The 144,179-nt window shown below is 42.5% G+C and overlaps 3 protein-coding genes across 23 annotated transcripts; 2 read left to right on the forward strand and 1 right to left on the reverse strand.

The window, feature by feature from the left end:
• The first annotated feature begins 28,649 nt into the window (after positions 1-28,649).
• LOC103723714 (uncharacterized) lies at positions 28,650-86,747 on the forward strand. 21 transcript variants are annotated; one of them, XM_089926847.1, is made up of 13 exons: positions 28,663-28,759; positions 28,959-29,114; positions 29,499-29,615; positions 32,788-32,922; positions 35,635-35,793; positions 40,991-41,077; positions 70,993-71,097; positions 73,256-73,348; positions 73,440-73,583; positions 83,833-83,988; positions 85,242-85,293; positions 85,377-85,428; positions 86,162-86,747. In XM_089926847.1, the coding sequence occupies exons 4-12, from the start codon at positions 32,824-32,826 to the stop codon at positions 85,412-85,414; spliced, it is 933 nt and encodes a 310-aa protein (XP_089782973.1). In that variant the 5' UTR covers positions 28,663-28,759; positions 28,959-29,114; positions 29,499-29,615; positions 32,788-32,823; the 3' UTR covers positions 85,415-85,428; positions 86,162-86,747. The 21 variants fall into 21 exon arrangements, with proteins under 21 accessions (XP_089782972.1, XP_089782968.1, XP_088566728.2 ...); XM_089926855.1 differs by having other exon boundaries at positions 83,833-83,940; XM_089926862.1 differs by having other exon boundaries at positions 73,274-73,348; positions 83,833-83,940.
• Positions 86,748-92,298: 5,551 nt separating this feature from the next.
• On the forward strand, positions 92,299-100,198 carry LUT2 (Lycopene beta/epsilon cyclase protein). Its single transcript, XM_008814731.6, has 11 exons — positions 92,299-92,946; positions 94,221-94,392; positions 94,890-95,025; positions 95,098-95,208; positions 95,282-95,384; positions 96,151-96,294; positions 96,388-96,495; positions 97,025-97,121; positions 97,219-97,347; positions 99,267-99,399; positions 99,915-100,198. Exons 1-11 carry the CDS (start codon positions 92,632-92,634, stop codon positions 100,078-100,080), a joined length of 1,614 nt encoding a protein of 537 aa, XP_008812953.3. The 5' UTR covers positions 92,299-92,631; the 3' UTR covers positions 100,081-100,198.
• A 9,496-nt stretch (positions 100,199-109,694) lies between these two features.
• LOC103723719 (uncharacterized) lies at positions 109,695-113,686 on the reverse strand. Its single transcript, XM_008814733.6, has 2 exons — positions 113,549-113,686; positions 109,695-113,454 (listed from the first exon to the last, which is right to left on the reverse strand). The coding sequence occupies exon 2, from the start codon at positions 113,401-113,403 to the stop codon at positions 110,101-110,103; it is 3,303 nt and encodes a 1,100-aa protein (XP_008812955.3). The 5' UTR covers positions 113,404-113,454; positions 113,549-113,686; the 3' UTR covers positions 109,695-110,100.
• Positions 113,687-144,179: the final 30,493 nt, after the last annotated feature.

The following is a 144,179-nucleotide window of genomic DNA, read 5'->3' on the forward strand; positions in this document are numbered from 1 at the left end:
TTCATTAGAAGATGAAATGATGAATAATACCAAATAATACTTTATTAATTTGTCAATTCATTTACAAAATTCAATCATCAATATGCTGACGATTGATATCTAGGATACAAATCCCAACAATTCCGAGCCGAGCTCCAGGGATGACTTTGTAGATGTCCCCCACTCAGATCAAGGGCATACTTATAGAATTCTGCGGATGGGGGTGCTCTTCCTCGGCTCCCCATTGACGCCGCAAGGCATCCCAAACCGAGCTCGAGGGATAACTTTGTAGATGCCCCCACTCAGATCAGGGGCATACTTGTAGAATCCTGCAGACGGGGGTGCTCTTCCTCGGCTCCCCGTTAACGCCGCCGGACATCCCGAGTCGAGCTCGAGGGATGACTTTATAGATGGAACTTACAGTTGCGAGGTCCTTAGGCTCTCACTAAGTCCTATAGGGTGCCCCGAGGCGAGCTCCAGGGCGACTTTATAAATAGAACCTGCAGTTGTGAGGCTCTCGGGCTCTCGCTAAATCCTGCAGCGCTCTGAGGTGAGCTGCAGGGGCGACTTTATAGATAGAACCTGCAGTTGCGATGCCCTCGGGCTCTCGCTAAATCCTGCAGGGTACCCCAAGGCGAGCTCCAGGGATGACTTTATAGATAGAACCTGCAGTTGCGAGGCCCTCGGGATTTCGCTAAATCCTGCAGGGCACCCCGAGGCGAGCTCCAGGGGCGACTTTATAGATTTATCGGCATATAACTTGTGCCACCAGGGGCAGGGCATCCAGAGTGTGCCGAACCTACTAGGGCACTTTAGAGATGCCTTGGGAAAATTCTGGAGGATAACTTCATTAAATTACACAATCTGGAGATAGAAGGCCCTGACCTAAAGGGGGCTAAGGTCCTTTCTTGAGGGAGTAATTTACATCTAGGGGTCACCAACCCTAAGCCGATGAGCATGGCCTCTTCTCGGCCCCTTGGGGCCAAGGCGGCGTTAACGCATAAGACGCATAGACGGGGCGTTGATAATACCCACGCCGGGGCACCCATCGTCGGGCCTATCAGATGGTCACGAAGTCTGTCCATCAAGCTCCGCTTTATCGGTCGATCCATCGATGAACCGATTCAGGAGGCCTTAGCGGACGATCACTTCGATCTTATCATAGAGCTGGTAACAATCTTCTATGTCGTGACCGTGATCCCTATGGAAGCAACAGTATTTGCCCAAACGTTTCCGTGACTTGGATGGTCGCATCTTCGGAGGAGATCGGAGGTAGCCGCAGCCCTCAATTTTCATGAGGATCTCGGTCTGGAAGGACGTGAGAGGAGTGTACTCCTCAAAACTTCGATGGGAGAGATGTCTTCCAAACCTCCAAGGGGACCTGCTCCTCGATCGATAGTGCTCCTCGTAGAGTTTCGCAACCTGATCCCAAAGCATCTGGATTTGTCGCCCCGCTTTCTCGACTTTTCTGTCAAGTTCAGCGATTGACGAAGCTCCGGCCGGATGAAGGATTTGAATAACCATAGCCAGAGCTTGAACTTGCTGGGCGAGCAAATAGAACTGTTTTGGTTGGATTTGAGAAGTTTGGTCTACCGGTACATGCGGTGCAATGGGTGGACTTTGGAGGAAGCAGTCGGTCGCTGATTCCCGGCTGCTCGAGCAGTGTGGGACTCCTTGGCTCGTTATCCTCGTGGTCACAACTCAGTCCCTTCCTCTAGCGCCAGAAATGTTATGGTTCAAATTTAGCCCGAGAGTGACCATGTCGGTGGAGTCGAGGGAGCCGCTGGTTGTTGGAAGAAGAAGACGGGAGCCACCTCCTGCGTGACGACGACAGACCTACACAAAGCCTTACCAGTGTTTTTGGTGAGGGCCTTCCGACAATCAAGTTAGAGTGGGATAAATTTGGTCCAGCCAAGAGTTCCTTAGAAGTTACCTGATCGGGCTATTTATAGTTCCGATGGAGAGGCCCAGGTGGCAGCGGCACTGTCAGCCCTCATCATAAGGGGCGTTGCTCTGAGCCGAATGACGCGCAGCTTAGGCTGGTTGGTGGCCTGTGGTGCTATTCGTTCTTGAGAACAGTAGGGTATTGACAGTCACAGTAGGGCATGGCCGGAGTAGCCATGGTACCGTCCTTTAATTATCGAGGGCCAGCTATGGAGGCGTGGCACGGTGATGTTGTAATGTACGACCATGTAGGAGGGCGTAGGCACGCACATGGGTGCAGTTGTTGGCGAGGCCGAGCCCGTTGAGAGGTCGCATCATGTGTTTGGTGAGGTCGGCTAGACGAGCGTTGGGGGTAGCTCGGCTCCCCATGTTCCGAGGTGTGCTCGGTGGAACGCCCCGAGCTCGAGGATCAGGGCGTATTACTGAAGTAGGTGCCCCGAGCTTGGTCGGGGCGGGTCGGCGAACATTGGAGGCACCCCGAACTTGGTCGAGGGAGTCGGCGAATATCTGAAGTCGATGGAGCTTTTGGCAGAGTCCGAAGTCGAACTGATTCTGGGCCGAAGTGAGGATTTAACCGGTCAGCATTGGCATTTATTGGGCTAAAACTGGGCGGCCTTTTAGCTGTGGGCTGGACGATCCATTTTGCCCCCCATCAGCTACTATGTAATGTTTTCATTGATTCTTTGTAGGTTTACTTATCAAAATTCTTTCCAAACTTTAGATAAACTTTTCAACACTTTGCTTACGAAAAAGAGTATCTTGAAAATTTGAGACAAATTGTTTCTAGGTGTCAAATTCATAATTATACCCATAAACTCCCGAATTTGGTGAAGATAAGATTTGATCTTGGACGGTTAGAAAATGAAAGCACCTAAATTCCTGTATTTTATAAGTATGATGTGGGGTAAGATGGATGAGCAAGACTGGTTTGAATTTAGAACCATCAAAATAGTTGGCAAGATTAGCTTGAATTTATACCAAGAACTAAACAGCAAGATTGAAATTAGGAATAAATTAGACTAACATAACAGAAGAGTTTTGAACATATGTTTAGCACCTCCCTTCTTTTTCCTCATGAACCCTTCGAGGACAGCTTCTATTCTATACGTTCCATCCCTATCCTTTTTTGGCACCACTTTCCCACTCTACATCAACTTCTCAACACCATGCATTTTGACAATGCCTTTATTTCAATTTGACACAACTTCCTTCCTTTTTTTTAGTTTTGAGCTGTCTCTCTAATCTAATATATTATTATCTTCACCTTGACCAATTTCTTATTGTTACGGGGGAACTTAGCCACCATGCCCCACGTGACCGGCACGCGCGCCCAGGAAGACTACGGCTGCCCCTTGATCCAGCAATCCGACCTCGGGTCGGATATCTTCGGCTCCGCAGCCCGACCCCGAGTCGGCGGCCCCTTGGTCCAGCAATCCGACCCCGGGTCGGATATCTTCGGCTCCGCAGCCCGACCCCGGGTCGGCTGCCCCTTGATCCAGCAATCCGACCTCGGGTCGGATATCTTCGGCTCCGCAGCCCGACCCCGGGTCGGCTGCCCCTTGATCCAGCAATCCGACCTCGGGTCGGATATCTTCGGCTCCGCAGCCCGACCCCGGGTCGGCTGCCCCTTGATCCAGCAATCCGACCTCAAGTCGACAATCTCTTGACAACAACAGACTGTTCCCCTGAGGCACGCCGCGGCCCCCTGCTCCACTACTCCCTGCAACGGCCGTATCCGGCGCTGCCCCACAATCCCCTGTAACAGCCGTACAAAGCGGAGCTCCACTACGCCCTGCCATGGCCGTACCCGGCGCTGCCCCACGACGCCCTGTAACGACCATGTCAGTGGCAACCCCATCGTGCCACACGATGACCAATCCCCAGAAAAACCCCCCAGCCTGATATATATGCAGCGGGGGGGGGGAAGGGGAGGGTAAGCAAGATTTTTTCAGAGTATTATCTTACCTGCTACCTCTTCTTCTCCTTCGATCTCCCCTAACTTGATCGTCGGAGGGCCCCCACTACCCCGGTGGTGGTGCGAGGCTTGCTTGCAGGTCTCCCGGCGGAAGGCGGAGCGCAACCGAAGTAATTCCAAGGGAACCCCATTCACACCGCTGTGCCAATCGTTCTCGGTTTGGACCCCCAGCAACAGTTGGCGCTAGAGGAAGGGACCGGATCTCAGAGCGATCGTAATAGCACGGCGAGGTGGTCGTGGAGCTTCCAATGCCCCCGGTCGCGGGGCCTCTCGCGCCTCTGGCCGGGAGGCCGCTGCATCTCCAACACACTCTCAGCAACACTCCACCGTCCCACCGCCCATTCAGACGGTCGAAGCCGCCCAGTTCGACCAGCTAACCCAGCAGGTTCGCACCCTCGCGGAGGCGGTGCAGAATCTGCAGGGTGCGATGTCCCGGGCGCCGCAGCGGGCTCAGGAGCCGCTGCTGCCTGAGCGTTCGCCTGTCCTCCTCAACCCGCGCTCCTTCCTCTCCCATGGAGAGGAGCGCCGGCGCGAGGAGGATTCTCGAGCACGCTCCATTCTGCCGGGACCTTCCCACCGGAGCTGCGCGGGGTACGAGAGGCGGGCCCGGGCGCGTTCCCAGACCCCCCAGTCCTCGAGGAACCCGCGCTCCAGTCGGTCCCCCTCTCGCCGCTTCTTGTCTCCCACCCACCAGTCGCGCTCCCTGGACCGGCGGGTGGACGATCTCCACCGACAACTCCAGGTCCTGAAGGGCCATTCCAAAGATCCCTTCGCCGACTTAGAGATCTCCTCCCAGCCGGCGCTTGCCTCGAGGATCCTGCGGACCCCGAATCCGCCGGGGTTCAAAATGCCGACGATCGAGCCCTATGACGGGGCGGCGGACCCGCGGGATCACGTCGAGAGTTTCAGGACCCTTATGCTCCTCCACGGAGCATCAGATCCCCTTCTCTGCAAGGCTTTCCCGGCAACCCTCCGTGGCCCGGCGAGGGCGTGGTTCGCCGGGCTGGAGGCTGACTCAATCCGGTCCTTCGACCAGTTCACCCGCCTCTTCATCACTCATTTCGCCGTCAGTAGCCGGCGGCGACTGGTCTCCGACTCCCTCTTTGATGTCCGGCAAAACGAGGGAGAAAGCCTGCGGGATTATCTTACCCGCTTCAACAGGGCTACGCTGGAGGTCCGGAACCTGAGTCAGGAGGTAGCTCCTTCAGCCCTGAAGCGTGGCTTCCGGAAGGGCAGACTCACCTTCTCCCTGGACAAACGCCTGCCGCGGAGCTTCCCAGAGCTGTTGTCCCGGGCAAACCAGTATGCGGACGCAGAGGAGGCGGCCGCCCACCGGAGCAAGGAGGCCGTCGAGATCCCTCCAAAGCTTGGGAAGAAAAGGCGGAAAGAGGCACGCCAGAGGAGGAGCCCGACGCCCCAGCGTCGGCGCAGAAGCCCGTCGCCGGCGAAGAACCACAGCGCCCCACACCCTCGTTCTCCGCCCCGACATTTCAACCGGTACACCCCTCTCCTGACTCCCCGAGCCCAGATCCTTATGGAGATCAAGGGGCGGGAGGACCTCCCGGCCCCGAGACAGATGCGGAGGATACCTGGGAAGAGGCCCTCCCGGGCGTACTGTGAGTACCACCGAGACCACGGCCACGACACAGAGGACTGCTTCCAGCTTCGGGACGAGATCGAGGCTCTCATCCGTCGGGGGCGTCTCGGTCGATATGTGAGCGACCGACGTCCCCCCGCAGACCCGCGTCCGGCCGACCCGGCTCCTCCGGAGCCTCGGGAGCAGAATCGACCCGTTGCGGGGGTGATCCACACTATCACTGGGGGCTGCCCCCGGCCCGTGAGGAACGCAGGGGGCTCGACGGAGGCGTCAGGGGCGGCCGTCGCAAAGAGGCAGAGGGTCGGCAATGTAATCACCTTTTGTGATGAGGATGTAAAGGGGGTTCAGACCCCCCACGATGACGCCATGGTGATCTCCCTCACTATGGCAAACTATGATGTAAGGCGTGTTCTTGTGGATAGTGGAAGCTCAGCTGATATCTTGTTTTACGAGGCCTTCCAAAAGATGGGCTTGTCCAGACAATTGTTGCACAAAATATCCACCCCCCTCATAGGATTCACCGGTGACGCTGTCCCGGCGGAAGGTGTCGTTGAGCTGCCTGTGACTGCGGGCGTCGCACCCGCAGAAGCCACGGTGCGACTCGGGTTCTTGGTCGTCCGTGTTCCCTCGGCCTACAACGCTATCCTCGGACGATCCGGACTGAACGCCCTTCGCGCGGTGGTCTCTACGTACCACTTGCTCATGCGGTTCCCCACGGCGGTCGGGATCGGGGAGGTCCGAGGCGACCAACCGACCGCACGGCAATGTTTCCTAGCGACCCTCAAAGGGAAGAAGCCCGCAGAAGCCCTAAGCGTCGAGTCCCTTGATGCCAGAGACGAGGTGGCCTTGCGGCAGGGGGAGCCGGCCGAGGGTGTGGTCGAAGTTCCCCTCGAGGAAGGCCGCCGGGACCGGGTGGTCCGGGTCGGCGCCAATCTCGACCCGGGAGCTCAGGCCCGGTTGGTGGAATTCCTCCGAGCCAATGCCGATGTATTTGCCTGGTCGGCGGCCGATGTACCTGGGATCGACCCGGAGGTCATTTCTCACGCCCTCAACGTCGACCCGACCCACCGGCCAGTGAAGCAGAAGAAGAGATACTGTGCCCCGGATCGGATCCGGGTGGTCGACCAGGAGGTAGACAAACTCTTGAAGGCAGAATTCATAAGGGAGGTGAGTTACCCCGAGTGGCTGGCAAATGTTGTACTTGTCCGGAAGGCGAGCGGGAAGTGGAGGATGTGCGTCGACTATACCGACCTGAACAAGGCGTGCCCTAAGGATAGCTTCCCGCTTCCGCGGATAGACCAACTGGTCGACGCGACTTCCGGATATCAGCTGCTGTCTTTCATGGACGCCTTCTCCGGTTACAACCAGATAATGATGGCCCCACAGGACGAGGAGAAAACTGCCTTTATAACGGACCGGGGGCTGTACTGCTACAAGGTAATGCCCTTCGGTCTGAAGAATGCTGGCGCCACTTACCAGCGCCTCGTCAACAAAATCTTCAAAGAGCAAATCGGCCGGAACATGGAGGTGTACATGGACGATATGCTGGTGAAGAGCCGCCAGGCAGACCAGCACATCATGGATCTGGAGGAGACTTTCACCACCTTACGGAAGTTTCGCATGAAGCTGAACCCAGCGAAGTGCGCCTTTGGCGCTTCGGCCGGGAGGTTCCTTGGTTTCATTGTCAACCAGCGGGGTATCGAAGCCAACCCGGACAAAATCAAGGCTATCCAAGGTATGTCCCCTCTGACCAAAGTGAAGGAGGTTCAGGAGCTCGCTGGAAGGGTCGCCGCGCTCGGACGATTTGTGGCAAAATCGGCCGAACGCTGCCAACCATTCTTCAAGGTGTTAAAATGCCTGAAAGACTTCCTCTGGACGGCCGAATGTCAAGCAGCGTTCGACCAGCTCAAGAAATACCTGGCGTCTCCTCCCCTGCTATCCAAGCCGCAGGAAGGGGAGATGCTCTACCTCTATCTGGCGGTCTCCCCAACCGCGGTCAGTGCGGTGCTGGTTCGGGAAGAGGCAAAGCTCCAGAAGCCTGTGTACTACATCAGCCGGGTCCTACGGGACGCCGAGACGTAGTATACGAAGGCTGAAAAGATCGCCTTCGCGCTGCTGACCGCGACCAGGAGGCTCCGCCCCTATTTCCAGGCCCATTCTATCACCCTCTTAACTGATCAACCGTTACGACAGATCCTCAGCAACCCCGAGAATGCAGGACGGCTGGTGAAGTGGGCAGTAGAACTCGGTGAGTTCGACATCCGCTACCAGCCTCGACCCGCCATCAAGGCCCAGGTGCTCGCGGACTTCCTCGCTGAGTGCACGGTGCAGGAGGCGGAACCTAGACCGCCGGAAATGCCCAGCCTCGACCTCCCGACCTGGACGCTTCACATCGATGGGTCGTCGAACCCCGAGGGTGGAGGGGCCGGGCTGGTCCTTACCAGTCCTGATGGAGTGATAGCCGAGTATGCCTTAAGGTTTGGATTTCCAGTTACCAACAACGAGGCGGAATACGAGGCCCTAGTCGCGGGACTCAAACTCACCGGGGAGCTCGGCATCCGGCGTTTGAAGGTCTTCACCGACTCCCAGCTGGTGGTCGGGCAGGTCCGTGGGGAGTTCGAGGCCCGGAGCCCGACCATGCAGAACTACGTCCGGAAGGTGCAAGCACTCATTCCCGACCTCGGCAGTGTCGACATCCAGCAGGTCCCCAGAAGCAAAAATGCCAGGGCCGACAGGTTGTCCCGCTTGGTGGGCGCAGAGGCGCACAACTTGTCGAGGGCAATCTACCTGGAGACCCTGGATGTCCCGAGCATCGGCGAGGCTGGAGCGGTGATGGCGATTGATCCGGAGCCGTCTTGGATGGACCCGCTCGTCGCCTACCTCGCCGAAGGGATCCTTCCTGAAGACGAAGATCAAGCTCGGCGACTTGTCAAGAAGTCCGCCCACTACGTACTCTATGAAGGGAGGCTGTATCGGACCTCGTTTACCGCCCCCCTCTTAAGGTGCCTCCGCCCCTCGGAGGCGGCCTACGTCCTCGGCGAAGTCCACGAGGGCGTCTGCGGATCCCACTCGGGGGCTAGGTCCTTGGCGCACAAGATCATGAGGCAAGGCTATTATTGGCCTACCTTGTTGGAGGACTCAAAGGATTATGTACGGAAATGCGACGCCTGCCAGCGCCACGCCAACGTCCAGAGAGTCCCTTCTGTCCCCTTGGCACCAATCACCGCACCCTGGCCCTTCGCACAGTGGGGAATGGATATCCTCGGACCATTCCCCGTCGCTTCAGCCCAGCGAAAATTCTTGATTGTTGCAATCGACTACTTCACCAAGTGGGTGGAGGCAGAGCCGCTGGCCACTATCACGGAGGCGCAAGTCCGGAAGTTCGTGAAGAAAAACATCATTGTCCGATTTGGGATACCCCGGGTCCTCATCTCGGATAATGGTCGACAGTTCGACAACAAGCATTTCCGTGACTTCTGCGAGGAGTTCGGGATCGAGCATCGGTTCACATCTGTGTCGCATCCCCAAACCAACGGTGAGGCCGAGGTGACAAACCGGACAATCCTCCAAGAAATTAAGGCGCGAATCGGTCGGACGGGGCAAGCTTGGGTCGAAGAACTCGAGAACGTCCTTTGTGCGTATCGGACCACGCATCGGACCCCTACCGGAGAGACGCCTTTCAGCCTAACCTATGGCACGGAAGCGGTTGTCCCCGTGGAGCTCGGACTCCCCTCGCCCCGGGTGGCTGCGCACCGACTCGAGGCCAATTCGGAGCAACTCCGAGGGAACCTGGACCTCTTGGAAGAAGCGAGGAAAATGGCGCAGGTCCGGATGGCGATGTATCAGCGGAGGGTGGCCCGATATTATAACTCCAAGGTCCGACCAAAACTTTTCAGAATCGGAGATCTGGTGCTAAGGCGAGCCAAAGCATCTCAACCCGCGGAAGGTGGGAAGCTGGCGCCAAATTGGGAAGGCCCGTATAGGGTTCGCTGGGTAAACCGACCTGGCTCCTACCAGTTGGAGGCCCTAGATGGTCGAGAAATTCCAAGGAGCTGGAATTCCGCTAACCTGCGGGTATATTGCCAGTAGAAAGACAAAGCCAGAAAGACAGTTCAAAAAATGTATAGTCCTTTTCATCTCAATAATTCCTGGTTACAATGGCGTGTTCGTGTGATTACAAAGAATTCCCGGAGGGGAATTGGGGAGTAAAGAAAGTAAGGAAGAGGTGGGAACTCCGTGGAGCTGAAGATCCGGGATCCCGAACCCTCCATCCGAAGCAGCTGCAATCCCACCGGACGTGGGTGCTTCCCCCCGGAGGCGCCATCGACGCCTCACGCAAAAGACGAAGAGCCGGCGCGGACGAAGAATGTTGCCCAAGGTGACAAGCCAAGAGGGGGGGGGGTGAATTGGTTTCTTCTAAATTTTGGTGCTTTAAACGTTTTCTTAATTAAGTGCGGTGGATGCTTCCTTAAACTATTTGAATGATTTAAACTAGTGCAAAGATAGAAGATGATGCAAGAATAAACGTAAGCACAAGCACAACACAAACACAATAATATATAGTGGTTCGGTGCTCTCCTTAGCACCTACGTCCACTCCCCAAGCGTCTCCTTGGGAATTCACTATAATCCCGCGGATTACAGTTGGATTGTTTTTCGGGCTCACAATCCAAAAACCTTTGTTGGTTTTACGGGCTCACCAACGAACCTATACACTTTGGTTTTCCGGGTTCACCAAAAACCTTTGTTGGTTTTACGGGCTCACCAACGAACCTATGTTGGTTTTACGGGCTCACCAACGAACCTTTACACTTTGGTTTTCCGGGTTCACCAAAAACCTTTGTTGGTTTTACGGGCTCACCAACGAACCTTTACAAAGTGTTTAATAAACAAAGGAAAGATTCAAACTCCTAAATGAGCATATGAAACAATATAAGCTACAAGGAAGAGTTAGAAAGTATTTATCGCTTTGAAGTGGCTTTGCTCTTCTTTGTCAAGGATGCTTCACTCTTCAAGGGAGGATGGAGCTCTTGATGACTCTTTGAATCTGCTCAACCCCTTTCTTTTGACTCTTGAATGAAGCACTTGGATGAAGCTTGCCTTGCTAGGGTTCTCTCTTGAATGCACTTGATGTATTTTCCCAAAAGCTTGCTTCCTCTGATGAATACTCCTTCTTAAATACTTCTCCAACCTCCAAATAGTCCTTTCTGACCGTTGGATTGAAGAAACTAGCCGTTTATAGCCGTTGGGAGTCCAAAAAGCATTTCTGCACAACTAGCCGTTATGTTCAGCCCGTGTTTGGGTCGGCTCAACCTGTCCTTGGGTCGACCCAACTTTGCCTTGGGTCGACTCAAACATTCCTTGGGTCGACCCTCTCAGAAACCACAGAAACCTCAATTTCAGCCTTCCTTCCCATGGGTCGACCCAACCATTCTTTGGGTCGACTCAAAGTTCACTTGGGTCGACTCAACTTCTTCTTGGGTCGACCCTCTCAGTAATTCCAGAGAACCATTTTCTGTCTGTCTTTCTGTCTTGCCTTTGGGTCGACCCTCTCAGGGTTTGGGTCGACTCAAGCTTGGGTCGTCTCAACCACTGTGTGGGTCGACCCTCTCAGTAAATCCAGAGAGCATTCTTCTGTTGTGTTTTGAGGTTCTTTGGAGGTTGGGTCGACTCATGCTTACCTTGGGTCAACCCAACTCACTGTTCATTTGTGCCATTTTTGCAGGAGTGTGCCAGATGACTTCTTGATGTACCGGGGTCGACCCAATCAACCTGTGGGTCGACTCAAACCACACTTTGCTGCATTCTCAAGGTTAGATTCATCCAAATGAACAAGGCCATTTATCCATTTTTAATTAAACAAATATACTGAGAGTAATGAACTTATAAATGAAGTATCAATTTAACTTATAGCATGCTCTAGATAATTGCTTGTTAATCATCAAAATAACACTATCATCCTCAATCTCCCCCTTTTTGATGATTACAAAATAAAGAGTATAAGCCTATTGATACTTGTCTTTAAAATCAGTTTATAAAAGGGATTAAACTGCTGAATTTCAGCTTTTCATATATACTTGTGAAATCTCCCCCTATATCATTTAAATGTTGCCAATTTGACTTTTTGAGTTACTCCCCCTTTCATTTATAATTCATTAAAGATGAAACTCCAAAAATTTGAGATAAAACATGAGTTTCAGATTATGTATCGAGGTGTGAAAGGTGCGTGCCAAATTCTGAAATTATGTGTGCCAAATTCTGAAATTTGATATAAATTTTTGAGTTGATCATTTTCATTATTGCAAATTGCTCCCCCTTGGATGTATATGCTTTCCTATATGATTTTCTATTTGTTTTACAAATTATTTCTCTTTCTTTCTTTACTTCTCCTCTTATTACTCTTTTTTTACTTCTCCCCCTTTTTGTTACTCTATTAACTCTAAAGATATCTTTACTTCTCCCCTATTACTCTTTCTTTACTTCTCCCCCTTTTTGTTATCATCAAATAGGTACATGGGAAAAGATGCAATAAATACCAAACTTCAAACTTCATTGATCAAAATAGGAACATTTTAGTATATCAAAAGCAAAAGCAAATACAATATTCCTCAATCAAAGTTTAAAGATGCATGATAACCACCAAATACATATGAGAACTAGATACATATTCTAGTCTCTAAACAAGATCGTGAGACTCTCCCGGATCGCTTGGCTACGGCTCTCTCGGGTCCCTATTTCTCCAAGATCTTGAAGTAATCTACTGTTTGGAGATGATTGGAGAAGATTTGAGAGTGAAAAATAAGGTTTTCGGAAGAGGACAAAGGGTAAACAGTGCCCTAGATAGCTCACGGGTCCCCCTTTTAACAGTGGGATCCCGACGTTGGGTCGACTCAAGAAACTTCTTGGGTCGACTCAACGTTGGGTCGACCCTATTCTGGGTTGGGTTGACCCAAGTGCAGAATTTTTCTTTTCTCTTCCTTTTTGCTTCTAAAAATTTTTCTTGCTTCCAATCCTTATAAATTCTTTCTGGGACAATGATACATGAGTAAGGGATCTATAGATAACAAGTTTGACTCATGTTTCATGGATTTTTAGAAATTGGAGGAATGTATCATGAGACTACTGGCTCCCTTTTATATTTCTTCAATAAAAAGGATCACATATACCTAATTCTCTCCTTAGCGTGCAGAATCTATCTTCACTCAAGGGTTTTGTGAATATGTCGGCTAATTGTTTTTCAGTGCATATATGCTCAATACATATGTTTCCATTTTGCACATGATCCCTAATAAAATCATATCTTATTTCTATGTGTTTGGCTTTAGGAATGAGATATTTAGGATATAAGCCAGAAGTGATCTCTAAATGTAGATTCCAAAGATATTTTTCAAATCAAGTATAGATGGAATCTTTTTCAAGTTATTTCAAGGAGTATCAAGAATAATATTCAAAGAAGGCACGAATGAAAACTCAACATCTTTATATATATATATATATTAAGTATATAACAAGATGAGAGCAATCTAATTAATTTTCAGATTATAGTATAAGAGCAAATAAAGATCAAAACTTATATACTCGAAAAACATAAGATTATGTTGAATCCTTAATTCTTAATGACTTCAAAGTTCTTTCATGATATAAAAGTATTGGGGCATATATACCAAAACATGAATTTATGCAGTGTAGGATATAAAATTCAAGGCTTTGAAAGTTCTTTTAGAGCTCTCTTAAAAACTTTCTTTTACTCCTTTAAAGATCATAGCATCAAAATCAATTAAAATGAATTGGCTCAGGATTGAAACACCAAAGTGCAAGCCAATAAGAACTCATAAGTAGATTCCAAGATAAATTTTCAAAACTAAGACAGATGGAATCCTTTTCAATTAAATTTTCAGAAATAAATGATTTACCGATGAATACAGATGGAAATCCAACTTTCAAAAGATATTCAATGAAGCACAAAGTTTAATATCACTTTACATTTAGTATTCTTTGTCTCATCTTTAGATGCGAATTTATACGATTAAGTTCTATATGATCTCTCACTCTGAAATTTTCTTTCTCCCCCTTAATTAATCATTCCATTTGAGAGTTTAGAGTTTGAAGATAATTTTCAATAAAGAGATTGAGTATTTAAAGCTCCCCCTCAAAAGATGCATTTTCTTTCAAACCTTTTTTTTTTTTGTTCTTCTATAATATCAAGAATGTAGAGTGATCTAGAATTTTTCAAAATTTATAGCAATCACTCTTTTTAATCTTTCAAGAATAAATTATATTTCCTCTTATTTTTTTTGAATATGTATGGAAATATTAATTAGAAAATAATTCTTTTGAAGCTCAAATTTCTTTCAAAAGTAATTACATTTTCTTTCCTATAAGAATTATTGAAGTGAGTTGAAATATTCTAAGCTTTAGGATCATTAACTCTCTTCTTAAAAATAGCTTTTCTTTTTAATGATAGAAGCATTTAATTATGTAGGAGTGTATATTCAAAATATTAATTTCTTAGTCATAGTTTTTCAGCAATGTATATATGAAGCACCATAAATCTTTTTAATATCAAAATAATATCATATGTTTAGAACTATTTATTTGCAATCAAGATCATTGAAAAACGCATCATTTAGACTAATTTTAATAAACTTATAAGATAGAAAATGATATGTTTCAGATACGTATCGGAGCAAACAATCAAGGCATCAAAATTAATTCTATTTTTCTTAGACCGTAGTTTTCATCTAGGAATCATATTGAGTTATTCCTCAAAATGATGCAATCATTGAAGCATATAATGAAAGTTACAAAAATGCAATGATAGAAACATTTTTTAAATTAAGTTTAAGCTTTTATACAAAATCAGATTCTGAATTTCATAAAAATTTTCAAGGAGGCTTCAGGATTATAATTTGAGATATGCATCTTCTACATTGTAGCTCATCTTAAATTATTAAGATTGAAAACACATATTTCAAGAACATTAGAGCACATCCAGAATCTTTGTAATTCATATTGAATTTTGGTACAAATTGGAGGATGTTATGTACTAATGTTAGACAAGATAAAAGATAAATCAGAATCAATTCATTTTGCCTAATTTGCAAATTCAAATTATTCTTTTCTTTTATTTTTCAAAATATATTTATTAAAACAAAATGATGTTGTTGTTGGTAATAACATATTTCAATCAAATTTTATAGGCATGAACCATTACAAGTTATATTTAGGAAAGATCTTTGTTATTTGAATATTGAAAACACATAATTCATAACATCATGTTACATGCAAAACATAATATGCATTAAGTCATAACATCATGTATTAAAACATTAAGAGCAAGCATGTCAAGGATCAAAATTTATTCTTTTTAAATAAACTCTCCCTATTTATATATAATTCTACACTGATTTTATCCTAAAGGTGTGTTTTCAAGTGATCGAAACTTCATTTGGTTTTTTTTTTTTTTTCACAAGCTTTTTATATACTTTCATTTATCTTGTCATTCATTTCCTCATTTTTGAATTTCTTCCTTTAACCACTTAGTGAATATTCTAATCTTTATTTCTTTTGGTTTTACTTTTTTATGCTCTATACTCTATTTGCTCCCTATCCGGTGGAGTTGGAAGGGGCACGAGGTACTACCACTAGCCTCCCTCTTGTGCCGTCCCTAATGATGAGCAATATAGAAGGGTTAAAATGTTCACTTCAAACTTTTCTTGTAATTAATTACGGATTTTATCTCTTCCAAAGGAATGTTCATATTAGTCTTACAAATGTGCCAAATATATTATGCTTGTTTTGCTTTTCCTAAAGATTGAAGCATTTGCCTTTACTTAGATTTTACTTTTCTTGAATAATTGTTCATTTTCTTTTCTTTATCTCTCCCTCTTTTTGTTATTCTCAAGTAATTTACATGAAAGAGCAGAATAAAGAATTAATCTAATATGCTGCATATAAATGTATATCATGCAAACAGCATTTTCATTATGCCCAATGATTCATAGCTTATCACAAGTTATTTTGAATTAGAGATTTGAGGCATAAACTTGTGTATTTCATGGTTATGCATTATATAGGAAAAAGTAAACTTCAATTTAATCACACCATTAAACAATTATCACTAGCATGAGAATGAAGCATGATATCAAGATGATCAGCAATTAAAGGTTTAATCATGCTACCATATAATTTCAGACTATTGATTTTGCTCAACTAACTCACAAGAGAAGAGTTTAGATTACCAGTACATTTAGCATTCTTCAAGCCAAATACCTTTTAGATTCTTTACACCCTTGGCTGAAGAAAATCTTCCTCTTTTTTTTTGTTTCCAAGGGAATGTTTATTGTATCTTTCATCGAGGTGTCCTTCAAGTTGAAATTTCTTGCTCACAAATCCTGTATCATTAGCAAAATCTTTTTCTTTTCTTGAAGGCAATTCATTAGGTTCTCTAGGATACAAAAACATTCATACAACATATCTCTTAACTAGATGACTCAACATGAGACATGACAATAATTGAATTTGAGTCACTTTACTCAAGAGATTGCCTAAATATAAGCAAGCACATGTCACTTGAACTGAAGAGATAACTTTATTAAATAATATGGTTCAAGGACACCCATGTGAGGCAATAAGAAGATTTATCAAAGTCAAACCAATTTCTTATTTTCAAAAGCAATTTAGCTTAGATTCTATTTGCTTAAGATAATTATCAATAAGATATACCAGTTAAGTTTTAATCAAATTATCTTAAATAGTTGTTTCTATCAAAATTCAGATTGTTACATAGAATCAAAGTGATAAACTATATTCTCAATAAAAGATCTAGTTTTAATAAGAATAATATAAATTGATCTTTCTACAACTAGTATCTTTTCATTGAATATTCTATATGTATTGCTTAAAGAGTAATATCCAAAGAAATACTTGTTTTATCAGATTTGGCATATATTTCATTCTTGAGAACATAATATGTATAACTGAAAAACATGAAGGTATGCAACATTTGATTTTCTGTTTTTCATGAGTTCATATGGGGTTTTCTTTAAAAATAGATTTAATAGAAACCTTATAATATGACAAGCTGTGATGATAGTATTAATCAACTGCTATCACAAAGCATTGTCCTTACACAACAAAGGTTCTATTTTTTTTTTATTTTTATAACCCCTATATGCAATAGTGTTCTTGGTGCAAGCACAATTGTATTCAATACCATTTTATCAACAAATTGGTTTTCAAAGCTGTGCCATGAATTTTCACAGTTTGCAAACCTTTTTCATTTGAAACCTTTTGTAAGTTTGTGCCAAAGTAGAAAATATTTCAATTTAAGTGCCAAGAATAAAACCAACATTAGCTTTGAGAAATCATCCATAATTACAAAATTAGAGAGCTTATCTCCTAGGTTCACAATCCTAGAGATCCAAATAAGTTTTTATGGAGAATTTCCAACGGCTAAAAGATGGAAACAATATTTTCAAATTTAGAAATGATTCTAGTTTATTTTTCTAGATGACATACATAGCAAACTTTGACCTTGCAAAAATTAATCTAAGTGAACAAATGACAAGGTCTTTTGAGATTAAGTCCATACTAGTATGAGTTGATTTTATATGCCAAAAGTGGTTTCTTTAATCTTGGTATTCATAGTGCATATATTTAAAGGCATACCAAGTATACATTCTCATGTCTATGATCAATAAGATAATTCCATTGATAAAAACTCTCAATCAAGTAGATAGAGAATTCATAGAGTTATTCTTAATAAATTGATTAATCATTTAGCAATTTATCCAGCAGTAAGTAAGGCATACTATAAAATGAAGTGATTTGATTATATTTTTAAAAATATTACCTATATCACAAAATTGATTAATACCTCCAATTTATGTTTTAATTAGATACTAAGGCAAAGAGAATGATGAGATGCAAGGATTACTAATTTCATTATTCTTTTCATTTCAATTATTTTTCTAAAGTATATTTTAAGTTTCATTCTTTAATATATGTCTAGAGCACCCAATTTCTAAACCTTGAGTGCTAGACACACCTACAGAAAATATTCAGATTTTCAACTTAGGAACCCAAGCTCTTTTGGGTCCTTGTAGGTTAGCTATTATTGTTCCTTTTGGAACCCATATTTTCTTAATGGCTATTTTGTCCATAGGCTTGCAGAATTTAGGATTATAAGGAGTGAATTTCTGCATCATCTTGTTAAATTTAACAAACATAGATTTAACATGAGTAGTAGATAAACTTACAATTTTCTGTTTTTGCCTATTAGGTTCATTAGATAAATTAGAATCCGTTTTAGGATAGATAGTGGAGGATTTAACACATATATCATTAAGGGATTTTTGTGTGTACCAAGATTGATATCCTAATCCAGCCTTTTCAAATTCAGCTCTTTGATTATTTATCATTAAGTTCAGTTTTTCAGAGCTGATAGTAAATTTTTCAACTATAGGCTTAAATTTGTTAACTTCTTTAGTTAGCCTTTCATTGTCTTCTGAAAGTAATTTATTATTTTTCTGAGTTATATTATAGCTTTCAGCAAGAGATAGATTTTTCTGATTTAGCTTTTTATTCTTTAAACTAAGCTTCTTATATTCTAAGTATAAATCAGAAAAAGCATCATGAAGTTCATCAAATGTAAAATCAGATTGAGCTTCAGTATGTACTTGATTTTTGAATGAGAAATCACTTTGTGTTCGAGTACATACCTCATCTTCATGTGCTCCAAAGCATAGATTTTCAGTTTCAGTTTGATGCTCTTCTTTTTCGGAACTAGTTTCAAATTCACTAGAAACGTTAGTGCATTCATATTTAACTTCAAGCATATTCCATATTTCCTTAGCAGTTATGCAAAAAGATATGCTATTAAGTTCACTATCATCCAATGCACAATATAGAATATTCATGGCTTTTGCATTTTGCTGAGCCCTTTCTTTATCATGATTAGTGTTTGTGTGTAGCCTATTGACTATGATACTCCATAAATCGTAGTCATGTGCTTGAATGAAAATGCGCATGCGTGCTTTCCAATATGTGTAGTTTATACCATCAAATAGTGGAGGTCTATCAATTAATTGTCCCTCACTCATAGAATATCCCACTTGGGTTGTCATGATCTTTAACTCTTGATTGTGAGATCAATGAGTACTATTAGAGCACCTTGCTCTGATACCACTTGTTGCCCAAGGTGACAAGCCAAGAGGGGGGGGGGGGTGAATTGGTTTCTTCTAAATTTTGGTGCTTTAAACGTTTTCTTAATTAAGTGCGGTGGATGCTTCCTTAAACTATTTGAATGATTTAAACTAGTGCAAAGATAGAAGATGATGCAAGAATAAACGTAAGCACAAGCACAACACAAACACAACAATATATAGTGGTTCGGTGCTCTCCTTAGCACCTACGTCCACTCCCCAAGCGTCCCCTTGGAAATTCACTATAATCCCGCGGATTACAGTTGGATTGTTTTCCGGGCTCACAATCCAAAAACCTTTGTTGGTTTTATGGGCTCACCAACGAACCTATACACTTTGGTTTTCCGGATTCACCAAAAACCTTTGTTGGTTTTACGGGCTCACCAACGAACCTATGTTGGTTTTACGGGCTCACCAACGAACCTTTACACTTTGGTTTTCCGGGTTCACCAAAAACCTTTGTTGGTTTTACGGGCTCACCAACGAACCTTTACAAAGTGTTTAATAAACAAAGGAAAGATTCAAACTCCTAAATGAGCATATGAAACAATATAAGCTACAAGGAAGAGTTAGAAAGTATTTATCGCTTTGAAGTGGCTTTGCTCTTCTTTGTCAAGGATGCTTCACTCTTCAAGGGAGGATGGAGCTCTTGATGACTCTTTGAATCTGCTCAACCCCTTTCTTTTGACTCTTGAATGAAGCACTTGGATGAAGCTTGCCTTGCTAGGGTTCTCTCTTGAATGCACTTGATGTATTTTCCCAAAAGCTTGCTTCCTCTGATGAATACTCCTTCTTAAATACTTCTCCAACCTCCAAATAGTCCTTTCTGACCGTTGGATTGAAGAAACTAGCCGTTTATAGCCGTTGGGAGTCCAAAAAGCATTTCTGCACAACTAGCCGTTATGTTCAGCCCGTGTTTGGGTCGGCTCAACCTGTCCTTGGGTCGACCCAACTTTGTCTTGGGTCGACTCAAACATTCCTTGGGTCGACCCTCTCAGAAACCACAGAAACCTCAATTTCAGCCTTCCTTCCCATGGGTCGACCCAACCATTCTTTGGGTCGACTCAAAGTTCACTTGGGTCGACTCAACTTCTTCTTGGGTCGACCCTCTCAGTAATTCCAGAGAACCATTTTCTGTCTGTCTTTCTGTCTTGCCTTTGGGTCGACCCTCTCAGGGTTTGGGTCGACTCAAGCTTGGGTCGACTCAACCACTGTGTGGGTCGACCCTCTCAGTAAATCCAGAGAGCATTCTTCTGTTGTGTTTTGAGGTTCTTTGGAGGTTGGGTCGACTCATGCTTACCTTGGGTCGACCCAACTCACTGTTCATTTGTGCCATTTTTGCAGGAGTGTGCCAGATGACTTCTTGATGTACCGGGGTCGACCCAATCAACCTGTGGGTCGACTCAAACCACACTTTGCTGCATTCTCAAGGTTAGATTCATCCAAATGAACAAGGCCATTTATCCATTTTCAATTAAACAAATATACTGAGAGTAATGAACTTATAAATGAAGTATCAATTTAACTTATAGCATGCTCTAGATAATTGCTTGTTAATCATCAAAATAACACTATCATCCTCAAAGAAGTTCGCACTGCTTCTAGAGGAACGCCACATCCAAGGGATATTCCGATCCTCCCCAGGAGAAGGGGAGGAAAGGAATACAAGGGAGAAGAGCGCGAGGAGGCGCGATCCCGGATGAAGCGTCTAGCGCAGAGCTCAATCGGGAGGTGGGACTGAAAAGAGGGGGGATGTGATCCTGGATGAAACGCCTAGAGCGGAGTTCCACCGGAGAGAATCTCCCTGTTGATCCCAGATGAAACGACTAGTTGGCGGAAGTTGCGAGGGGCGCGCCTCCCGTTCCTCCGGCGGGGGTTTCCCAGCCACGCGCCGGAGAGGAGGTCCACGATCCATGGCAACCTGAACAGCTCCGGCTTGGCAGGCTCCACCGCACCTGCGCTTATATTTATAGCCAAACTGTGGCCCCCTGGTCATTCCGATGCGGGTGGCTCCAATAAATGCGGGCACATCGAATCAGGAGCCGTTCCGGCTCTCGAGGTTTATCCCCCCACAATCTCCTAAGCGTCGTTCTCCTTAATTGCATTCTTCGTGCAGGACACTCCGGGCGGCGTGTATCCCGCGGCCCACATATCTCCGCACGCGTCCAGGCCGCATCCACCTCGAAGAACGCGCGTATCGCGGCCGCTTAACTGGCACTCCTCGCAAGCAGCAACTGGCCGGTCCGATTTCCCAGGTAACGCCTCAATTAGCATTTAATGGCCTTCTGGTGTTCCCCAGGCGACGCTTCGAGAGGAGGAGAAACACGATCGCAGTTGGCCACGGAGAAACCCCGTCGAGCGGCAAGTGATAGGGGTGCGACCAACGAGCGGAATTCCCCGAGGCTTGGCCCTCGGATGCCAGGCTAACCCGATGATCATCCCGGGAGCAGACTAGCCTGAAGCCCCGACCGGTCGCCTCGGCTTGCGCCAGCCTTGGCCGACCAACGAGCGAAATTCCCCGAGGCTTGGTCCTCGGATGCCAGGCTAACCCGATGACCATCCCGGGAGCAGACTAGCCTGAAGCCCCGACCGGTCGCCTCGGCTTGCACCAGCCTTGGCCGACCAACGAGCGGAATTCTCCGAGGCTCGGCCCTCGGATGCCAGGCTAACCCGATGATCATCCCGGGAGCAGACTAGCCTGAAGCCCCGACCGGTCGCCTCGGCTTGCGCCAGCCTTGGCCGACCAACGAGCGGAATTCTCCGAGGCTCGGCCCTCGGATGCCAGGCTAACCCGATGATCATCCCGGGAGCAGACTAGCCTGAAGCCCCGACCGGTCGCCTCGGCTTGCGCCAGCCTTGGCCGACCAACGAGCGGAATTCCCCGAGGCTCGGCCCTCGGATGCCAGGCTAACCCGATGATCATCCCGGGAGCAGACTAGCTTGAAGCCCCGACCGGTCGCCTCGGCTTGCGCCAGCCTTGGCCGACCAACGAGCGGAATTCCCCGAGGCTTGGTCCTCGGATGCCAGGCTAACCCGATGACCATCTCGGGAGCAGACTAGCCTGAAGCCCCGACCGGTCGCCTCGGCTTGCGCCAGCCTTGGCCGACCAACGAGCGGAATTCCTCGAGGCTTGGTCCTCGGATGCCAGGCTAACCCGATGACCATCTCGGGAGCAGACTAGCCTGAAGCTCCGACCGGTCGCCTCGGCTTGCGCCAGCCTTGGCCGACCAACGAGCGGAATTCTCCGAGGCTCGGCCCTCGGATGCCAGGCTAACCCGATGATCATCCCGGGAGCAGACTAGCCTAAAGCCCCAACCGGTCGCCTCGGCTTGCGCCAGCCTTGGCCGACCAACGAGCGAAATTCCCCGAGGCTCGGCCCTCGGATGCCAGGCTAACCCGATGATCATCCCGGGAGCAGACTAGCCTGAAGCCCCGACCGGTCGCCTCGGCTTGCGCCAGCCTTGGCCGACCAACGAGCGGAATTCCCCGAGGCTCGGTCCTCGGATGCCAGGCTAACCCGATGATCATCCCGGGAGCAGACTAGCCTGAAGCCCCGACCGGTCGCCTCGGCTAGCGCCAGCCTTGGCCGACCAACGAGAACTTCAAGAGTCAGGAGTCGGCGAGGCGCTACCAGGAGTTAAAAAGAGGAAGGACGAAAGTGAAATGAGGAAACACTTTGTTTGCATTAACTTTCGTTGCATCAGGGTCGAGACCCATACAACGTGGCAAAACGCCAACATACAAAGAAAAGAACAAAGAAAAGTACAGAGAGTCAGCTTGGAAGAACCCCTGGGTCGGGAACGGCGAGCGCATCCGCGAAGGGTAGGGAGACGGTTGGAGAATCGGCAGGCAATGGCATCGGAGGGGAGTCGAGGAGGGAGACCCCACTCAGGTCAATTCCGGGGTATTTAGCGGACACCCTTGCCAGGCCTTCATCGAAGCCTAAGGCAAAGGAGTCGGACCCCGCGTCCGACATGTCACGGATGAACTCGGCGGACTGACGATAGGCCTGTACCGCCTGACGCCCGATTTCCGCGCTCTTCTCGGCCAGCGCCGCCTCCGCTCGCTCCGTAATCTGAGCTTTCGCTTCCATGACCTTCGCCACAATCCGGTCGTCCGCCTCGGAGGAGACCCTCAGCAGATCGGCCCGAGCCTCCATGTGCTTCGCCTCGGCAGCGACGCGAGCAGCCTCAGCCTCCTCCAAGCGCGAATGAAGCTCCTGGTTGCTCGCACGAGTCCCCTCAAAGGCCGACTCCAATTCGGCCAGCTTGGCTTCAAGAGATCGGGTTCGGTTGCGGGCGTTGTCGGCCAACTGCTGGGCCTTCTCCCACCTCTCCCGGAAGTCGGCAGCCTTCCGGGACTGCTTTTCGGCCCGCTCCTCCGCCTTCCTGATCTCGCTTTCGAGACCCGAGGCAACCTTGAGTTGCTCCTGAGCCTCCAACAGTTGCCTCTCGAGGGCGGCGAAGCCGAGTGCCCGCTCTTCGGCCACCTGGAGCCTCGTCTCGAGGTCCCTGGTCGTCCTCCCCGCCGCAGCCCGGCCTCCCTCCTCTACAGCTTTCAATCGGCTCTCGACCCTCGCCAGAAGCCTCGCCTGTTCCTCGTGGCTCTCCTCCAGGCGGATCATGTATTGGGCGAGCTAAGAGGTAGGAAAAATGAGAGCGTCAGACGGGGATCAATAGAGCCTATAAATGACGAAAGCGACCAAAAGAACACTCACCGACATGAGACAGACGCAGTTGGCAGCTCCAACTTCAGGGATACCCATCTGCCGGACCTGCCTACGGTCCCCCTCCAGCAGCACCGTCTCGACGAGATTTCGGGCGCCGGCGAAAGTGAAGGCCGACCCCGACTTCGCCCCGGAGCCGGATGGTGATTCTGCAGCCTTACCCTTACCCATCGCTTGGGGGAGAGTCATGCCGACCGTGCTCGGGGCGGGGGCCGCGCCAGAAATCGACAGGGTCCCGCTCGGCCGGGGCCTCGGCGCGCCCCTCCTTCCCGTATCATCCGAAGCCGACCGAGTCGAAGGCCGGGCTGGGGACCGACCGCGTCCGACCCGGCCGTCTCGGGCCCGCCCGGATGACACCTCCAGAAAAACGGTAGTCTCATCACCGGAGGGCTGATGCGGCGTCAACTGTCGGTCCGAGCCCGCGGCGTCCCCCTGATCGGTGGGCCCGGACCCGTCTGTCGGCGTCGGAGTCGCCTGCTGGCGGGGCTTCTTCGCCGGTGGGACCCCGCTCGGAGGAGTCCGTTTCTTCCTCCGGACCGCTTCCAGTAGGGACGCCCTACTAACAGCCATTGCCTTGTCCGACTGCATGACGTCGTCGATTTCTGCAAAAAGGACGAGATGGTTAGAAACTGAGAAACTGATGGAAAGAAGAAATGAAAGAGGAGAAAAGAGCTAAAAAGAAGAAGTAGTGGCGGGCTCACGGTCGGCGGGGACCGAGCTCAGACCGACGTTCACCAAGGCATCCTCGGAAATAAGGCGAGCCACCGGGGGGAGCCGGCCCTCGGCAACCAACCCCCTCAAGACGGCGACGCCATCGGACTCCTCCCTCGACAACCTCGATAGGCCGATCGGGGACTTCATCGGCGTCTCCCAGGTTGTCCCGATTCCCCAAGAGGGATCTACATCGATGAAAAAGAAACGCTCCTTCCAGCCATGAATGGAGGAAGGAGCCTCCTTGACGAGGCCGCACCCTCGCCGCGCCGCAAAGCACCACCACCCTCTGTCCCGGGGGTGGCCGTTCAGGCCGTAGCATTCCCAAAAGACGTTCAGGGTGGCGGGAACCTCGTGCATGCGGCAGAGAACCTGGAAGGCCGTCAGGGTACGCCATGAGTTCGGCACCAGTTGCGTCGGCGCCACTCTTAAACCTCGAAGCACCTGCACGACTAAGTCCGAGAGGGGAAAGCGGAACCCAGCCCGAAGGATGTCCTCATTGATGGCGACCTTCCCTGGAGGAGGATGGGACATCCTCTCCTCAGGCCCCGGAAGCGTAACATTGCAGGCTTCGGAAAGGTGGTACCGGGCCACGAACCTATCTAGGTCTTCGGGGACCAGCTCCGACTGAATGTGGTCCGCTCTTACTTCGTCCATCCCTAACGGCCAGTGAATCTACGGTCAGGACGGGGTCAAGAGGGGAGAAGGGACCGGAACGACTGGGGTACACTAATACGAAAGGAGAAAGTACGGAGAGCCCTAAATTGAAGAGTGGGGCAACTCACCGGAAGGGAAGGAAGAACGGCTCCGAGAGCGTCAAAGGAGGAGCGAACGAACAGTCCGACGGCAACGGCAGCAGCACAAGGGAGAAACTCGAGGATGCTTGTGAAGAGAAAGGCGAACGGGGGAGGGCCCCCGGTTAAATAGGCAGAAAGGCGGGTGACGCCTCGGTGACGCCAGAGGACGCCTGGCTACCGAAGGATCGTTCGCGCCCCAAAGGCGAATCGACGCCATTAAGGAAGGATGTCCGCCGAAATCCGCAGACCGCCAGATCAGCGACAACCGCCATACGCCATAAAGAAGGCGGGGAGCTCGGAGCGCGCGCGCCTTTCCGAGGGATGGCGGCAATCTCGAAGCATCACTCCCTTCACCCGTTCCCCTCCTAATTCCAGGCTCAGAAGTGGGGGGCTACTGTTACGGGGGAACTTAGCCACCATGCCCCACATGACCGGCACGCGCGCCCAGGAAGACTACGGCTGCCCCTTGATCCAGCAATCCGACCTCGGGTCGGATATCTTCGGCTCCGCAGCCCGACCCCGAGTCGGCGGCCCCTTGGTCCAGTAATCCGACCCCGGGTCGGATATCTTCGGCTCCGCAGCCCGACCCCGGGTCGGCTGCCCCTTGATCCAGCAATCCGACCTCGGGTCGGATATCTTCGGCTCCGCAGCCCGACCCCGGGTCGGCTGCCCCTTGATCCAGCAATCCGACCTCAAGTCGGCAATCTCTTGACAACAACAGACTGTTCCCCTGAGGCACGTCGCGGCCCCCTGCTCCACTACTCCCTGCAACGGCCGTATCCGGCGCTGCCCCACGATCCCCTGTAACAGCCGTACAAAGCGGAGCTCCACTACGCCCTGCCATGGCCGTACCCGGCGCTGCCCCACGACGCCCTGTAACGACCATGTCAGTGGCAACCCCATCGTGCCACACGATGACCAATCCCCAGAAAAACCCCCCAGCCTGATATATATGCGGCGGGGGGGGAAGGGGAGGGTAAGCAAGATTTTTCCAGAGTATTATCTTACCTGCTACCTCTTCTTCTCCTTCGATCTCCCCTAACTTGATCGTCGGAGGGCCCCCACTACCCCGGTGGTGGTGCGAGGCTTGCTTGCAGGTCTCCCGGCGGAAGGCGGAGCGCAACCGAAGTAATTCCAAGGGAACCCCATTCACACCGCTGTGCCAATCGTTCTCGGTTTGGACCCCCAGCAACACTTATAATATAGGTTGTATTTGGCGCTACTACCATTTGGTAGCTTAGGACATCTGGGACTCTACATTTACTCGTGGAGCGCCTGATGGGGACATCAGAGCCCTTCATTCAGATGGTGGAACCATCAGAGCAGTTTGAGTTGGACCTCCAGATTGGGCCCACTCGAGTCCACATCTTCTCTACTTTATTGCATTATTAGTTATTTTTTATTATTGGTCGAGTCAATTTGATTAGTTGCTTTTGTTTTTGGTCGAGTCAGTTTGGTTAGTTGTTTTTGTTTTAGTAAAGTCAATTGGGTTAGCTGTTAAGTCGTATAATTGGATCGAGTGACTGGATCAATTTTGGTATATAATCAATCGGTTGACTTAGTCAACTGATTGAGGGTCCAATTTTGGTATGTCGTCAATTGTTTGACCTGATGTAAGGCCTATATAAAGGCCACCCTTCTCATAAATTAGGAATTGAATGATTGAATAAAAAAATCCTAGCCTCCTTTCTGCTTCTTTTTTTTTTCTCCTCCTCTTTTCTTCTTCCTGTGTCTCTATAACCTCTTCTTCCTCCTCCTTCCCTTCTTCTTCCTCCTTCTCTCTTTCCCCTACAGTGGTCCGCCATCAGTGCCCCACATAGTGTTTTTCACTTGGGAGCCCCCACCCCCAAATTTTCTCAAGATCAATTTCGATGGATGCGTCTTGTAGGGCGGCAGGAGGGAAGGTGCGGGTCTCATTGTTAGGAGCCCGGATTCTAGGGTGATCGCAGCCAAGGGTTGCCACTTGTTTGACACCTCGGCGCCAGCGGCAGAGCTGAGAACGGCCTAATCTAGACTGAGCTATGTTCGGTATGCTTTGCAGGGAGGAGAGGTCTTCTTGGACGGTGACTCTGCGACGGTTATTGAGTGGATCCTACAGGCCTCAGGCTGGGTTGGCGATTATCACCCGCTGTTTAGGGACATCCGGGCCATGAACTATGATGGGATGGTGATTCAGATAAGGTATGCGTTTCGGAAGGCTAATGGGGCTGCGGATTGGATGGCTTTCTTTATAGTTAACCACTTAGAGGACCACCTATGGATAAGGCTGCAAATGGGTCGAGTCGATTTATGACCCGATCCGACCCGCGTAGACCCGATCCGACCCGCGTAGACCCGATCCGACCCACGTAGACCCGATCCGATCCGAATTTTAGGACCAGCGGGTCCGGGACGAGTCCTAAAATTGGATTCGAATCATTTTTTAGGTTGGGTCCGATCCGAATGGACCCGATCCGATCCAAATGGACCCCATCCGATCCAAATGGACTGAAGAGAGAGAGAGAGAGAGAGAGGAAAAAAAGTAAAAGAGAGTTTGTGTGTGTGTGTGTGTGTGTGTGTGTGTGTGTGTGGGTCATGTGGCAGTTTTCTGCAATGATATTGGATTTTGGAAGAAGGTCTGGGATTTTTTTTGCCCTCGTGAGAGGGGGGCCGGGAAACACCAAGTTCCGTCCAATCAGTCATATAGATAAAAAATAGTGTGATATGAAATTCGGCTTGTAGACCGACTTGGTAAGTCGTGGGTCGCCTGTTCGGACTGGAGGTCAATTGCAAGTCTTTGAAGTCATGGTCCCCCAGCACCTCATAATTATGATGTGACATAATTAAATTTGCCCAAATTCTTTCCTAAAAGCGCAAAAAAAAAAACCCGATTCGAACTCGGACCTAACCCGGCTCGGACTCAGACCCAATCTAATCCGGACCCGACTCAAACCCGACCCGACCCGATTTTCAACCGGATCGGATCTGAGTCTAAAATTAGGACTCGAACAAAAAATCGGATCGGGCCGAGGTCACTCAAGATCCGATCCGATCCGACCTATTTGCACTCCACCTATAGATAGGTAAGACGGAGTTGCCTAATGCTCTCTCCGTGATGTATTGCTTTTTGATTTTCTTGACTGTATCCATACACGTTATGTGTGATACTTTAATTCTAGCAAAAAAAAAAATCAAAAAACTAAAATATTATTTTTATACTTTTAGAAATTTTAAAACATACCCTGCATGGTCAAATATTTAAAGATTTAAATATAAATTCTATAAGTGGTGACAACATTGTCATTATTTTTGGTGATGGAGGTAATAGTAGGGATAGTAGAATAAAATGAACTTCATTAAATCTTAAACCAACCAAAATAATGGAGGCACCTCATCTTTCTTCTCCTCACTCATGAGCAAAAACTTTTATTTGAACTCAATAATCATCATGACAGTCCAAATATTCATGTTGGCCAAATAAACATCTAAAGACATGGATGAAATTTAGTGACCCTCAACGAAATTAATGAGAATAGTAGAGGAAATCATTGCAATGCAAATTGCACAAGGTGGCAGTCGACCTCTGTAGTTGTTCCCCAAAAAAAAAATAAAAATAAAAGCCGGTCCGACCGGTTGATAATGCTACGGCAGTCGGACCAGTGAGCCGGCCTCTTGGCCGCGTCGGTCTCCGGTCCAGGTTTGCTATGTTTGCTTCTACGCTAACACACGGGGCGCTTATTATCGGCAAAACTGCTAGCGACTTCTCCTATATATTTTTTCTTTTTTTTGTCATCTTCGCTTGGTGGTTACTGCGGCGGCGTGCGATCGGCGTCGCGGAGAGACGACGGTCGGTGATGACGTCGAGATCCCCATTCTCTTTCTCTCCTCCGCCTTTAAACCCTAAACCCGTTTACACTCTCCTTTTTCTGTTCTTGAATTCTTTCTTCTCTAGGGTTTTCGTCTCCCTCCCTCTCTGTCATTTCTTTCTTTGTCATTTCTTTCTTTATTGCATGTCATTTTACTCTGTTTTTGCTGTTTTCTTGAAGTCAAGAAGAAGTCCTGGTTTTGGTTTCGGGCGTTCGGAGGCGAGTCTTGAGAGGCTTTTCTTGGTTTTTCTCGAAAATCTCTTGTTCAGCTACGAGTTCTTGAGAATAAAAAGGGACTTTGTTGCCCTTGATCGTCAAGGAACACTTATTGCAAAGGTGTAATCTAAACCAATTTTAGCTTAAAAAATGGCCGGGTGCAAATTAATTTTCAATTATGTGTTTGTCTACAACTCATTTCCCAATTCCAGCCCCCTTTTTATCGACTCTTTCTCGGTTGCTTTCTTCCTTTTCCTCTTTCTTTCTTTTTTCCCTTTCTTTGTTGTGTTATTGTTTGAAATACCAAAAAGTAATTTTGACAGTTGAAGTCAAGAATTTTCAATAATCATTTTTTGTTCTTTCTGGCCTTTTCTTTTTTGCTGCTTTCTGAGATCTATATCATTGCCAGTTCTTCGTAGTTTTTATTTTTTCCCCCTGTTTGCTTGAATCCTTGGATTCCTCTAATCCATATAATAATAGATTGTCTTCTTGAATTCACTACAGGTTGTGCATAACTCACATATTTTATAGCATTCCTGCTTCCATTGTTTTCTTGGAGTTTCTTAGGATTTGGTGGAATCATTGAAGCACACAAGAATTTAGATCATCCTTTGCCCGAGGGTATCACTCTGTCTCCCTATGTCTTGTTGTTTTTCCAAGTTAGTTTCACCTTTATTTATTTACTTTTCAATGTCTTTTGCCTGTTTGGTTTACAAACAATGCATGTTGGCCTATTATTTTCTTGAAGATTGAGAACTTGATGCTTTATCTTATTTATATTTTAAAGGACGGGTTAACTTCATGCCTTGATTCATACTGCAAGGCCTTTCTTTCATTCTTGCTTTCTTTCTTTCTTTCTTTCTTTTTGAAATTTGTCCATCCGTATATCTGTTATATCTTTTTCTTCATTTATTTTGAAAGTATTTCATGCATATCTGTTGATAAGTGATAACTTGTTATTTCTTTTAATCAATCTATTGAATTAGTTGTTTCTATTGCGACATGTATATATATTCTTATTTCTTAGCATGTTTGAATCTATTTTTTTTCATTATAACAAGAGTAATATGAGTTCCTTATGTAATGTTCTTAGCATGGGTGAATATATATTTTTAGAATATCTCCATTTTGCAATAATAGAAGAAGTTGAATTGGAACTGTAGTATGAGTTCAAGAGAAGTAGGAATTGGATGATAATTTTAAAGAAATGCAATTTTTGTAGGAAAGCTTTCTAGGAATTGTAGTAATGGAATCACAATCTGAGAATGCATCTGGAAATTTGTTTATTATCCCTGTCCACCTAAAAGGAGAGAGAGAGGGGAGAGAGGGAGCTTGATGTGAGGTAACAACTTTTACTATGTATGCCATCAATAATTGAATGTTATGAGTTCTATCAATTATCCAATAGGATTATTGCACAAGAATAATTTTATTTCATGAAGTTTCATTATCGTTAGTTGATTATTTTTTCATAAAAATCCAGAAATTTTCATCTACAGTCTAAATCAAGGGTTTAAATTGTGGTTCTAGGCCATGTCACAATTTAATTCTGGGATGGTACATTATCAGGAAGGATGATACAGTCCAAATGTATCAAAAGGCCAATACCAGCTGAAAAAGAAAAAATAAAAATTTCCATCTTGGTCCATCCCGGTCTATATTGACTATCTGGTGCATCCCAAATCCTGGGATGGCAGAGACATCCCAGTTCAAGAAAACCGTCTCCCACAGGTGTCTTGGTCCTGGTCCTATTGGAACAGTATGATGCCGACAATACTGTCCCTTTCTGGCAGGATATAAACCATTGGTCTAAAATTTTGTCAAAGGACGCCATGTAAGTAGATTATTTAAAGTTGAACAATCTTGAAAAATATAAATTTTGTGAACTATTTCACATGCTTCCTAGTAGAGCTGTACTTGCGTAAAAATACATGGACCTTGGAAACCATGGAAGGATATGTGTTCTTAACTTGATACTATAATGATGGTGAGCAAGAACTTTAGAAGAATAAAAACTTTCTTAATGTTGAAGCTCCCCATACCGGAGAAGAACTTTCTAAAGTAATATTGAGAGGTTGTGCGATCGAAACATTGATGGAAAGCTATTTAACATTGCTTTGAATAATGGTACCACTGATGATGTACAGATTCTCAAGCATTTAAAGTCACCTTTTTTCCCTCACATGTTTTGTTTAGGGCGGTTTTGAACCTTTTTCGTTGGGGTTATTTATGTGAGATGGTGAAATATATTGTATCCTCACAAGCAAAACTCAAGAGGTTTAAGCAGAAAAGCACATGAAAGATTGAGTCCCATGGAACACATTTCTATGTGACGTTCTAACTTTATGGAACTCTATAATTTAAATGCCTGCAAATACCTTCAGCCCTTCACTTTTGCGTGGTTACTGAAATGCGACAAGAAGTAGTCACATGTGCTGACTTTTGAAGAACTGCAAAATGTGAAGATTGCAATTGACTGTTTGAGGGTACTATAACCAACAAACAAACTCACAGAGTTGAGAAGATAGCACTGCTGGTAAGGCGAGAGAGAGATAGAGACTCTAAGTTGAATATATCTGTTTATAAAGCTATAATTAAATCTCAAATCCACAAATTTTCCACCAGGTGTTCAAAGGAAAATATATCAAAAATCCATACTGGATGTTGGATTCTGAAATCATCTGTTTCACATCATAAAATATTTTCGAACAGTCAATCTCAGCCATCACATTTGCTCATTATTTGAAAGATGGTGTTTCTTATTGTCATATTGCTGTTAAGCAAGAGATAACATCTTGAAACTTGAGAGCGAGCATTTTAAAGTGTTTAAAATGTAGATTTTCGCCTAGGTGGGAACACCATCAAATTCGAAGCCTTGTGGGGCTTAAACTTGACATGCCATTCTATTCATTCTCTCAATTTTTGCTTTCGAGGGCTTTATGTGCATCAGTCTCGCCTACATTAAGATTAACATTGTGAATAGGTTCCAACAAAGTTATTTATCTGTTTACGGATGCATATTTCTATCTGTTAGACATGTGAGTGTGTTATCCTCATCCACTTGATTTCTGCTATTTTCTCTCAAAATTCACCATCCAAAAAAAAGATCGAAAATTTCAGTCCTTGTGCAGGCTCTTAATGTCTTCGTATTTTTCTCTCTTAATTTTTTCAATAATTGTGAAATATTGGACAGGAAATTCTCCTACGACTTTCTCCTCTTGCTTTCTCAGTGATCAAACAAACTCTTAATGCTAAGTTGTATCTGTTGCTGTGGTATTGGGCTGCTGTTTTTGATTGTGTAACCCTTTTCTCACTCTTTTCCAACTATATATCTGAGGTCACTAGCTTGTTTTCCTTGCCCCTGTTCTACAGAGTTTTCAAGGAACTTTAAGTATGTTTCTATAACTGCATCATTTCTGTCAGACTATCTTATCTGGCATCCAATTTTCATCGATGTCAGTTTACTGGTCTAACTCATACCACTACAGTACAACTTACTGAAGTGTGGAATATCTGTGTTTTCTTTGAGTTATGTTGGTATTTTGGTTCTAATTTTATTATTCTCCTATGTGAACTTTGTAGCAAGTGGAAACTCTCTGATGAACTGCATTTCATACATATCTTCAGCAGCTTTACTTTCACACAGTAGTCATGTCATCATGAGGAGTTTTTTATATGGCTTTTCTAGTGCATCATGGAAAAGAGGCATATGGCATGCTGGCATTAAAGTGCCTAAATTAAATTTCATCTTGACGGGATTCATGTTCAGTGCTTCTCTGCTCGGTGTTCACAGACTTCGCGATAGCCGACGGTGAAGCAACAACCATCAATGGAGGCGGAAAGCAATGCCTTCTACGTTGTTCGAAAAGGGGATACCATTGGTATCTATAAAAGTTTAAATGATTGTCTGGCTCAAATTAGCTCTTCGGTACTATCTATAGCACTCTAAATGATTTTAATGTTTTGTCTCCTAAAATTTAGTTCTGATATTTAAATTTTTACCTTGTAAATAATATATAATTGATTTTTTTGTTTGCACATGTTTCTTCTTGAATTTATGCATGATGAACTACTAAACAAGTTATTGTAAGCATGCTTGTAGAGAACATGTGGTGTACGATGGTCGATTCTGCAGCTTCATAATCCTGCATAAATCAGAAATGTATTCTTTCCTTCACATTTTGCAGTTTTTCTAGGGCTCCCACTTGTCTTCTCATCGATGTGGTTGACATATTTTGGAGATCTTACTGCAAGCAGAATTTCTCAACTCAATTCTCTTTCATTCTCTCTTAAAGCTTTCATTGGGATGGGAATAATTAATGTTGAACTTTACTGGTCAACACTTGCGACTTCTCACTTTTCTGTCATGGTTGTTTGCAATTTGCTCTTCATTATTTCACTATCTATATCATTTTTACATTCTACCCTGACTGTTTTAGTTAAATTCTCCTTATGTTTGGATCTTTATCTCCTATTCATTTTTCCACTCTTAGTGTTCCTGTATTATTGTTAGAGAATGTTTTGGGCTGACACAATGGATCAGTTTTATGTTAGTAACTATATTTATAAATGGTGGTCCTTATGATAGAACTGCAGGTCCACCTATATTGTTGGAGCAGATGACCTGATTATAAAGTGCTAGCAGCCGCCAATCACTTTAGGATGGTATTCTGGTCTTTTTGCCTTCTTAATTGGCTAGCCCAAATAATAGATTACAGTAAAATGCCCTTTAAGCCATTCATTCTGTGCAGAAACTCTTCATTTTTTTTCTTTCCCTTTTCTCTTTCTTTTCTGAAAACCTAGTCTCTACATTTCGTTTCAGATTCGATTTCACATTCTATTTCCCCTTTGTATTTTCTATTTATTATAGTCCAGTGCTTCTTGAAGGGACTATGTAGTCTGTGTTTTGTGAAACTACAAATAATGCCAAGAGTTGCTTCATTTTTATCTCTTTGAACCAAAGGGGGCGGCTTGTGAGATATTGAATTATTTAACTTTTCAAACTTCAAAGAAAATGATTAGTATTTGAATGCTTGAAATTGCATGTTGCCAAATCGCCTTCTGTATTGGAAGATAAAAGCTTATATGGGTTGAATGGCATCTTTATTTTTTTAACAAGATTATGTATCATTTCTTTCTCTCTTGCCTCTTTTTATAAAACAGTTGATTCTTTATGCATATGCTTTGTGGTGGGCAAAGTGCAAGATATAGACCACTTGTTAATCTCTATCAAACCGCATAGTTTTAAAGAGTAATTGCTTAAATAGTATAAAATTATCACATATTGGGCTATATATGGTCTGGATCCATGAGATATTTGGATCTGAAGGCACAAGGATATGATAGGATTCAAATAAGAACCCGATAAAAATATAGGATCTAAGCTTGGGTTTGAAATTGCATCCTCATTATATTTTTCATTTGGTTTGATGTTTATTACTAGAGAAGGAACTAGGTGGAGGGTTAAGCGTGGATGGAAGAGGATTGGGAGGCCAGTGGAGGGTGTAGGAAGTGATAGCTTGTTAGTAGTGGGAGTGAGTTTGAGGCCAGAAGAAAGGGAGCTTTGCAGGGGAAGTGGAAGCATATGGTGTTTGTGAGAAGGTGAGTGATGGAAAGGGATGCATGTTGGAGACTAGATGAAACGGAGGGTGGGTGTTGGAAGAGGACACATATGGAAGATAAATGGGGAGGTAAGTGGGGGGGGAAGGAGAGGAGGAACATGGTGGAAGGAAGAGTGAGGCAGTGTTGCAGAGTTTGATCAGACGGGTTAACATGGACCTCTTTTTCTTTTCTGGTGGTGGGAGGGAGGGGGAGGCAGTGAACAGGGAACTGATGGAAGCTGGTGGCTGCTGGAGGTAAGATGGACCTTGAGGAGAAACATAATAGAGGAGCAGGAGATGTGGAGGGAGAGGCAGAACTAGGAACAGGGGGAGGCAGTGAACAGGGAACTGATGGAAGCTGGTGGCTGCTGGAGGTAAGATGGACCTTGAGGAGAAACATAATAGAGGAGCAGGAGATGTGGAGGGAGAGGCAGAACTAGGAGTTCCAAGAATCATTGCTTCAAGTAATATCTTATGTTAATGATAGCATCATAGGAATATACCTTGTCTAGAACATAGTAATTAATATGTAGATGAGACTATCTATTTTGGACTAAAATATAAGATTATGGTGAGGGCTCTAAACATCCAAAACTAAAAGGTGGGCATTCACCATATGAATTCACAATGAACCCTTTTTTGTTTCAAAGTTTTATGAGGATTAGTAGGTGATTAACGGTGTTGGCCATTCCACTTATCCTGCACAAGTATTATATTGTTATCATCAACAGGTACCTAAGAATTAAAATCTATCTTCTACGTGCCGATGAAGGCTTCATTTTTCTTGCTAATATATGCTTGTAATCCTAGTTGTTAAAGCTCTAAGCACTCCTTCCCCTTCTAATTCCTGTAAAGTTTATTGACAAATGATGCTTGCTTTGTTGGCTAGTTAGTAATTGTGTTCTTCTTGCAAATTAGATGTAATCTATCTCTAGTGATATACTATGATAAACTGTCACAATCAATTGACATGGTATATATAATGCTTCTGAATAGTTAAATGTTCCTAATATGTATCAGTTAAAATTTTTCTCATATAGGTATCTGATCCTTCCGTCAGTGCGTACAAAGGTTACTCTCTTCGTAAAGAAACAGAGGAGTATCTTGCATCTCGGGGGCTGAAAAATGCTTTATACTCCATGAATGCAGTTGACTTGAAAGATGATCTTTTTGGAACCCTAGTCCCTTGTCCTTTTCAGGTAGATACTGATACACCCATTCCTATTGTTTTGTCATCTTCTAGCTTGCTGTAAGAAGAAGTTCTTGTGATAAATATTTTAGTGGATCATCATTCTTCTAGAGATTTCCCATTCTTGGATTTCTTTTACTTTGGATTTTCGATATGTTAAACTAGTTATTGGCAGAAGGAGACTCTTTTCATATGCCTTTTGGCTTTTTACCTTAACAGTGGAACTTGATTGACAATATGGTGGCCATAGGCAACATGGTTTGTCTTTTTTTGTCTCTCTGATGCCATAATCACATATAATTTGCCTATTATGCATAATGTAATCTGTTTAGGAGTAATAATGTCAATGTTGTTATTAATCACAAGGATTGCAAGTCAACTAATTTTTTTGTCATCCATTGCTCTGTCCATCAAATATTTTTTTTTAAATTTTAAATAAATAATAAAGAAACTGTTTTTTAAAACTTGATTTTTGAATGTAACCTTCTTCAGAAAAGGAAATGTTAAAACTAACTATAGTTCATCCCATGGTCCGCCGAACCGGCTGGTTCTGCCCGGTACAAACCGGTCCGGCCTGGAACCGGTACTCGGACAGTGTGGATACCAGTTTCAGCTATCCGGATACTGGTTCTAGCTTTTTTTGAGCTAGTACATGCGTACCGGTCTCGTACCGGCCAGTTCACACCGGTACCATTTTTTTTTACCACAGCGCACGTGCTGTGGTGTGAGAGCGCGTGGCCTGACCCCGTGCGTGGTTTCGCGGCGCGCGGGCGCAATTCCCCATGCTGGGAATCGCGCGCGGGGTGATTCCCCCCCCCGGTGCGGGGCCGGAGTGGGCCAGCTCGCTCGCTGCCCTGCGAAGGAAAAAATAAAAAAATTCCGCGCGCTTCCGCGAACCAAAAAAAAAAAGAAAACAAAGACGGGTTCGTACCGGTCCGGTACGAACTGGTCTTAAACCGATCTAGTAGGCGACCGGTCCGTCTACCGGTACCAGTTCAGCGTACCTTGGTTCATCCATGTTTGTCTCATAGTGTTTCAGGCTCATATATGATCAATTAAGTATGCATTTGCTAATAAAAAAGGTCTTATAAGTCCTATCCATTAGAAACAATTCTCATTATATTGACTATTCTGCTAGGTATTATTAGATATAGTGTTCTTAAGTATTGTATTACGATCTCATGCCTCAAAGATCTAATTTTGGTTTCGGACAAGGTTTTTACAAAGGTTTCTCAGATGGTGCATCAGTTTCATATAAAAAATTAGTATTCTTTGACAGATTATTGGGTCAATGCTGAGATTTTATTCCGTTTCTAAAAACGTGAAACTTGGAAGAAATTTTGAATTTTATTGGAACCTTCAAAATGTAAACTAGATCATGATTTTAATGAGTGCTTTTGAAGTTATAACGTAATACTAGAAGGCTCCTGAATGTTCATGTCCTTCTACTAGAATGTTTAGATATTCATTATGAAAATTGACCTCAGTTAGTTTGAAAGCTGGGACAGTAGAGTTCTAATTCTCATTGGCATCATTTGATGGTGATCCTGTCTTATAATCCCACTGTCTTATAATCCCAGACATAAATATCTTGGACAGCAGTATTCCGTCCCTCTTCCTCTTGAAATTTTTGAACTTCTGTTTATTGTAAGAAATGCTGGTGCTTTACTTAATTATTGTTTACGACAAATGACAATATCTATTGCTTACTCTTCAAAGCGAGTAAAACAATGGAAAATAATGCATACGTAAGCCTTACAATATGTATCAGTCATAAGTCACGGTTCTTGTTGTTGCGCTGTAACCCACTTTCTACTCTTGAAGAGTTTCCATGGTTTTACAGTGGCATAAAATCTTAATTTCTACCCTGCTTTGATTTTCTTTTTTAGTTCTAGTAAAAGGATTTTATATTTTGATATTTTATGCTGTTAAAATTTTCAATAACATTTTAATGATGAAAATTGTTTTATCAATTATAGATAATTTGTGGCATGCTGATTTATACCTATGAAACTTGTAAAAAGATGTTTCTTTGTTGAAAAAATTCTGAGGGATTGTCTTTGGTAATTCCTTTTTCAAAGTCAAAATGCATGATAAAAATATGTTTCAGTTCCATATATTTTCATTCATTTATATTTGTTGCCATTTTGGGAATTGTATGGTCTTTATTTTTCTTGTTATCTTGCTTATGTTTGTAGTTTTTTTGGTAACTGCTTATGTTTGTAGTTGGTCATAATACTTTTCTTTTGTTTTGTGCCATATCTCCATTTGTCCCACTTGAAGACGGTGTAAGAAGGATATTTAATTGTAAACATCATTGGTCATTTTGTGTTTGTTGTTCTTCTAATTTTGGTTCCTATGATTTGCAGTTCAGTAATGGTGCATAAATCTCTATAGGTTAGTGATTTCTAATTGAAGTTCGCTCCCATGAAGTGTCAAAAACTAAGATTGTAATTGTTTTGCATTAGTTATAAATTAAACTTATTGTATCATTAGCTTACATATTGAAGATGAAATGATTAAGCAATCATGCTTAGCCCCATGAATGAAGTTAAGGTGGCTTGGTGCCATGGACAACCACTCCTACCCAATCCGTGAATGGAATGACTTGTGAGACCACACTTACTCCTAAATGTGGGTATCACATAGGGTGAGCAGCTATCATTAGGCCTTGTTTGGCATCGCTGTAGATAGCAAAGCCTTTCTCTATGGAGCTATGGGCAATAGAGCTTTCACTAATAAAGCTTTTAATGAAACGTTATATGATGTTTGCTACCTACATTTCTAGTACTGTAAAACTTTAACATCAATTTGGTAACCAAATTGAGAAAATATTTTTAATATCAGAAAATAATAGTAAAGGATATTATATAGTGCTTTCAATTTTCTATTGTACTATAAAAACTATTATTATATAGACTATTTTTAATTTATAATTTTTTATTTCGATATTTTAATCTAAATAATATAATAAACAATTATATTATTATATTTTATTATAAAATATAACAATATTTTTATAATATTGTTATATTATAATAATATTAGTATAATGTAATAACATGATATTATTACTTATAATATTATAACATCATTATACTATAATATTGTTTTAAAACTGTAATATTATATTATTATAATATGATTATTATAATATAATAATAATTATAATTATAATAAGATAACATAATGAAATAACTTTATTTTATATTATATTATTATATTGTACTATCAAAAATAGTTGTAAGTATTGTTAACTTGTTATAGGTATGGTTAACTTATTAATTATATTATAATGAAATAACTAATAGCAACATAAATGCTTGACTTTGTTTATCCGGATACAAAATGGTAATAAAATTGTACATATATCGACAACTATAATAGCAACCAAGGAATGCAAAATTGATCTGGACTGCCAATTCGAGGTGTACCATACCGAATCGGTGCAAAACCATGTTAGTTTGCTGGTTGGGTAGGAGGACCGTCCGTACTAGTGTGAACCAAGGTATGCCGAACCGATACCGATCGACGTACCGGTGGAGACTTGAACTGGTTCGGTATCGGTATCAGTTCGGTATGGCCGAACCGATACCGAATCGGTTTGGACGATTCCTGTGCGGAGGCGCGTGCCCGCGCAATTCCCAGCGCGCTCGCGTACGTGGGCGAGTTCCCTTCCCCCATGTGCGGGCGCGCTGCCCAAAGCGCGGTCGCGTTTTCCCACGTGCGGGCTCCTTTGCGGGCATGTTTGCCTGTGAAACGCGCCCTCACATGCAGGCGTGCTTCCCCGTTTCCTTGGGGGCACTCTTCCCAGTGCGCGGGTGCGCTTTCCCGCACGCCTGCGTACCCAATGCAAATCGGTCCGGTTCGGGCTGGTTCGGCATACTATGTTGTGAACTAATTTGAAACCGAGTGGAACTGTTTGATATCAATCCATATCGCTCGATTTTGAGCAGTACCATGATAAAAAGTAAGAAAAAGGGATTGGGAGTTGTCTTGGTGGAGGCTGCTACCGGGTCGGTTCGGCATACTATGGTGTGAACTAATTTAAAACCGAGTGGAACTGTTTGATATCAATCCATATCGCTCGATTTTGAGCAGCACCATGATAAAAAGTAAGAAGAAGGGATTGGAGTTGTCTTGGTAGAGGGTGCTACTATCTCGAACTGAAAAAGTATTGGCACGGTACTTGGTGCCTAGATTGTAAACTTTGATAACTTCATAAATGTTCCCCCACATTTCTCAATATCTATGTTACAAGCACAATATCTTAAGTAAATAATTGAATGACTTATAAGAAGAGTCATAATATGGTCATGCAAAACATCCATCTCATGGTTATTCAATGTTTGACTTTGTTCCATACTGTGATTCATCAATCTCTAAAGATTCAGGAGGGAGTAGATCCTCATCATCATAAGGTTAAAACTCAAAATTTTTAGTTGCATGATTATGACAATAAAAAGAACCAACTTAAATGATTACGACAATAAAAATATTCTAAATTTATATATTTTTTAAAATTTCATTGCTGAGATTAGAATCCGGGTCTCTTGGGTGTGCTTTTGTCCAAAAAAAAAAAAGCTTCACCATGCATCTCAATAAAGCTTTTGTCCAAAAGCTCCAAATTAGAACTTTCCCTAGTAGACATTTTTTAGCTTTTAGAGAAGCTAGAAATTTGTTTCAAAAGTTTTATAAAATAATTCAAAATCACCAAAAGGAGCTTCTTGACCTCCAAGAAGTGCTTTTTGGTCCTCCTACAACACTGCCAAATGGGGCAGTCCATATGTGAGTTTGAGATGGCTAAGCTTGACGATTCTAAGTCCACATGAGGATTAGCAATGACTAGGTGCATAGGCTTGGTCGTTTTCTAAGCTAAAAGATGGCTGAGAAAACAAGGGCAGAGATATCATTTAGTAAGATGATTTTCTCATCCCTCTTATGCCTCAAAATCAACCAAGCCTCACATACTTACATGCGGCAACCACAGTGGAAATAGAGGTGAATCAAGCAGAAAAGCACCTTATCCTTGGGACCGAAGTTCTACATGGAGATAACAATCTCTATCCCCAAGAACGAGATGAATGTGGAGAAAATAAAGTTGAACATGTTTTTATGAATGAAATCTAATGGTTCTGATTATGATCCTATTGCACACACACACAGATGTTTGTAATATTGAAGGTTAATGTTTTTTTTGCTTTCAGCAACCAGATGGACTTGGCTCTTCATTTGATAAAACACCCAAAATGGCAGCTTCTGAGAAAAGACCTAAGGATTTGCTGAATAACTTAGTAAGTCAGTACATACTACGTACCATTAGTTATTTTATGTGCTGATAACTAAATCTCTTGATTTGAAGTTGAATTTGTGGAGAATTTAATCTTTACCTACAAATTGTTGCTCCTGAATTAATCTGTGACTAAAAAATTGTTCCCTTTGTAATTTAACTTCATTCTTCTATAAGAATTGAAGGTCCAAAGCATCTTCTTTTTTTATTTATTTGGCGTTTGGTAATTAATCTTACATTAACCTTGCAAATATAATGTGGTCCATTTCGTTAAATTCTTGTATCAATTATTTATTTATTCTATTTTACTTTATTAATTTGAGGGTGAGCCATGGCCCAATGGTAAGGTTGCTCCATTATGACTTGATCATAGGTTTGAAATATAGAAATAGGCTCTGCACAAGGGGGTAAGGTTGTTTACATCTGCCCCTTCCTAGACTTATAATGGCAGGAACTTCATGCACTAGCCCATCTTTTTTAACTTTATTAATTTTTGGCCCTCACATGTCTCAACCAAGGTCGGCCGGACCAGACCGAACCGTCCGGTTCGGCTATTAAAATCGAGACCGGTCCTGAACCTGTCGGAAAGGGTCGAAACCGGATTGAACTGCCTGAACCGGTCGTGAACCGGCCTGAGCCATTCGGAAGCGGCTGGTTCCCCCTCCCCCTTTGTTTAGTCATAAGAGGATGTTGGGAAGGCCCAACATTTATTCTTTTCTCTAAACCTCTCATCCTTCCCTCCACGGTGAAAATCACACCGATTCAACACGATTGAAGAAAAATCCAAGCCTAAATAAGGTGTGCTTCTTCTTTCCTGTCTCATTTTCTCTATTTTTTGGAGCTCCAAAAATAGCTCGAAATTTGCAAAATAAGAAAAGATCATGCCAAAATTTTTGATTTTGGCTTGATTTTATGCTATATTGTAGATCTATGGATAATTTAGACGATGATATAAAATTTTTTAATTTTTGGATTATATATAATTTTTAAAAATTTAAAATATATTTTTAGATTAAAAAATAAAAAAAGATAAAATCAAAAGCGTATTTAGGAATATGCAAGCTACTCTCTGGCAAAATTTGGTGTCCATTTATTCAAGTTTTGACCCGATTTGGAAATAATATGGTGTGAACAGTGGTCTAGGCCTAAATTTGAAAAAATTGAGAAACAAGTAGTCTTTGATGCATTCATTGTTAGGTTCTACATGGATCTAAATTAAAATTAATTTTTTAAAATATTTATATTTATAATTATTTTTTTAATCTAAAAATAATTAATATATATAATTAATACCAAAAATATTAAAACTTAGTAGTATGTAATACATATTTCAGAAGTACTTCCTGAAGTAAAAAAATATTTTTCTGAATTTATGGTATTTAGACATTTTTAATTTTAAAATTATTTATATATTAGATAAATTAGATATATTTTCAAAGATGAAAAAATATCTTCATCGTAATAAAATTTTGCTATTTTTAAATAATTGATATATTGACGTACTTAATAAACCTGCAGAAATAGAATCGTCAGAAAAAGAAGCTAGAGCGTAACATTAGTTAGGATCATGGGCAAATGCTCTCAGGTCGGCACCATTGGAAGTACAACTGGTGCAACACAGAGTTAAACCAAGAAGGATAAATAGATTGAAGCAGTACTTAGCTGGTGGTTATTTCGACATATTTATATGCCGAAAATGTCCACCAAAGGTTCGACAGCTGGTAAAGAAGCATTTTGCTAATTTGAATGCAGTGAAGGAGAGGGCTGCCAAGAAGAAGGCGGAGATGGACCGCCGAGCGACAGAGCCACCTTCCTATCATTTTAGAAAGTTGAGGAGGCGTTCGCTCCAGATGACGAGGAGGTACAGATCCAGGTTGCTATTTAGGCGAGCCTGGATGGTCAATGGCAGTAGGATGAGGTGGCCAAGCATGGAGCTTAATTTGGGCCCTCATACTACGAGTTGGGTTTCGATTCTGCGAGCAGTAAGGCAGATCCAGAGTTCAGGAGGACCTCTTTAGTCAGAGATGTCGTTAGTAGAGGCGGTGGTGTATTGGTATCTATACTGAGAGCTTTTGGTAGTGAAAAAGAGTCATATAGGGAGATTCTACTAGGAACCACCGTCCATGATTAGCACATGCCTTCTCCAGCAAGGATTCGAAGCAGTAGAGAATTGACATAATGCTGAACAAGAATAAAAAGGAAATGTGGTGAGCTATTAGATCTTGGTTCCACTTCAGCCATATTCCAGCAAATCTGGCAGACAATACGTACTATAAATTTGCCCTTTTTTTCATACAGGCTGCTGGTCCCGATGTAAATTCTATAGGACCGAAGGATATCTACGGTGGGCTTCTTGACAATAATGAGCTAGAGAAGTGGATTTCCTCATATAAGAGCAAATGGTTGGATGATTGGATCGGTCCTAATAGGCGGAGCCAAGGTCCGCCGTACCGGTACCGGTGGCAGCCCGGACCGGTACCGAACCGGTCTCGTACCGGTCCGAACTGGTTCCGTACCAGTTTTTCAATAATAAACCATCGGTACCGGATTTCACGCTGATCCGGTACCGGTCCCAGGCCGGACCGGTACGTATCGGCCCGTACCGGCCGATACGGACCGGTACCGCAGACCATGGGCGGAGCATTATCAACTTCTTGACATACTGTGATGTGAAGATTTTCTTTCATAAGTCGGTTAATGTTTTCGATCAGGTACACGATGCTATGTACTTCCTCAAATTGATGGGGGAGGTGATTGATTAGGTAGGAGAGGAGAATGTCGTGCAGGTCATCACGGATAATGGGTCATAATATAAGGCTGCCGAGGGGATATTGATTGAGCGACGACCACATATTTTTTGGATTTCATGTGCTGCACATTGTATCGATCTTATGTTGATGGACATTGCGAAGATTCATAGGGTGCAGCAGACAATGGAGACAACCCAAACCATCACCACATATTTATAACCATACATGGGTCTTTTCACTAATGAGGAGGTATGCAGGAGAGATCTTGAGACCAGAAGTCACATGATTTGCTTTTTTGAAAGGAAAATAGTTCTACGTCAGATGTTTGTTAGTTCTGAATGGCAGAAAAATAGATTTGCGAGGGTCGACATTGAAGGAAGCTACATTGCACTTGATAGCTTTTTTGAAAGGAAAGCAGTTTTACGTCAGATGTTTGTTAGTTTTGAGTGGCAGAAAAGTAGATTTGCGAGGGTCGACATTGAAGAAAGCATCGTTGAGGGCTTGGTGACGAGACATTCTGGCAGCGGGCCGAGAAGATAGTGAAGGCTATCAGACCATTGTATGAAGTGATTCGGACCATGTACAGTGAGAGGTATTCCCAGATTTGGGACTTATATCATATGATGGAGAGCAAAGATTCAGATCAAGAAGGCAGATCCGACATATGTCCGGGAGTACATCAACATCATTGAGTGGTTGTGAGACTACCAGATGGGTAAGGACTTGCATCTAACCGGTAAGCAAAAACATTAAAAATTAAACCGCTTCTGTACTTGTACAATTTTACTAAGACGATAACAAACTTTATCTGCAGCATACTACTTGAACTTGAGGTTTCAGTACACTGTAGTTGGAATTGATATGGATGACGAACTTCTAGCCGCTCTGCATAATGCAATTTACAAGATGGAGCCTAAACCAGAAGTTGCGACCCTATGTCTAGAAGAGATAAGTTAACTTAAGTAACATGTGTAAGTTAACTGGTATCTTAAATTATTAACATATTATAATACGATTCTTTTGCACAGACCAAAATATTTAGAGAGGACACTGACAGCTTTGGAGTCCCGGCAGCTGTCATAAGAAAAGTATGAATTCAAGTATATTACACATCAGAAAAATATTTACCTGGTGTTAGACGGTTACTAATGTGATACTCATATATAATTTTTTTCAATATTTTTGTAGCTGAATGGTGGATTCATTTTGATTTGTTTGCAAAAAATCTTAGGTGGCTAGCTATCCTGATGCTCTTTCAGACGGTCTCCTTGAGTGGCTAAGCGCAACTGGTCCACCTACGTTCTCATCCACAGCAAGCAGAGGAACTGTTTGATATAAAAGCGCCTCAACGACCTTATATATGTTCACTACAATTATGAGATTTAGGCTGAAGTGCATTCAGGAGGAAGTGGAACTAAAGTACATAATTCTAATTCATAGTGCTTTCATTGATGATGAGGATGATCTATGATCGGATGGCTTGTGGACCAGCAACAGGAGCCGGAGCTTGATGAGCGAGGATCGCCTCCACGACCGGCCAGTTTCGTAGCCAGCAAGGCTAAGGTCGATGCAGGGTAAGCAGAGAGCATTATTCTGCGCATCCTCCCAAGTGATCAGCCACAACTACAGGGTCACTGGGGAGCTGGTCACCATATGACATTGTTCGAAATATCCTCTTGGAGATATGATCGAGAAATACTTAGACAAGACTACTACGTTACCCATTCAACTCGGTTAGGAGGGGGACATACATCATCCCAACATAGCAAGGTAGAGAGGGGCATAAAGGGTAAGCAGACAGAGAAGCACGAGGGATAAGCAAGCAATGCGTGATATGAAAGGTAAGCGGGCAGTTCAGCATACTAAAAAAGAAAAACAAAAGGCACCTACAACTCCCATGGAGAGTGTGGAGGAGGATTCAATTCATCCAGATTCAGACCAAGAGCAGCAATTCTAGTGATCATGGATCTGCTGGCCAGAGAGAGTGGAGGATATGAGACCACCGTTTATAAGTCATAGCTGCAGGGTGGTCTTCGATTCACCGGTGAGTTCCAGTTTATGTATGCTACACAGGATAGGGACCATGGTGCACGATTTGGTAGAGCTCGCGAGGATACGATTACATATAGAAGACAGGTTCCTTGAGGTTATTCAGGAGGATACGATGCTGAAGATGACCTCGCACGTGGAATAGGATCTATAGACTTATCAGATTTCGAATCGTATACTGGATTCTATTACTCGCAGCTACAGGCAGCCTATGAGCTGTACGGATACGGATATGTATATGGTGCATTTGAAGCATCTTCCAATGGCTACTATCCTACGTAGCCCGGATCATCTTATGGGTTGGATTTTTCTACCGGTTTATTCGGATGGTCCCTTCACTGCTATTTTATCAGCTAGAGGACCTCTCAGAGCCAAAGCTTCAGTAAGATTTGAGAGTGTTTATAACCCAAAGCAGCGCGTTTCTTACGGGATGAACATATAAGACTACAACGCTGTCTTGGTTAGAGGGGCGGGCTGATGTACCTTCTGACTATACTAATGATTCGGATATCTATGAGAGGCATTGCCATTCGACGGGATATTATATATCGGTATGTATGTTGTACTTTAAATATACGTAATTGATTGTATTATTTTATATTTTTTACCTCACTAGTTGATTTTAGGATATTTTATGTTTCTTCTTCCAGCATGCAATATCTCACTAATCAATTTATATTTTGTATTACTTTAGGACAACAAGATGCATCATTTAGGTTAAACCGAAATAATTAAAATATCAAAAAATATGAAAAAAATAAAAAATAGAAAAAACATCAAATTAGACTTAAAACATTGAAAGAGTTGAAAAATATTGATTACCAATTAATTAAACTTGAAAAACTCAAAAAAATGGGCATCCCGGTTCGGAACCAGTACGCCCAAGCGTACCGTGTGTTAGTATGGTACGGTACTGACACGCCCACCGATCGGTACGGGTGCCGGTACTAGTTTGGCGAATTTTGGTCTCAACCAAGGTACGCCGTACTGGTACCGGTAGGTATATCGGTCGCCTACCGGACCGGTACAGTTCTGGTTCGGACCGGTTTGAACCGGTACCGAACCGGCCAACAGAGGTTAAATGCCACAGAGTGGCGTTAAATGCCCTGCGTGGGCGCGTTGCCCGATCCAGTTCCTAGCGCGCGGGCGCCCTGTCCAGGGTGCGCGTACCGGTGCGACCAGTATCGGCTTGTACCACTCCGTTCCGGCCTTTTTGGGGCCGGAACCATTTTCCACACTTGAGCTAGACCAATAAGGGACCGGACCGGTTCGGTACGGGCTGAACCGGCCGGTTCTGCAAACCATGGTCTTTACAATATATGTTTGTTTGTGATCATCATCTAACGTATTAGAGAGGGTCAGAAATTCAGAACCTTTGCCGAGATTTGATTTTGACGGTCAATGGATTGCCATTTGCTCTATATACGTGTATACACGTCACCTGTGTAGTGGCACATTTATTTACCTTGTCTTGCCCATGCTTACCTTCTTAAACTCTTCTTTTCTTTATCTGCGTGCAATATGTCTATTTCTCTCACAGACTCACCTGTTTTCACTGGCGATTTTTCAACTCTTACTTTATCACCTGTCACTTCCTTCTGTTGCTTTTTCCTCTCACCCTTAATCAACTCCATCCATGGTCTGCTGAATGGGTCGGAACCAACCAATTCAGCCTGTACCGTATCAGTGCTGGCCAGCACCGGTACGGTACAGCTACAGAATTCGGTTCCGACCCCAAATGGCTCCTTGCCAGTACCAGTGCGAATCGGTGCGCACCGGTTCAAGCCTGGTACTGGTGCGAACCGGTCCGATTCGCACTGGTACAAGAATGGTATCGGTGCGATCCGGTCCGATTCGCATCGGTACAAGCCCGGTACCGGCACCGAGGAAGAAGAAGAGGAAGAAGAGGAAAGAAGAGGAAGAAAGAGGGAGAAAGAAGAGGAAGAAGAGGAAGAAGGAGAGGAGAAGAAGAAGAAGCCTACCTCCTCCCTCGGGCCGACGAGGATCACCCGTTCTTTGGTGCGGTTCCGGCCCCTTCTTTGCTCACGGGAGAAGGGGGGAAAGAGAAGAGAAGAGAAGAGGAGAGAGGGGAAGAAAGGAGAGGAGACAGTTCGGGAAGGAGAGGAGAAGGGTTGGGAAGAAGAACAGGATAAGGGGAAAAAAAGGAGAGAGGCTCGCGTGCGGGGCAGTGCGCCTTTTGGGGAGAAGCCATTAATACTTCTTGCCATATATTAAATAGAGTTCTATTAAGACCCATCATAAAGAAAACACCATATGAACTGTGGAAAAACAGAAAACCAAAGGTTAACTATTTTCATGTTTTTGGATGTAGGTGTTTTGTACATAATAATGGGAAAGATAATCTAGGGAAATTTGACCCTAAATCTGATGAAGGAATATTCCTAGGTTATTCTACAACTAGTAAAGCCTATAGAATCTTTAATAAAAGAACTCTAGTTATAGAAGAATCCATACATGTTGTTTTTGATGACTCTAGTGACATCTCATCTAGTAAGAAGGTTAATTTTGATGATGATATTGAAATACTTGAAGAAAAGATAGATGAGATGGGATTACGAGATGATAATCAAAAGTTGATTGAAGGAGAATCATCAAACCAAGAGCCTATAGTGGATCATGGGCTAACTAAAGCTTGGAGGTATGCTCACGGGCATCCTAAGGAACTAATTCTAGATGATCCATCACAACCGGTTAGGACTAGAGCATCCCTTAGGAATATGAATAATCATCTAGCCTTTGTTTCACACTTTGAGCCCAAACATATAGAAGAAGCCGAAAATGATGTAAATTGGATAAATGCAATGCAAGAAGAACTAAACCAATTTACTAGAAACAAAGTGTGGGATCTAGTAGAGAGACCTTCTGAATATCCAATTATTGGTACAAAATGGATATATAAAAATAAGCTAGATGAAAATGGAATTGTTATACGGAATAAGGCTAGACTAGTAGCAAAGGGTTATAATCAAGAAGAAGGTATAGACTTTGATGAAACCTTTGCTCCCGTAGCTAGACTTGAGGCTATTAGACTATTATTAGCATATGCATGCTCTAAAGATTTCAAACTATTTCAAATGGATGTAAAGAGTGCATTTTTAAATGGGTATATTAATGAGGAGGTGTATGTAGAACAACCTCCTGGTTTCGAAAATCATCAATACCCTAATCATGTGTATAAACTAAACAAAGCACTTTATGGGTTAAAACAAGCACCTAGAGCATGGTATGAGAGACTTAGTAAATTCCTATTAGAACATGAATTCTCTAGGGGAAATGTAGACACAACATTATTTCTGAAAAGACAAAATAAGGATATGTTGTTAGTACAGATTTATGTTGATGATATCATTTTCGGTGCCACTAACAATCGCCTCTGCGAAGAATTTGCTGATTTGATGCAGAGTGAGTTTGAAATGAGCATGATGGGAGAACTGAACTACTTCCTCGGGCTTCAAATCAAACAATCTGAAGAAGGCATCTTCATCAATCAAGCAAAATATATCAAGGAGATGCTCAAGAAGTTTGATATGGAGGGAAACAAATCAATCAGCACCCCCATGAGCTCATCATGTAAGTTAGACCAAGATGAATCAGGTAAATCCGTCGATCAAAAACTTTATAGAGGTATGATAGGTTCTTTACTGTATCTTACTGCAAGTAGACCTGATATTATGTTTAGTGTGTGCATGTGTGCTAGATATCAGGCTAATCCTAAAGAATCACACCTAGCTGCAGTTAAAAGAATCTTTAAATACTTAATAGGAACTAAGAACATAGGACTGTGGTACTCTAAAGAATCTAGCCTAAACTTAATAGGGTACACAGATTCAGACTTCGCTGGATGTAAACTTGATAGAAAAAGTACCAGCGGGTCTTGTCAATTTCTAGGAGAAAACCTAATCTCATGGTTTAGCAAGAAACAAAACTCGGTTGCATTATCCACTGCAGAAGCTGAATATGTTGCAGCCGGGAGTTGTTGTGCTCAAATCTTATGGATTAAACAACAATTAGAAGATTATGGCATTAAACAAGATGAAATCCCCATTAATTGTGATAACACAAGTGCCATAAATCTAACTAAAAATCCAATTCAACACTCAAGAACTAAACACATTGAGATAAGACATCACTTCATAAGAGATCATGTATTGAATGGTGATGTGTCACTCCACTTTGTGTGTACTGATAATCAATTAGCAGATATTTTCACAAAACCCCTAAGTGAAGAGAGATTTAGTGTGCTTAGAAGGGGATTAGGAGTGATTGATCCATCCTAGTGGGAGTTACCACTAGATTAATTGATTTTAATGATGAGAATGAGGTTAAAAGAGAGTTTCTATTCAATGATCATCATATCAGTCCTTAATTAGGTGATTTTCCCTCATTTGGCGCGATTATAGCAAGAGTTTTAAGTGCGTGCCAAGGTTAGAGACGACTCGAGTAAGTTTCAGAGCCGGCTCCTAAGGGGGAGTCGACTCGCGCAATTGCGGGAGTCGACTCGCAAAGCTGGCAGCAAAAGGGGAGTCGACTCGCGCATATTCTGGAGTCGACTCGAGGTCGAGTCGACTCGCGACTCAGGGGAGTCGACTCGCAGTCGGGATCCGACTTTTTAACCCTAGGTTTGTCGTTTCGCAAACACTTTTCCTCAAGCCGCCACTGTTCACAAAGCCCTAGAGCCGACTCCTAGGTCATCCCCGATCGTCTCCAAGCCTTTTTCCCGTCGATTCTTCGCCGGACATTGAGTTTCCATCCGTTCCTAGGTCATTTCCGGTCCGTCCCGAGCTTCCTCTGTCCGTCCTTCATCGTCCTCAAGGTATTTTTATTCCCGTTTAGGTCAAGATGCCTCGTAAGGCCGTCGTTAGGAAGAGGTCCCGTCCCGCGGCCGTTCCCGAGCGGCGCTCCAAGGCGCGGCATGATCCCGCGAGGCAACCACCTCCGGATCGTTCCCCGCCTAGGGAGGTTCATGTTAGGCCATTGGCCGGGAAGGCCGTCTCCACCGGGAGGTATGTCGATTTTGACTTCCTCTCCCGGGAAGGGTTCACCATAGGCGATAGGCTTAGAGCCCAGGGTCTAGAGTACTTCCTCACCTTGGACCTTCCCACCTATCCTGGCCTAGTTCAAGAGTTCTATAGTACCGTCCATCGGGGAGATGGAGGTATTGAGGGCACGGTATTAGGTGTCCCATTACGTGTCACGGAGGATCTCGTTGCCCATATCCTCCACCTTCCACTGGTAGGGGTAGCTCCTGCACATCCTGAGGATAGATTTGAGGCCCTTACGATCGTCTTAGGGCAGCCACCTCAGTCCCCCCTAGATGAGGTATCTGCTAGCTCACTTCCTATTGAAGTGAGAATCCTCTTGAGCATTCTATCCAGGTCCATCTTCCCTAAGACAGGAAGATTTGATTTTGTGAATGAGAGGGACCTAGCTATTATGTCTTACATTCTTCAGGACACCCCGGTCAACTTCCCCAAGCTGATTTATAGGTATATGTGCGAGCCTTTAGATAGACCTAGGCTCTCCCTCCCATACGGGATGGTATTCACTCTCCTGTTTAGGCAGTACGAAATTTCCATTCCTGAGAGGGAACCCTCTCGTGCCTTGCGATGGACTGATCGCTTGGGTACGGGGACCATGCACAGGATGGAATTTCGGAAGAAAGACGGGATCTGGGTTAGGAAGTCCACTCTCACTGCTCAGACCACCAGACCATCACCCAGTCCTGAGCCAGACTCTGATTACCCAGACTCTCCACATCATCCAGACCTTCCATCCACTCCTCCTGCTCCTACCACCTCTGCCGGACCTTCCTCCTCAGCTCCACCATCTATGGAGGTCCGTATTGATCCAGAGCAGCTCCGAGAGCTGCGGCAGGAGATCGTCCGAGATTTGAGGGACGAGCTGCTCCGGGAGCTCCGAGATTCCGTGCCAGCTGCCACTCCTGCACCCACTCCTGCACCCACTCCATCCTCCGCATTGGTGCCATCCTTGACAGCCGTGACAGACATGACGGCTAAAGTGCGGGAAGAGATATATAATATCAGGGATTTGATGCAGGCCCAGTTCCGCAACATGAGGGAGATCAAGAGCACCACTCGACAGTTTCGAGAGGAGATAGGCCGTGACATGCACACCACTACCGAGGGGGCCGAGCGCTTGTCGAATGTGATTGTCGGCAAGCTGGACGCACTTCAGACCTCAGTGACTGGGCTTCAGACGTCGGTGACTGAGCTCTCCACTATGCACAGCAGAGCCACCTCGTCTATCATCACACAGCTTAGCCATGTCACAGAGGCAGTCGCCCTCCTCATGGAGCGGAGCAGATTGGGAGGAGGAGCCACATCCTCCAGAGGAGGAGACGCATCCTCGAGAGGAGGAGCTACATCCTCGAGAGGGGGAGCTACATCCTCGAGGAGGACATAGATGATTTTGAGTTGTGTTTTATCTTCTTTTGTATTGTTTTTGCCTTACTTATAGTATGCTCAAATGTATTCACCTTCATATCAATACAATGAGTAGACATCTTATCTTTATTTCTGTGCCAATTGACTGTGCCATTTGATGTTTGATTGTGCCATTTGTGCCATTGATTGTGTGTGTGATTACCTCCTTTTTGATATGATGACAAAAAGGGGGAGAAATATGTATAAAATATGTAATAAGGGGAGAAATATGGTTAAAATATGTAAAAGAACTCTTAAAAACACACACAAATTTGTTCTAAGTGGATTCGGTACCTCGAGGCTCATTATCTCTCTTTTGGGGCTCCTAATGGAGTAATCTCCAGAATCTATTCAAGGGATATTCGGAGATTAGCTTAATCGTACTCAAGAACAAATTGACAGATTTTCCCTCTAAAAACAAAAAATTCAGTTCAAAAATTTCAAAGCATTAAAAGGAAATTCAGAAAACTAAAACTAGTTGAATGCATATGTTGAGGGGGAGAATCTGAATTTTAATCAAGATAAATCATTGATAACATATAAGCCAAACAATTGATTGCATAATATGGAGGCTTATATAATTCCAAATGAAAGGGGGAGCTTTAACTCCGAAATTTAAATGTTTCACACCTTTCAAACTTGGATAAATTAAATTTTCAGACATTTGAATTCACTTATGAATTTTATTTCATTATTTATTGAGCAATTCATTTTACGTATACTCAAAGTTTTGTCATCATCAAAAAGGGGGAGATTGTGGAGTGATTGATTAAAACCCCGTTTGATTTTGATGAGCTCAAAGCATTTGAGTATATCGTGTGATTACTAATGAATTCAATTGAGTGTTTCAGCGAAAATCCTGCTCAAGTGTTTCTAGACATGGTTTACAGTATTTTGGATAAGTTAAGAAGTCTGCTGAACCAATGTCTGAGACTCGAGTCGACTCCCGAGTTTCACGAGTCGACTCCAAGCGTATCAAGGTCACTGGCACGAGCTCGAGTCGACTCCTAATCAGTATGAGTCGACTCCGACTGAAAACAGACAGAAGGATAGAAGAGCAGTCTTTCAGATCTGAGATTCGAGTCGACTCCAGTGGAACGCGAGTCGACTCCCAGCGGTGCACAAAGAAAAAGTCAGAGAGTGTTTTATGGACTCTGAGATTCGAGTCGACTCCAGTGGAACGCGAGTCGACTCCCAGCGGTGCACAAAGAAAAAGTCAGAGAGTGTTTTATGGACTCTGAGATTCGAGTCGACTCCCGCATTACGCGAGTCGACTCCAAGATTGTGCGACCATCAACAGAGAAAACCATGTTACTGCCACTGAGATTCGAGTCGACTCCCAGACAGCTCGAGTCGACACCAAGACAAGCTTCACGTCAAAAGGCAGAAGACCAACTTTCGGAAACTGAGAGCCGAGTCGACTCCAAGGAAGTTCGAGTCGACTCCAAGACTGGATGAGCCAAAAGACAGAGAATCGGGAGTTCGGGCTCTGAGATTCGAGTCGACTCCCAGGACAGTCGAGTCGACTCGAGAGGGCAAAATTCAAATTTGTATCCACGGTCTACAGAGGAAAAGCCGACTCCAAAATTGCCAGGTCAGCGCCAGAAGTTGGCGAGTCGACTCCGGGCCAAGACGAGTCGACTCCCAGTCGTGACGGCAACTTTAATTCAAACTTGGAACAGTTGCCGAGTCGACTCCTGAAAAGCTTGAGTCGACTCCCGCTACAGCCGAGTCGACTCCTGATCGCGCGAGTCGACTCCAACCCACCAACGGTCACATTGTCAGGCTGCGCAGAGTGTGCAGAACGGCCAGAAAAAATGGAGTAACGGCTAGTTTCCGTGGGGGTTGGCTTAAATAGCCACAGAAGACTGTAGCAAAATAGAGAACATACATTCCACTCCAAGCATTCAAGTCTTCAAGCTTTGCAAGTGCTCTTCAACGAGAAAAAGGGGAGATCAGCATTTACTGCGCCACCAACTTCTCCCCAGCATTCAAAGCTTCCTCCTCCTACATTCAAGTCGATCACTCATCCAAGAGGAGACCAGAGTCAAGAAGCCATTCCTCTACTTAAGCTTAAAAGCGTTTGAGGGCTTCTAAACTCATCCTTGAATATATTGTTTCATACCTGCTTTTGAGAAGCTTATTTTCTGTTTTCTTTCTACTACGTGTATTTACTTGGTTCAATCGGGGGATTGAATCAAGGGGATAAAGGTTAGTTGGTGAGCCAGTTTTAAAACCAACGTGTGAAAGGGTTTGATTGTGAGCCCGGGAAAACAATCGGGGTTGGTTCTAGTCGGTGAGCCTGGGAAAACCGACCGAGTTCGTTGTTAGCTCGTAAAACAACAAGTTTGGTTGTGAGCTTGCAAAACAACCGGCTGTAATCCAAGGGGGTTATAGTGTATTCCCAAGAGAAACTTGGGGAGTGGACGTAGGAGCAAGGGATAGCTCCGAACCACTATAAAACTTGTGTTTGTGATTGATTGTCTCTTCCTCTTCTCATTTCATATTGCTCACAGCACATAGTAATTAATTAAATAACTTGGCATAGTTTTTAAATTATCCAAATTGTTTTAAAACCCAATTCACCCCCCCCCTCTTGGGTTGTCTATCTGGGCAACACGCCCGCACGGGGGCGTAGGCGCGAGTGGAGAAACGCGTCCCCGACTTGCGCCTGCACATGATCCACGCAGTGTGAACCGCGCGTCCACGCACAGGAAATCGTGTTGAGGACTCCCGCAAGCCACGTCGCAAGAGGAGCAACAACCATGCACCAACCGAGGGCCAAAGTAGCCATGCCAACCAAGGAGGGCCATCGGGCCACAAGGAGGCCAACGGAGGGTCAAGCCAAGGCCAATTACTTTGCTTGGAAAGCCTTGACCAAGCCCCTCCATTCGGCCGAGCACGCCCAACCTCGGCCGAGCTAAACATGCGCCCATGCATGCCCAAGCCTCGGCCAAGCATGCCCAACTTTGGCCGAGCCCGCTGCACATGCAGCCCCGCCAAAGCCATGCCGCAGCCAAATCCTGCCGCAGCCAACCTCACTGGCTACAGTGCGGCGAGGTTCTTGGGCAAGAACATCGCCAGCTACAGTGCTTGCACAGCCAGCCTGCCAGCAGCCTGCTACAGTGCGGCGAGGTTCGGTAGGACGAACCTCGCCTGCTACAGTGTCCGCGCGCACAGTGCCCTCGCACGCCCAGGCCCGCGCCCAGCAGCGCGCGCGCCTGCCCGCCAGCGCGCCCTGCAGGCCGAACGTCCACACCCACCCGCGCGCCCGCGACCGCCGGCGAGCCCGCGCCCGTGCTCGCCCGCGTGCTCGCCCATGCGCCCGCCCGCATGCCCAGGTCCGCGTGATAGACACCCCAGCCCGCCAAGCCAAAACTTCAAGAGTTTGGCCTCGGCCAACCTCGGCCAAGACCATTGCTCGGGCCACATCCAATGCTTGGAGCTCTGCCCAAGCAGTGGCCAGCCTCATCAGCCTCCGGCACAGCCCCGAGCAAGCCATGCCCAGCGCCTGCACGAGGTTCTGCGCCCACAGCAACAGCGCGCGGCCGACCGCGCGCCCAGACGGCCACAGCAGCACGCGGCCAACCGCGTGCCCAGATAGCCCCCGACACGTGCAGGCCTCTGCGCGCGCCCACTGCAGCCCGCGCGCCCGCCCGCACGCAGACGCCAGGCCGCGGGCCCGCTCGCATGTAGCCTCCAACCCGCGCGCATCCGTCCGCCTGCGCGCCATCCGGCGCCCGGCACCCTGCAGCGCGCGGTCTTCCGCGCGCCCGGCGACCAGCTGAGCGCGGTCCTGCGTGCGCACGCCCAGCCGCGCGCAGACCTCCGCGCACCCAGGCAGAACCCGGGCCGGCCAACGCCCGAGCATCAGGCCGACCCTGCACTTGCGCCCGCCTGGCGCGCCCTGCGCCCTGCAACCGCGCCTGCCTGGCACGCTCGAACCTCGCCGAACCAGGAGTTGGCCAGTGCACAGCGAGGCCACCTCCCCACTCCTCGCCAGCACTTGGCGCCCGCGCAACGATGGGTTGTGCGCACGCCAGACATGGGCATGGACACGGGCGGCAACCAGAGGCACCAGCCCATGCGTGCGCCGCGCACTTGGGCGCACACGCACGGAGATCACAACAAGCGCAAGGCTCGGCCAAGGCTGCATTCGGCCGAGCGCGCCCAAGCCAGACAAGCCCAAGGACAGCGCATGGGTCAAGCCCAGCCAAAAGACACAGCAAGGCAACCGAGCCCGCACACATTGGATCCGGATCAGCCAGCGCGCGCACGCCCGAGAGCCAAACAAGGAAAGCCACGGTCAGCCCGATCAAGAGCACGACCCAAGGACAAGTGGCAACCATCCGCGCGCAAGGCCAGACAAGGAAAGCCACGGTCAGCCCGACTAAGAGCGCACCCAAGGACAAGTGGCAACCATCCGCGCGCAAGGCCAAACAAGGAAAATCATCAGTAGATTGCGCCCGGCCAAAGCCAACCAACAGGAACACATGGCAAGCAGCCAGGCACCAACACCGGGGCAAACAAGGAAAGCGCACGCGCAAAATCAGAGGAGGAGCCTGCGAGCTCTTCCATGGCAATTCGGTAGGAGAAAGCACAGGCGGCCAGGATGCAACAGGCCGCAGGATGGACGCGCACAAGGAGGCCACGCCAGCGATCCAAGGGAGCAAGGGCGACAACAGCAAATCCCTACAAATCGGGTGGGATATCACAGCAAATCAGGCAGCACAGCCCAACCGCCCAGCACAGCAACCAAATCAGGCTGCGCCCGGGCAGATGGCAGCCTCAGCTCATGACACGCGCACAGGCCACACCGAGATCAAATCCCGAGTGCCCACCTCAATGCAGCACATGGCCAAAAGAGAACCAAGTTTAGCCAGCCCCTTGCGGCCAAATTAGAAGTCTTTTGTCATTTGAATTAAGTCCAAAATAAGCCAAGGCAATCGGCCTATAAGAGGAGCCATTAGGGCCCTTAGTCCGGCATCTCTTAGCTTTTGAATTTCCAGCATAGTGTCAAAGGGTTGCATCCCTTGTTCAATCGGCCGAAAGTCTTGGGCTAAGGTGGAGAACATCACTCCCCTTAGAAGTGTTTAGGCATAGCAAGGTTCCTTCCGGATCTTGCCAAGAGTCCTTGTAATCGTTTCTTGATTGGAATAGAGTCATTGCATTTCAGCCCCATCATTTGATTCTTTCCCTTGGCCGAGCGCCCATAGAGGTAGAGCATAGGCAAGGTTCTATCGGCAGCAAGAAGGAAGAGAGATACCCACATCAAGACGGTCCCAACACACGGCAAATCCTCAACCTTGGGGCGGGGTTTGGGACTGCAAAGCCCCGGGGGCCAACACTGGTGCTTTCATTGAGAGACTACAACGGAGATTGTCGGGTGATCGGCTTCAGTCCAAATCCATGGAAGGACGATCTCAAGGGTATCCTCTAACTTTTCAGATCTATACTCTTCATTGTAATTGTGTTAAGGTCTGAAAATCAGATCTGAAAATCATTGTAAAACTGTGAGAAAATCTGATTGTAAGGGGTAGATTTCATGGAGTCGGGTAGTGATTCATTCAGCCCACAAAGGCTCTTTGAAACCATTGAAAACCACAACACCGAAATTAATCGGGTGTTAGAGCATTTAGTGACCTCTTTGGCCACCATTAGAAGAGAAGGAAATGACAACATAGAAAGGCTAGAGAGGAGGTTTGCAGAAAAAAGTAATGAGGGAGAAAGAAAAATGAGAGAAGATAGAAGGAGAGGAAGTAGAGTTGAATGTGGTGAAACATATGTTGATAGATGGGCCGATGGCGTCCCTATGGAGGATCGGCCAAGGAGTATGGAAAGACCCATGAGTGAGCCCGTAGGTAGCCCTCATCCTTGGAGGCCTCATGGCCGACATGCACAAGAAGGAAGGAGGGAGGAACGGGTGAACCGTGAGGGAGATGCTAGAGGTTTCGGTCCACATGAGAGGGGAGTTCGAAAACCAAAAATTGAGTTCCCATCGTTTGGAGGGGGAGATCCTTATGAGTGGCTCGATAAAGTCGAGCAATATTTTCAGGTGTATGAGATCCCTAGAGAGGAGAGGGTAACCTTAACTAGCTACCATCTTGAGGGGAGAGCCAATAGGTGGTGGAGGTGGCTAAGAAACATCTATGAAAAAGACGGGAACTATTTGGGGTGGACGGCCTTTGTCCAAGAGTTCATGAACCAATGGGGGCCTTCACCAACCATCAATCACCACGGCCAATTGGCCAAGCTCAAGCAAGAAGGCAAGGTGCAAGCATACATCGACGAGTTTCGCCAACTTCAAACCATGGTGGAGGGTTGGCTGGAAGAAGCACTACTTGGCACCTTCGTGGGCTCAAGCCTTGGCTCTCCAAGGAGATCAAGCTTAAGCAGCCCACCCGCCTTCAAGAAGCAATGTGGATGGCGGAGATCCTTGATCAAGCCAACATTCATGACCGGCGGCCGACCAAGGAAGGCTCCAACCGAAATCAGTCCAATCCGCTGCCATCCAAGTTTCAGCCGGCTGCAAGCACTTCCAAGCCACAACCGGCCGCTGCATCCACTTCAAAACAGCAACCCCCTGATGTCAAGAGGCTCAGCCGAGAGGAGGTGCAAGAATACATCAAGAAGGGACTATGTTTCAAGTGCGGCGCCAAGTGGGAGAAAGGTCATCGCTGCAAATCGGGTCAATCCTATGTGCTACACATTGACAGCAGCGGAGAGGAAGATGATGATGCCGCCACAGCCAGCAGCTCTTCGGAGGAGGACGATCCCACCGAAGACCACCCCATCAGCCCCTTGCCGAAGGATGCCGAGCTATCCCTTCATGCGCTTACCGGTGTGCAGCGACCTTCAACCATGCGGATGACGGCATGGATCGGCAAGCATGAATTATCCTTGCTCGTTGACAACGGATCCTCCCACAACTTCATCAATGCGGGGGCCTTGCAGCGGGTAGGACTCAAGGGGGCAGCCACCGAGCCATTCGAAGTCAAAGTAGCAAGCGGCGAAAGACTCAAGTGCCAAGAAGTTGTCAAAGATGTTCGGCTCAACATCCAAGGGATAAAAATTTCTGCAGATTTGCATGTGCTACAACTTGTAGGATTGGATGTGGTCCTTGGCAATGCATGGCTTCGGGGCATTGGTAAAGTAGTGACGGACTACAATACCATGACCATGGAGTTTCGGCTCAATGGAAGGAAGAAGATGTGGACAGCACTCAACCACAAAGAAGTCCGACCGTGTGAAGCCAACATGATCGAACGCTTGTGCCGAGGAGGAGCCCTTTGCTTCGCCGTCATATTGTCCAACCAATGAGTGGCTGCGGAGGGACCTCAACCGCAGCCAAAGGACGACTTGCAAGACTTGCCGCCGCAAGTGCAAAAGCTACTTGCAGCACACCAAGGAGTTCTAGCCATGCCGACAGCACTTCCATCCAAACGCGCCTTCGACCATCCCATCCGCCTTAAGGAGGAGAGCAAGCCAATTAACGTGCCTCTTTATAGGTATGCTCATTTTCAAAAGGGAGAGATCGAAAGACAAGTAGAAGACATGCTGAAACAAGGAATCATCCGGCCAAGCACCAGCCCGTTCTCATCACCGGTCCTTTTGGTAAGAAAAAAAATGGGTCTTGGAGGTTTTGCACCGACTACAGGGCCTTGAATGAGGCCACCATCAAGGATCGATTCCCAATCCCGACCGTGGATGAGATGCTTGACGAACTCCACGGAGCCAAATACTTCACAAGACTAGATCTTCGAGCCGGCTACCATCAATCCGGATGCGCGACGAAGATGTCCACAAGACGGCGTTCCGCACCCACTCCGGCCACTTTGAATACTTGGTCATGCCCTTTGGACTATGCAACGCACCATCCACCTTCCAAGCAGCCATGAACCAGGTATTCAAGCCGCATCTAAGAAAATTTATGATTGTCTTCTTTGATGACATCTTGATCTATTCCAAGAACATAGAAGAGCACATGCGACACCTAGATCTCGTCTTGCACACTTTGGAAGAACATCATTTCTTCATCAAACCTTCTAAGTGCGCCTTTGTTCAAACCGAGCTTGACTACCTTGGGCATGTGGTATCCGGGAGTGGTGTGCGAGTGGACACCCGAAAAATAGAGGCCATGACAGATTGGCCATTGCCCAAGGATGTTTCAGCCTTGAGGGGATTCCTAGGACTTACCGGCTATTACTGACGGTTCGTCAAAGGATATGGTCTTATTGCAAAACCCCTCACATCCATGTTGAAGAAAGATGGGTTTGAATGGACCTCGGTCGCACGCCAAGCCTTCGAAGACCTCAAACGAGCAATGACACAAACTCCGGTGCTTGCATTACCCAACTTCAGCAAGCCATTTCAAGTCTTCACCGACGCAAGCAACGATGGGATTGGCGCGGTCTTAGCCCAAGACAAACGGCCATTGGCCTACATTTCCAAAGCCCTGAGGCCGCAGAAGAAAGCATGGAGCACATATGCAAGGGAGCTACTCGCGGTCGTGCATGCAGTCAAAATTTGGAGGCCGTACCTACTAGGACGACGCTTCGCCATTGTCACCGACCAACAAGCTCTTCGACATCTTGTACAACAAAAGATCGTGACTCCTGAGCAGCAGAAATTTCTGGTAAAATTACTTGGTTTTGAATATGACATTGTGTATCAACCAGGAAAGGAGAACAAGGTGGCCGACGCCCTCTCTCGCAAGGAAGTCCATTGCTCGACAGCACCCTTGAGGACAAGGGTATTCTCCAAGGAGGGGGGAATGATAGACACCCCAGCCCGCCAAGCCAAAACTTCAAGAGTTTGGCCGAGGCTAACCTCGGCCAAGACCATTGCTCGGGCCACATCCACTGCTTGGAGCTCTGCCCAAGCAGTGGCCAGCCTCATCAGCCCCCGGCACAGCCCCGCGCAGGCCATGCCTAGCGCCTGCACGAGGTTCTGCGGCCACAGCAACAGCGCGCGGCTGACCGCACGCCCAGACGGCCACAGCAGCGCGCGGCCAACCGCGCGCCCAGACAGCCCCCGGCACGCGCAGGCCTCTGCGCGCGCCCGCCAGCACGCAGACTCCACCCCGCGCGCCCGTCCGTGTGCATCCGTCCGCCCGCGCGCCATCCGACGCCCGGCACCCTGCAGCGCGCGGTCTTCCGCGCGCCCGACGACCAGCTGAGCGCGGTCCTGCGCGCGCACGCCCAGCCGCGCGTAGACCTCCGCGCACCCAGGCAGAACCCGGGCTGGCCAACGCCCGAGCGCCAGGCCGACCCTGCGCTTGCGCCCGCCTGGCGGGCCCAGCGCCCTGCGCCCGCGCCCGCCTGGCGCGCCCGAACCTCGCCGAACCAGGAGTTGGCCAGTGCACAGCAAGGCCACCTCCCCGCTCCTCGCCAGCACTTGGCGCCCGCGCAACGATTGGTTGCGCGCACGCCAGACATGGGCATGGACACGGGCGGCAACCAGAGGCATCAGCCCATGCGTGCGCCGTGCACTTGGGCGCACACGCACAGAGAGCACAGCAAGCGCAAGGCTCGGCCAAGGCTGCATTCGGCCGAGTGCGCCCAAGCCAGACAAGCCCAAGGACAGCGCACGGGTCAAGCCCAGCCAAAAGACACAGCAAGGCAACTGAGCCCGCACACATTGGATCCGGATCAGCCAGCACGCGCACGCCCGAGAGCCAAACAAGGAAAGCCACGGTCAGCCCGATCAAGAGCACGACCCAAGGACAAGTGGCAACCATCCGCGCGCAAGGCCAAACAAGGAAAATCATCAGCAGATTGTGCCCGGCCAAAGCCAACCAACAGGGACACATGGCAAGCAGCCAGGCACCAGCGCTGGGGCAAACAAGGAAAGCGCACGCGCAAAATTAGAGGAGCCTGCGGGCTCTTCCATGGCAATTCGGCAGGAGAAAGCACAGGCGGCCAGGATGCAACAGGCCGCAGGATGGACGCGCACAAAGAGGCCACGCCAGCGATCTAAGGGAGCAAGGGCGACAACAGCAAATCCCTACAAATCGGGTGGGATATCACAGCAAATCAGGCAGCGCAGCCCAGCCGCCCAGCACAGCAACCAAATCAGGCTGCGCCCGGGCAGATGGCAGCCTCAGCTCATGACATGCGCACAGGCCACGCCAAGATCAAATCCCGAGTGCCCACCTCAATGCAGCACATGGCCAAAAGAGAACCAAGTTTAGTCAGCCCCTTGCGGCCGAATTAGAAGTCTTTTGTCATTTGAATTAAGTCCAAAATAAGCCAAGGCAATCGGCCTATAAGAGGAGCCATTAGGGCCCTTAGTCCGGCATCTCTTAGCTTTTGAATTTCCAGCATAGTGTCAAAGGGTTGCATCCCTTGTTCAGTCGGCCGAAAGGCTTGGGCTAAGGTGGAGAACATCACTCCCCTTAGAAGTGTTTAGGCATAGCAAGGTTCCTTTCGGATCTTGCCAAGAGTCCTTGTAATCGTTTCTTGATTGGAATAGAGTCATTGCATTTCAGCCCCATCATTTGATTCTTTCCCTTGGCCAAGCGCCCATAGAGGTAGAGCATAGGCAAGGTTCCATCGGCAGCAAGAAGGAAGAGAGATACCCACATCAAGACGGTCCCAACACACGGCAAATCCTCAACCTTGGCGCGGGGTTTGTGACCGCAAAGCCCCGCAGGCCAACATCGCGCCCGCCCGCGTGCCCGTACGCTCGCGCCCGCCCGTGCGCCAGCGCGCGCCCGCTAGCTTGGTGCGCGCCCAGTCCTAGTCCGACCCGGACTGGGACATATCCAGTCGGGACGCGCGACCTAGCCGACCGGGACGCGCCCCATGCGCCTAGCCCGCACAACCCATGCAGATCCAGCCATTCATTCTTGTTCATCCAACGGCCAAGAGTCAAGCCTATGTCCAGCCGTGGGAGGGCCCTTCTTAGGTGATCTTTAGCCATTCATTTCAAGCCAATCAACGGTGGAAAAGCCTTGGATCCATGTGAAGACAATTTGCCATGTTTTCCTAAGGGGAGTTACTTAGTTGTGTCTAGGGCTTAGCCTATAAAAAGAGATGTAGAGGACCATAGAGGGGCATCCAGAGTTATTCTAGAGTTATGTTGTTTTGTCGGCCATAAAGCTTGGGCGGCGCTTGAGCCGAATTCGATCCTTAGATCTTGTGTTCTAGGACTTGGGCTAGTGGTAGATTCATCAATCTCCACTAGATTGGGCTTGGAAGAGACCTCATCAATCTCTTTCTAGATTTCTTATGCTTTCTTTATTATTGTTCTTCATTCTTCAATTTAGTGGAATATAAATCAAGTTTGCTTTCATTGTTGATCTTCTTCTTGAGTTATTCCACTGGGCGTTGCCTACAATCGATCCATCATCATCGATTTTGAAGGCGCACGCAAGGCGCGCAAGGAAAGGGGTTTGATGAGGGGCTTTGGACCGTGAGCCCCCATCAAATCGCGCCCCACGCTCGCGCGGTTCCCCACACGGGCTCTCCACACGGGGCAGCCAGCCCATGCAAGGGGCTTTTAATGCCACAAAGTGGCATATATTGCCCGTCTGTGGCCGAACGGGGACGCGCGTGTGTCCGCATGTTTTTTTTTAAGCGGAATTGTGGGAAAACACGATTTCTTCTTAATAAGGAAACTGTGTGCGTAATAATAGGAAATCAGGGAATCATTGTATTTATGGTGTAAATTATTATGCTTTATTTAGGGGATTTTTGTAGTTATGACAATCCCTTGATTGTGGGGATCAATCCCTTAATTGTGGGGATTTAAGTTGGGATAGTTTCCTATTTTAGTTAGTCACCCTAAGTGTATAAATTCAAAAAACTGTGCAGCAGATTTGAATAAGAAGGAGAATAATTTTCTCTCCAATTCTTCACATGGTATCAGAGCAGAGGTCCTGAGTTTGAACCCTGTCTCCGCACTCTTTAACCCCATTATTAAAAAAATTTCACATGTTGGGCTTGCCCATTAAGAAAAGCCCGGCCCACATGTGAGGGAGTGTTAGAAAATATAAAATATATAAATAAATCTACCTTATCCTATAAGCTTAAGCTTTTAGGACAAGTGGTGATTTCAACTTGGTATCACCCATTTACAGCCTTAATTGCTGTTTTTCTTTCTATTTTCCTCTTTTCCTCTCTTCGGCCACTGTTATTCTTGATCTAAACAGATCTTTTTCTTGATCTTCTCATCATCTTTAATCTCCAACAGCCATGACAGAAATCACAGACAGCAACAACACCTCTAAGATGCAGAATGTTGAAGCAAATTCTGCTCCATCTTTAGGAGATTTACAGAACCTGTAGGTGGCATATAGATTGAATGGAAAGAATTACCTGAAATGGTCGCAGGTAGTCCGAACGTTCTTGAAAGGGAAAGGCAAATTGAGTCGCTTGGTACGGGACCTAAAGCAAGTGATCCCGGATTTGATGCTTGGGATGAGGTAGACTCTATGGTGATGTCCTGGCTATGGAACTCAATGCTCCCGGAGATCAGTGACACATGTATGTTCCTAACCACAGCGAAGGAGATATGGGATACTGTTGGATAGACTTATTCTAAGGTTCGTGATGCTGCTCAGATTTATGAGATCAAGATCAAGATTTCAGCCACCAAGCAGGAAGAACGTACTGTCACAGAATATGCCAACCTCTTGACGAATCTGTGGCAAGAAATGGATCATTATCAATGCATTAAACTGAAATGCAGTGATGATGCAGCCATGGTGAAAAGACTTGTAGAGAAAAATAGGATTTATGATTTTCTTGCAGGTCTAAATATGGAGTTTGATCCGGTCAGAGTACAAGTTCTTGGAAAGGACGATTTACCCTCATTAAATGAGACTATTGCGATAATCCGAGCAGAAGAAGGACGGAGAGGAGTAATGGTGGAACCTCAGGCTGTTGAGGAATCGGCTATGGTCTCAAAAGGGGCAGGTTTTAAAAATCCCACCCCTAACCAACCGACTATGAGCATGAATGAGGGACCAACCCTATCTAAAACCACAAGCAAGGATGCCTTATGGTGTACATACTGTAAAAAGCCTCGCCACACGAGAGAGCATTGCTGGAAGCTTCATGGAAAGCCGCAATTGCCCAACAAAAATTGGACCATGAAGAATGAACAGCAAAGGGGATAGGCTCATATGACTTACACACAGCCCGGAAAGGAGGACATGCCACAAGAGCAAGGAGAATTCAATAAAAGTGAGATGGAGAAGCTGAGGAATTTGTTGGGGTCCTTGGAAAAGCCTACTACTATAGGTGCTTGTTCCGTAGCATTCTCAGGTAAGGATCCTTCCCCTTATGTCCTTAGTGTCTCAAGCATAACCTCTTTTTCAGGTTCCTGGGTCATTGATTCAGGGGCCACAGACCATATGACTCATTCATCACATAAATTCATCTCTTACAATCCATGTCCTAGCAATAAGAAAATAGCCACAGCCGATGGTACATTAATAACAGTTGCTGGCCGAGGAAGTGTTTTAATAAACCAGACTTTGAAACTTGACGGTGTTCTTCATGTTCCCAAACTGTCCACTAACCTCTTGTCCATACATAAGCTCACAAAAGATTTGAATTGTAGCATTACTTTCTTTGCCTCACATTGTGTATTTCAGGACCAGGAAACTGGGAAGATGATTGGACGTGCTAGGGAGGAAGATGGACTTTACTATCTTGAAGAATCAAGTGGGCAAAATAGACCTAAGAATAATTTATCTTTATTATTGCTTTCTGAGTTTTCTTTTTCAAATAAAGACAAGATTTGGCTTTATCATCTTCGTCTAGGACATCCTTCATTTGGCATTCTTAAAAGTATGTTTCCATTGTTATTTAAAGGGATTGATGAAAAATTTCTTCATTGTGATATTTGTGAACTTGCAAAGCACAAACGTGCTTCTTTTCCTATAAGCAATAAAATAACATCTGTTCCTTTTTCACTCATCCATAGTGATATCTGGGGGCCTTCTACTGTTCCTAATATATCTGGGGCTTGTTAGTTTGTTTCATTCATTGATGATTGTACCCGTGTGTCATAGATTTTTCTTCTAAAGAATAAGTCTGATTTGAGTTTAGTGTTTCCTACTTTCCACAGTATGGTAAAAAATCAATTTGGGGTTGGGATCAAAAAATTCAGATATGATAATGCTAAGGATTTCTTCAATCAAGTTTTATCACGAATAATCTATGAGTCATCCTGTGTTAACACCCCCCAACAAAATGAGGTGGCGGAAAGAAAAAATGGCCACTTGTTAGCCACTACCCGAGCCTTCCTATTTCAGAAAAAATTATTGGGGGGAAGGTGTTCTAACTGCTGCTCATCTCATAAATAGGTTGCCCTCTCGAGTCCTTGGTTTCAAAAGTCCCATGCAAGTTCTGTCCAAACATTTTCCCAACTTCAACACTACAAATAATCTTCTTCCAAAAATCTTTGGTTGTGTGTCCTTTGTCCGTATCCACTCTCATAACAGGGGAAAGTTAGATCCACGGGCACTTAAGTGTGTTTTTGTAGGATACTCATCTACTCAAAAAGGATACTCATACAAGTGTTATCATCCTCCAACTCGCAAATTCTATGTGCCAGCAGATGTAACATTTGTTGAAAGAGAGCTATTTTACACAGCCTTATCTTCAGGGGGAGACAACATTTATGGAAGATAAGGACAAGGACCTATTTTTACTGGAACTTAATTCTCACTCTTCTTCTTCTCCTATTCCTTCTCCGGTCCCTCAAAATTCTACAAACTCCGTTTCCGTCCCTGTTCTTATTGAACTCGAGCCACCTTGTACTCCTAAATCACAAACTTTGGCAAAAGATAATCAGGTTCTAAGTTCTACTCGCCCACTGCTGATTTATTCAAGGAAGAAGGTACCCATTATTCAATCTATGCAAATCCAAGATTCTGAACCAGCCGCTGGTAATGAGGTAACATATCTATTTACACTTCCTCAAGAAACTATTTCTAACTCTCATGATGCTAGTGACACTAGTCTTCCCATTGCTATTCGGAAAGGCACAAGAAAATGCACCCAATATCCACTATACCCATTGTCCAATTTTGTGTCATATGAGAAACTATCACATAGTCACAAAACCTTTCTTACACATCTGAACATCATAACCATTCCCAAAACAGTGCTTGAGGCCTTAGGACATAAGGAATGGAGAGATGCTATGAGGGTTGAAATGGAAGCTCTTGAGAAAAATAAAATTTGGGAATTAGTGGAACCACCTAAGGAAAAAAGTCTAGTAGGGTGTAAATGGGTGTTCACTATTAAATATAAGGCAGATGGGTCTCTTGAGAGATATAAGGCTAGGTTGGTAGCCAAGGGATATACTCAAACTTATGGAGTTGATTATCTAGAAACCTTTGCCCTAGTTGTAAAAATGAACACTGTGAGAATACTGATATCTTTGGCCGCTAATCTTGGGTGGAGTTTGCAGCAATTTGATGTCAAGAATGCCTTCCTACATGGCTATCTTGATGAAGAAATCTACATGGAAATTCCTCCTGGCTTTGGTTCAGATCTAGAAGGAAAGGTGTGCAGACTAAAGAAGGCTCTATATGGTCTAAAACAGTCACCTCGGGCTTGGTTTGGGCGATTCGCTAAAGTTATGACAGCAATGGGATATAAACAAAGCCAAGGAGACCATACTCTGTTTGTTAAGCACTCGGTGTCGGGGGGGGGGGGGGGGGGGTAACTGCCTTGTTGGTATATGTGGATGATATTGTAGTCACTGGAAATGATATGGAAGGAAGATAAGCCTTAAGGAGGTGTTTGATTAAAGAGTTTGAAATAAAAGAACTTGGTAGGCTGAAATACTTTCTTGGTATTGAAGTTGCTCACTCACGGCATGGAATCTTTATTTCACAACAAAAATATGTGATGGATTTGCTGAAGGAAACGGGAAAGTTGGGGTGCAAATCTGTTGAGACTCCTATAGAATTCAATCATAAACTCGGAGAAGCTCCTGAGGATGCCACAGTTGAGAAAAGTGCTTATCAAAGACTGGTAGGAAGACTAATCTACTTGTCACATACCAGACCTGACATTGCCTATGCAGTTAGTGTTGTAAGTCAATTTATGCACAACCCCAAGGAGGTGCATCTTCAAGCCGTAAACAGGATCTTGCAGTACCTCAAGGCAGCTCCAGGAAAAGGAATTCTGTTCAAGAAAGGAGAAAAATTGACTCTTGAAGCCTACACAGATGCTGACTATGCAGGGTCCCCAGTTGACCGAAGATCAACATCAGGTTATTGCACCTTTCTTGGTGGCAACCTTGTAACCTGGAGAAGTAAGAAACAGAGTGTTGTAGCAAGGTCTAGTGCAGGGGCAGAATTTAGAGCAATGGCTCTAGGGATTTGCGAACTATTGTGGCTCAAGATCATTCTAGAAGATTTAAAGATAGAATGGGAGACACCAATGAGACTCTACTGCGACAACAAGTCAGCCATCAACATAGCACATAATCCTGTAAAACATGTCCGCACCAAACATGTGGAAGTTGACAGACACTTCATAAAGGAAAAGCTAGACAGTGGTTTGATTTGTACTCCTTTCGTTTCTACTGAAGGACAACTTGCGGATGTGCTGACCAAGGGACTAACTGGTGTGATATTTCAAAAGATGATTAGCAAGCTTGGAATGGATAACATCCATTCACCAGCTTGAGGGGGAGTGTGGGAAAACACGATTTTTTCTTAATAAGGAAACTGTGTGTGTGTAATAATAGGAAATCAGGGAATCATTGTATTTATGGTGTAAATTGTTATGCTTTATTTAGGGGATTTTTGTAGTTATGACAATCCCTTGATTGTGGGGATAATCCCTTAATTGTGGGGATTTAAGTTGGGATAGTTTTCTATTTTAGTTAGTCTCCCTAAGTGTATAAATTCAAAAAACTGTGCAGCAGATTTGAATAAGAAGGAGAATAATTTTCTCTTCAATTCTTCACAGGAACCGGTACCGAACCGGTACCGGTCTTCATCGGTACATCGGTTCGGTCGGTTCCACGTACCTTGACTCCACCTTTGGCAGTTCTTCTCATACGCTGATTTTAGGTGATTCTTAAAGGAAAGATGCTATCACCAATGGTCCAAATGTCCGGGAGAGGCCCAAGTGGTGATTCAAGGATGTTGGTTATCTAGATATATAGTTGGCCTTTTTTTTGTTGATTTTAGATTTCTGTTTGGGTTCACTTTTTTGTTTAAGTCTCGAACCACCCACACCCCGAGCTCCTCACCCGGTCCACCTACTCACACCCCAAAGAAAAAAAATCATTTGAGCTTTGGATGATAAAAGATTAGATGGTTAGAGACTTAGAGTTGTGGCTTTTTCATTCTGGAGTTGTTTCATTTAAGATTTTTGTCATGGAATGGTTACTAGCTTTACATGAGTTCTTAGAAATCGTTGTTTGCTTAGTTCATTTCTTGTGGTCCTCGTCCATTTCGTAAGAAAAAGATAACAAGATAATCTCTTGCCAAATACGAGGGCTATCAATTATCTTCACACAATTGTTATTTCTTCATTGGAAAAGGTAAGTTTTTCTACATCTCTTTTTAAACAGAAAAAGAAAAATAATCAAGAAAGATGATTCTTTTTGTTAAATAGTGTTTTTCCATACGCATATGTATGTATACATTTCTATATGCATTATGTAGATCTTGCACATTGGTAGAGAGAGAGAGAGAGAGAGCGAGCGAGAGATCTTGCTTATTTAGAAGTCTTGAGTGTTGTAAATATCATTTTCATTAACAGAAGAGCCAGCACCACTGATGTTTATCTTGCATCCTATTTTTAAGCATGTTGATCTTATCTTTCTCATTATATCCCTGTGAAATGATTGTAGGGTACTCCGGCAACAAATTTGTTCACTCTGTTTTCTCCCTCAGATGAGTTTTATTTGATGTTTTTGTATGGCCTTCTTTTGAGAAAACTTTATGCACTTTTCTGCATGGTGATCAGAGCTTGCTCATTGCTTCCAACTTGTGGTACAATAATTTTGGTAAAAGGCTAGCAAATGCATGTGATTATAGAATGCCCCCATCCTCCCCTCCCTCCCAAAAAAGAAAAAAAAAACATGTGCACATACATGGGTTTGTGAATGCTTGCACAACACCTTTTCAGAACTACTTAAAGTACTTCATTTTGGATGGCTAAGTGTCTTAAGACATATAAACTGAAATATGGATTGAGTGGCCAGCACATCTCTTAATCATCTAGGTCCATATCTAGAAGTTTCTCTTAATTATAGCGAAATGTTGGGTAGTACTTGACAATTTGTTTCTGTGCAATATGGCTATGAGGTCATTGTGGGGATCCAAGTTAGATTTGAAATTCGTATGTAATGAAATGATGATAATTATAAAAGATGCTTATGATGTTTATATTGTTGATGGATGAACGCATTCATTGCTTATCTGATCTGAATTGTCATTTACCTCTGAAATACAAGGAACTAAAATAATCTGATGTATTTTTAATAGCCTAGCAGAACTTGCCTGTAACATTTTTTCTTTGCCGTAGCATCTATGAAGCCAACTATGTGATGGATTTTTTTCTGCTTCTTGAACAACATATTTCAAGAGGAGCCTTTCTATGTTTTTATCTATGCCATGGTGTTTTCTCATACTTTCACAGTTGGCTCAATCTATATGCTTTGTCCAACAGGATGCAACTGGATCTACATCCACCTCAACTGAACAGGACCAACAGGCAAATAAACATTTAAAACTAGGGCACTCTGTCAAGGCACAACCAATTTCACATAATTATGTGAGTTTCTCCATAGCTAATGACTAAAGCATGTAATTCTGCTGCTCTTTCTGTGGTTGGGAAACGCTTTCTTCTATACCACCCACAGTCAGTCTTCCATCATGTATGGAGATGTTTCCTAGTGCTTACGTGCTTTGCAAACTTGTTCATTTTATGTAGTAGGATTGTTGGCTGGATTTGCTTCAACAAATTTGTTTCTGAATTCAAGTTTTATGCAAACTGCGTTTGATGATATAAGTTGATGGATTGTTTGAATATAGACACTTTTAGGTCTTTTCTTTTCTTTTCTCTTCTTTTTAAAATAGATTTAGGCCTCAAGTTGTTATTATATTCTTAGTTTCTCTAGTAGCCTAGGTTGACTTATAATTTTATCCTATGCCAATCCCAGGCAGAATGCATATCTTGTTCATGTTTCGTGTGATTATTTAAGGATTTATGCCCTTATACATGTTTAATCCTATATTTTGAGGAGCAATTTGGCTGAATGGGGTTTGACTGGAAATGAAATATATTTCCATCTTGTCTGGAATCAGGTGGGGAATTCTTTAAAATTGCTCGATCCACGTGCCTCCTCTCAAAGCAGTCAAACCAATTAAATTGGCCATGATTTTGATGAAAATAGTAGGTGTTTTTTGAGCCATGGAAATGCTAATATGCACTAAGAAATTAACAAAGCGGTCTTATGAGATCTTGAGTTCAAGTCTTTGTCACATTAATATACTGATATAACCATGATGCACCTAAAGTGTCTTTGTATGAGCACTTTCGTTCAAGTATTCAGCAAAAGAACACATTGGCCTAATCATTACTTTGTATTATTGTTCAATAAAATTTTGCATCAGCACAAATATACCATCGCATCATCTGGTTCAGAGAAAATCCAAGATGGGTTTATTTGTTGGGGCGGTCCTGGACAACTTTTCATTCAAATTCCTCTCTAATTGTGACAGCATGGTTTGGGCCCCCAGGCAACCTACAAAGAACAACTTTCAAGCCTAGAAAACAGCAGTCATATGGAACGCACATGTATAAGCTTCGAAATTGTATCCAGTGTTTATCTTTACTATCCTTTTCTTTCCTTTTTCTTTTTCTTTTTCTAAAAATTTCTCATGATTATCGACATTTCGTTTCCTTCATACTTCTAATTGTCTTTGGCAAGCTCATCTTAAAGAGCATAAGCATGTTTTGTTAGTCGTGTGTTTTTCTCCTATTACGTGATTAAAATTAGGGGGGGCAATCGGGTCGCGTCGGGTCGGGTCAAAACTTCGTCCATCCAAATCTGACCTATTTATTAAACATGTCAAAAATTCAAATCTGAAATCGGCCTGTTTATTAAACAGGTAAGTGGGTTTAAAAAGGTCAAGTCAGGTTAAATAGGTTAAATAGATTAGATGGGTTTTTTAACGAGTTAAATGGATTTAAACATGTTAAATGGAATTAAACGGATTAAACAGGTTAAGCGGGTTGGGTTTAACAAGATAGAAATGTATTAAGTAGGTTTTAAACAAGCTAAACAGGTGTTAAATGGGTTATATGACCCAACCCGACCCGAATATTAAACGGGTCAAATGTCTGAAACCCGATCCCGACCTGAATGTTAAATAGGTTAAACGAGTCGACCTGTTTACGATCTAAACACATTTAGCCCAAACACAAACCTACTTATGGTAGGTCGAACATTGGCTGGGTTGACAGGTCAGTCACATTTTGCCAGCCCTAATTAAAATAAGATATATCTTTGCATAAATTATAACCATTAATGGATACCTCCATCATTATATCTTTCATTAATCTATAGCTGCCATTTTTTTTACATTGTTTCTTGGAATTTGGACAATTGCATCTCAAACTTTATGGTCTGAAAGACATGAATCAGAAGAACCTCTTGATTCTCTAATATTTATATTGATCTTGTGGCTCAAATAATTCGAAAATCTTTCATTACATTATTAACTAATACATGATTATGCATGAAATCAATTGTATTTATAATTTTATATAGTACATGATTCTAGCTCACCCTGCTCCTGAACAATAATATATGCTCTCTAGTCTCTACGTTATTGGTTATATTTTCCTGGCCTTCCATTCTCCGTATTATTTTTTATTTTTCTCATTAAGTATCCAGCAGGAGATAAAATTGGTCTAATACATCCAGATGTCTTGTGTTCTGGAGTTTGATGGTGCTTCAAAAGGAAATCCCGGAAAAGCTGGTGCTGGAGCAATTCTTCGAACTGAAGATGGAACTGTGGTAGAGATGCACAGAACTCTTGCCTATGCGTGTTTCTATGTTAGATGAGTTACTGTTTCCTTGACAAGCTTGATTCCTTGTTTGAATGAAGATTTCTCGGCTCCGTGAAGGTTTGGGTGTCGTGACCAATAATGTTGCAGAATATCGAGCATTGATATTAGGAATGAAATATGCTCTTAAGAAAGGATTTAAGCAAATTCGTGTGCAAGGTGACTCTAATCTTGTCTGTATGCAGGTATGTGGTTTGATTCATGTTGTTAGGTTACTACCTACTTTTATTACAGTTTTTCATATTTCACTTTTTCATGAAGGCGGCATATTAACGCTAATAAGCTAGGGTTTCAGAACTTCAGTGCTATTGGCAAAGCACTTGCTGTTCTCATATTTTTTGTATACCTTGGTTGGCAAAGCTGGCAAAAAACTTGCTTTTTTCTACTCTCTTAAGTACAACAAGGACTTTGTCTCATGTTCAGTTCACTTTGTGATTTGGTAATTCCACCCCTTGGCTTCTCTAAGCAATCTTCTTTGTTGCGGGAGCGATTGTTCAAATGCTTTAGTCTATTTTGTATGACTCAAGTATGATGCTTGTTGCACATATGGTGACTCCACTACAATTGTTTAGACTATGGTTGTCAAGACAAGTTTTAAACGCTATCTGGTTCTCAAACATGAATAGCCTTATATTTTTAATGAGCTGTCGAATGGTTAAGCAATTGGAAAAATCATTTTTGTTTGGCTACTTTATAGAAGAAATAGTTATGAGAAATAGCTATAAGATACAATTACTTGACTAACTAGATGCTAACTGGAATCATTATGGGCAATAATATTTATAAAATATTATAGATAAAGGGATACTAAAAGAGAGAGAAAGAGGAGGAGGAGTGCAATCTTCAATTGGGTAATTGGAAGGAAGGAAGGCTTTGGTTTTTATTTCATCTTACATCTTAGGTGCAACACATTTTATGTTTTGCAATTCATTTAAAGGAGGCAGCATTGTAAGAAATACAAATTGTTGCATCATCATAGATATTAGATAGATGGCATATTCCAACAATTGCATCAATTATTCTGTGTGTGGGTGCATGCATGCACATTTTTGTGTGATATTGCAGACCAGAATTTCATATTTTACATGAATGCTTAAATAATTAAGCGAATTAAATAACTTCTGACATATATAAATAGACATTTAGATAGCTATGTTGAGAGACCAAAATTTATAAAGGGCATGATTTGAGTTATTCAACATGACAACCATCGGAGTACCAATTTTTGATTTTTGCTTGATACCATATTTGTTAAATTGTTGAACCTGTTCTTCAGCAGTCAGAGATTCTACTATAGCTGTGGCTCTGCAAAGCTACCTTAACATCAATCATTTAAAAAGATTTGCTTCCTTGCACCACTAACCAAGATCTGTCCACTTTGATGACAGTAGCTAGTCTTGCCGGTTCACTCCTCTAGGAAGCTTCCTCAATAATAACTTGACAAGGATATTCATTATGTTGGTATTAGAGAGAACATCTCATTGCTCATATATTATCTATTTTTAATCTCAATAATTTTGGTATTAAAAAATCATTCTTCTTGATAAGCAACACCTTTTCCTTTCTTCTTAATTTGGATCTTGCCTTAGGAATGTCTTTTCATGCTAATTGGCATCTTTACGCCTTTAGGTCTACTGCCTTGGCCTCAAAAATGATCTGCAAGCCCTAGCCTACATACATATGATTCTCCTTATCGACCAAAGTGAGATCCATCAACATTTGAGAGCTTTTATAATTGGCGCTCAAGCTGAGGTTAACCCTTATATTTTTGATCTCACTTTCTCAAGAAAGGCTTTGTTGTGCATTACAAGGCCCCATTTTAACAATTCTTTTCGAATATAGATGTGCCCCTCTTCCATTCATTTTTGGCATAAAAACAATTATTATCATGATTTCTCTACCTTGGGTTTTATATCCTTAGTAATTTCTTGTTGAGTGAGCAATTTGCTACTCTAGCTAATTCCAATGGCCGTTCTTTCCATCTACTTGCGTCATCCTTCCTTAACCTTTTAACCTTTTTTCCCTCTCCAAAGACTTGCTTTTCCCACTGCCACTATTGCACTTACAAAGCTTCCTCCACTTTTGGTTAGGGGTGACAGGGTTCGGGTTGGTTTGAGAAATAGGTATCACGAAAACTTATCAATCAAAACCTGACTCGTTTATTAAATGAGTTAGAAATCCAAAATCGAACCCAACCTATTTGTTGAATAGGTAACCTGAGCCAACCCATGTGTCTCATTCAAAAAATAGGTTGGAATGAGTCAAGCAGGTTAAACGGGTTGGATTGCAACTATTTACCTGACTCGATTATTAAATGGTTAGACAAGTCAAGACTCTAAACCTGAACCTAATCAATTTAATAAATAGGTTAAGTCGGGTCTACTGCTTACGACTTGACCTGTTTATGCCTGGTCCGAACCCTCTTGTATCGTGCTTGTTGTAGGTCGGGTCATAAATTGGCACTCTATGTCCCACTTATATTTTGCTTCTAGAGTGAACCCTTGTCTGGTTTATAGCATTGAGCCTATACACTTCATATGAAACATTTCTCATTGGAGTTTCGTCTCTACCTTGAAGTCCATTGATACATCTTGCTGCTAGCTCTCTAGCTTATCCTTGATGACGATCCTACTCTCCACATAATCATCTAGACCATTATGGTTTTCAATTACTCATAGTTTAAATATTATTGGTTTACTTTATTAGTCTTTTTTTTTCCTTTTGGTAAAAGCTTTATCCTTGAGAATTGTTACAATAGATTGGTTAAGCAACCTAAGGGACATTTTGGATAGGGTTTTTTTACATAATACCCTCCTAAATATTGAAATTTGCGTGAATATCCTCCTAAAATTGATATTTACATGTATATCCTTATAAAATACTTGTTTGGTGTGTATACCCTTTATTTTTTTTTTCTTGCATATGTACCCACACCATCTAACGCCATCAAAAAATTAGCGGTTTAAAATTAAAAATGACTGAAATATCCTTAATAGGTAGATATGCAAAAAAATATTTATAAGGGTATATATGCAAATAATACTTTGCGAGGGTATTCATGCAATTTCACATATTTAGGAGGATTTACATGCAAAAAATTTTAATTTTAATTTTTTCTATTTCAAACCTGTTTTAACAATTGGATTTGTTTAGGGAGGCCTTTTACCACATGGCCGTGGAGGTTGTTAATAAGTATGAACGGTTCAAAGTCCTTTAATGATTTTGCTTGGAGATGATTGATGTTGTTCTTCCATCCATAAGCATAGCAGTAGCAAAGAAGCTTGATCATTGTAATCTATCATGTGCCCTAATCTTTTTCTATATTCTAATATATGCCCTCATATATGCATCTATAACAATAAATATTATAAGCTATGTTTCAATAAAATAAAATATAGAGTTTGTTATAAATGAAGAAGAATAAAATAGAATAATTTCATAATTAGTGAAAGAACTTTTATAACTCTTTTTGTTATCTAATTGTCGAATCAATCTTTTTTTTTAAGTAATATTTGTATGAAAAACATTGAGAAGTAGGCACTAGACAAATCCGAGTGTTAAAACAGGTTGAAATAGAAAAAGATAAAATTAAAATTTTTTGCATGTAAACTCTCCTAAATATGTGAAATTACATGAATACTTTCATTAAGTATTATTTGCATATATAGTATATACGCTTATAAACGTTTTTTTTTTGCATATCTATTCATTAAGGAGATTTCAGTCATTTTTAATTTTAAACCGCTAATTTTTTGACGGCGTTAGATGGTGTCGGCACACTTGCAAGAACAAAGAAAAATAAGGGTATACATGCAAATATCAATTTTAGGAGGGTATTCATGCAAATTTCAATATTTAGGAGGATATTCATGCAAAAAACCCTTTTGGATAATCTGAAGAATTTCTTTGCCAGCTTCAAATCCAATAGGATGTTGATTTGAATGATGTAGGAGGAAAATCTAAGATTTTATTTTTTTTCCTTATTTAACATATGGATGTTTAGAACAGGTAGGATTTTTGTTGTAGTGAAGAAATAAGTAGAGCAAGGGCTTGGGCTGGCTTGCCTTAGGCTTAGGCTTAGCCAATTTGATTCAATGCCAACCCAAGTCTGCTTACAAAAAAAGCAACAAGCCCAACCCCTTTGGTGTTTATAGAGGACTCTCTACTGAGACCGTGGTTGATGAAGTGGGGTGGCACCACCACTCTCATGGATGACCTGCACGTATCTTGAGAAGATTGATAAAGAGCCTCCCATGGTGGGTGTCACCTCGGTGACCATTGTTCACCATGATCTCTGAGAATGGCGCATGACGATGACAAGCATTGGTGAAGAGCCTCCAATGGGTTGACATCAATGTAGTAGCTGTTGCCTACCACAATCTCTAAGAATGATGCCCCTATGGCAAGAAGGGTGGAAGAAGACCCTCCTAGGGGTTGGTGTCACCATGTCAGTTGTTGATTATCAAGATCTTTTAGAACCTTGATGGTGATGACAATGACAATGGCCACAAGGGGCGGGGTTTAGGGTGGTAGGTTGCAAGTCATGAGGGCCATATTGACAGGGAGGGTTCTCCCTTGCATTGATCACTCTCTTATTAGTGTATTAGCAGTGCCTACCCCATGTAGTGGCACTGAATGACATGAGGAGTAATTGGTAGGCTATAAATAGGGGTGCAAATGGGTCGGGTCGGGTCGGATCAAGTCATGAGTGGCCCCGACCCAACCTGGTTTCTTGTTCAGTTTCTATTGTTGGACCCAGATCCAATCTAATAGAAGATTGGGTCGGGTAGTGTCCATTAAAATTTCTAACCCAACGGGTCCTTCGGGTCGGGTCGGGTCGGGTCCATGTACAAGCCGATCCCAACCCAAAAAATTTGGGTCCGGCTCAGGTCTGGTTCGGGTCTTCCTCTCTTCATCCCCTATTTCACCTCTCTTTTTTCTCAAGTTACTTTTTCTCTCAAAAGGTGCCTTCAGTCTCTTAAAACCAAAAGGTACGATGGTTAGAATATTATGTCCCAGAACTTCAATGCTGAGATTTATGTTAACGTACCAAGCTCATGTTCGCCTCCTTTATAGTGCTGCAAAATACTAAAAAGTGATAGCAGGAATATAACAAAATGTTTCAACTCATTAATTTCTGTGAGAGACAGCAACAACAAGAACAACAACTACTATATAGAAATCCAAGTAGATGTGGAATTTCATGCTTGCTAGCATTAGAAAGCTCTTTTTCTATCTTGGAGGTATTAAGAAAAACTTTCAAGAAACTTTTATACATTGATTTGCTAATGATGTTCAAAGCTAGCAGGTTAATTAATAAAATGTATGCTAGTTAGCATCTTTTATAGGCGAACAAAGATAGGTGGGTTGTGATGTGTTTTTAAATTTTGAGCAACAAATTATGATTTCACAAATTTATATGTTTGGTTTTTCAATCAGATCCAAAAGTTTTCTAATATAATGAAATTAGAGATTCCTATTCTTGTAGACCTTTCTTGTGTCTTATCTTCTTGTTAATTTCTATTCTTAATCTTTATCGATTTGACGACCAGATGCCTCATGTCACGGGTTTAGAGTGATGGTACAACACTAGTGATACCAGTACTTGTGCGTTGGTACCACCAAGGCATTTCAAGTACCAGTTCCCTGCTACCGAAGTAGACCTAAAAGCTCATAACAAAAGAATATATAGCATCCAACAATCTTAACCAACCCATCTAACTAATTCACACTTTAACTTGGGTAGTTCAAATTTGAACACATACGGTCAATCAACTTAGTGCTAACCTTCAGGGTTGAAAACCCAAAATTATCCAAAATTCAAAAGAGTCGGGTCGGATTGGGTCGGGTAAACCCAGACCTGATCTGAAAAATGGAATGAGTCCAATTTTAGAACCCGACCCGGCACCACCGGTCCTCTAGAATGGGTCGGGTCGGGTTTAAGCGGGTCGGGTCGAGTCAGGTTTAAGCGGGTCGGGTCGGGTCGGGTCATAGGTCAACCCGACCCATTTGCAGCCTTAGCTATAAATGTGTCAGGCTCGGGTCAGATCTATGTTGTACGTGCATAGAAACTCAATAAGGCTTTAAGTTTCGATTCAGGTTCGGATCTATTAAAATGCGTAAGCTCCAAACTTGCATCTATATTTCTATATTTATATATAATATAGCCATGTCTTGTAGCCAATCCTCCTTATATTTCTATATTTATATATAATATGTGATGGGAGGCAAAATGGATCATCCTATTTTCGGCATGAAGTCACCCAATTCTGGCCAAGCCGAGCTCAGAAGGCCGAGCCGACCTCAGAAGGCCGACCTCATAAGGCCGACCCCAGAAGACCGAGCCAACCTCATAAGGCCGATCCCAGAAGACCGAGCCGACCTCATAAGGCTGACCTCAGAAGACCAAGTCGACTTCGTAAGGCTGACCTCAGAAGGCCGAGCCAACCTCAAAAGGCCGAGCCGTCCCCAGAAGGCCGACCTCAGAAGGCCGATCTCGTCGTCCATATGCTGCGGCCATGCCCTACAGCAGCCTCACCGCACCATGCTTGCTTGCTGGCCATGCCACGACATATCAATCAGGAACCATGCCTTGCTGCCCCAGCCATGCCCTGCCACATCTACCAATGTCTTACCATTCATAAGAACGGTCTACGACGTGCGTCTCAAGGAAGCTCTAGCTGCGTGCCATCTAGCTTAAAGCCATCTCCTTCCATGATAAGGACGGGTCATACCTTCGCCACCTGGGCACCTCTACGGAAACTATAAATAACCCCATCAGGTAACGCCTAAAGGACTTTTGGACCAACGGAGATTCACTCTAACTTCATCATCGGAGGGCCCTCACTGGAACCTCACCAGTGAGGCTTTGTGCAGGTCCGCCAGTGCGCAGAAAACGGCTTCTTTCTCCGCTCTAGCCAGCAGCTCCCATAACTCTCCCTGCGTGGTCACCCTCGGGCCAAATTTGAACCACAATATTTGGTGCTAGAGGAAGGGCCTGAGTCGTGATCATGAGGTTAAGGGGTCACGGAGCTTCAAATGCATCGAGGAGCCGGGCACCAACATCTGACAACTCGCTCCAAAGTCCACGCCCTGCAGAACCGGCGGACTGAATTTCTCAGGTCCAGCCGGAGTAGTTCAACCTACTTGTCCAACAAGTCCAAGCGCTCACTGCGGCCGTTCAAAGCCTGCAGCAAGTAGGAGACCAGCCTGTACTCCCTCCTCATGAGCATGAGTCCTTAGGACACTGCTTGCGATGCCATTTTCCTGTAGAGCGTCGCCACCATCGAAGCTCCCACCGAGCTTGGTCCCCAAGCCAGGAGGGCCCTTTTGGTAGCGAGACTAGATCCCGCACTGAAGGAACAAAATCGTGCGGGGGCGTAGTACCTATGCGGATCCCCCAGAACGGACAATACCTCACGACGGGAGGCCGACCTTCGTTTTTCGTGAACTCAACAGTTGGTGCTTTTGTTGAGAGCCGACCTTAGAAGGCCGAGCTTAGAAGATCGAGCCGACATCAGAAGGCCGAGCTCAGAAGGATCAGAAGGCCTGGCGGAAGAAGATGCTCCTGGATGGCCATGAATCCTGCATGATGATGGCTCCTCGACCTCGGGGGGCAGGGCCTCATACTCTTGGATGCACAAACGACGACGCGCCCTGGCCCGAGCTCGGAGCGCTGCCGACCGTGAGCTGAAGGGGCTCCCTCGACCGCAGAACCATTTGACGCCAATTCGACTCCATTTCATGCTAATTCGACTCCATTTCGACGCCAATTCAACGCCATTTCGACGACGTTCGACGCCATTTCGACGACGTTCGACGCCATTTCGACGACGTTCGATGACAATTCGATGCTATTTCGACACCTTCTGTGACGACGCGCCTCGATCTGAGTGGGGGTGCCCTGCTGAGCAACCACGAGCCAAAGAAGGCCGCCGAAGTCGACCTCAGAGTAGAGTTGTTTAGCTCGGCTCGGAAAGCTCGGCCTAAAGCCGTTAGTTTCAACGACACGAGAGGTACGCCCTACTCGACACATATATCTTCACAAATATTTGGCTGAATTACAGGACAATCGACAACTCGGCTACTTCCTTCGCTCGAGCCAACAAACGACTCGAACTCGGAAGTCGGAGGGCAATGATGGGAGGCAAAATGGATCGTTCTATTTTCGGCATGAAGTCACCCAATTCTAGCCAAGCCGAGCTCAGAAGGCCGACCTCAGAAGGCCGACTCTAGAAGACTGAGCCAACCTCATAAGGCCGAGCCGACCTCAGAAGGCCGACCCCAGAAGATCGAGCTGACCTCAGAAGGCCGACCCTAGAAGGCCGTGCCGATCTCAGAAGGCCGACCTCAGAAAGCCGATCTTGTCGTCCACATGCTGCGGCCATGCCCTGCAGCAGCCTCACCGCACCATGCTTTGCTTGCTGGCCACGCCACGACATATCAATCAGGGACTATGCCCTACTGCCCCAGCCATGCCCTGCCACATCTACCAACACCTTATCGTTCACAAGAACGGCCTAAGCCGTGCGCCTCAAGCAAGCTCTAGTTGCGCGCCATCTGGCTAAAAGCCATCTCCTATGATGAGGACGGTTCATACCTTCGCTACCTGGGCACCTCTACGGAAACTATAAATAGCCCCATCAGATAACACCTGAAGGACTTTTGGACCAATGGAGATCCACTCTAACTTCATCATCGGAGGGCTCTCACCAAAACCCCACCAGTGAGGCTTTGTGCAAGTCCGCCGGTGCGCAGGAAGCGGCTTCTTCCTCCGCTCCAGCCAGCAGCTCCCTTGACTCCCCCAGCGTGGTCACCCTTGGGCCTAATTTGAACCACAACAATATGTATACGTTATGTGTATATCTTTTCAGTTATTGATTTTTCAAATTTGAATTTAGCTATGTCCAAGTTTATCTAGTAAGAAATCAGATCCTATATATGGAATCTTACTTTAATCCAATAATATTAGAAACTTAAATTGGATCCATACTCAACTATTATAATATAACTGGGTTGAGCTATCGGGTTTTCAGGTACCATTTACACCCATTCTGATTGGGAGAGGCATGGTGGAGAGCAATCAAGATAGAGAGAGGACGAAATTATTGCGGAGGCAGCTTGGGCCATGGGCTAGGTTTGAGCTTGTCCAAATGAAGCCCAGAGCCTTTCTGGGCATAACCCTAAGTTGGCCTAGGATCAGACCTAAGTAGAGCAAAGAATGAACCAGGCAAGGTGTTGCTGGTAACTCCATTGCCACCAACGGGAATATGTTGATGAGAGAGATACTGGTGCTGTGGATGTCCATGGGCATTCAAGGTGTAAAAAGTGAGGGGTGCTGGGCTAGGAAAATTGAGGGGTCAAGGGGCAGCTAATAGTCATGTAAGGGTTTAGGTTGAAAATAAGGTTTGTTGTACTAATCGGTACCATATCATACCAAGCGTACCGTATCGGTATTGAATCAATATGCTGTTTTGTACTGTTCCGACACTCGATATGCTTTGTTGTCATGTACCGTACTGTGTACGGATACGATAATATGATGGTACTAGTATGGGATCTGATATGATACGATGAACCTTGGGTGGGAATGATGGAGGTGGAAAGTGAGGAAGGAGGTGAGTGGAAGAAAGAGGGCACTAGTGGTGCAAGTTGGCAGGTGGCGGCAGTTTTGGAGGTTTTGCATATCGAGGAGGGGAGGGTTAGGATTTCATTGGTGAGTAGGGGAGCAAAGGGGATTGGGATGGACTCATTGCTTTTGGAGTGAACACCTTCTCAAAGATGATTAGAGAGGCTTGAACGAAATGCATCATCTCCTTTAGGGTGAAATGTTCTTTCGAAAACTTTTTTTCTTAAAAAATGTTTCCATGGGATTTTAGTTTTTGGTATGATATTTAACATTGTGCCAAACCAAAGAGCAGCTGAGAAATCCAATTGGATCACAAAATCTAGCAGGATTTCATCCTATCTGGTCCAGTACAAATAAGTCCTGTGTCCTGTATTATCACGTGTATTATGGTTGCAATTTGGAAAAGAGAATTCGGCCTTTAGCAAAGATGATCACTATGTTCGCTTGCTGTGGTTAATGATATTTATGAATGTTGCTTTATTGGATGTGTGGAATATTTTTTTCTCCTACAATAAGCTTTTTGAGGAGAGACATTTGTATCCTGTTTTGAGCCTCTGATATCCTCCCCTTGGTATCCATCAATGCAATAATTCTTATACAAAACTAACTTGTAGTATGTGCCCTTTCAATTTTTTCAGTCCAGTTCAAGAAATACAGTTGTCATACATTTGTCATCTAGCCTGCCTTCTGCAAAACAACCGTCTTCTGAATTTTGAGACTTTTATCAATACAACTTTGTTTACCATCTAATGTTGTATTGCCTCATCTCCTGTGATGCAGTGACATTGTGTACTTCCTGAAAACAGGTACAGGATCTTTGGCAAACTAAGAACCAAAATATGGCTAACTTGTGTAAAGAGGCAAAAGGCCTGAAGGACATGTTTCTATCATTCAAGATCAGCCATGTTAGAAGGGTAAAAAGAATTCCGTCTCATTCAAGCAGTTTGGTATATTGTGTTCAAGTATGAGCAAAATCCTTCTTGTTTGGTACAAGGCAAATGCTTCCTTTTTCATCCCTTCATGTTACTGTACAAACTGCCATGGCACAGTAAATTGTTCAAGTGAATATGCTAAACTTTATATACTAGAATCTGGAGATTTTATATCAACAGGCTGTCTTTTCTGGAGTCTGCTCTTTGGAGCAGTTGTTGCATTCATAAATTTGAGCACGTACATGTACAGTGGAAGCCTTGCATTTTTTTTTTTTTGAATTTTTCTTTGGTAAGATACAAAGGAAATCCTTGCTTATTGTGCTGATACAAGGATATATAGCCTCAAGATGACTCTCTCTCTCTCTCTCTCTTGGATTTTTTTTTTTTTTTTTGGGGTGGCTTGCACGGGGTGAGGGCACGTAGAACCCCCTAGATTTTTGTTTATTTTTATGAGTCCCTTTCTTTTTGCTATTTGTAGCTGACACCTTCATTGCCACAACAATTCCCAAATGACTTCCCAATTAACTGTTTTTTTAGTACACAAGGAATATTAATAGCATATTGCTACAAATATATGATGCAGCTGTCATTTTGTTTCTTTAAACTCAGAAATGCCTTTACTTTTTAAAGTAAATGTTTATAAAATTGAACTACATATGCAAAAGAAAACCAAAATTTAATTACCATGTATTAGTAATCCACTCTGTACTGTACCAGTATCTACATAACAAGAGGATGCTAGGTCCAAAGACTCTAAACAAAAGATGTTCTCGTCATCCAATCTAGCTCTATAATTTGTCAGTGTATTCAAGGGGTAAAAGAGCAATTGCATTGTAAAATTGCAGCATTATGCTACTACTTGTTAGTGTTTGTAGTATTCCAAGAATTTTTCTTGTTTGCTGAGACTGCTGAATGGTAGAGGTATGTGGAATTTTTTGTGGTAATAGAGGCATTTGGCAGCAATTAGGATAAGGAAAGGGAGTTATATGCAATAAATAATGCATAAGAGGCTCCATGCAAAAAAAAAAACCTTTTTTCAAAGAAAAAAAACTTGTTATGGTTGCTTTTAGTAGCACGAATAATGTCAGAATTGACATATTGGTGGTAGTTCCCATGGTCTGAAGTTTTTAGTTTCTTGAGAAAACATAGTTTCATTTTTCCTTTTGGTAACTAGAGACTTTTTTATAAAAAAAACAGTTAACCATTTCATTATTGACATGCTTGTGCCTGTCATTTTATGCCTCTTGTACTGACATAGGCTTTTCTGTCTGTCACTGTTGAAGGAGTTCAATTCTGATGCCGATGCTCAAGCAAATTTAGCTGTTGATCTTCCAGGTAAGAAACCTGAGTCTATCAATTGTTTGAACCTTTGTCATTTATGTGCAACTGCATTACAATGTTGTCTGATTTTTCTGCAGTTGGCAAGGTTTGTGACGAGCCTGGCGAACTTTGTTAATTCTGATCTTCAAGGTAGTTCTCTCTCTCTCTCTCTCTCTCTCTCTTGATGACTACAATGATGCTGAAACCTGAGAATCTTCCAACATCCCAATAAGCTCAAAAGCTTAAGCTGTTGGTCAAAGGACCAGCCTAAGTTAATAAACCCATGCGGCATTATTTTTATTAGTCGATGTGGAATTGTGACAATTTATCGCATCCAACCTCATGATCCCCTCGTGAGGTTGGCTCCTACTCAGAGGGGACGAGGGATCCATGGCTTGGGTTCTCCTTGATCCTGGTATCCCATAGTGAGGGGCCTATATGACTAATAAGTGTCGTGATGCACAAGCATGACTTTGATACCACTTGTTATGGACTTGGCTCAAAAGCTTAAGCATTTGGTTGGAGGACCAGCCCAGGCTAATAAATGCATATGGTACCCTTTTTATTAGTTGATGTGAGATTATGACAATAGTGAGTTGGGGAATGAGCACAATGACTTGAGCGATATAGCACATGTACGTTATTTATTTATTACAGTTTTTATAATGCTAGGTTACCACTTTGGAATAACATGATTTCTTTGTAGCTAATTGCAGTTCCCATGTCTTGGACCAAAAAAAACTGGTATAACTACAACATAATGACTATTGTTAGGAGACATATCCTGCATTTTTTTGCCGGTATTTTGCAATGTAGTATTATGTGGTTTAGAAAAAACTTGAGTTGAATGTGTTGACATTGCCATTTCTTTAATTCTTAACAGTATCTGGTGGCCTCTAGGTGTTCATGTGTGCATGGAGGATTCAAAAAAAAAAAAAGAACTATAGAAATGCATTTTGCTGAAGATGGCTTGGGAGGAGCTGCAAAGCGCCCCTAAACTTTCCTCTTATATATTATATGAAGTGCTCTCCTCTGCTTCTTGAATGATTATGGATGTACTTATGGGACGTTGTTAGCACGGGGCATAGTTTTTCTGATGGTGATGCCATATGGACTAGCAGCTACGGTTGCATGCAGCTCCGTGAGCATTTTCTTTTGGAATTGGGAGCTTCACAACCGAAGTAGCACTGGTTGGCACGTCTCCCGTCAAGTTACTACCATTCCATTAGACAGCAATTGTATGCAGTATGTCTGATTGTTGACTGCATGACTCCCAACACTTTGTAATTTCTCTTAAGGTGGATGGTTGACACCAGGCTTTGAGCAAAATCTAATGGTCTTCTGTTTAAAGTTATTTTTGCCTTTGTTTAAATTATTACTGGTGTAGTCCGGCATATGACAAGGACGAATGCTGGGTAGATAATTAGCTTCAAATTAATTTAAATATAATCTCTAAAATTATATAAGAATTCTTTTTTTCTTTTTCTTTTCACTCTGCATTCCATGTTTTAAGTAGATCAAATACAATGACCTAAATTAATATGATGATTTGAGCCCTGCCTTGGTGTGCATTTTAAAAGCAATTCATAATCCAAAACGCATCAAAGTCAGCATTGAAACAAGTATTGGGAAGATATAAAAAAAAAGCATATATATTTTTGTAGAATTCCAAATTTGCATGATAATACATGGCTGCGCCTTTTAGGTGCCTTCTGTATTATTTTCCAAATTTGTACCTTGCATATTTCCCTGATCCTTCTATATTATTTCTGTTAGCATATAGTTGAGTACACTAGCATACACAGCGTAGAAGCAGCAAAGGCCTTTAATAATCGGTCAAATTTGAGAACCATCGGACGGAGTTCGATTACCTAAGGTATTATTTTTCTAATGTAAATGGTGAGGGGTGGACTGTCGCCCCAATTTTATTGACGCGGTGTTTGTAGAGGATAAGGTCATAAAACTATGCCTGCACAAGAGATCACTAGGAATTATATTACATCGAGGACTCAGGCGAGCAAAGGACTTGAAGTGCAAGATGATTGAGCAGAAACAACGTTGATAGAAGAAGTTTTGTGAAGGAAATCACTGCTGTTGTGCTTTTTCCATAGCTGACAAAGCACAAAGAAAACTGTTTGATCCCAAACCTTTTTTTTGGAGTGTTTCTTGGTTTGATTAGCGAATGGTATATACCTTACACTATATGCACCATATAGCAGTGCATACAGATAATCACAGCAGCTCGTTTCTGACTTTTTGTAGAGATGCATCGAAACGAGCGCTTGATGATTTGCGCTCATGGAATCGAGCAGCTGTAATTGGCTGTGCATGTTGCATGCAGTGTAGGGTATAATTTTCCATGGTACACCTCGAGTTGAGGGTAACATTTCTTTTTTCCTATAAACTGGTAGTGGATTCACAACTTGGAACTCTGGGCTTGGATCGTTCTTAATTATGTAAACCACCAATAAATCACGTTATGGAAGTCTGCTTGGCAATGAATACTCACGATGATTGGATCATTGGTGCGTGTTACAGGCTTTGATAATCTGCACTTGCTACTTGAGAAACTGCCTGCCATGCATCAACGAGGGTAAATCAAACAGACCGGCGGTGCACTGGAAGACTGCCTGCTGTCTCCAGTATACTCGTTAGAACTAAAAGAAAATACCCACCCACGATATACATCTCACGTAATATATCTGTAGGAAAAGAACAACACCAACACTCGCACCAAAATACAGGGAGTTGGTGGTGGCTGACAGACAGAGAAGTGAGCACAAATAGCTTCGAGCATGGACTCTCCCCCCATGCAAGAAAACACCATATGTGCTCACTCTCTTCTGTCAGCCTTCATTCCCACACACCACAAACCTTTCTATGATCTCCAAGGATATGACTTGATCGAAAAGAGGAGAGGAGGGTTGGAGGGGGAGAGAGAGAGAGAGAGAGGATTTGTGTGTGGAGTAGAAAGGCAAGGTTTGCAGAGATTATATAAGAGGAGTCAGGCAGTGTGTTGTTGCATTTCAATTGAATGGAATAAATAATTAAGCAGCTACACCCATTTGGTCTCCCCTCCATATAAAATAATCATCTTCCATTTATTCCCATCCTCCCACATATACCACTTTCCAATGCGTATTGTAATTCTAAATCCGAAACTACTGCCCACCTCTCCCGTCGCCAATCATCACCCATGCATTCATTCTCCTCCTAACCCCTCCCCCGCTCTCTCATATATATCATTGTATCATGCAAGGGAGGATTGCCTTGAAAACGACCTCCACTGCGTTTGTTATGTAGATGTTGTTTCATCGGTGTGCTACTTTCTATCGAGTATCATGGCATTTTGTATGTTGAATTATTTGGAGGGAAGAGAAGGTGATAAAAAGAATTGGGGTAAGGGAACTTAAAAGAAGAGAAGGTTCTCTAACTTATGACGTGCTTAAATCTACTGTGGCGCAAAAGTGGATTAAAGGATATATCTCCTTTACATTAAATAATACTCCGGAAAGCAAAGAGGAAATTCTTTGGAAAATAAAATATACACAAGAAGGAATAACCGTAAGAGCGAAGAACATTACTTCTTATGTAATCATGATGCTTTCTTTCTTTTTCATTTTCATCTCTCCTTTAACCTGGAACATTCCCTCCTTCTCCTCCCGTCCGCAGCCCCGCCGGGGGTGGAAGTTTGGCCGAGGAGCAGGTATTTAGTAGTTTATGCTCTTGGTTGAAATGATGGGGAAAAGCACCTTCTTTTTCTCGACGACTCGGGGGATTTTTATACGTAAAAGTTTCCTAACTTGGCTACTAATTCTTCTGGAAAAGTGCGAGAATTTTACCCTTTTCGGAGTGGCATGCCGCAAGGAGAGTGGCTTGGTCAGAGATTCGATTCTGTGTTGGGAATTAAAAATGGTAGTCAAAGCATGCTGAAAACTAGGAAAATCTTTGATTCTCTTGTCATTATATGGGTCCATCATGGCTGCAACCTTAGGCCCTTCATTAGCTTTTTATCTATAGCTTAAATATAAATTTATAAAAAAAGACTTTTTATTTATGTTAAAATACAAAGTCTTCTTTTCTTACGTTCATTTTTGTGACACTCAAAACCAAAGACGTACAACACACTGGCCATGTTCATTTGAATGTTTTCTCCGCTATGAATTTCAAAGTCAATATATTACTTCCAATAATCCAAGGGTTTTTTTGTTCCACCAGCAGGTTGGTAGATATTGTTTCGTACTTGGACACCCTTTTTTTTTTGAAAAAATATATAACAATAATTAAAATTTAATTAATTTGTCAGAGTTTGTTCACATAAGCTTAGCCATAATGCATAAATAAGTAATATTATTTCTGTATAAATCTATAATTAGTTCACTTATAGATCTCCTTAGGAGTGCAAATGGGTCGGGTTAGACCGGGTCATGAATGATCCTGACCTAATTCGGATCCTTATTCAGGTTCTAATATTAGTCCCAGATCTAACTCAGTAAAAAGATTGGGTAGGGTCGAATCAGATCCATGGCTACAATTTTTGACTCAACAGGCCACTCGGGTTGGGTCCATGTATAATCCGGTTCCAATCCAAAAAGTTTGGGTCCAGGACGGGTCCGAATCCGATCAGGTTCAAGTCCGGGTTGAGTCATGCTATAATTTATAATAAAGAAACATAATTCATTTCTTCGAGGTTAGACTTTTTATCTGAAATTTCTCTTTGCCAAGCTTAGTCTACCGTAAGCAATTCAAAGAAATCTAAAAGTTTATAATCTTTACATTTTTGTAATGATGCGGAAAAACTGGACACTTATTACACATCTCTTTATAGCCTGCAACTCATGTTTTCCATGAGACAACAGATTTTTTTCTACAACCCAAGTGCAGATATGGAAAAACTACACCCTTGTCACACATTTCTTCGTAGGGCTACAACTCATATGCAGATGCGAAAAAATTGGGACTTTTTAATATAGAGGATAGATATTAATGTAACTTTGTCTCTGCCTTCTTTTCCTCAAAGCCACTTGATAATAAAGATTTTTCGGTGGTTGTCGATGTCCCAATTTAAAACAAGATATCGAAACCCTACCTTTTCTCCATACATATTTCCCACAAGGAAGACTCTTGTAACTCTCTTTGTTTAATTCATAGGTATGCTTAATGCCCATCTTTGTATTTAATTATCAATTGCAAGGCACATATGATGCGTACAGGGGAAAATTTTGGACGGCCGTTGTGTCTCTTGGGAGGTCACGAAAGGCTTGAAAGGCCTCTCCCATCAAACTTCATTTATTTTGTCATCAACACAAGAAGTCAGCCTACACATGAAGGGCTTCAATGATGAACAAAAACCATATGGGATGCCCCAGGAAAAAAAAAAAAAGAGCGAGAGAGGCTTCTTATTTTACCATTTTTTGTTAGTCCACATTTTAAAGCAAAAACCCAAAAGCCAAGAATTTCTCGAGTCGTCGATCTCATGATTAAGAAAAAACGAAAACAAAATCAGTCTTCTTTTTTTCTCATCAAGGCTTTCCATCCATTATTTTTTCGTCATCAATATACCGTAATATATATATATATATATATATATATATATATATATATATATATATATATATATATATATATATGTATGTATGTATGTATGTATGTATGTATGTAAATGGTACAATAGTGGCTCACACGTAAGGTTGCAAATAGGTCGGATTGACCTGTGACCCGACTCGTTTTAGAGGACCCGTGGGTACGGGTCGAGTTCTAAAATTGGACCTGTTTTATTTTTCGGGTCGGATCTGGGTTTACCGAATCTCGACCCGACTTGATCCTTTTTTTTTGGATCAATTTTGAATCGTTTATCCATCGACCCGTTCCGATCCGATCCGACCCGAACCCAATGTTTAAGGACCTAATGTTTTTGATGACAGATACCAAGAAAGTTAGAATAAAGTTGCACATGACAATAGGCATCCTCTGAGTCATGCACTATAGCAAAACAGCTTCCGGCCAATGCCAGAGCACAATTGATGGATTCTCGGCAGCAGCATTCCAAGATCCTGGTCTGAACCATTCTTGGCATTTCTATATCCAAGCAGTCAACCTGGCTGTATATCATGAGAGCACTAGGAAAAGTATCATATAAAATTTTCCCTGCAGTATAAATGAAAAACGAAAGCCTTATATTTCCGATGTTACACTTACTGCTCTGCAAATTTTTTTTTAACAAATTCTGTAACTTCGGCCCATTAGCTACCATGTCCTTTACGTCAACTGTTGTCTTTCGCTTCAACCTTCCTTATCATATCGAGTATTCCTTGCAGACAGGCCAAAAAAAAAAATCACGTAATGTTGGATAGAATGCAGAAATTAGACTCGGACCTAATCCAGATCCGAGCCGATTCGGATCCGAATTTTTTTGGTTGGATCTGAATTACACATAAACTCGATCCGACCCGAATGACCCGATGGGTAAAAAATTATAGCTGCAGATCCAACCCGACTCGATCTTCATTTAGGTTGGATCTGGATCTAAAATTAAGATCCAAACAAGAAACCGATCCGACCCAGTTACATTCCTACTTATATGTAACGGGTGTGAATGCGGCCAATAAAATCAGAAAACAGTAACTTACTAAAAAAATAATAAGCAAATATAATATATGCAGTATGTACCATTAAGTAAATAATATATATATATATATATATATATATATATATATATATATATATATATTCACAAGAAAAAGAGGATACGGCATGTGCAATGTTTTTACTATTTTTTAATCATAAAACTGATGACTTTATTAGTAGATTTTTTTTTGATTTTTTGAATTTCTGCTTTACCTTACCAAAAAAAAAATTCTGCTCTAAAATAAATATTATAAAATATTATAAAATAGAAAGCTTATCCAATATTTTTTTCTTCCACGGCGGCCCATGCGATTTTTTATTGTTCTTGAGAGGCCCCTCGTACAAGAATCCTCCAGTGCTTCCCCTTACAAATAGGGGGCCGTTTCGAAGAAAGGGTGCCGCTGCGTTTGCCGTGACGTAACCAGTCGCCACGAGGCACACCATATCCAAGACCCGGGCTTTTAGGACGATCGTATCCAACCCCTTCCTGCCACGTGGATCCTCTGCGGATTGCGTCAACAGTTCATCTCTTCGCACCGGTGACCCTTCGCCTCTCCTCCCACGCTCTTCTCGCCTTCTTCCCCCACCCCCCCCACCTAAAACCCTAGTAATCTCTTCGTCCATCTCTCTTTCACTCTACATATATATATATAGAAGCTCTCGACACGAATCCTAGAAGCGGAGAGCCGCTCTCTTGGCTTCATTCGTGTCCGAAGAGGAGCAAGAATGGGGTGCCTCGGCGGCGCGAATTACGCGGCGCTTTCGGTCTCCTTCCACGACTGGAGGTACCGGCGGAGGTGGGTGGTGGTGGGGACGCAGCTCCTCCACCAGAGGCGGAGGCCTTCTGGGCTCGTTAGGCGTCTCCGGGTGAGGGGCGACGGAGAAGGGAGGGAGAGCTGTACGGTGACGGCGGCGACAGTGGTGGGGGAGGAGGAGTTCGCCGACGAGGAGGATTTCATAAAGGCTGGAGGCAGCGAGCTGTTCTACGTCAGAATGCAGGGAAGTAAGCCCATGGAGAGGCAGTGCAAGATCACCGACAAGGTCTTTTTCCTTCTCCTCTCGGCACTGTGGTGATTTCCTTCTTGTTTTGCACCCTTTATTTCTCGAGCTTTTCTTGGTCTTTTTTATGATTTCTTTTCTTCAAGAACTGGTTTTGGAGTTTGTATTGCTCTGCTTTCTTGAAGGGGATGCAGTTCTTGAACCCTTTTGGAGAACTTTTGTTTCATGCTGATAACGACGTCCGGATAAATGCTGACCCATTAGTTGAATGAGCCAAACCGATAAATTTCTGATAAAACCAACTATTTACCAGAAGAAATTTTGTGATAACTTTTAGCCCTTAAGTGCTGGGAATTCAAGAATTGGATCTCTTGTCAGTTTTTGATTCAGTTATTTCAGTGATCTTCTTCCCACTCTCCAAGAATTGGCCTTGGAGCCCTGTTTTCTCTCAGAGGATGCAAAGCGCAGGGCGTGAATCCTACTTATGCATAGTGCTGATAAAAATGTTTCAGTGAATGCTGACACTAGCCGTTAGAGGCGTATTCATATTTTATCTATAATTTGGACGATTTTGTTAATCATGAAGAATCTTGCGATGAACGTTCAAGAATTGGAGTTTGGATTGATCACATAATAGATAAATTGATGTTGTCTCAACATTTTCACTTAGGTGCATTCTAGGGATAACTTTGTGCATTCCCTATTAAAATTGTAGTCCATGGGCATGGTCCTGTCAATAACATCATAAGATTCAATTAGTTGTAGAAATTGGCAACTTCAGGTTGAACTTTCTTGGAGATACGTTGGTTGAATACTGCAATGGACCCCAGCCACACTCTCTTATAAAATATGATCAGCAGACTTTAGTTGTCCTATCTTTATAAAATATACTTGAAATCCATGATCCGATCATGTCAACAGTGCATGAAGCATGCCTGGAATATCTTCTGCCCTCTTCTCATGGTTTAAGATTCTGTGATCTGAGTCACTGAACCCACTGGTGATGTCCAAGAAAGGACTTGCAACACTGTCTACTTGTGGGGATGTGAAACTAAAGGATCGCATACTGTGTTCTGTTGTAAAGGGAGCATTTCCTTCTCTATATGATATTGTAGTGATGAGCATTCCTGCCCATCACACAAGAAAGGAAAACATTTGAATGCTTTTTAATTGTCTCTTAGTTATTTTTTCCCCTCTTGATTAGTACTTCCAATATTCTCTTTCTTGCATTGCGCTTTAAATTTATTATCCATTTAATTTAAGTGTGAAATCTATAATCTAATCCCATGGTAAGTTTTAACTCATTCTTCCTGCAGTTGTCACCTATATCGGCGGGAGATTCTATACTAGATTTAATAGTGATTGGTTGTGGTCCAGCTGGTCTTTCTCTGGCTGCAGAATCCGCTAAGAAAGGACTGAAAGTTGGTCTTATAGGGCCTGACCTTCCTTTTACAAATAACTATGGTGTATGGGAGGACGAGTTTAAAGGTAACTACTTGATCCATGGTGGAGTTATGTATTCACTTTGATTAAATTTCCATTTTCTGTTTGAGAGGATTAGGGACTGGTCTGGTAGCAGCTTATGCTTTGGCAAACTTTTTCCTAGAAATACTGCTAAAAGGTTTTTGCTTTTGTGATATTATTAACTTTCACAGCACAGTTGTGTTCCTGTCTGCATAATTTATGCAAGCTGAGACACAATGTTTGTTAAGAAAGTCAATCATGCTTATGATTGTAGATAAAAACACGTCAAGAATATATATAGTTTTTGTTAGAGATTGTTTAGCATTCTTGTCCGACTTTTTTTAAGTTTGTTCCCATGAACAATTAGTTCATAAAGCTAACTAATACAGATGGGATAAGGTTTTTGGTTTATGATCATGCATATCAACTAATGATGTCTATTTACATCTTTCGACCACAATTGAAATTCTCCTATATACTTCATCTTCATAAATTGAGGTGCTAACAGTTTATTCTTTTAGATCTTGGGTTACAAAGCTGTATAGAGCATGTTTGGCGGGATACAATTGTATATCTTGATAGTGATGATCCAATTTTAATTGGTCGTGCATATGGGAGAGTTAGTCGGCATTTGTTGCATGAAGAATTGTTGAGAAGGTAAGCATATGTTCCTTTGTCTTCAATTAGATAACCGTTTTGCGGAAAATAAGATCTGTATAATACCTTCAGGTGCTATGATTCTGGTGTCACATACCTCAATTCAAAAGTGGAAAAGATCATCGAAGCAAGTGATGGGTGTAGCTTAGTTGCATGTGAAAGAGATCTAATGATTCCTTGCAGGTACAGTTAAAAAAAAAAAAAAGAGTAAGCATTAGCATCTTATGTTATAAATGTCTAAGTTCTAGAGGTACAGGCTTGCCATCGTTGCTTCTGGAGCAGCATCTGGAAAACTTCTCCAGTACGAGGTAGGAGGTCCTAGTATTTCTGTGCAGACAGCATATGGAATGGAAGTTGAGGTAGGAAATACCTGTGCAAATTTATTTAATATGCAAATTTATTATGCTGCCCATGCGGCAGTTAATTAGATCTTTTGCATATTTATTTTCTCTTCTCAAACTCTATAACCATTTTATTTGTCTTCCTTGAGAGTCTAGACTATGTTTTCCTTTTTCTTTAATTAGGAGATTCTGTTTAGTTATGCTTGAGAGTAAAAAGTCATGCTGTTATCCTGACACTAAAGGAACTTCTTATCTTTTATATTTTGTTTTGAATACAGATGAACCAGATTTTTAAAAGTAATCCCTTTCTTTGACATATAAATTATAGATTAGAGGCTAATAGCAGAATATGAGGAAGACTCAAAAATTAAAATTTGTGCAGGTATCCGTACCTTGCTGAATTAGGGCAATTTATTGAGGTGTTGCATGTAATTCTGGATATTATCCTAACTGATCCAACTTTCCTAATCATTTATTCTTCTAACCTTTGATCTTTAAGTGTTCGATAAATTAGTGCTTATCATATCTTTTCTGAAGTGTTAATAACGAACCATATTATGCCTCTCCTTTATTTTGGCAATGTAGCAGGAATCTACCATAAAATATACTATGCTAATATATAATATGCACTACAATAGCTTTTGAATAGTTCTCATGCCCCTTGAACACAAAACGATTTTTTCCCATTGTTTAATAATTTTTTCCACTTTATTGTACAGAACTCTAAGCCTTTTTATCTTTGCTTTTATCTGTAAGTACTTTCAGTATGATTCTTAAATTTCAGGTGGAAAACAATCCATATGATCCCAGCTTAATGGTTTTGATGGACTACAGAGATTACAAGAAAGAAAAGCAACAAATCCCTGAAGCAGAATATCCCACGTTTCTTTATGTCATGCCCATTTCATCTTCAAGAGTCTTTTTTGAGGTTTGTCTGCTATGTTGGTTAATGATTTTTTTTTGGTAAATTTTACTTTTTTTATTGTCATAGTGAAGATACTGATTGCTAACCTGATTACAGGAAACATGCCTAGCTTCAAAAGATGCCATGCCCTTTGATCTTCTTAAGAAAAAACTGATGTCTCGCTTGGAAGCTATGGGTGTTCGAGTATTGAAAGTCTATGAAGAGGTAAGCTACTTTGAGCAGCTGTATGAAGCCTCTTAAAATGGCTAGAACTGAAGTTTTATGTTATTTTCATGTTCCATTTGTAGCCTTTCAAATAAGAATATTAGAATACTTTACAGGTTTCTGCTTAACAATTATGAAAGGAAAGAATTAAAGAAAATCTTGAAAGACAGCCTGCTTAGAAACTATTCAAAATTGAGGACATTGAAGCCAAAAAAAAAAGTTGCAGTGACCATATTAATGATCTAATGCGATAAAGGTTGACTATTAACCTTATATATTTCTCGTATTTGTATTTCCTATGCTTCTCATGTCTTTATCATGTGACTTCTAGCTATTGGTGTAACTGTTGTATATTATTCAATACCTTTTTTTGTATTGAAATATCGATATAGATACATGGAAAACAATTATTTTTTAAAAAAATTGTTTGCCTATCTCATATGGGATTTATTTACAGCATTTTTTATTTTGTCTACAACATTAGGACTTCATATTTTTTTAAGATTTTATATTTTGATTTCTTCCAAAGGAATGGTCCTATATTCCTGTTGGTGGATCCTTGCCAAACACTGAACAAAAAAACCTTGCATTTGGTGCTGCAGCTAGCATGGTGCATCCAGCTACAGGTAAGAACACCATGGTTCTTGCTTTTCTTTTTCTCAAGTTTTTTTTTTCTAAACGGACATAGATACACACTAATTGTAGATTATTTATAATAAACAGGATATTCGGTTGTGCGGTCCTTGTCAGAAGCTCCAGGTTTTGCTACTGTAATGGCAAATATTTTGAAGAAAGATATGTATTCCAGACAGAATATTCTGATTGGAAGTGCACAGAATCCCTCAATGCTAGGTAGCCCAATGTTTACATTTCACTGGAGACACTTAATGCACCTTTTTTCATAATTTTGTTCTTCAAAAGTGTTGAATAAAAATTCTCTCCTTTGATATTGTCTGAAAATTTTCTCTTTTGATATTATTGTTCTTTGATCAGAGTATCAGTTCAAAATGACAGCCCTTTTAGGGATTCTGCTAGACTTTCCTTTGTAGTTATTATTAGGATATACTATCTGTACTGTTCTAACTTCTAATGGCTTTTACAATGTCTATTGTTTAATGAAGACAATATAGTGCATCCATTATGGTTTTTAAGCTGGAACAGGATGGTATGATCGGCATTGTACCGTTCTGATATGAAACTGGCACTGGTACTGGTATCAAGAAGCCGAACCAAGCTGTATCAGTGTGTACCAGTCCTTATTAGTGCATACCAGCAGTACCGTATTGATTGTACTAGTTAGTGCCGATAGTTTTTCAACTTTTTGGAACCCATCAATTTCAGTATGTACGGTTGATACCAGCACTGTATGGGTATCATTCCACTGAAAAACAGCACAGGCTTTGTTTAGCGGTACTCAGAAACCTTGGCATACTTTGGAACATTGGGCCTTTGTTAACAATGGACAAAATCTAGGGTCTAGATGATGGGTTTGGAGGAAGTTGGAGGAAGCATGGTGTTTTCCCATTCTTGCTTCTAAACTGTCAAGTAGTGCATTCATGGGGACAAGGTCAAGAAATTGTCTCAGTTAACAATATCAGAATAAAGAAATACACTCAAGAGGTTCTCAAATGACTAGCTGGGAACCCACTGAAACTATATGGTCCACCACTTACGTAACTAGTTATGGTCCCTTATAGCAGCCTACTGAATGAAGCTATTTTTGTAAATAGACTAGTTTAAATCACAATCATGCCAGAAATTGCATCAATTATTTGGTAAGATATAATACCATCCAACTTTCATCTAAGAACAGAATATTTGGAAGAGAAGGATATTAACTGCAGCAAAAGCTTTTTCTTTCGTGAAATTGGTTTCTACTGGACATTCTCAAGGGTATTTTTGTGTGACAAATAAAGTCTTGGGATAATCGGAATTGGCATAGCCTGACGAACTGAAAATTTTTAAAAGATGAATGATTCACATTAGTTAATGTTTTGAACTACTTAATATTAGCTAGAACTAGCTTCTATGCTATGTAGAATAGAGTTTTCTGTATTCTGGGTTCTTAAATCCCCTACAATTCATGGTCAAGTATCTCTATAAAATATTAAGATAGAGCCTAGCAGTAATGTTCAGTGTTTTGTATTAAAGCTTGCAGAATGTGAGGTCAATCATTGTTCCATCTGCAGGTTCTATTTGCTCATAGCATTGATATTGATGTACATTAATATCTTAAAATATTATCTCAGGCTGCTTTTAAAATGATAGGAATGAATAATCTCATTACTTTGTATTCCCTAACAAGCGTTGAGGAATTTTTGTGGTCCGATTTACTGGACTTTCTTTTCTATTTGACATACGATCATTGAAAAATATTTAAGCTACTTGAGTATCTGACTGTGCTGGTGGAAGTGGAACATGCTATACCAGCAACACAAAAAAAAAAAATCTCTAAATAGGTTGTCCATGAGATATTCGGTTAACTTTATGAAAAATAGAAGCCATATCTCTATGAACACCATTCAGTTAAATTAGTAGGAATCTACGATATGTTACCTCCATAATTAGATCTCAAAATTTCTTGTCTGTGGAATACTCATTGGAATTTTCATGCTTTAAATGGATGTTTAGTTTTTTATGACTACTCATAAAAATATGCAGCATTGTTTTGGAAACAGTTGAACAAATTTAATCCCTCACTCGCACTGTTACTTGGGAAGCATAGTTTGTGACTGATTTTCTTCCTATTTTATGCAATCTTCCCATTTCAGCATGGAGAACTCTTTGGCCACTGGAAAGAAAACGCCAACGGTCATTCTTTCTCTTCGGGTTAGCACTGATATTACAGTTGGATATTGAAGGCATCAGAGACTTCTTCCAGACATTTTTCCGCTTACCTAATTGGTACATCTTCCTTTTTTACTTTCAGGCTTTTGGCATTCAATTCAATTTAGATGTAAAAAGTTCTGATATTTTGCGGCGGTTGGAGTTTTAAAGATATCTAACCTCCTTTTAATAGTTTCTGTGGTCGTATTTTGTGCCCTGTATAAAGTAGGTATTCTGTCGACCTCAGCCTACTGACAGGAGTTGCATGGCAAACATAGCTGCACAATGCTACTTTTAGAGAATCCATCTATTACAAAATAGGGGGAATTTGGTTTTCCAAGTGATACCATACAGTGCATACCATGGTTTTTGATGAGAAGTACATAATACATTCAGTAGTTTCTGATAGCAGTGCTAAATAGTTTACTGCAAAGATATATATTAAGGAATATATTTAGCAACAGGCCTTGTATATTTGGCAGTGCCACAAAGGAAAGGAAACTTTGTTCATTCTGGAAAATATTTAAACTTACATTAGTTCATATCAGTACTCGATTTTGTTGGTCTTCACCTGGAGTCTCTTTGTTATGCAGGATGTGGCAAGGGTTTCTTGGCTCCACACTTTCATCAGTGGAACTCATATGGTTTGCCTTCTACATGTTTGCAGTGGCACCTAGCAGCCTGAGGATGTGCCTTGTCAGACATCTCCTTTCTGACCCTACTGGGGCAACCATGGTAAAGACATATCTTGCTCTGTAAATTGCCTCCCATACTCCCTGCTGTAGCCCCAGGGGGGAATTTTCTTCTAGTACATATCATCCAAGTTCTGAAACATTCTTCCTTCTTCTAATAGTGGATACGGTCCTTGTAATGCTTCCGATTTTGTGCAGCCGTCTCCAATTTCAATTTCATGTTGGTAGCATCTATACCATACCATATGCAATGAAAATGGCTTAATCAGTTGCTGGGAAAAATGGTCCCAAAGTTTTTATAGAAAATCATAATAACATCAAGTAAATGACTAGAAAAAGAGAAAAAACATACATTTTGACATCTCCTCCCAAAACTTTAAAAAGTATAAATTAGTCTGTAAGAATTATTTTATGGGTTAATCATGCCCCAAACCCTAAACTTACTAGGGTTTTGCATTGCTATGCTAAACTTTAATTTAGCGCAATCAGATCATCGAACATGCTAAATTTAACATTCCAAACCCCGGCTTTGACCTTCGTTGGAGTTGGTCATACACTAGCACATGCTGTCAAAAAGATGCCAGTGTGGATAGAATTGGTTGAAATAGGACAATCTAATACAAAAAAAAAAAGGGAACGTAGAGGACTTGCTGGAGGGAAAGAAGAAGGGAAGGGATGCGGAGGAAGACTTGCCGGAGGGCGGTGGCGGACCAGTTGCGGGAGCTGCGGGGGATGGCACTACCAATAACTGCATTGAAACAGTGCACCATCTTGGTTGCTTTGAGCCAAGACCTGAAGGAAGTCGACCACTCGAATCGAACAGCCTTCTGACCATCGTAAACCAGAAATTATGGAGGCCAGTCCTGCCCCAAGCCAGACGAGAACACCACCTTGGATCACCTCCTCTTCGTGTACCAGAATTATGCAGACAGCTAACCCACTTCAGGGTTTGGATCACCCAAACTCCTACTTTTTGCTGATGCCGCAATAGCAGGCTAGCAGCTTCATGGACATAGAGACTTTGGGTCAGCTGCCACATTCATATGTAGTGAGACTGGGTGCAAATGAATGGTTCAATGAGTAATGCTTCTCGAGTTGACAGGCAAGATTTCTCTTGGAAAGTAGAGGCATCACGCACCCATGCCCCATGAATTGCATATGATTAGTCCTAGTTGATTGAATCATGTATCTTGAGTTGTAGATTGCCCAGATTTGAACCATTCAGTTTGGTAACAATTGCACAGGATGCTTGCATCTAACACTACTATCCTAAGTTGCATGTAAGCCATTGCCAGGACTGGTACGAGTAAAAATACTTCAATTTTTTGCGATATAATCTAATTTTTACAATCGATGGTTGAGCCCAAATCTGCAGGTGTGATGGCCAATAAACAGCAAACAGAATTTGCCGGACGCTGCTTTGTAATGCTATCAACGAGCGGAAGGGTTTGAGTTCTCATTAAGTGATCATAGAAAGCACAGGCAGCTAAATTTATAGGAGAATGTGAAAGATTGCAGAATAATTGTGATGAATAAGAGAAGGGATAAGCTATCAAGTAACTACCATTACGCGAAAAAGGAGTAAATATGTGCATCTGCAATTTGAGAGCACATCTTTGTATGCTGCTTTATGACACTAGATTTACTGAACAAGAGAGAGAAATTTGCAGATGCCACATTTGGCCCTGCAATACAAGTATTGATGTGTTGCTTCAACCCCTAAAATTGCCCACAAAAATAAATTAACTGCATATATGCAAGTCATGATGCCAAAGATGCTATCACTCGGAGGAACCCATTCGACTGCCAGAGAGCTTTTGACGATTTACTCTGAACCAGTCCAACACAAGTTTCCCTGGAGACAATATCCTACTGCATATATTCACCCACTAAGCATCAGCTTCTGACTTCTTGGCATGACCAAGGGCCTGCTTGAATATTCTTAGAATTGGGCTAAAAATCCTATAAAAATTGGGCTTGTTGCCCCTCCATATTGCATTTTCAAAAAACCGGTCCAAGCCTATCTCAGAGTCTAACCTTTGTGTTATAGGAAGAAAGGGAAACTTATAGAAATCTTTTTTTCCTTGGAGATTTGGATTGTGTGATATTTTGTTGATACACTTAAATGAACAGCCCAATTTACGAATCCTATTTGATTTTTAGCACAATACTATAGAAATATCCAAACAAGCTCTAAGATATATGGATATATAACATGAGGTGAAAAAAATAAAGGATCAGATATTCTAATGCCAAATTCCCTAATCCAGCAATGGAAACGGGAAATCAAAACGTCCAAGAAAATTGATAAAGAACAATTTTTTTTAAAAAAATAATACATCATTGTAGGATGAACTCATAATAAATCCTACAAACATCCTCTACCAGAAAAAAAGAAATATCCCTTTTTGTCAAACTCTGTACCAGGTTGTCGCATCAGCTCACAATCAAACATGCTCTGCCAAACTCCTTTTGTGGTTTAATTGAACAGATACACATGCTCAGCCGTGAGTACATAAACAGAGTGCGGGTGGGCCTCTCTCTCTCTCTCTCTCTCTCTCTCACACACACACACACACACATACACACATGCACGCGAAAAAAAGGTCTAAATTCTGCAGATGAAATAGAAACTAATTGAAAGACCTCTCATAAAGAGTTTTCTGCAATGGTCATATTATGCAAAAAATAAAAGGAAGCATGGTGAACAAGGTGGAGGAGCATCAAGACTTCAAATTAACTTTCATATGCAGCATGAAACTTCAACTAAAAGGGGTATAATAAAGAGAAACAACAAGACGAGGAAATCACAGCAATTAAGGGTGAGATCAACGGAAAAAAAGTGTGGCCCCAGAAACCAGAAAATCACATAGCATCAAAGAACGACCACAAAAGAACCGAAGTCCAAGAAACACTCTTTAACTCCTACAAGCAAGCACATCCAGCAAACAACCCACTGCAATAGAAGAAAAATATGACAATTGAACAGGGAGATAAAAAGATAGCAGAGAAGGTCCTTAACCAACAAGCCATATAGCACTATACACCAGAAAAGCCAGTTTACAAAAGAAGCAAAAGCCAGTTTACAAAAGAAGCAAAAGAAACAATCAGCACTTGCAAAAAATAAAATAAAAAACACAGCCAAAATGACCACCTACATTAATATTCTTTCCATTTCTAAATGAAATAGTTAAAAGAGTATCCCATGTCCTTCCAATGCAGATCTGCCACAGTTTTCCTTATTGATATTGTAAAAGAGAGAGATAGAGAGAAGCCTTTGCGCCTAAATATACGCAGAAGTCCTTGCACCTAAATATAATCAATTCTGTTGCCAAAGGCCATACAGTTGCTGAAAGGTCAGTCCAAAGAATTTTAACTCCACAGAAGACTAGAGGAAGCAACCATATGTGAAGTGAACCCAGTTAGGACTGGATCTGTTGAAGAATTATCCAGATGTAACTAGCAAATAATCAATAAATATTCGATTTTTTTTCCCGCAAAAACATAGCACATCAAACTATTTCCAAGATGAATGTCAGACTTTGTGTATCATCATCCTGCTCCTTCAAGCCTGTTACTATCATACATGGGTTTGGTTATAGAGCAGAACTTCAAGCCAAGAAGGCTCCATGCAGAGCTTTGCCTCGAGCAGAGCCTGGCCTTGAGGTCTTATGACCAGCTGTCAACCTGATGGCAACCCTCTTAACATACTTGTCTGCTGATCTATGGTGCTATGCAGCTTTTGATTTGGAGCCTGGCTTTTGCTGATCTATTTGCTACATGCCAAAATTTGCCTTGGTCAACAATTTGTTTTTGCAGTCTCTGAGGCAAATTTAGTCAGGAGAGGTGCTTGCAATGAGACCTATATGGTAAGTTGACTGGTGGGAAAACCTACTTTACACTTTAAGCTTATGCACCCAACAACCTTCCGAATCACTCTTAGACTCCTGAGGCAAATTTAGGCAGGAGAGGTGTTTGCAATGAGACCTATATGGTAAGTTGACTGGTAGGAAAACCTACTTTATACTGTAAGCTTATACAACCAACAACCTTCCAAATCACTCACTTTCAAAGAGTCCTGGAGAACAAATAGGATGATAATAGTTGATATAAAGAGCTCTGTTCACCCAAAAAGCATTAAGTCAAAGGGTCAGATGATGCAATCCCATAGAAAAATGTGTAGAATCCAACTAGTTCAATGTCTTGCCATGGTTTCCAGGTTTACCCACAAGTAACACTATGCCACATCTGAAAATCAGTACTCTTTAACAACCTGCTACAGGTCATTGTTCAATCAATGACCAAAGCAACATACTGAAGTCCAATGTTTACACATCTGCAAATACATACAGAACCTAGGACACTAGACCACAACCCTGGAGAGAAGCTACATATCACCAATCAAAGTAACACTCAAATTCCACTCCATAAGGCCTAGATTTTGAAAAGGAGCATCCCCCTACCAAATATCCCTAGAGACCAAAAAGCTCATTCAAACTCAAATTGGCAATATAAGCAATAGAAGTCTACTAATATAGCAACCTTTTCCTTCATCTCCACTAAAAAATCAATCAAAATAGGAATTCTAAAAATCTTAGCACCCCATACTTCCAAAGCCTTCAAAAGCATATAAATCACATAACCCTTACCATCTAGATTTAAATCTTCAAGAGGGAGATGTTAACGGAGAAAACGGACACCTGTAGTTTTGAATTCTATCTTCCCTCAATAGATATCATATATACTTCTAACAGAGTGTTCTGTCAACTGTCAATCACTTGGCCCAAAACGTGTTTCCTAGGTCTACAAACAGAAAGTGCCAAGCCAAGCAACCCTTTTCTATCATTGTCTCATCAAGGTCTGCCAGACCGGTATCGAGACTCACACTAGCAGGCAACCGGTTCGGTACAGTACGAGTCTGTACTATATTATGTCGGAGCAAACCAAAACAAGCAGAGGGAAGGGGAGAGGGAGAAGCAGTGAGAGGAAGAGAGCAAGAGAGGGAGGGAGAAGGAGAGAGGAAGGAGAGGGAGGGGAGAAAGGAGGGGAGAGAGGCTGAGGTGTCTGAACTAACCGGAGAGAGAGACCAAGGCTAAAGCATCCAACGACATAGAGGGCTTCGTGAGGGCTCAAAGCTGCTTCAAGCCGTCCGGATCTGGTGAGAGAAAGAGGCCAAGGCTTCGTGATGGGGACAAGGACAGAGACAAAGGCTTACCTTGGGCGTCACGAGGCAGAGACAGTGAAGAGGATAGACAAGAGGGACCTCGAAGGCTCTCAAAGCTATGGTTCATTAGTGGTGGAGAGGGGGGGGGGGGGAGGGGAGTTTGGTCTCACCCTTGCAACCTATCCATGTACCGACTGAATCCACCATCTCAAGCCCAAGCTTATCCCAAAAAGAAGTAACAATGACAATCCTCTGCACTGATTTTATCTCAAAAGAATGAAATACAAAAACAATAAATCCTTGTTATTCCAACTAATAGTATAAGCATCACAAAATCCTTGATAGCTACGTTAAAAAAAAAAAAAACAACACAGACACTTCAAAGAGCAGTTTAAAAAGAGTATGCACTTAGTTACAAATCCTCAATCCACCATATTACCATCTTTAATCTTGGAAGGGGAAAAAGCAACAAAGGGAGAAGCATCAAGGATAAAATAGATGTCTAGTGCATGAGAATCTCATCATGCAGGGTTTGGAGAGAGTCAGATGTATGCAGCTTTACCCCTACATGCAAAGAAATTATTTCCGTATTTCAAACCCACGACACTTAGGTCATAATTGAGCAACCTTACCATTAAGCTGAGGCTCGCTCTAAAAGAAGCATCAAGGATCTTTCCTCAAAAGGATGTGTAACTTCCATGCATACTACATAGCCCCTTCTTATCCTTTAACTTTTCCGATGCGTAATGTTATTATCAAGTAATTCAATAGAGAAACTCATCAAGACCAAGCAATGGCAAAAATTGATTCAATTTTTTCTGCAAGCTGAGATTCATGGTTAAAATGTCAAAATTTCCATTTGATGTACATGGTTGATTTTATCCATCCTAGGGAATGGAAATGGACCTAATCTAGACCAAAGCCTATCTTGGCAGGCTATTTTCAAGATAGGCCCAGTCTCTAAATTTTCAAACTTCAGGTTATATCAGGACCGATAAATTACGGCCCGAATGAAATTCCAGTTGGCTTGAGCAATCCCTAGCTTGACCCAAGCTTGGCAAGGAACCCAAATGGTATTAAATGGTATATATTTATATAAATGTAATGAAATATAGTGCAGCCATCCATTTTATTTTGATGGACGATCTATATTTGCTTCCAGTCTCTCCAAGGCTTTGTTAGAATACCCTAGATTTGGCCAAGCCCTCCCTCATTGATGGCCACCCATCACCTTCTGTACAGAACATCCTCCACATGCCACCCAACCATCACCTATCCTCGACCATTGGCTTCGCTCTACCCTCGGCCCCTTGGTTCTGCTTTCAGTCCTTCCTCTCCACGCTCAACTCCTTAGCTCTGTCCTTAGCAGCTAAGCCCTTTCTCTCCACCTCAACCCTTGGTTCTACCCAAAGCCCTTCACCTCCATCCTTGGTCCAGCCCTTGACTTTGTCCTTGACCCTACCCTTGGCTCAGCCCTTGGTTTGGTCCTTGGCAAGGACACTCCCCCCAACTACACATTGATAGATGATACCTTAGCACATTGTAAGAGGGATGGATAAGATTGCTTGCACCATTGGTGGAAGCTACCATTCCCTTGCATGAAGTTGAAGCACCTTATTGAAAATGCACATTTGGCCAAAACCTCTTGATCAAAGATGTGCCTTCATCTTCCGCACCTGAGCTGCCTCATGCAGTTGGACAATGGTGGGCTTAGACGGGTATTGGTTCATGCTTGATCTAAGGCCCAAGCTAGGCTTGGGTTTGGTGCTTAGAAAAGTTTGGAGCTTAGGCCTAGCTTGAAGCTTGAACTAAAACATTTGGATGGAGCTCGATCAACACTTGGGCTCAGTGTTTATAAAAGTTTCGAGCTTATTTGAACCAAGCTTAGGGATAGGGTGGCCAAACTTGAGCCCCAACCATTTCCAGCTCCATCTACTTTATTTCTAACTAATGCAAGGTTCTCTTTTTTAAGCAATAAATCTTTTCCATGACTCCCATTATGTTTTTCTTGGTCTTTCTCTAATCTTATTTGAACCTTAGCATAGTTCAATTCCATCTCTTTAGACAAGCTTCCTCCACGTCATTCTTGCATGAAAATATGTCATCCAAATTGTTTTCATTAACTTGTCCTATTTTGGTGCAAAACCTAAGTATCATGTAGTTTACTCAACTTGTCCTTTCATACTGAGGTAAAGATGGGAACTGAACCAATGGAGGGACTTCCCCGGACAGGTCAATAGCACGCAGCTTTGTGCTAACCTGAGTAACGGGAGGCATAGGAAAGCACAAGGGACAAAAGCTAATGTAGGATTAGAAGGGCCAAAGATGGAGCTTTGTAGAGAGGGGAGTGACTTAGGTGCTTAAAGAGGCTTAAATCACAAGAATTTCAGAAATATCCAAAGATAACTTTATAAAGATCAGATCAAGTGAGTTTAATTTTTCCCAGCAAGTGGACTTAAAGCAAATAAACACATTCTAGTAATAAATAAGCAAAGACATCCGTAAACTTTATATTAGCTGAACAATTACTTGGCTTTCTCATAATTAAATCTACCGTGCCCAAAGTTGGATTGGAAGAAAGGCAAAAAGAACAGGATAAGCAACTTCAGGAATATAATAAAGAAGGCAGTCGGTAAATGCACTCATCAACACCCTGATATGAAGGTAAGCTAGGAAAGAAAAGAACTGGTAAAGTGAGTTTAATTTTTCCCAGCAAGTGGACTTAAAGCAAATAAAACACATTGTAGTAATAAATTAAGCAAAGACATCCGTAAAGTTTATATTAGCTGAACGATTACTTGGCTTTCTCATAATTAAATCTACCATGCCCAAAATTGGATTGGAAGAAAGGCAAAAAGAACAGGATAAGCAACTTCAAGAATATAATAAAGAAGGCACTCAGTAAATGCACTCATCAGCACCCTGATATGAAGGTAAGCTAGGAAAGAAAAGAACTGGTAAAGTGCCTTGGTATACAGGAAAATAGTTATGAAAGTAATACCCATCCCTTCATGCAGATTGGATAATCCACATTAAAGCATAATTGCAAATTCCTAGTAAAGTGCAGCAAGCCAAGACTAATATGCATAAAATATCAAAAATAAGACTAACAAAAAAATAGTGGTTCTAGCATTGGAGGGTTTTATCAATTAATGAGGCTGCCCCATGCAATGCATCACAAATCTAGTAGTATGGACAAACATCAACGCTTATAATTTAAATGACCACATCATAAATTCCATAAGTTATGGGAATAAAAGAAAGAAAACACACTCATGTTATAAAGCCTATTAGCAACAACATTCCCCAATTAGCTTCCCATAATGGCAAATGAAGAATTTAGTCTATATGAGAGACTCTATAAGCAGCATTGTCAAAGGCACTCCAGACACCCACCTAGGGGCTCCGGCAAGGCACAACAACCTTGAAGCACCTAACAGTCCCTAAGTGAGGTGGGTTTAGAAAGGAGACACCTAGGTGAGAACTTGGGTAAAAGCAAGAGGCATCTGCACAACTGGTTCTCCAGTTCCAGTACTATTGTTCATATCCCCTTTATGCCCTTCTTTTAGGAGTCGCATTAACTTTGCTTTGAGGGGCGCTTTGGTCTAGCCAATATAAATGAAGGGCTAATGGAGGACGCTGATTCAAAGGAGAGAGATGAGGAGAATGGTGATTATAAATCTGGCAGAGATGGAAGTGATGAGAGTTCATGTGATGAGTATTGTGATAATGCTCAAAAGCTTGAAGAAACTCTAGTATGTCTTTTATCTTGCCATGTTTTTCTTAGAATGTTTTAAAGTGGTATTTTGATGCCATAACTTTGTAGCTACTTTAGAATTAAGTTGTTTTAACTTTTTTCTGTTTGTTGTTTTAAAAACACATTATGCAATGTGTTATTTTGATCTTATGTTTTGAAGTTGTAGAACGTGATATTTCATGTTCTCAATGATTACAATTTGGGATGTTGAAACTCGAGTGATTAATTTTATGATGTTTGTTGTTTGTAGATACAGTATTTACCTACAATGCATTTATTGAATTTTTTTGTAAATAAGTGCCTTGCTTTCTATAGGCAGGCAACTTTTTGATGCATAGAACCTCAGATCATATGAGCTCCTATTGCCTAAAGGGTGACTATTGCTTTTGACAACCTAGCCTAAAAGTAGGTTAAGCAGATGCAATAACAAAGACTGCTGATGGAAGGCCTAGGTATGCAAACACACTAGCATATAAAATAGGTTACAAACATTAAGAGACAAAATAAAAAAGGAGCAGCATGCCAAGTTGTAAAATCTCTAGAGTTTGATTCTCACTTCCCATCTTCATCCAATAAAATGCATAGAGTCTCTACCCCCTCCCACTCTTAGGAAAAAGGGTAAAATGTTAAAAATCACACTAATGTAAAACCTAGAAGACTCATCAATAACAAATAGGAAGTATAGACAATGGTTATTTCATGCAGATGAATACCATGAAGGAGCAAATGAAATTGCATACCCCAGAGAAATCCAGTCAAATGAGGATAAAAAAGCAATAGATCCACAGAGGTGCATTGATGCCAAGAAGACAACACATTTGTCATTTACCATCAGCATTTTTTTTTAATCTCAGTACAACAAATAGAAAGAACGACTGACTAACAATACAGAAAGCATGACTAGACATCAGTCTCAGCAATGCGGTACCTTCTGTAGGCATCTTGGAGGCCGAGATCTGAAACAACTGCAAAATTATCAGATCAACAACAAAACCAGTTCCAGCATATTCATTGCTGCAGATGGATAATGTAATCACAAATTTCAGTTGGCCCCCAAGGTCCAGTAACCATCACAGAATGATTATATCCATTTGTGATGCATAAGAGAATGTAGAAAACTTGATTCTGCCATGAAATAAGTTGAATATCAAACAAAAAAGTCAATCTTAATAGAGCCTGCCACTGCACTCAGCTGAGCCACAATAACAATCTTTCCGCTTTATGTTGCCCTCTGAATCACGAACCTGATCTAGCATATAATTATAGTGATATGTTAGCTCTTGTAATGGAGGAATATTATCAGCAGCAAAGAACATTATGTGTGGCATTCTCTTGTCATCATGGTCATAAAGAACATTTTGTGCATAAAGGTTGGGTGAACAGCTGTGATTAATAAATCTTCCCACATTTCCATATTTAGCTGCATCAATGGTGAAACCTACATCCTCAACTGTCTCACAATTTGAACTAGACTGCAAGCCTGGTATAAGGCTAGGGAGGCCTTCCCACAGAGACTGATCATCATAGTTATGACCTATATCAAACAGGTACTCATCATTGTTCCTCCGTTCAGCTTCTGTATCCTGAAGCAGCTCTCCTACATACTCACATATAAAGCTTCCTGATGGTATGGAGTTTATAGATCTCACCCCCCAACCCCTTGATCTCGTTTTGAAAATCTCTAGTTGTATATTGATGCCGTGCTGGCTGACCCTGTTATGGCATGATGGAGGGCACCTGCAGGAGGGACCGCACTCAAAAACAAGGGGCTTTGCTTGCACGATAGCACCATTGAAGTTAAAAGGAATTTCACCTCCATTTTTAACTGCACAAGCACACTTATTAGAATCCGAGCAGCCACCTGTGCAGTCGCAACCCTTTGGAGGAGTCTTGACATACCATGAAGGGTATATGGTCTTGGTTATATACTTAAAAGGTGGTGGCTGCTCATCATCATCAATTGTATTGATTGCGCAAATAGGTATCTTTTCCTTTCCCTCAGATATATCGCGTAAGCGTAAGCCTTCCCGTACTTTGGACTTCATTGACCTTTTGACTTCTTGCAGGCCAACTACTGGCTGATTTGGCATCCTTCTTAATTGAAACTTGAAAACTAAAAAGCCATTAGGCCCTCTCTCCTGCCAATATCTCTCCACAAAATACAATCCATCATATGTAAAGGTTGAGATTATCTTTGCCCTTGCATCATAGGAATCGCTTCCCTTTGACTCTTTATAACCATAAATGACCCTCACAGGAGTCCTCGAGTCTATACTGTTTTTTAATGCCAAATTGCCGCGTTCAAGTTTCTGATCTCCTGCTTGTTTGTCTCCTCCTCCAGGGTTTCCTCCTGCACCAGAATATATCAGGACATCTGCATCTGAACTGTCCGTGTCATCAGGATAACCTCCAGAAGCCACAATACTTGTCGCCACAGGTTTACCATTTAACTTCACGGAATCAATACCACCTTGAAATGGACGGTGGATGCCAACAATTGACAGCTCCACCCTATAGTGGAATTCATCCCCAACTTCAACTCCGGGAACATTTCCTAAGATTGACTCACCAGTGTTCACCCATTCTTTGTTCTCCTTGAGAATACCAGAAGCCATCAGGTCGACCCGTTTAACCTTGCCTATCTGCTTTGACTTGGATTCCTCATTCTGCAAGAGCTTCCTGCAGACCAGTTGAAACAAACGCAGAGCTTTCTTAACTTTATGCCGAGCAGTAATGTCTTCACTACCAGTATTGTTGTTATTCCAATTAGAAGGAATTACAGGAGTAATGGTGACACTGAATTCATTAGGTATTCTATATATAGTTAGGGCCTTTTCATTTTCCTCGCTTCGAGGCACTAAATCTTCCTTCTCCTTTGGTCCTTTCAAAGCCAATTTCTTGCTCAACATTTTTTCTTCTTTCTTCACTTTTCCTCTTGGTGTGACAGAAAGGGATGCATGAGACTTTCTGCCATGCCTCCATGGACAGTTCTGAGCTGCCAACAGACATTGCACGATTAACCTATCCCCACGAGCTTCCAATGTCTCATATTCTTGACTTTGAGCACTTGTACCACAGTCTTCATTCACTTGTTTGTCTGGGAACTTTCTCTTAATATTCTTATTATCCTTCTGAAGCTTCGCAGACAACTTGTCAACTGCTTTCCCCACTGATTTCCTGTCTTCTCCAAACTGCGACCTTTCAACCAGACTAGATGGCTTTCTCTTTTGCGCTCCTGCAATCTGAAGGTTCTCATTGACTAGTTTCATGTTGCAGCCTTCTGACTTTCTCTCATATGCTGCTTCAGATAAATTTTTTTTCTCGCGATGTTCTGTCAAGATATCCTCTTTCATGCAACTCTTCAAAGCAGTTTTAGCTTGAAACTTGTCACTGGTTTCTTTAAATGTCTCCTGGTTTAGCTTATAATCATGGCCTCTTCGCTCATTATCAACTTTTTTAGTAGGTATAGCCTTATCTAAGCCTTTGACAGCCAATGAGGAATTCACCACAGGCATCTTCATCCCATCCATGCTCTTTCCCTTAGATAAAGCAGAAGCAGGCTTATCATGGGCTTCACTGCTAGTTTCTTGATTGCTTTGTTGAATCTTCTTGGTATCATTCCTTTTCACCATGCCATCAACAGCCTCATCAGTATATGCATCCATGTTTGGAACTTCGACTGCTAATGGCTGCTTCACCACATGCTGCTTCTCCCTGTCCAAGATATTGCCCTTAGCAGGTGCAGCTTGACCATCATCGATAATTTCTTGATCATCCTCTTGGATCTTCTCCGAATCGTTTCTTTTCACCAAGCTATCAACGACTTCATCAGCAGACACAACCTTTGCTGGATCTTCCATCATCAGCTGCTGATTCACCAAACATTTCCTCTTTTCATCCACACTCTTGTTTTTGCAAGGATCTGTGGGCACAATGTCTAAGGCCTCTTCTTTGCTCATCAGAGGAGCATTTCCACCACAACCAACAGGAAAATCCCGCACTGCAGAGATCATTCTCCTTTTTGGAGGAGGATATGTCCTTGAATGAACAATTCCAACTGGTTCAGGAAAAATTTTTGCTCCCATCTCTTCCTTCTTGGTTTCATCTCCAAGATATTCCAAACCTTTCAATGAATTCACATCTTTAGGTTCCAAAATTTCCGCCATGCTGGTCAATTCTGCCGCCTCTTGCTTCAAAATCATCAATGATCCGACTTTATCCCCCCGCTCCAAAGGAGCCGCCTCCTCCTCCCCAACCGCCGGCAACTCGACGGCGTCATCAGGCCGAGGCCTCTTATTGGAATTTGATACCCCAATGCGGTCCAATTCAACAGAAGCCTCCAACTCCGTGATGGGTTTCGGATTCGCCACAGTAGCAAGGGGGCCGCATCCTTTGGGCCATTGCCGGATGGCGGACACCTTCCGCTGCTTATATTTGACGGGAACGGCGGGGGCCGCAACCTCCAACATGTCGCCGCCCGTCCTTTCTTCAATTCTTGGCCAAGAAGTTAGCCAAGAACCCTAAATCAAGAGAATAATCAAAGAAGAACATTGAAATCCTATCGGGAAGAAAAACCCTAATTCAATTGGAACGGAGAGGGAGGGAGAGGCTGACCTATTGATTGGGGAAAATGGAGAGCTTCGGAGGCCGAGGAAATTGCCGGCGGCGAGGTATAGGCGATCGGCGCCGGGACGGAAGGGGAGGCGAGAGAGAAAGAGAGGTGGGGTAAATGGAAATCGATGGCCGGATTAGGGTTTTGTTGTGGGGTACATCGGATTTTTATATGGGCTGGAAACCGACAAGCGGAATCTGCGCACTGTCCTGAATAAAGGGGTAATGACTTCAGCAAGATTTGACACTTGGATCTAAATCCAACGGCCGGTAACAAACAAATTAAAAGGAAATTATTTAAATTAATATTTACATATAAAATGCAGTAAAAATCACAAGAAAATTTTTGGCCAACATGGGTATTCCTAAACCGATACCGCTACCGCTACCATGCTTCTTAAATCTTAATAGCGACTTAAACCCGATGGTTTAAACCAAAAAAAATCATAGTACGTGTTGAAAACAAGTATACAAAACATTAGCCTTCGCGCTATCACCAAGCATGCATATGGAGCGAGCAAATATGGGGGAGCATTAGAGGTGCGGATTTCTTTTGAAATGCAGAAGATTACCGAGAATTGGGTTCTTGATAATTTTTGGTATAATTTTAGGTCCCCCTCTTTCTCTATTATCATTAAAAGCCATATATATTCGATAAATATTATTAAAATTACCTTCATTTTTTGACTCTTTTATTCATCTTCTTCTGTATCAGCCTAACACACTCGTTATTGACGCTGCTCATCTTAATACTTATCCCATGTTAGGCAGGCAACAAAACTAAATAGCCAAGATGTCATGGAGCAATTTAATTATGGAGACTTTATGAAACTAGCAATCCTGAAGGCACATCCTTTATTTCCATTCTGCATAAACCTCTATCCCCTTTCCTCTCTTTTTCTCTATCTCTAATAATAAAAGTATTTGATTATTTGGCCAAGATGTCATGGTTCATTTGACCGACCTAGATTATTTGGCCCAAGCAAAAAAGAAAAAAAGAAAGAAAGAAATCGACACATGCCGTGGATTTGCCTGGAGAGAAGGACTCCCGATGGGAGTCTTCTTTCTCTCCGAAATCACAAGACGGAATCTAACTCTAGGTTGGATTTTGGTCGCCCTACGCCTACTTAAAAGCCTTCCCGACTCCTCTCTCATACTCACTGGAGAACCGGCCTCGATTGGAGTTCATCGTCGGCGTTTTTCTTAATTATTCTCTTTGAGCATCGATTGCCTTTGCACTGCCATAGCGAATCACTGCCAGAAAACTAATAAGGACCCTACCACCTTTGAGTTACTCATCTCTTCTTTCTTTCGAACCTTTTGAAATCTCGATTCCGATTGGTGATCGTCAGAATTTGGAGGCAAAGGGTGACACCATATTTTTCTCTATTTTTGAGAATCGACCCTATTTTTTTCTGATTCTGGCTGCCTGCGTCATCGACGCTTGTCGCCAGAGGCTTTCCTTATTCCCTCGCAGTGGCTGCAAGCTGTGGTCGGAGCTTCGGCCACTGTGATGCGTTGGATCCATGGTTTAAAGAGTCGGAACCCCTATTTTGATGTGTTTTGTCACCGCTAGCCACCAGTCGCCACCGGCCACCAACCACCTATTGGCCAATCATGGATCTCCTGACTCCAGGAACCACCGTATTCACCTTTTCTCTTTTCCTCTTTCTTGGCTAGAGAGAGCTATATTTTCTCTCTCTCTCTCTCCCTCCCCCTTTCTCTCTCTCTCCTATTTCTTTTTCTATCTAGACTTTCTCTCTTTCCCCGTCTTTTACTAAATAGAGGATGGAATTGTTCCCATCCATCATTCCATATTTCACCAAACATATAGAAGGATGGATGGAAGACTCATATATCCTCTCTCTCATACATCCTTCCTCTTCTAACCATGTTTTCTTCGGTCATCTTTCGTACCAAATAGAGAATTAGGGCTGCCAATATATGGGTAGTTCTAATGCATTACTTAGCTTCAAAAGTCTTATTGTGAAAGAATCTAATGAGTACGTGGTGCATATGGTCTTTCTTTAAAGAAAATACTTTTCTTATTTGATAAGATATTGGAAGAGCCTTCAGCAATCTTATGCCCTATTTTGGCATCATGTCATGTACATCCATATTTTGGCACGTAGATCATATCACGAAACAGGAGGATCAAAATCCTAAATTCTCAAATGGGATTCTGCATCTATTATTGCTGGAAAACAAAATCCTAAATGGCTATAAAAAAATTATGATTAGATAGATCATCATGCTAGTTCCCAAAATACTGATAAAAAACAACGTCCTTCCTTGAAGAAAACGGTTCTCAATTCATTGTACACATATTACATGCATACATACATACATGCATACATACATATATACATATATGCATGCATGCATGCATGCATGCTATTAGATTTTAAAAATATATTGAATAGACTCAAAAATATATTGAATAAACTCACCAGAATTCTTGAGATCGATGGTTGAGATGCTGTCTTAGCCGGACCTATGCCTGTGAACCGACTTCGCCACCATCATCTATAGAAGCAAATTCTCCAACTCGGCGACCGCCCCCACCTCCACCTTGATCATCTCATCACGGTGGAATGCACCATCATCATCGGTCGTTAATCGTCATCCCACACAGACATACTGGCAGCATGTTGGGCTCCTGAAATGATGCCGTGTGTCGAGAAAGTTGTCCTGAGCGAATTTTAGAAGGTGTTCAGGAGATGGCCTACCCAGCCATCATGAAGTCCTAAAGGCTTTCAGGCTTGAGGATAGGGGACCCTCCTCGTTCTTGATGTCTAGAAGGGGTGGCAGGCAAGCAGATCTGGTTGCACACGTGTAAAACTGCAAATGGATCGGATTGACTCGTGACCCGACTTAATTAGACCCGACTCGACCCATTTTAGAGGATCTGTGGGTTCGGGTCGAATTTTAAAATTGGACCTATTATGTTTTTCAGGTTGGATCTGGGTCAACCCAATTTTGACCCGACCAATTTTTTGGGATCAATTTTGGATTGTTTATCCAACGACCCGATCTGACCCGACCCAAACTCAGATTACCTGTTTAGGCCCATAGTCCGACAGGCCGCAGTCGCAGCCCGCAAGAAACTCGGATTATCTGTTTGTGAGGAGTTTTCAGGCCCATAACCCATTCACTGCTTGATTAAGCTTTCACATGGGAACGTCTCTATTGCCTTGCCCAGAGCTTCTGGATGTAACTTCTGGCATGAATACCGTGCACTTTATATATTTAACAAGGGGACGTCTCTTTATTGCCTTGCCTAGAGCTGGTCTAGAGAAGAGAAGAAGCATTACTTGGAGGAGACCGAAAAATCATTCAAATATTTGGGACAGTTACTCCATTTAATATTGTCTTAACAAGCTCAAATTCCTATTTATCTTATCAATTGTAAATACTCTTTCGGCAGAAGACTTGCATGGGGAAGGACTTATTTCTTTGTTCCTTTTCATTCGCTCCTGTAATCCAGGGTACTTGTCCCATGCAGATGTTATTGAATAAATTTGTTAAACGCGGTACAAAAAAAATGCTAGTCGATATGGAAGGTAAAATTACTTACATGTAGATTAAGATGATTATCTTCAATGATATAGCTGAATGGCTTGTTATTTTGGTTGCTGCAAAAAGATAGGTGCTGTCGATCTCTATATCGAAATTTGCTTTATGATTTGCTCTTGAGATTACTTTTGCCTGCTTGATGCAATTGATTCTGGTCTGAGTTAAATTGATACTAAAGCATTAAGAAGCAAATTGTAGTTTGGTGGGGCGCATCGGTCGACTGCTGCCCACACCAAGCCTATCCATGCCTTGGCCGCTGACCTTGGCGTCCTTCTTGGATTTAGATGATTTCTCGACCGAACTTAGGCAATGCCGATGGATTTGCTGATTGAAACTTCTTGTACTTCTTGTCCACAGATCGGGATTACTGGCTGTAGCTTACCCCAAGGCTTGCACAAGAAGATCGATACCATTGGAATCCTTGTCCAAGGATTGGGATTACTGGCTGCAGCTTACCCCGATGATTGCACAAGTTGAATCAACTTACAAGCTAAGAACAATGAGAGGAAAGATTGTTGATTCGATTTCAATAAAACTAGAACAAGAACAATCTAGTGGGACATTGATTTATCCCAACACTAGCCCAATCTAGCGGGGATTGGTTTATCCCAAACTAGCCCAATCTAGCGGAGATTGGTTTATCCCACACTAGCCAAGCCTTAGACAAACCTAAGCCGAAATACATAGGCACAAGGCCTCTCAAGCCAATAGGCCGACACACTCTTAGGTGGAAATACAAATGCCAAAAGATGTCCTCACTAACCCTATCCTATCTCTTATATAGACCTAATACAAAAGCAATTCGAAATTCAAATTCAAACATTCAATGGAAAGGATATAAATTCAAATGATGTAGCCTTGAATCATGCCCTCACGAAGAGTCCTCGTTGGATGACACTTGGCCCCTCTAGAGTGCTCCATTTGGTGCACATCAAGGCTGCAATTTTGGGCACCCATGATTATCACTTTTAAATGGAGTGGTCCATGCGCATGGTTGATGACGTGACTTACTCGCATGGCGGTCATATAAATTTGAATGGCGGCCATTTGAATTTGAATAGCAGCCATTTAAATTTGAATGACAGCCATGATTCTCATCCTTGAATAAAGTGGTCCATGCGCGTGGTTGATGACGTGGCTTCTGCGCATGGCGGCCATTTGAATTTGAATGGCACCCATGATTGTCACCCCTGAATAGAGTGGTCCATGCACTTGTGGCACTTGTGTGCGTGGCAAGCATTTGAATTTGAATGACACATGTGCAGAGTTTAGTATTCAGGCGTGCGTACGGGCTGGCCTATCGATGCCGGCGGGCGTGTTAGGGCCATGCTCTCTGAGGCTGCCCTTGATTCGGCTGAGCTTAGGCTAGCCTTTAAGAAACTCAACTGCCCGAAATATGTCCCTCCGCCGAAGATGTACTCATCCAAGCCTTCGTGCATGTGGCGAATCTTGCTTGGCTTGGGGCCGCCACGGTGAAATTTGATGGAGTCCTCATCATTCCCCCTTTCTTGAAAAATATCCTTGTCCTCAAGGATATGGTTGAGGTACCGCTGGGCCATGATAATCTTCGGCATGTTGCCCCAATAGATCATCCCTTGTCGAGTCATCATCCTTTTCCCATAGGAAAGATGCTTTACTTGGATGTAGGAGTGAAGTTGTCTGGGATGTCCATATTTTTTGCTGTTGAAAAGTGCCCAAATATGTCCCAGCTAAAGTTAGGAATAATAGGCATATGGACATACAACATGTAGAAGATCAGTCCTTCTTGTATTCTGAATGGTGCAACCCCATCAATAGTTGTTTCAATTCTTTTGCGGATTTCTTGTGCCCGGACATCAAGGATGATTGCCTCTTGGTCATGGTCACAAGCCTGTAAGTTGCTGTTGCTAAGTGTTGCACCAACATGATCTTCCATCTCTTTGATGATCTCCTGTTTCAAGTCCCTTGCATTAGCCACCCCTAGTCGCAGGGCTTTTTCATGGCTTATTGTTGCAGGTTTTGTTGTATCATCCTCCTCTTTGCTGCAATCATCTGGTACATTTTCTTGGCCGGTGGCTTGATGCTCTTCTCGGGAGAATTCCTCAATCTCCATGGGTTGCTGGTTGCAAATGTGTCCAGTGTTGGGAACCCGCCCATGCCGCTGATATTTCAAAAAATTTTCAGATGGCAGCGGAATCGGCATGCACGGGTTCGACGTTCATCGCATGAACGCTTGTTTCGAGACCTTTCATAATTAGGTAAGAATTAAAACTTTTAGAACTAATAGGAAGATCAAATCTTCACCTTGCGCGGGTAGATGATCACCGCGAATCTGAATTCGTGGTTTTGGAAGAGGGTTCGTTTGAAGCCGTTCAAACGTCCGGCCTCTACGGGTATCCACACGAAGTAGAGAACCGATCAAAGCTTTCTTGTCTTTCCGGGGTGCTAGCTCCCTTACAAAGACTCCTTTGATGGCTGATCTCTTCTCTTTCTTTCAACTCTTGAAAGTGCTTGAGAGGAGGAAGAAGAAGAAGGAACTCAAGGAAGAAGAACACAGCTTCTGCAGCCTTCTTTCTTTTCCCTGCGTTGGAAGGAGGATTGGAGGAAGAGGATGACGCCAACGCTTGGACTTTGCTCTCCCTTTGCTTGCGGCTGAACCAAGAGAGGAGGGGGCTGGTGGCGGCAGCAAGAGGAGGAAGAGAGCTCTTAGCTAGGGCGCCGGCCCTCCTTATAAAGCCATCTAGGGCTCCTACAATCTAGGAGCCCTAGACATATTGCCTAAGAGGGAAGGGGGGCGCCGGCCCTTCTCTTCATGCCGCACACAAGGAGAGGAGGAGGGGCGTGAACCCTCCTTCTTGTGATGCCCTAATCCTCTTCCAAAGAGGATTGGGTGCCTCTCTTATGGTTTAATCCCAATCCAATTAGGATTAGCCAAATTGGGTTCAATCTATGCTAGTCCTAATCCAATTAGGATTTGAATGAACCATGACTCAATTGAACTCTTCAATCCTAATCCAATTAGGAGTCATGTTGATTCATTAGATTAATAATTAATTTAGACTTAAGGAATCCTAATCTAATTAGGATGTATTTAATTTTAGTCCTAATCCAATTAGGACTCTATTTGAATCCGAAGTCCTAATCCAATTAGGATTTCTAGGAATCCTACTCCAAGTAGGAATCCAATTTTAATTCAAAATTCCTAATCTCATTAGGATTGTAGGAATCCTATTCCAAGTAGGAATTCCAGTCCTACTCCAACTAGGATTCCCAGCCCTAATCCAATTAGGACTCTAGGAATCCCTCCCGAAGTAGGATTTGTGTTTAAGTCTAATTAATTAATTCCCTTTGTTTCTTCTTCAACTTCTTATCAATCAAATTGATTTCTTGTGATTCCTAATCACGATTTCAACTATCAGATCGGTCAATACTTCTAGTGTGTGTGACCCCATAGGTTCTATTCTGACTGGTAGTGAGATATATTGTGATCTCTATCACTATATCATTGAAAACTCCTTTCAATGGGTTGGAACGATTCCAACTCAACTCATTAGGGTTTATCGATCATCAAGATAATCCCTATGAGTCCCACCATCCACCAGTGACACCTAGCAGCATGTAGTGGCTACCCAGCAGAATGGAATGATGAACCTCTAGGTGCAGTTAACGTGTGATATAGTCCTACTATCGTGGATCCCTACAGGACGGAGGTCATGGACAACTCGTCAAACCCCATCGTCTGTCATATGTCAAGATTTATTCGACTCGAGTTCGATAGTGGAAAACTCTTTTTCCACTTTATATTACTGCCCTGGCCAAGGTCTTAGAACTCAGTCTAACAAATCACATAGGATCACTCCTCTTCTATCAAGGTCGATAGATTCCTTATAGGTGCATACCCTACTCCTACAGTGAACTTACTGCAGCCAATCTACACTGCATGGACCCATATGGCTAGAGACCATGTATGTGTGCAGTCAAACTACAATAACCTCACTGTGAGTAGCCGAAGCACCGCAGGTCAAAGGACCAGTCACACTACTGCAACATCAAGCAAGTCACTGACGAGTGGATAGACATCCAAGTGACTTCTTGTCTTGGTCACGCTCAGTACCCTTGTTCTCTAACAAGCACCTGCACTATCACTTCAGTGTCCCTACACTGTGGACTCAAGTCTCGTCCATCCAGAAGGAAAGTGATCTGTGCACTGATCGGATCGATCACCGTCCTCGTGATGATCCATTGATCAGGAGCATTTAGAAATTAATCACCAATGATACATGGCTCAAATTCTCAACTCTTGAGAATATGTATCATCATCTTATTAATTTCTTGGACGATTCATAGACACATAAACAATATGAATGAAAAGATGCCTTTTATTTATTCAATAATAAATAGTCAAGTACAAAATTATGTCCCTAGAATCAACAATGTGTCAGCCAATTTGGCTTCTAGGGCATACATCTAACAATCTCCCACTTGCACTAAAGCCAATTGGTCATATATCTTAGGCCCATCTTTTCAAGGTGGGCTTCAGTCTTTTGCTGACTCAGCTGCTTAGTGAACGGGTCTGCCATGTTATCCGCGGAGTCTACTCTCTGCACCTCTACATCATAGTCGCGTATGAAATGGAAGCGCCGCTCTATGTGCTTGGACTTCTGATGAGACCATGGCTCCATAGCTAGTGCTATGGTGCCAATGTTATCGCAATAAAGTGTTATGGCATCTAATGACATTACACCTAACTCTGCAATTAACTTTTAATCAGAAGGTTTCCATAGCAGCTTCAGAGGCGGCGATGTATTCGGCTTCCATAGTAGAATCAGCAATGATCGGTTGTTTAGAACTCTTCCAATTCACCGTACCACCATTGCACAAGAACACGTATCCAGATGTTGACTTCCTGTCATCGACATCAGTCATGAAGTCTGAATCTGTGTACCCTTCTACCTTTAACTCTGATGATCCTCCAAAAACCAAGAATAAATCTTTAGTTCTTCTCAAGTACTTAAGAATATTCTTCACAGCTGTCCAGTGTTCTTCACCTGGATTCGACTGATATCTGCTTGTGACACTCACAGCAAGAGCTATATCAGGTCGTGTACATAGCATGGCATACATGAGGCTTCCTATTGCCGATGCATAAGGAATCTTGCTCATGCGTTGAATCTCCTCAGATGTGTTGGGGCACATCTTCTTGGAGAGATGAATTCCATGCCTTAGGGGTAAGAGACCCCTCTTGGAGTTTTCCATGCTGAACCTCTTCAGCACCTCCTCTATGTACATTTTCTGCGACAGGCCAAGCATCCTTTTAGATCTATCTCTATAGACCTTTATTCCCAAAATATAGGATGCTTCCCCAAGGTCTTTCATGGAGAATTCTTTTGACAACCAGACCTTGACCGAGGTTAGCATGGGAATATCATTCCCAATCAGGAGAATGTCATCTACGTACAGTACGAGAAAAACGACAGCACTCCCACTAACCTTTTTATAAACACATGGTTCCTCCTCGTTTTTGATGAAATCAAACGTTTTGATTGCATCATCGAAACGAGTGTTCCAACTCCGAGATGCTTGCTTTAGTCCATAGATGGACCTTTGCAGCTTGCAGACCTTGTGATCTCCATCACTGGAAGTGAAACCCAAAGGCTGTTCCATATAGATATCTTCATCAAGATATCCATTCAGGAAAGCAGTTTTCACATCCATCTGCCAGATTTCATAATCATGAAATGCTGCAATGGCAAGCAATGTTCGGATGGATTTTAGCATGGCTACAGGTGAAAAGGTCTCCTGATAGTTAATGCCTTCGCGCTGACTATACCCTTTCGCCACAAGCCTTGCCTTATAGGTCTCTACCTCTCCATCCGAACCTATCTTCCTTTTGTAGATCCATTTGCATCCAATAGGTACAATACCTTCTGGTGGATCTACTAAGGTCCAGACTTGGTTGGAATGCATGGAGTCTATCTCTGACTTCATAGCTTCCAGCCATTTCTCGGAATCGATATCAGATATCGCCTCGTTGTAGGTTTTGGGATCCTGTATGTGATCCCTATCTCCCACCAGGAACATTTCCTCAGTATCCTCTTCAAGTATACCTAAGTATCTATCGGGAGGATGGGAGACTCTACTAGATCTACGAGGTGGTTGAGGGACATCGTGTACTGGCTCCTTATGAATAGGTTCTATAGGATCCATGACTCGTTGCTTTTCAGAGACTTTCTCTTCAAGCTCAATTTTCCTCCCACTGCCTCTATCAAGGATAAACTGATTTTCCAAGAAGATGGCATGACGGCTCACAAACACATTGTGATCCTCTGAGACGTAAAAATTGTATCCTAATGACTCTTTAGGATATCCTATAAAACGAGCACTTATGGTCCTAGCCTCTAACTTGTCCGCCTGTAGTCGTTTGACGTGGGCCGGACATCCCCAAATCTTGAGATGACCCAGACTTGGTTTCTTACCATGCCATATCTCATACGGTGTGGTAGGAACGGATTTAGAGGGAACTCTATTCAATAAATAAATTGCTGTGAGTAAGGCATCTCCCCAAAGGAACATAGGTAAATCAGTGAAGCTCATCATGGACCTGACCATATCCAATAGGGTCCGATTTCTCCTCTCTGACACCCCGTTGAGTTGAGGTGTACCCGGAGGTGTCCATTGTGAGACTATGCCGTTTTCTTTGAGATAGTCCCGGAATTCCCCACTAAGGTATTCTCCTCCCCGATCTGATCGAAGAGCCTTAAGAGGTTTTCCAGTTTGTTTTTCTACTTCATTCTTGAACTCTTTGAACTTTTCAAAGGATTCAGACTTGTGTCTCATAAGATACACATACCCATACCGTGAATAGTCATCGGTAAAGGTAATGAAGTAGGAATAACGTCCCCTGGCTAGCACATCGAATGGGCCACATACATCTGTATGTACTAGGGTAAGTATTTCAGTGGTGCTCTCCCCATGTCCTACAAAGGGTAGTCTAGCCATCTTTCCTTGAAGACAGGACTCGCAAACTGGATATGACTCGGAAGTCAATGAGCCTAAGAGCCCATCTTTATCCATTTTGTTCATTCTATCTTCTCCAATATGGCCAAGTCTGAGGTACCACAAATATCTTTGGTTTATCTCATCTCTGGATCTTTTGGATCCTTTGGCACTCACATCTTGCTCGGTAACATTCACAGATACATCCATATGTAAATGATAGAGACTGTCAATCATAAAACCCCGTGCGACTATTTTATTTCTTAAATAAATAGAACAGCAGTCTTTGTCAAATGTAAAAACATGACCTTCCTGTGCTAGACATGAAACAGAAATCAAATTTCTGCTAGTAACAGGTACATAATAGCAGTCTCTAAGTATTAAACTAAATCCAGACGGTAGTCGCAGATGGTAGGTGCCTACAGCCACAGCAGCAACTTTTGCCCTGTTGCCAACCCGAAGGGTTACCGCACCTTCCGCCAGCCTTCTACTTTCCTTTAGACCCTGCATGGTAGTGCACAAATGAGCACTAGAACCAGAATTTATGACCCAACTAGAAGTAGAAGAAACCGTTAGATTAGTTTCAATAATGAGCAAGTCTATACCTTCTGAAGGTGTGTCACCTTTCTTGTTCTTCAGGCTCTCGAGGTATGAAGGACAGTTTCTCTTCCAGTGGCCTTCGACATTGCAGTGGAAACATTTTCCTTTGTCGTTAGCCTTTTTCTTTTGAACTTCCTTCTTTGGCTTCTTGTCTTTCTTCTGCTTCTTTGTAGGCTTCTTTTTCTTCCAAGTAGACTTTCTCTTGGAACCAGAAGTCAACTCAGCAGCGAGGACATTGCCCCTTGAACCTTTCAAGGCTCCCTCAGCAGTTACCAACATGTTGATTAGTTCAGTCTTAGTGCATTCAATCTTATTCATGTGGTAGTTTACTATAAACTGACCAAATGAATCAGGAAGTGACTGTAGGATCAAATCCACTTGCAATTCCTTGTGCATGTCCATACCGAGCTTCTCAAGCTCCTCTAGGTCCTTGATCATGGTCAGACCGTGATCATGGACAGACTGCCCTTCGCGCATCTTCGCTTTGAAAAGCCTCTTGGACACTTCAAAACGAGCTGTGCGACTCTGCTCACCATACAACTCTTGTAGGTGTGCCAGTATGTCCCTAGCAGTCTTTATATTTTCATGCTGGCATTGGAGTTCATTAGACATAGATGCCATCATATAGCATTTTACTCTAATGTCATCATCCAACCACTTTTTATGCATCTCACGCTGAACATCAGTAGGACGTGCTGGTAGTGTGGGGATATCTGAATCGAGTATATAGCCTATTTTCTCACAGTCCAAAACAATTTTGAGATTTCTAAGCCAGTCCTTGTAATTGGTTCCGGTCAGTCGGTTGGTCTCAAGAATACGGGTCAAAGGGTTTGAAGCCGACATTGTATCTGCAGAGAGTAAAGATTCTAGTTAGACTTTTGTACTTGATCCTAACCTGTTCTAAGGTCTTTTAGAACAAATGTGACTCCCACTATTTTCTCGAATTCCTCACACTCTCCTGGTAGGAAAACGGAAATCCCACACGACTAGGGTTTCTAGTGGGTACTGCGGTCCCACCAATTCACATGCCACCTCACCTAACAGTTATTGGTGACACATAGATGGATGAGTGTACAACTCTTGTACAATGCTTCTCAAGCATGTTGCAGTGCAACTTGGTCTTTAAGCCATGAAGACCTCACCTAACAGTTATTGGTCCCATTTCTTAGTTAAGTCAGACCCACCGTATAACCGTAGGAATAAAGTCGTCATTGGGTCCTCACCTAACAGTTATTGGTGCCCAACCCCACCTTTACCCTACAACATCTCATGTCTATAGAGAGGTCCAGCCCCCCGATGCAACTTGACCACTGTGTCCAGCCGAGACAAATCAACATCAGAAAGGCCTTAGCAGCTCTACTACAGTGGAAGACCTATTGACTTAATATTGGTTAATCAGGTCTTAGTGTTTGCAACTTGAGCCCTTCATAAGAGGTAATCGAACAATTGGCCAGGTAAGCAGGTGGGAGGCTCCCCTTACTCAGAGAGTAAGGTTCTAATTAAGTAACCACCTTTCATGCTTTCCTAGACACCAATTAGATCAATTAATCTAATATGACTTGCTCATGTCGGTTCACTCTCGACTTGATTGAGGAGGTTTTGATTTAGGTCTCAATTGGGTTTGCTACATCACATGTAAACTTATCTACCCGACTCTCATTCACATCACATGCAAACGGTTCATCACAGGCAGTTATAATCGCAGCATCAAATTAAAGCTAAACTTTAACTAGGTGATGATCATGGATTCTAATTAGGTCGTATTACAAGCACATGCACATCAATCGATCAAGTGGTCTTCAACTCTTGAATTGGTTCCAAGCCTCCTTGATTCGATCCTTGATCAACCCTTGATCCCATCGCCATCAGCCGCTTGGATCACCTTTCATCTCATGCCTTTGCTTCAACTTGATCGTTGATGTACATCACATCACAGAAATACAACCAGATGTAAAATAAAAATAAAAATAAATTACATCTCCTTTTAGGAGGCACGCAGGCCTCTCAAAACATCAAATAAGATGCATGCAAGCATATGAAAAATTACATGACATCGCAGATCACATCGCAGGTCATTACATTTGATACCAAAAGGGGTTGAATCCTATGATCATCACCGTATGCAACAATTATAATTTTCAGATCTGAAAACTAACTGATTATATCATGACATAGGTCGCTGATCATGCTAATCATGATTCTAAACTTTGTAATCCCATTAACAATGCAATTAGAATCATCTTTTTATCACATAAAAATCAGCATGTAAAAAATCAGCACCCCTGAAAAATCTGCATGCAGAATTTTTCAGCATGCATGATCATTTAATTTTCAGATCTAATATGCCTTTAGATATTTAATTCCTACCTTAATCTACGAAGCCTAGGCTCTGATACCACTGTTGGGAACCCGCCCATGCCGCTGATATTTCAAAAAATTTTTAGATGGCAGCGGAATCGGCATGCACGGGTTCGACGTTCATCGCATGAACGCTTGTTTCGAGACCTTTCGTAATTAGGTAAGAATTAAAACTTTTAGAACTAATAGGAAGATCAAATCTTCACCTTGCGCGGGTAGATGATCACCGCGAATCTGAATTCGTGGTTTTGGAAGAGGGTTCGTTTGAAGCCGTTCAAACGTCCGGCCTCTACGGGTATCCACACGAAGTAGAGAACCGATCAAAGCTTTCTTGTCTTTCCGGGGTGCTAGCTCCCTTGCAAAGACTCCTTTGATGGCTGATCTCTTCTCTTTCTTTCAACTCTTGAAAGTGCTTGAGAGGAGGAAGAAGAAGAAGGAACTCAAGGAAGAAGAACACAGCTTCTGCAGCCTTCTTTCTTTTCCCTGCGTTGGAAGAAGGATTGGAGGAAGAGGATGACGCCAACGCTTGGACTTTGCTCTCCCTTTGCTTGCGGCTGAACCAAGAGAGGAGGGGGCTGGTGGCGGCAGCAAGAGGAGGAAGAGAGCTCTTAGCTAGGGCGCCGGCCTCATGCCTCCTTATAAAGCCATCTAGGGCTCCTACAATCTAGGAGCCCTAGACATATTGCCTAAGAGGGAAGGGGGGCGCCGGCCCTTCTCTTCATGCCGCACACAAGGAGAGGAGGAGGGGCGTGAACCCTCCTTCTTGTGATGCCCTAATCCTCTTCCAAAGAGGATTGGGTGCCTCTCTTATGGTTTAATCCCAATCCAATTAGGATTAGCCAAATTGGGTTCAATCTATGCTAGTCCTAATCCAATTAGGATTTGAATGAACCATGACTCAATTGAACTCTTCAATCCTAATCCAATTAGGAGTCATGTTGATTCATTAGATTAATAATTAATTTAGACTTAAGGAATCCTAATCTAATTAGGATGTATTTAATTTTAGTCCTAATCCAATTAGGACTCTATTTGAATCCGAAGTCCTAATCCAATTAGGATTTCTAGGAATCCTACTCCAAGTAGGAATCCAATTTTAATTCAAAATTTCTAATCTCATTAGGATTGTAGGAATCCTATTCCAAGTAGGAATTCCAGTCCTACTCCAACTAGGATTCCCAGCCCTAATCCAATTAGGACTCTAGGAATCCCTCCCGAAGTAGGATTTGTGTTTAAGTCTAATTAATTAATTCCCTTTGTTTCTTCTTCAACTTCTTATCAATCAAATTGATTTCTTGTGATTCCTAATCACGATTTCAACTATCAGATCGGTCAATACTTCTAGTGTGTGTGACCCCATAGGTTCTATTCTGATTGGTAGTGAGATATATTGTGATCTCTATCACTATATCATTGAAAACTCCTTTCAATGGGTTGGAACGATTCCAACTCAACTCATTAGGGTTTATCGATCATCAAGATAATCCCTATGATTCCCACCATCCACCAGTGACACCTAGCAGCATGTAGTGGCTACCCAGCAGAATGGAATGATGAACCTCTAGGTGCAGTTAACGTGTGATATAGTCCTACTATCGTGGATCCCTACAGGACGGAGGTCATGGACAACTCGTCAAACCCCATCGTCTGTCATATGTCAAGATTTATTCGACTCGAGTTCGATAGTGGAAAACTCTTTTTCCACTTTATATTACTGCCCTGGCCAAGGTCTTAGAACTCAGTCTAACAAATCACATAGGATCACTCCTCTTCTATCAAGGTCGATAGATTCCTTATAGGTGCATACCCTACTCCTACAGTGAACTTACTGCAGCCAATCTACACTGCATGGACCCATATGGCTAGAGACCATGTATGTGTGCAGTCAAACTACAATAACCTCACTGTGAGTAGCCGAAGCACCGCAGGTCAAAGGACCAGTCACACTACTGCAACATCAAGCAAGTCACTGACGAGTGGATAGACATCCAAGTGACTTCTTGTCTTGGTCACGCTCAGTACCCTTGTTCTCTAACAAGCACCTGCACTATCACTTCAGTGTCCCTACACTGTGGACTCAAGTCTCGTCCATCCAGAAGGAAAGTGATCTGTGCACTGATCGGATCGATCACCGTCCTCGTGATGATCCATTGATCAGGAGCATTTAGAAATTAATCACCAATGATACATGGCTCAAATTCTCAACTCTTGAGAATATGTATCATCATCTTATTAATTTCTTGGACGATTCATAGACACATAAACAATATGAATGAAAAGATGCCTTTTATTTATTCAATAATAAATAGTCAAGTACAAAATTATGTCCCTAGAATCAACAATGTGTCAGCCAATTTGGCTTCTAGGGCATACATCTAACATCCAGCACCTTCTATGCTACTCGATGTCGCTTGCGGGTGCAAAGTTTTGGTGTCCTTGCTATTGCAGCTTGAGAAGTCAAGTGTGGGTGTCCTTGGCCCCTCACCTGAAGCCGTGGATCCCTAACAATACTCTCTTTAGATTTAGCAACTCGTCCTTCATGTCTACCCACAAATGGACTTCTATCTTCTCTCCTATCCATGTAGTCTCTCTGGCCTTCAAACCTTTGAGCATGGAAGGGCTCCTCTTTGAACTCTGATTCCTCATCATAGTAACCTCTATCTCTCCTCCTCCTCTCCATGTCACTATAGGAAATGTGAGTTTTTCCGACTCTATTTTTCCGATGCTAGGGGGAAGTGTCGAGACAGTTTGGCTCAGCGCCAACCTTTGCCGATGTTTCTGCCTAAAGTCGGAAAAGCTCGAGAAACGACGACACTTTAAAATGTCGTTAAAAAATTTAGAAATGATGACGCTTAAAAGCACCGTTAAAAAGCATAAAACCCTCCAAACCGCTCACCCGGCCCCCTCTCCTCATCCTCTCTCGGTCGATGCCCTAGCTGCACGCCGACATCAAACTGATCTCACCTCCGTCTTAAGCCTCGATCGGCGATCGAAGATTCTGCTTCTCCGCTGCCGTCGATCTCGCCCTCGTCTAAGGTAAGCCTCCTCTCTTCCTCTTTGTTTTCTTCTTGTTTTTAATGCTCGCCCGACCCCCTCTCCTCCTCTCTCCTCTCCAGCACCGAGCGACCATGCGTCCGCAACCTACTCTCCTCCTCCCTCCTCTGCGACGCCGACCGGGAGAGCTCTAGAGGTATTATGTTCTTCCCCTTTTTCGATTCCCATCTTCTCTCCTTCCTTAGTCGAGGCGTTGAAGCGAGCTTAGCAACCCAAAGCGAAGAGTAGGGTTTGGGCTACGAATATCTGCTTCGAAAGGGGGATGTGAAAAAAAGAGTAGGGTTTGGGGTACCAGTAAGGAAAGAGGGGGGCTTGGGAATTGGGTTGGTCCCATTGCTGATCCTACATCTTACTTTTTGTCTGCGATCCCTTGATTTCATCCGTATCAGGGTGATGCTTCCCATGAAGTGCATGTCCCAGCATCCAAAGCTGGAAGGCACTGCTTATCAAGATGCCCTTCCTTACAATGCTGAACCGATCACTTGAAAACTAAGTACCTTTCCCCTAGCTTTCCTTGTCTTCATGTCTTGGATTCGAAAACCTTTATGGGTGTAAGTTGTGATTCCGTATGGTTTTAGTTTAGTCTGTGCAAGAAGATGTCTTTGCTTTGTTTGTCGAAAAACTGGCATTTGAAACCTCACCATTCCCACATGCCACAGATCTCTTCTGCGTCTCTTTGTTCTATTGGAACCTTCGAAAGCAAATGATCCAATGCGAGATGTTTCGAAACTTTGGGTACCTACATCAAATTCATCATTCTTAGAATGCAATCATTTTTTTTAGAATAGAGTACTATCATCCTTCACTTTGTAAGTCACATGGGTAACTTCCTTATTTTTTTCATTTATTCGAAGAATTAAATGGCAAAGGTAGCCACATCCCAAGTTACCTGTAGTTTTAAGGAGGAACAGCTCATTTGGGCACTTAATAAACAAGTACATTGCAAAGAATAATGAATGCTAAAGCTTCAAAACTCTCTGAAATATTTCATCGCTTTGCTTTCAATCAGGCATCTTTTCCTTTTGTTTTCTTCAGGAAAAATAAAATATTTATATTTCTAGGTATAATTCATGAGTAGCAAAAGCTTTTTTATTCTTATTCTTTGTTCTGGCAAAAGATCAAAACATCCAAGAAAAGATCAAAGGAAAACTCAATTATTGATTTTACACTTGTATGTCCTGTCAATTGTAAAGTCACAATGCTTGGTAGTTAATAGCTCTTGTAAAATTGTCATGGTTCCTCATCACAAGCTCTTGTTTATAGATTTTTAAGCTATGGGTTGGGATTATAGGAATGCATTGGAATGAGGTAGATGCTTTCATAGCATTTCCAATTCAAGGTCGACATTTCCTAGATATTAGACAGACTAACTCACTTCAGACTCATGGTGGAAGTAGTTGCTCTTTTAGAGTCATGCTTGAGACACCTTATTAGATGCTTTCTGTATGCTAGCTTCAATTGTCAAATCCATCATCTGAACAAAAGCTTCCACCATGAGTTATGTGACATAAAGCAAGTTTTTCTATATGCTAACTTCCACCATGAGTTATGTGTTCCACTATGGCTTAGTCTCCCTTTCTTTTTTATTTTTTTTAATAATTGTTTGAAAAGATTATTTAAAATGGCCTATGAGATCATTGATGCCTCTATGTTCTCATGCCGATGATTTTTCAGAATGACCTATCCTCGGTGTTTGTAAAGGTTGATGATTCATGAGGCCTCAGGCTAAGGATTGGATTTAGTATAGCACCCTTTCACTTTAATATGACTACTTTTAGTGACACATGCAACAATAATGCAATGGATCAATATCCCTTTTTTATACCATGAGTTCATATTGGTGATTCATACCCTAATTATGTTTATTATTATTTTTATATTAGTTGCAGTTCAATTAGTATTTTAATAGAATGGATAAAAGTTGGATAAATAAGTCGAAATCCAGTGCTGAATATTTGAATGGAGTTCAGAATTTCGTTAAATTTGCTTCTGAAAAATCTAAAATGAATGAGAATATTTTTTGTCCATGTCAAAATGTATAAATTATTTTGCTATGGCTCCAAAAATTATTGAAGAACATTTGGTAAGGAATAGTTTTCTGAAGGATTATGCAGAATGGATATTTCATGGAGAGTCTAAATTGTCATCTTCATTTAACCAACCCTTAATTATGGAACAAACTGCTAGTATTGGATCTAGTAACATGGACAGAATCTGTTATAGAAGATGATATGAGGGGCCTACTCAGAGATGCTCTTAAACATAATATTAGAAATTTAACAGATTTTCGTGGAGAGCAAGAAGGAGCTCCAATAGGTGATAAGCATACTATTACTGAATCTATACATGTTGAGGAATCTATAGACTCTGAAGATAACACAACTCGGTATCATAACTTGCTGAAAGATTGTGATAAAGAACTATATCCAGATTGTAAGAATTTTATGAAGATTTTTTTTTATGGTGCATTTATTCCATTTGAAATATTTGAATGGATGATCTGGCAAGTCTTTTACTATGCTTCTTCAATTATTAAAAGATGTATTTCTAAAAGGTATTATTTGAAAGTTGATCCTAGGTTCTTCGGTGTTTAGCATGCTGATTTTTTTTTTTTTTTGAAAACCATAGCTGAACCTGATCGGGTTGCCTACGTACCCCTTCATAAGGGAGATCAAGCCATACGTAGTTCTTTTTAAGTTTCAAAAATGCAGCGAAAAAATCGAATCAAACAATTTAATTCATGCATGCTTACAAGATCAAATCTAGAAATCAGCACCTTAAGAACACATAGGATTATGCCAGAATCGTTTAAACAATTATGCTAAAACTTTCATGCATGATTAACTATCAGATCTGAAACTTAAGAACTCTATTCCGATTAATCTCTGAATATCCATCGAATGGATTCTGGAGATAACTCCGTGAGGAGCCCCAAAGGAGGATAAAACCTCGGGGATCAGACCTAGACCCTGACTCCAAAATAAAATATTGATGTGGGATTAATACCTTTTATGATAGAAGAAACTTGTGGATCTGATCCATGACTTCACAGCCACGCACACGAATGGCCTCTATGAGAAGTACATGCGAAGCCCTAGGTAGATCGTCTTCCGCGGGAGTGCTAGCTCGCGCAGGAACGTTGCAATGGCTGAAGCTTTCTCCTTCTAAACACTCAACCTTTGATTGTTCTTCAAGGAGATGGAGGATGGACGTGAGGAAGAAGGAGAAGAAGGGATAGAGGCCCTCAGAGAATTTTTTCAGAATTTTTTGAAACCTCTAAATATGGTACATCTTGAACCCAAGGCATGGGGGTCTTTTATAGCCAAAAGACCACCCCACGCCTCACACCTAATTTAGCCAACTAATTTGGCTGATAAAATTTCCAAAAAATTTTGGTGGTTTGGCAGCTAAGAGGAGATAAACATATCCAAATTTTATGCATTTTGAATCCCTAAAAGATAGGAATTCATGCATCCAAAGTTCAGCAGTAGACCACCCTATTTCATGCACCATGCAATTCCTACAAATTAGAAAATTCATCTAAATCTTTCTAGAAAGATTTAAGGCACCATTTTTATAGAAAATATATCTCCACGCCTTCTCTCTTCTTACGCCAATTTTTGGCCAAAAATAAAGAGGATAGGCGTAGAAAATATTGGGGATAAATTAAGGTGTCATTCTTCTCCAAGAAGATAAGGATGGGTTCCTAAAATTTAGGGATTCTTCTCCTTATTCAATTCTGATTATTTGGACTCATAATCCTCATCAAATAAGGTCTTCTAATTGATTTTGATCAAGCCCAATCCAATTGGATCAAGTCCCATCAATTGGGTCAAGCTCAATCTACTTGGGTTAAACCCAATCCAATTAGGTCAAACCTTGATGCATCCCAAATTGAATCCTATTCAATTTGGCTCAACCTAAGCCCAATTACTCAATCAAATTGAGTTCATTAGCAATCTAATTGCTAATTAGTCCTCCAATAATTTAATAATTATTTTAATGCAACTTTTGCTTTGGATAATTTGTCAATCGAATTGACCAAATTACCCCTGAATGATTCTTAATCATCAATCAGCCATTTGATCAACCTAGAAACTTCTATGCGTGTGACCTCATAGGTTCGAACCTAAGTCGGTAGTATAGGAATGTCTTCCTATACTAATCTATGTGACCATCTAGCAATGGTACCCGACGTCCGGATAGGCCGAATATATGCGAAGCAAATATTCTGGAACCCTGGACTATGGTTACTGTATAATTCAATCCCTTTGACTCCTAATGCTAGGATGACTTAGAGCTCACTGTCAATCCTATAATTAGTACATCCATTATGTGATTAACTTTAGATATCCCATGACTCCTCACTGGGATTACCCTGGCCAAGATTTTGCTAAATTAATCACAAGACATTATCTCCTATTTCCAGGAGAGGTCAATTCCATCTCGACTCACAACTGACTACGCAAGTACTTGACTGCACCCAGTGACCTTCCATCACTGAATTAGAAATTCAGGTAGTCCGGTACCAAAGTACAGTGAGTTGCTTGCTAGTCACAGGTTGCGATCTTAGGTTAGAGGGCCAAATTTATACCCATATCCACTCGGAACATCTCTTGACAGTAGAGCATTCCGGAGTTGGTCACGTTCGGTGAAATGTACTCCTACACTTCACCTGTGTGGCATAGCAGTGTTTCCACACTCCTTGGTTAAGAGGACAACCAACGTATATGTCACACAACAACCTAATCTCGATAATGTTGTCGTCCTAGTAACAACATATCATTTGGTCGTGAACAAGTTTAAAGACTTAAAGATAAATCCTCCTTTATCATAACATAAGTCCTAAGGACTTCATCATATAAGAGTTCATTTGAAGATGAAATGATGAATAATGCCAAATAACACTTTATTAATTTATCAATTCATTTACAAAATTCAATCATCAATATGCTGACGATTGACATTTAGGATACAATTTCCAACAACTTCCACTTAGCCTAATACCAATCGGCACAGTATCTAATACCCATCTTCAACTTGTGTTCGTCGAACTCTTTGATGTCGAGGACTTTGGTAAATGGGTCAGTCATATTTTCTTTTGTATCAATTTTCTGTAGAATTTGCCACTGTGTGCTGCTTGGAACTCTTCCAGCAGATAGCACCACCCTTAAGAGTAAAGATATAACCCGATACGCTCTTGCTATGATCTCAATCTAACTGGAAACTGGAATCAATATAACCCTCAAGTTTCAAGTCAAAATCACCATAGACAAGCCACTGGTCCTTAGTATTTCTCAAATACTTAAGGATAGTTTTTACAACCTTTCAGTGGTTGCTACCTAGATCAGACGGGTGTCTGCTCACTACTCCTAGTGAGTATGCCATGTCTGGTCTAGTACATGTCATGGCATACATTATAGATCTCACTGCCGAAGCATATGGAATTCTATCCATACTCTCTCTTTCTGAGGGGTTGTCGAACAATCCATCTTTGAGAGGTTAATTCCATGGCCCATCGAAAGATAGCCTTTCTTGGAATTAATCATACTGAACCTCTTCAGTATAGTATCAACGTATGTAGATTGAGATAATCCAAGCAATCTTCTAGATCTATCCCTATAGATCTTCATCCCTAGGATGTAAGATGCTTCTCTCAAATTCTTCATGGCAAATTGAGATGATAGCCAAACCTTTATTCCTTGTAATGTAGGAATGTCATTTCCGATTAAAAAAATGTCATCCACATACCAAATAAGGAATAACTGAATCATTTGCCCATTTATAAATGCAAGGTTCCTCTTCATTCTTAATGAAGCCATACAATTTGATCACCTTATCAAATCGTATGTTCCAACTTCGTGAAGCTTGCTTTAATCCATAAATGGATTTTTGAAGCTTGCACACCTTAAACTCATCTGTAGATGTAAAACCTTCAGGTTGTATCATATGTACATCCTCTTCTAAATCTTTATTTAGAAAAGCGGTCTTTACATCCATTTGCCAGATTTCATAATCTAAGTGTGCTGCTATCGCAAGTATAATCCGAATGGATTTGAGCATTGCCACTGGAGAAAACGTCTCGTCATAGTCAATACCATAATGCTGACAATATCCTTTGGCAACCAGACGGGCTTTATAGGTCTCTACCTTTCTGTCTGCACCCCGTTTCCTTTTGAATATCCACTTACACCCTATGGGTTTAATCCCTTCGGGTGGGTCAACTAATGTCCATACATCATTGACCTTCATGGATTCCATTTCGGATTGCATGGCTCCAAACCATTTATCAGAGTCATACCTCTGCATCGCATCCATATAGGTGATTGGATCCTCATCGTTTTCATCAAGTTCGACAGGATCCCCTTTCCGGACCAAGAAACCGTAGTATCTGTCTGGCTGACGTGGTACTCTACCTGATCGCCTTAATGGTGCATCTAAGATTGGTTCTAGATCTGATCTAATCAAATCCGACTCAATTGGTTCAGTGGATGATGTCGGGTCTTCTACATGTTGAACTTTCCTAAGCTCAACATTAGAGCTTTTAGTTTCTTCACTAAGGAATTCTTTCTCTAAGAAAACAGCTCTATTGCTTACGAACAACTTTTGTTTTTCAGCAAAGTAGAAGTAATATCTTTTAGTTTCTTTAGGATAACCAACAAAGAAATATTTGTCAGACTTGGGTTCAAGTTTGTCTGTCTTCAAACGTTTGACGTACGCTGGATACCCCCAAACCCTAAGGTGAGAGAGCATCGGCTTACGTCCAGTCCACATCTCATGTGGTGTTTTATTTACAGACTTATTTGGAACCTTATTTAGAATATAGCCAGCTGACTCAAGAGCATATCCCCAAAAGGATATGGGCAGATCAGCAAACCCCATCATAGATCGAACCATATCTAACAGAGTTCGATTTCTCCTTTCTGATACACCGTTATACTGTGGTGTACCAGGAGGAGTCCATTGAGAGAGAATCCCATTTTCTCCTAGATATGTCAAAAACTCACTGGTGAGGTATTCACCTTCTCGATCTGATCGAAGAGTTTTAATACTCTTTCCAGTTTGTTTTTCTACTTCATTAAGATATAATTTGAACATTTCAAATGATTCAGATTTATATCTCATTAAATAGATATAACCATACCTAGAAAGGTCGTCTATAAACGTAATGAAATATGAATACCCACCTCTAGCATTTGTGCTCATTGGCCCACATACATCAGAATGTACAAGGGTCAATAAGTCACTGGCTCGTTCACCTTTTCCGGTAAAAGGTGATTTGGTCATTTTACCAAGAAAGCATGATTCACAGGTTCTCAATGATTCACAATCATTAACATCGAGGATTCCCTTTTTACTTAACCTGTTCATCCTGTTCTTGTTAATATGACCTAGCCTATGATGCCAAAGGTAGACATCCGTGACATTATCTATTCCAGGATGCTTACTTGACGTGTACATTACATTAACAGGTTGTGATAACAAGTAGATGCCATTGCTCAATCGTCCATTCATTACAGTAACACCATTCATAATGATATCACAAGAACATTTTTTTTATTAAAATTTCATAACCGTTCATGGCCAAAAGGCCTACGGAAATTACATTCAATAAGAACGTAAGACAATAGCGACAATCACTCAAGACAACTACATGAGAACTGAAAACAAGTTTGAGATTTCCTAAAGCTAGAAGTGGAACAGATCTTCCATCTCCAATATTCAGGAATCTCTCGCTGTTTTCAAATCTCTCATTGACCTAAAGTCCTTGCAACGAATTGCATATATTAAAATTACTTTCAGTATCTAATACCCAGGTCGAATTATCACATATAGAGAAATTACAAGGTGTTATCATATAAATACCTTAATCAGCAACTGATTGCCCTTTTCTCTTGCTTGGCCTATTCGGATCAAGTGAGGCAAGGTACTGAGGATAATTTCTCTTCTAATGCCCCTACTTCTTACAATAGAAGCATTCTGCCAGATTGTGGTCAGCCTTAATCTTTTTTGTCTGACTTGGCTTAGCATGTTGCACCTTTTTCTTTTGATTCTTATTTTTCTTCTTTCTTTTCTTAAAGGTACCACGACCCCTGGACGAACCTCCCACTAAATTCACCGACCCTTTTAGGAGTTGGTGATCATTCTCAAAAGTTTGTAGTAAACCCAACAATTGGTGATAATTCACTACCAGTTTCGTCATACGAAAGTTGGCGAGAAAAGGGCAGTACGAATCAAGAAGAGAATTCAGTATAGCATCCTTCCCCAATTGATCATGTAGGGGAGATCCGAAAGTGCCTAGGCGCTCGATTAACTCAATCATGTACAATACATGATCGGTCACCGAAGCCCTATCCTTCATACGTGCGCTGAAAATAGCACAACTAGTCTTGTGCTTTTCAACATCATCAGGAATACCGAAAGATTCATTCAACACTTGAATGATGTCTTTCTGCTGCGCATTCTCAAAATGCCTACTAAACTCATCATTCATTACAGCGAGCATAATGCAACGGACAGTGATATGATCACTGAGCCACTTCTGATAAGTGTCTCTGACTGTACCCCGTGCATTAGCAACGGGCTGCTCAGGTGCCGGATCTGTTATCACATAAAGGATCCATTCATGCTCTAGCACAATTTTCAGTTTCCTATACCAATTATTGAAGTTGGGACCAGTCAACTTGTCATTATCCAATAATGAGTGAAGTGAGAAATTAGTGGCCATTTCTGTATAAAAGAAAATTTGGCTATTAGTATATGAATTGACTAAACACATTAGACTTGGACTTTAGTCTAAAGGTACTCCCATTATTTTATACAAATTGGTAGCCTCTACCTCCAATTCGAAAAATTACTCTTAATTCTTTAGTGGGCACTAGAACCCAATAGATCGCATATAGGCCCGAGTGTGGCTCGGCCAACCCATATGCACCTATTGGTAGGTTCTAAACTAGTTGCTTCACCAAGCAACTTCTAGTGATAATTTTGTCCTAGGTTCTTCGGCAGGCGTGTGGCGCCTCCACCAAATACCCTAGTCAGGTCTAACCATTAAATGATAGGGTTAAGTCTAATCAACTAATAGACGACCAAGCCCGAGTGTGGCTCGGCTCACCTGACCGCCTATTGAAGGTACACTTAACTCATTATATATTGAATGACAATTCCAATGCTTGAAAAGTACCAGGCGTGTGGCGCCTCCAATAATTATTAAAACATTGGACCCATTATCACCCAACTTAATGGGAGGCTATGACCTAGTTATCCCCATAACCATTTTATTTTAAGGACGTAATAATTTTAGAGGATTTCTTAATTAGGATAGATAAGAAGATCCGGTTAGTCTAATTTCTTTCACTGACTTCACCAAATCAGATTAGACTCAAACCGGTTAAGGAGGCACCTAAATCAGTCAAACTTATTTTTCTTATAGGCATGGGCTAACTCGAATCATTAAGTGATACAATCAAAATGTGATTGACCATGTCGGCCAGATAAGTGAGATCGGTGGAAGGGATATGCCATTAACTCGACAAAGACGAATCAGTGCGAGTAGCTCCCAATTAAAAACCACCGGTCAAAACTGCCAAACTTACCTTAGACATCGACTAGTTAATCATTTTCGATTTGATTACTCAAATGACTCGGGCTACACCTCCGAGCCTAAATCAAGTTCCATCTTGGTCTAATCAAAGACATGGACTTGATCCATCTACAACTATTGTAAATTGACCTAGAATTTTCTTGACTTAATCTAGTTACTACTTAATTAGATTTGATCAATTAATTCTATTTGTCTATGTATGATTCTAACCTTAGGTCTAACCAAATCCTAGGAACATGATTTAAGCTAACCCATATGCCCAAATAATTATGTAATGTCAATTAATTGAGTTACAATTCTATTTCATAATACTTAATTCTCAATTAAGTTTAGACTTATGAAAGTTTTGATCATTGCATATTTCTTTTTAATTACATATTAATTACAATCTTTCAGTTCTTAAAATATATTTTCATATCTGAGTTTTTGTAATTAATCACATGTAATCAGATTTAATCCATGTTTAAGTCATTATGTTTTATGTTTATGCATCACATATACATAACAACATGAATGAATACAAACAACATACATCTTATGTATTTATTTATTTTCAGATCTGATTTGTTCATTAAAATCAGAGATCATATGAATCATAAACTTTATTTAGATCTAATCTAAACAATATTATGATTTCAGATTTATTTATGTTACAAATCTTAACACAAACATGCATCATATGCATTCAAAATTTCAGATCTAGTTAATCATGCATAATCAGCAATTAAATCAATCATAAAAAATACTTTAGATCTAATCTAAGTATGCAAATCATGATTAATTACAAAAATTAAAACATAAAAGTTTAAACATGAACCTGGCTCTGATACCACTAAAAGTTGATCCTAGGTTCTTCGGTGTTTAGCATGCTGAAATTTTTTTTTTTTGAAAACCATGGCTGAACCTGATCGGTTGCCTACGTACCCCTTCATAAGGGGGATCAAGCCATATGTAGTTCCTTTTAAGTTTCAAAAATGCAGCGAAAAAACCGAATCAAACAATTTAATTCATGCATACTTACAAGATCAAATCTAGAAATCAGCACCTTAAGAACACATAGGATTATGCCAGAATCATTTAAACAATTATGCTAAAACTTTCATGCATGATTAACTATCAGATCTGAAACTTAAGAACTCTATTCTGATTAATCTCCGAACATCCATCGAATGGATTCTGGAGATAACTCCGTGAGGAGCCTCAAAGAAGGGTAAAACCTCGGGAAATCAGACCTAGACCTTGACTCCAAAATAAAATATTGATGTGGGATTAATACCTTTTATAATAGAAGAAACTTGTGGATCTGATCCTTGACTTCACAGCCACGCACACGAATGGCCTCTATGAGAAGTACACGCGAAGCCCTAGGTAGATCGTCTTCCGTGGGAGTGCTAGCTCGCGCAGGAACGTTGCAATGGCTGAAGCTTTCTCCTTCTAAACACTCAATCTTTGATTGTTCTTCAAGGAGATGGAGGATGGATGTGAGAAAGAAGGAGAAGAAGGGATGGAGGCCCTCAGAAAATTTTTTCAGAATTTTTTGAAACCTCTAAATATGGTATATCTTGAACCCAAGGCATGGGGGTCTTTTATAGCCAAAAGACCACCCCATGCCTCACACCTAATTTAGCCAACTAATTTGGCTGATAAAATTTTCAAAAAATTCTGGTGGTTTGGAAGCTAAGAGGAGATAAACATATCCAAATTTTGTGCATTTAAGTTTCCTAAAAGATAGAAATTTATGCATCCAAAATTCATCCGCAGACCACCCTATTTCATGCACCATGCAATCCCTACAAATTAGGAAATTCATCTAAATCTTTCTAGAAAGATTTAAGACACCATTTTTATAGAAAATATAGCCCCATGCCTCCTCTCTTCTCACGCCAATTTTTGGCCAAAAATAAAGAGGATAGGCATAGAAAATATTAGGGATAAATTAAGGTGTCATTCTTCTCTAAGAAGATAAGGATGGGCTCCTAAAATTTAGGGATTCTTCTCCTTATCCAATTCTGATTATTTGGACTCATAATCCTCATCAAATAAGGTCTTCTAATTGATTTGGATCAAGCCCAATCCAATTGGATCAAATTCCATCAATTGGGTCAAGCTCAATCTACTTGGGTTGAACCCAATCCAATTAGGTCAAACCCTGATGCAGCCCAAATTGAATCCTATTCAATTTGGCTCAACCTAAGCCCAATTACTCAATCAAATTGAGTTCATTAGCAATCTAATTGCTAATTAGTCCTCCAATAATTCTATAATTATTTTAATGCAACTTTTGCTTTGGATAATTTGTCAATCGAATTGACCAAATTACCCCTGAATGATTTTTAATCATCAATCAGCCATTTGATCAACCTAGAAACTTCTATGCATGTGACCTCATAGGTTCGAACCTAAGTCGGTAGTATAGGAACGTCTTTTTATACTAATCGATGTGACCATCTAGTAATGGTACCCGACGTCCGGATAGGCCGAATATATGCGAAGCAAATATTCTGAAACCCTGGACTATGGTTACTGTATAATTCAATCCCTTTGACTCCTAATGCTAGGATGACTTAGAGCTCACTGTCAACCCTATAATTAGTACCTCCATTATGTGATTAACTTTAGATATCCTGTGACTCCTCACTGGGATTACCCTGGCCAAGGTTTTGCTAAATTAATCACAAGACATTATCTCCTATTTTCAGGAGGGGTCAATTCCATCTCGACTCACAACTGACTACGCAAGTACTTGACTGCACCCAGTGACCTTCCGTCACTAAATTAGAAATTCAGGTAGTCCGGTACCAAAGTACAGTGAGTTGCTTGCTAGTCACAGGTTGCGATCTCAGGTCAGAGGGCCAAACTTATACCCATATCCACTCGAAACATCTCTTGACAGTAGAGCATTCCGGAGTTGGTCACGTTCGGTGAAATGTACTCCTACACTTCACCTGTGTGGCATACCAGTGTTTCCACACTCCTTGGTTAAGAAGATAACCAACGTATATTTCACACAACAACCTAATCTTGATAATGTTGTCATCCTAGTAACAACATATCATTTGGTCGCAAACAAGTTTAAAGACTCAAAGATAAATCCTCTTTTATCATAACATAAGTCCTAAGGACTTCATCATATAAGAGTTCATTGAAGATGAAATGATGAATAATGCCAAATAACACTTTATTAATTTGTCAATTCATTTACAAAATTCAATCATCAATATGCTGACGATTGACATTTAGGATACAATTTCCAACATTATTTTGCTGTCATCTTCTTATGAAGCTAAAAAACTAGTAAAAAACTTGAATCTTGGATATGAAAAGATACACAGTTGTCCAAATAACTGTATTTTATACTGTGGTAAAAATATTAACGAAGATTCGTGTCGAACATATGGATCTTCATGATGGAAAAAATAAAATGAAGACGAGCATGATTTGTCGAATGAAGTGGATGCTGCATAGTCTAAAAAAATTCCAGCTAAAGTTTTGAGGTTATTTTCTCTCATATCTAGATTAAAAGGGATGAATGCATCATCAAAGACGGCTTCCTTAATAAGATGGCATGATGAAGGCCGTACAAGGGATGAAATGTTAAGACATCCAGCAGATAGTTTAGCATGAAAAGCATTTGATGATAGGCATCATGAATTTGCTTCTGATGTTCGCAGTGTTAGGTTGGATTTGGCTACTGATGGATTTAATCCATTTCGAACAATGAGTTCTACATATAGCACTTGGCCAGTTGTTTTGGTTCTATATAATTTGCCTCCATGAATATGTATGAAACAATCTTCACTCATTCTGTCAATGGTTATTTCCGGTGATAAGAGCCTAGGTAATGATATAGATATTTTTTTGCAGCCTCTAATAGATGAATTGAAAAAGTTATGGCAGGGGATTGATGCATTTGATGCTTTTACTGGCCAAACATTCAAATTGCGTGTAGCTCTTATTTGGACAATCAATGATTTTTTGCATATGTTAATTTATTCGGTTGGAGCACTAAGGGGCGTATTGCATGCCCTTCTTGTGGAGATTCAACTCATTCATATTGGTTAAAACACGGAGAAAAGTTCTACTATATAGGTCATCGTCGATGCTTAGAAGCAAACCATCTATTTCGACATCAGAATAATTAGTTTGATGGTACCATAGAGTTGCGATCTGCCTTTTAATGTTGTGCCAATTGATGAACTGAATTATGCTAGTTAGGTTAGGATGGATATTGAATGAGACAATATAGTTTTTTAATGGTAATAAGAATATTACTTTTATACATTAAATTATTTTGCAATTCTTAAATTATTTCTATAATTTTAATATTTAACTAATGTTGATTTTTTTTTGTGCATACTAGGTTATAACATGCCGCGAGGAAAACATTTCAAAGATATTGAGTTTCAGCACACATCCGTGGGATCCACTTCTGATCGTTCCCAATAGCCCGATGAGCCTCATACTCAG

This window comes from Phoenix dactylifera, chromosome 1 (assembly GCF_051530095.1).
Source record: "Phoenix dactylifera cultivar Ajwa chromosome 1, Ajwa_hap1_PhDact_Kaust_v1.1, whole genome shotgun sequence".
NCBI lineage: Eukaryota > Viridiplantae > Streptophyta > Magnoliopsida > Arecales > Arecaceae > Phoenix > Phoenix dactylifera.

Excerpts from the sequence above, each read along its gene's own strand:
- LUT2 (XM_008814731.6), top strand. The coding sequence starts at position 92,632 with ATGGGGTGCCTCGGCGGCGCGAATTACGCGGCGCTTTCGGTCTCCTTC. Across the intron at positions 94,393-94,889 it reads ATGGGAGGACGAGTTTAAAG|ATCTTGGGTTACAAAGCTGT; the intron begins GTAACTACTTGA and ends TTATTCTTTTAG. Across the intron at positions 97,348-99,266 it reads ACAGAATCCCTCAATGCTAG|CATGGAGAACTCTTTGGCCA; the intron begins GTAGCCCAATGT and ends TTCCCATTTCAG.
- LOC103723719 (XM_008814733.6), bottom strand. The coding sequence starts at position 113,403 with ATGTTGGAGGTTGCGGCCCCCGCCGTTCCCGTCAAATATAAGCAGCGG.
- LOC103723714 (XM_089926846.1), top strand. The coding sequence starts at position 32,824 with ATGGAGGCGGAAAGCAATGCCTTCTACGTTGTTCGAAAAGGGGATACC. Across the intron at positions 32,923-35,634 it reads TGGCTCAAATTAGCTCTTCG|GTATCTGATCCTTCCGTCAG; the intron begins GTACTATCTATA and ends TTTCTCATATAG. Across the intron at positions 41,078-70,992 it reads AGGATTTGCTGAATAACTTA|GATGCAACTGGATCTACATC; the intron begins GTAAGTCAGTAC and ends TTTGTCCAACAG.